General features: G+C 40.3%; 11 protein-coding genes across 19 annotated transcripts; 7 read left to right on the top strand and 4 right to left on the bottom strand.

Moving 5' to 3' along the window:
• Window positions 1–396: 396 nt before the first annotated feature.
• pak2b (p21 protein (Cdc42/Rac)-activated kinase 2b) lies at window positions 397–8,075 on the top strand. Of its 3 annotated transcripts, none has more exons than XM_035907560.2 (15): window positions 397–638; window positions 1,536–1,846; window positions 1,950–2,056; window positions 2,189–2,339; window positions 2,480–2,511; window positions 2,602–2,715; window positions 2,883–3,015; window positions 3,132–3,195; window positions 4,400–4,448; window positions 5,328–5,440; window positions 5,537–5,654; window positions 5,761–5,860; window positions 5,949–6,145; window positions 6,735–6,872; window positions 6,980–8,075. In XM_035907560.2, exons 2-15 carry the CDS (start codon window positions 1,660–1,662, stop codon window positions 7,064–7,066), a joined length of 1,590 nt encoding a protein of 529 aa, XP_035763453.2. In that variant the 5' UTR covers window positions 397–638; window positions 1,536–1,659; the 3' UTR covers window positions 7,067–8,075. The 3 variants fall into 3 exon arrangements, with proteins under 3 accessions (XP_035763453.2, XP_006790222.2, XP_087692371.1); XM_006790159.3 differs by having other exon boundaries at window positions 1,506–1,846; XM_087836245.1 differs by lacking the exon at window positions 397–638 and adding an exon at window positions 696–711.
• A 320-nt stretch (window positions 8,076–8,395) lies between these two features.
• Window positions 8,396–10,124, top strand: rpp21 (ribonuclease P subunit p21). The gene is made up of 5 exons (XM_006790158.3): window positions 8,396–8,540; window positions 8,666–8,766; window positions 9,247–9,329; window positions 9,465–9,599; window positions 9,766–10,124. The coding sequence occupies exons 1-5, from the start codon at window positions 8,484–8,486 to the stop codon at window positions 9,861–9,863; spliced, it is 474 nt and encodes a 157-aa protein (XP_006790221.2). The 5' UTR covers window positions 8,396–8,483; the 3' UTR covers window positions 9,864–10,124.
• Window positions 10,125–10,131: 7 nt separating this feature from the next.
• aqp12 (aquaporin 12) lies at window positions 10,132–15,282 on the bottom strand. 2 transcript variants are annotated; one of them, XM_087836946.1, is made up of 5 exons: window positions 15,064–15,282; window positions 12,371–12,539; window positions 10,731–11,347; window positions 10,441–10,557; window positions 10,132–10,361 (listed from the first exon to the last, which is right to left on the bottom strand). In XM_087836946.1, exons 3-5 carry the CDS (start codon window positions 11,323–11,325, stop codon window positions 10,234–10,236), a joined length of 840 nt encoding a protein of 279 aa, XP_087693072.1. In that variant the 5' UTR covers window positions 11,326–11,347; window positions 12,371–12,539; window positions 15,064–15,282; the 3' UTR covers window positions 10,132–10,233. The 2 variants fall into 2 exon arrangements, with proteins under 2 accessions (XP_087693072.1, XP_006790220.2); XM_006790157.3 differs by lacking the exons at window positions 12,371–12,539; window positions 15,064–15,282 and having other exon boundaries at window positions 10,731–11,405.
• On the top strand, window positions 15,039–35,388 carry LOC102794612 (nucleotide sugar transporter SLC35D2-like). 2 transcript variants are annotated; one of them, XR_015717238.1, is made up of 14 exons: window positions 15,039–15,235; window positions 15,546–15,579; window positions 15,685–15,771; window positions 16,438–16,505; window positions 16,617–16,688; window positions 16,807–16,875; window positions 17,114–17,216; window positions 17,869–17,961; window positions 18,510–18,577; window positions 18,877–18,955; window positions 19,039–19,121; window positions 20,093–20,186; window positions 32,823–33,018; window positions 34,993–35,388. XR_015717238.1 is itself a non-coding variant. In XM_087836945.1 (12 exons), the coding sequence occupies exons 1-12, from the start codon at window positions 15,126–15,128 to the stop codon at window positions 20,196–20,198; spliced, it is 972 nt and encodes a 323-aa protein (XP_087693071.1). In that variant the 5' UTR covers window positions 15,039–15,125; the 3' UTR covers window positions 20,199–21,518. The 2 variants fall into 2 exon arrangements, 1 of the variants encoding a protein (XP_087693071.1); XM_087836945.1 differs by lacking the exons at window positions 32,823–33,018; window positions 34,993–35,388 and having other exon boundaries at window positions 20,093–21,518.
• Window positions 22,900–28,090, bottom strand: si:ch211-121a2.4 (transmembrane protein 205). Its single transcript, XM_006790154.2, has 4 exons — window positions 27,987–28,090; window positions 27,037–27,250; window positions 25,764–25,927; window positions 22,900–25,677 (listed from the first exon to the last, which is right to left on the bottom strand). The coding sequence occupies exons 2-4, from the start codon at window positions 27,134–27,136 to the stop codon at window positions 25,375–25,377; spliced, it is 567 nt and encodes a 188-aa protein (XP_006790217.1). The 5' UTR covers window positions 27,137–27,250; window positions 27,987–28,090; the 3' UTR covers window positions 22,900–25,374.
• dhcr24 (24-dehydrocholesterol reductase) lies at window positions 29,349–37,355 on the bottom strand. Its single transcript, XM_006790156.3, has 9 exons — window positions 36,999–37,355; window positions 36,346–36,501; window positions 35,046–35,151; window positions 34,441–34,559; window positions 32,722–32,985; window positions 32,497–32,640; window positions 30,428–30,625; window positions 30,158–30,336; window positions 29,349–30,053 (listed from the first exon to the last, which is right to left on the bottom strand). The coding sequence occupies exons 1-9, from the start codon at window positions 37,227–37,229 to the stop codon at window positions 29,900–29,902; spliced, it is 1,551 nt and encodes a 516-aa protein (XP_006790219.2). The 5' UTR covers window positions 37,230–37,355; the 3' UTR covers window positions 29,349–29,899.
• Window positions 37,356–40,302: 2,947 nt separating this feature from the next.
• Window positions 40,303–43,459, top strand: LOC118454117 (uncharacterized). Its single transcript, XM_035907441.1, has 2 exons — window positions 40,303–40,987; window positions 43,127–43,459. The coding sequence occupies exons 1-2, from the start codon at window positions 40,674–40,676 to the stop codon at window positions 43,368–43,370; spliced, it is 558 nt and encodes a 185-aa protein (XP_035763334.1). The 5' UTR covers window positions 40,303–40,673; the 3' UTR covers window positions 43,371–43,459.
• Window positions 43,460–47,288: 3,829 nt separating this feature from the next.
• LOC118454122 (uncharacterized) lies at window positions 47,289–51,762 on the top strand. 2 transcript variants are annotated; one of them, XM_087836133.1, is made up of 4 exons: window positions 47,289–47,689; window positions 47,859–48,193; window positions 49,554–49,719; window positions 51,687–51,762. In XM_087836133.1, exons 2-3 carry the CDS (start codon window positions 47,931–47,933, stop codon window positions 49,711–49,713), a joined length of 423 nt encoding a protein of 140 aa, XP_087692259.1. In that variant the 5' UTR covers window positions 47,289–47,689; window positions 47,859–47,930; the 3' UTR covers window positions 49,714–49,719; window positions 51,687–51,762. The 2 variants fall into 2 exon arrangements, with proteins under 2 accessions (XP_087692259.1, XP_035763449.1); XM_035907556.2 differs by lacking the exon at window positions 51,687–51,762 and having other exon boundaries at window positions 49,554–50,729.
• A 1,561-nt stretch (window positions 51,763–53,323) lies between these two features.
• On the top strand, window positions 53,324–62,532 carry pcsk9 (proprotein convertase subtilisin/kexin type 9). The gene is made up of 12 exons (XM_087836669.1): window positions 53,324–53,619; window positions 54,055–54,246; window positions 55,167–55,299; window positions 56,373–56,506; window positions 56,606–56,747; window positions 57,506–57,702; window positions 57,797–57,980; window positions 58,528–58,704; window positions 58,789–58,937; window positions 59,029–59,194; window positions 61,160–61,326; window positions 61,408–62,532. The coding sequence occupies exons 1-12, from the start codon at window positions 53,446–53,448 to the stop codon at window positions 61,600–61,602; spliced, it is 2,010 nt and encodes a 669-aa protein (XP_087692795.1). The 5' UTR covers window positions 53,324–53,445; the 3' UTR covers window positions 61,603–62,532.
• An 817-nt stretch (window positions 62,533–63,349) lies between these two features.
• Window positions 63,350–97,060, bottom strand: usp24 (ubiquitin specific peptidase 24). 4 transcript variants are annotated; one of them, XM_087836467.1, is made up of 67 exons: window positions 96,645–97,060; window positions 93,406–93,574; window positions 93,115–93,182; window positions 92,877–93,020; window positions 92,489–92,614; window positions 92,134–92,169; window positions 91,967–92,032; window positions 90,859–90,924; window positions 89,964–90,038; window positions 89,191–89,349; window positions 88,984–89,098; window positions 88,717–88,820; window positions 88,404–88,511; window positions 88,206–88,301; window positions 87,905–88,066; window positions 86,627–86,728; window positions 84,436–84,543; window positions 84,199–84,348; window positions 82,731–82,862; window positions 82,112–82,223; window positions 81,950–82,026; window positions 81,682–81,822; window positions 81,122–81,175; window positions 80,911–81,044; window positions 80,706–80,772; window positions 80,490–80,600; window positions 80,309–80,407; window positions 79,993–80,166; window positions 79,813–79,898; window positions 79,452–79,560; window positions 79,111–79,266; window positions 78,905–79,002; window positions 78,605–78,700; window positions 78,297–78,519; window positions 78,028–78,190; window positions 77,632–77,793; window positions 77,434–77,504; window positions 77,182–77,342; window positions 77,038–77,099; window positions 76,657–76,848; window positions 76,438–76,552; window positions 76,063–76,207; window positions 75,839–75,958; window positions 75,606–75,731; window positions 75,182–75,280; window positions 75,019–75,101; window positions 74,792–74,933; window positions 74,592–74,711; window positions 74,266–74,480; window positions 73,401–73,525; window positions 73,175–73,316; window positions 72,690–72,840; window positions 72,483–72,578; window positions 71,851–71,954; window positions 71,648–71,761; window positions 70,408–70,615; window positions 70,211–70,300; window positions 69,767–69,869; window positions 69,543–69,661; window positions 69,322–69,435; window positions 69,178–69,243; window positions 69,009–69,075; window positions 68,852–68,930; window positions 68,608–68,683; window positions 66,610–66,696; window positions 66,373–66,483; window positions 63,350–65,980 (listed from the first exon to the last, which is right to left on the bottom strand). In XM_087836467.1, the coding sequence occupies exons 1-67, from the start codon at window positions 96,921–96,923 to the stop codon at window positions 65,918–65,920; spliced, it is 7,893 nt and encodes a 2,630-aa protein (XP_087692593.1). In that variant the 5' UTR covers window positions 96,924–97,060; the 3' UTR covers window positions 63,350–65,917. The 4 variants fall into 4 exon arrangements, with proteins under 4 accessions (XP_087692593.1, XP_087692590.1, XP_087692591.1 ...); XM_087836464.1 differs by lacking the exon at window positions 86,627–86,728; XM_087836465.1 differs by lacking the exon at window positions 86,627–86,728 and having other exon boundaries at window positions 80,929–81,044.
• Window positions 97,061–98,483: 1,423 nt separating this feature from the next.
• On the top strand, window positions 98,484–101,116 carry bloc1s2 (biogenesis of lysosomal organelles complex 1 subunit 2). The gene is made up of 5 exons (XM_006790151.3): window positions 98,484–98,733; window positions 98,963–99,079; window positions 99,244–99,363; window positions 99,455–99,559; window positions 100,178–101,116. The coding sequence occupies exons 1-5, from the start codon at window positions 98,484–98,486 to the stop codon at window positions 100,207–100,209; spliced, it is 624 nt and encodes a 207-aa protein (XP_006790214.3). The 3' UTR covers window positions 100,210–101,116.
• Window positions 101,117–121,896: the final 20,780 nt, after the last annotated feature.

Here is a 121,896-nt window from a genome sequence, read left to right as displayed (position 1 = left end):
ATTGTGTTAATACAGTATGTGAAAATGAAAACATAACTGTAAATTCGGACACATGAGGTTGTGCCGAAAAGGATGATACCAAACAAGGCAAAGTAAATAGTTTTTAAAGGTAAAATGTAGAGGGAAAATCAAAAGTAGTTAAAAATAGCCAATTATACCCTGGACCCCAGAGGGTTAACAGTTTTTATTATTATTTTTTAAAGTAATGCAATAGTTACTTTTCAAGTAATTAATTACTTTTAGAATATTACTTTTAGAAACTCGTTACTAACTCAGTTACTTTTTTGAAGAAGTAACTAGTAACTATAATTAATTACTTTTTCAAAGTAACTTGCCCAACACTGGTCTTCACACACCATTCATTTGAAACATTTTATTGAACAGGCCAGGGCTGGGTCGGTAGTTCCGCTTCCCCTTCGCCATAGCGGAATTATCCAAGGGCCGAAAAGATAGAAGAAAAGTTGCACTGTAAATAGTTGGAGTAACCTTTGTACTAAGTTATTTATACGCCGGCTGTACCACCGGCTAGCCCTTGTTGCGGTGGAATAACTTTTAAAGGATATACAGACGTTTTGCACACCGTCGAGGATCGTTCTGGACTGAAGTTCCAATCAAGTTTAACTGGTGTGGATTCTCCGGTAAGCTTCTCTGCTCCTGCGTCGCCTTCTTTAGCTAAATAAAGCTCGTTTGTGCGGAATAGTTTGTGAATTGGTATGTTTAGTGATTTCTAAAGCACCGCTTAACAGTGTTATTTTTGGGGGATCATGGGGAGGAACCTTCAAGCTTGGTTGTCAAGTTAGCGTTAGCTGAAAGCTCTATTTAAGGCTTGCAGTCGCTATTATAGCTTGCTAATGTTAGCTTCTGGCTAGCACACTTGTTGGCCAAGTAGTTATCCTAGCGTTAGCCCGCTAGCCGCCCCTGTTGTTACTCTCTTGAAGGGCATTTTGAGTAGACATTACAGTAAGAACACCGTTATATGGAAATATGTGGTTCATTCATGAGGTTGTGCTCGTACCTTATAAACCTTAAAATGAAGAAAGTAGGTGCAAGCTTTTCATTTTTGTGCACTAGATAAGGAGCAACTTCGTTCTTTGATTGTCATCTGGGCTCCTCTTCCACCTTTCAGATGTTAAAATACGAGCTGATTATTCGAGTTAGTCTGCTGTGTATCATGCTTATGTTTATTCTTGGGTACCCCTGTCGACTCTATGCGCAGTTAACTTTGTAAAGTTGGTGCAGCAGGTCTCTGCAGCAGCTTTTTCACAAATACAGAGAAAGTGTGATGTCTCTGAAAACATGTCAGGCTTTGTGTAGGCTTTTCTGTCTGCTCAGGGTTCTTACGAAACATTACACCTTCCAATGTTCCTACTTATTGAACCTCTGTAGCACATTTAACTTATTATTTTATTATAGAGGGTGTTTGCTTTCTTGTCACTACACCCTGTTGTATTTCTAGCTTTATTACAGCGTAGTTATACTCTTTCATATATCTGTTTTTTGTCCAGGTACTTCTTGGTGTTTTCTTTCTCCTGCAGTGCATGAACACACTAGTGTCTCATGCTGATGTGAGCGCCGCCTTCCTCCCTCACCACTTACTATCCTCACACGCTGTATTCCTGTCCCGGTTAGCCCTGTGAGGCTTGTAACCATCTTCTGGCCATGTGTGATAACGGAGATCCTGAGGATAAACCCCCTGCCCCTCCGGTCAGGATGAGCAGCACTATCTTCAGCACTGGCTCTGGCAAAGACTCACTTTCGGCCAACCACAGCTCTAAACCGTTGCCTTCTGTGCCTGAGGAGAGGAAGCGCAATAAGATCATCTCAATCTTCTCTGGGGCTGAAAAAAGTGAGATAAAAAGATTAAAAGTTTGGTCTAAAATAAGTTCAAGTCTAGTGTTTGTAGCGAGTGTTGTCCTGGTCAATTTGGATAAAGGTTCATTTAATTTCAGGTGGTAGGAAGAAAGATCGAGACAAAGAGCGACCAGAAATCTCACCGCCTTCAGATTTTGAACATACCATACATGTTGGGTTTGACGCTGTAACAGGGGAGTTCACGGTGAGTTTGTTGTTTGGTTATTTTCATTTTTCACTCACTAAACTCTGCTCTTTTGTTACCAAAGCACAGCATGTCCTTTAGATTAGAGCTTACATTATTGGACACATTTTCCTTTCTGTTTTTAATACATAGGGTATGCCAGAGCAATGGGCTCGACTACTCCAGACGTCAAACATTACCAAGTCAGAGCAGAAGAAAAACCCACAGGCTGTGCTTGATGTCCTTAAGTTCTATGACTCTACAGGCAACGGTCGCCAGAAGTACCTCAGCTTCTCATCCTCTGGTGAGAATGTTATGTTTTTGGTACCCTATTTAGGGGTAAACTGATCACGGAGTGTCACAGCTTAATGACACTCAGACTTTGAGTTTTAAATTGACTATACCTCCATGGTTACTAAAAACACACTTTTTTTTAATTCACAGAAAAAGACACATTTACAGTAGGGCCTCAGTCCGTAAGTATCTTGGGACTTTTAAAAGGTATGTTTTTATATATTTGTTTTGTCTAATACATGTTAACAAAATCTGCTGTGACTTTATACCAGGCTGCCAAAAAAGGCACTGAACCCTCATCTCCAAACATCAAAGACATCGATGATGATGACGATGATGAAGCGCCTCCACCAGTTGTGGCACCAAGACCAGAACACACAAAGAGTGTAAGTCACCTGCAAGACGTTGGCCTTACTGCGTAACGATTATTATCAGAATTCATTATAAGATATTTTTATTTCAACTTCTAATTCTAATGATTTTGTTTTTCCTTTTTTAAATAACAATTTAAAAATAATCTTGATCTTTGGCTAATGTTTGTTGTATTTTGCAGGTATATACTCGCTCTGTCATCGACCCCATCCCTGCTCCAAGCACGTGTCCGGACGGAGATGTGGCCTCCAAGGCTGCAGACAGGCAAAAAAGGAAGGGCAAGATGTCAGACGAAGAGATCATGGACAAACTGAGTAAATTTTTCTTACTTCATCATTAGTCTCGCATAAATACAGTAGACATAATTCATTTTTCCTGTCACTTCCATTTGCCATTTTCTTTTAACACATGTTTTAAATGTGGTTTACAGGAACCATAGTCAGTATTGGGGATCCCAAGAAGAAGTACACCCGATATGAAAAGATTGGCCAGGGGTGAGTTACTTTTTATATTACAGTTTTAATTGTTTATGTTATAAAACAGGCAGTTGATTTTCAATCTATATTGTCCAGACCTAAGTAATTATTTACAGCGAATAGCCTTTTTGATATCAGATTGTAGGGCTTGATCAATATTAGCCATTTGCATATACATAGCATATACATAACATTTCGAATGGCTGAAATGCAAAATTAGAAAGTGAGGAAGCGATAGGAAACACACACTTGGTCCACGTTAGTAGTGCTGATACTGAATAGTTTATTCGTCAGAGGCCGCTCTACAAGTTTCCTCTTGGGAGCAAGTGTTTGAAATGCCACAAGCAACGTAAATGAGTAATTCACATCTGCTTGTAACTGTATGAACAAGTTTGTTTTTAAAATGGACTGTTATATTATCTTAGCAGGGACTGATATATTAACTAATAAATAACAATGAAAGTTTGTTTGCTGTATCTGAAAGAAACGGTATCAGTTGATATGCGATATGAGATTTTTAAATCACCAGAGATTGGTATTGTTCAGTCTCTTGTAGATACTCACAATAGGAGGAGCTGAGTTTTAAACTGGTGAAGTTATTTACTGGCAAATTTTGCCAGGAGGGCGGTATTGTCTGTAACAGTTTCACCGTTTCTAGTTTGACAAGTTCTTTTTTTTCTGTTGTGAAAAGGCCCTGGAGCAATGTTACCATGAGAAAAATAGTAGTAGACTAATAACTTTCATTATTAATAGCAGATGTGTCATATTATTAATGTTGATTAATATGTTTAATGTTTTAAAATCCCTTGTTTCTCCAGAGCAGGATTTTTAAAAGCTTTTTCCAGAAGGTGTTATAAAAACAAAACAGTATAGCAGTTTGACTCTGTTTTTACTTCTGATCATCCCACCCCAAAACAGAAAGTGAAATTTCACAACCAGCTTTTAGTTCGGAGAATCTTCAGCATCGGATTTAATGTCAAAGTTTACTTTATAAGATCGACAAGTTATTTATAAGTGACACATGAATACTTGTGTTTCTCAGGTAGTACATTCCTAATCAAGATGTGATTCCTCTCAATTCATACAAACATAAATTCTCTTCAGTATTACTGACTTTAAGTAAAACATTTAGTGAGTAAAAATGCATTTGAAGAATAATTGTGAGTGTATAGTTTCTTAGAATATGTGTTGAAGTAAATAAATAATCTTCCTCTTTTTACAGGGCATCAGGAACAGTATTCACAGCCATTGATGTATCCACAGGACAGGAGGTAAAGACTAAATCAGTAATGGACTAGGTGGTGTCACAAAAATGAAAAATAATAAGGATCATAGCAAGCGGGGCTGAGTGACAAGCTAAAGCCATTTTTGAAAGGATTGGACTGCACCTTTTTGTTTATTTTTTATTATTTGCTTATAAAAATGATTGTGAGGCAGCTGGTAGTTACTAAAAATTTGGGTGGTAATACGTAGGTGCACAGTTTTAGTTTATAGTGAGCAGATGAACACTGAACATGTTGTAGCTAGAAAGAGCTTTTAGGGAGTTTTACTAGAGAGATAACATGGTGAAGGTGTTCAGGTGGTACATTTGAGACGTTGCTGTGGAGTGAAGTTTGTAATGATCTGGGTTGCCAGGAATTTTGTAAGTGTTGTGAGTAGTTGGCTGTGTAGCCAGAATAACAGGGAGACCCATCCAAACAACTTTAAAGTGAGAACTGCAATGTGTTGGGTCTCCATCAATGCACCTGACAAGTAGATCTGATGAACGATGTACTTTATTTATCCCCAGAAATGATAAATTATTGTGTCATAGTAGCCACAAATATGAAAAGCAATCTAGCTCAATAAAAAACAAAGTTTTATTATTTTAATTGTAGCAAACAAAAAATGAAGAAGTTGAATTAAGTTAAACTGAGCAAGAGCTATCTGTAATGCAACAAGAAGTATCTAAAGTCCAGCATCTGCACCAACCACTAAATCCACTAAACTGCTTAGAAACTCATTTTATCTCTTAAAGGCATATGCATTTGTGTTTTTTTTTACTTTGTCTTTCATAGGTTACTGTGTGACGCTTTACATTAGGAGGAAATTTTTTTGAATGTTAAACCTAGAGTGAACTAAAGGTCATATATGTTTTTTCACACTGCCAGGTCGCCATTAAACAGATCAACTTACAAAAGCAGCCGAAGAAGGAGCTGATCATCAACGAGATTCTAGTGATGAAGGAGCTCAAGAACCCAAACATTGTCAACTTTTTAGACAGGTGAGAGTGAACGTAAACCTACAGCCTGGCAGGTTTTTAAACTTTTTTACTGTACTTTTTGTCCGATTGTTCACATGCGTTTGTTTTATGTGCCAGTTTCCTGATGGGGGAGGAGTTATTTGTGGTGATGGAATATCTTGCTGGTGGCTCGCTGACAGATGTGGTTACAGAGACCTGCATGGATGAGGCCCAGATAGCTGCTGTCTGCCGAGAGGTACGTTACATTTTGCAGTCCTGTAAAACAAACTGACCCCCACTTTATGTAAAAGGTATAATAAAAAACGCCATCTTTCCCTCTCTCAATTCTTTTTTTCACCCAGTGTTTACAAGCATTGGATTTCCTACACGCAAATCAGGTCATCCACAGAGACATCAAAAGTGACAATGTGCTGCTTGGGATGGATGGTTCTGTCAAGCTGAGTGAGTCCTGTGCTGTAATTATGATAAATATTGCATTGTTAAATCCTTCCGGTGTAAATTGTTTCACTCTTCTTCATGTCTTCGACAGCCGATTTTGGCTTTTGCGCCCAGATCACTCCAGAGCAGAGCAAACGCAGCACCATGGTAGGCACGCCTTACTGGATGGCTCCTGAAGTGGTGACCAGAAAGGCTTATGGGCCTAAAGTAGATATTTGGTCACTGGGTATTATGGCCATTGAGATGGTTGAAGGAGAACCTCCCTACCTGAATGAGAATCCACTACGAGTGAGTGCAGAACACTTTCACACATTTTAGTTTAGACACCTTTAATATAGTGTAGAGCAGCATAGGGAAATATATACCATTTTTAAATGAAATGTTTCCAATTTATTCATCTGTACAGTGTCTACAAGGTCACAGTAAATCACTTAAAACTGAATCGGTGATTTGTGTCTGTCAGACTTTTGGTGTAGTTAGAAAATAACTGTGGGCCATAGACTCCCATGATTCAACAGAAAAGCAGGATAAACACTTAGACACTTAGTCTTTGTTTATTTTTAACGTTTTCTGATTTTACACCCTGCTCCTTTTTACCACTATAATGAACTTTATTACCCTATATTTCACACTTTGCTTTTTCTGACTTTGTCGCTCTTGGTCTGTTTACTTTATAAGTGACAAGCTGCACTTCTTGTGTGGAATGTGCTCATGTGGATTGGAATATCCCCAGGCAGATATAGAAAGTTGTGCAGCATTAACTTTTGTAGCACATTTCCCACTCAGCCAGTTTGACTTGATTCATTTCCTTCAAGTGTGTTGTTTCCCAAAACTCTGCTTTAAAGTTTTTGTTTGTTTGTCTCTTCCCCTTTGGCAGGCATTATACCTAATTGCTACAAATGGCACACCTGAGCTTCAGAATCCTGAGAAGCTGTCTCCAATTTTCAGAGATTTTCTAAACCTGTGCCTGGAAATGGATGTAGAGAAAAGAGGCAGTGGCAAAGAGCTCCTGCAGGTTACAAACGTTTCCAGTTCTTGGCTACTCTTTGAACTCTTCAGTGTTTTACTTTGTTTGTGTTTCAGGCCAGTAATATTCTCTTTTCACGTCCACATGTTTTTCAGCATCCATTTTTGAAGCTGGCGAAACCCCTCTCCAGTCTCACACCTCTCATCTTGGCAGCCAAGGAGGCCATGAAGAGCAATCGTTAGCTGATGAAAGTAGCTATCCTGCCTTCCCATGCTGTGCACAGATATGTGCCAACTATTTAGATATTGTGCCAGACAATAGGCTGAGAGTGGTGTGCCACTCTTGATGCACCAGCCTTATAAGCCCTGACAAACCTCACTGTGAAGAAGACCAAAAATCTAGAGCACAACCCCACCGCTGTCCATATGAACTCTATTCATTCTCAGATGTCAGAAGACAAGTCAAACTCAAGTGCGTAGTATCAGAGTCGGGCATAGTTAATTTTGTACATCAACTCTTCTGGTGATAAGTTAGGGCTAGGCTTGTATTTAACTTGGAATGAAGAAGATGCCTAGTTCTACTTAGTTTTTTTAATCAACTGCCTTAAACAAATGCAAAATGTTGCCTAATGTATTGTTGATTGTCTCAGTGTCTCTCTTCCCATGATTTTTACTACCTTTGTAATTGATCTTTTCAGCTTGTTGGTGTCTTAGTTATTTTGATACTTGAATTTTATGTTTGTCCCCCTTCTTGTCACATATTGTCTCATTCAGTGAACACTTGTGCTATTTCCACATCCACCCATTGTTTAAGGACATTTCTTTTATTGGTTTTATAGGAAACATTTCAGTGGAGTCATCATCATGAACATGTGTTGTGATTATGTCGTTCTACATTTGTTACACACAACAGAGCTACTGTACCTGTTCTTCCCCTGTATCTTTATAGTCTCCTGATACCAGAGGCGCACCTTACAGGTAAATTAAAATGTTAGATTGACAGGGTTTCTACTTTCTTCTCTGTTGTTATTAAAAATGAGTATTGTATGTTGAACTCTGTCCTTTGTGTTCGTGTTGACTAAACAAATGCTCTTGTTTTTCCATGTGTATATTGTGTACTTAACTAGTTTGAAAAACGTGACCATATGATACTGGTTGGATACAAAGGCTGGTAAAGACAATTTGTTAACGGTTTCACTTCTGGACAACTAACAACTTTGTCTGCACACTCAAATAAATTCAACTGTTTTTACTTTTGTGATTTGGGTGTGAATGTGATTGATGTGTAAAGAGATCATCCGTTACTTCGTAAGCCACACAAAGTCAAAGTAGTATAGAACAAGAATTACAAGCCCTGCAATTAATTGGTTGTAGAATCAATGAATAATTTCTCTGTAATATGGTTTGATGTTGATATAACTAAACTACAAAGATACAAGATGCTTGTCGGCTCTTTGAATGGTTGTAGACAGTTAATTCCTAATCGGATGATTTTGTGTTTTTGATTTTCCGAGGTGTGAATCACGTTGTGTGGCTTTATTTTGAAGGATTAACCCGGAAGTATATCAGTTGTAGCTACTTGCAGAGGGTCATACTGCTGTGGTTAGAAGTAAATCGCTGTTACTATTAGGGCTAATTTGTTATCTGACTTTTGTGTGCAATGGCGCTCCACTTGAAAGACAAAGAAGCTTACCAGAGACTGAACTACCTTTACCAGGTTGGAGAAAGTTTTAGTTAATTATTGTCACGATGCTTCCAGCTACAGTCACATGCTACATAAATGCTAGCATGCTCTCTGTTTTGAATGTGGTCGCTCAGCTGGTTTCTTACGTTTTTCCACAGGCTGCACATTGTGTTTTAGCTGAAAATCCGGGAAATGTGGAGCTGGGTCGTTTCTACTGCTTCTCACAGAAGACGATTGCAAAGCGTCTCGTTCTCAGACAGTAAGTTGAGAGTTGAGATGATAATCACGTGTACTTAAATACTGATTTTTAACAAATCCCGTTGATCACATTGTCTGGGGAGCAAAAGAGTAATGCAGGATATTTCGGCGTGCCACAGAGCTCCCTTTAGATCAAGTATTGAACTACTGAGATGAAAATGTCAGTTTTTTTAAAAAAAAAAACAAACAAGTTATTGAAATAGTGTTAAATATACGATACCGTACGAACTACACAAGCGCACATAAGGACCAGCAGCTCAGTTAGCATTTGTCTGGAACATCTGCCACGTTTACCCTGCTGCATTCACAAATGAGAGCAGGCTCACACTGAGAATGTGTGGACAAGTGTTATAATGTTAATGTGTAGCTGTGTGAAGATTCACATATATTTACATGAGACTGGTCTTGGAGCTGATGGACAGTAGTAAAATCAGAATGTACTTAAAGATGGACTAACATTTTAATGTTTCAATTTATGTAGAGATCCATCGGTGAAGAGGACATTGTGCAAGAGGTGCTGCTCGTTGCTCATCCCAGGTGTAACTGCTACAACAAGACAAAAACGTAAGCCCCTATTATCTTTCAATCCCTACTTAATGTAGGCTGTCACTTTCTGTCCTGCGTTTCAGAAATGGTTGATAATAAATAAATATTAAAAATTTACTTATTTATTTATTTAAACTGAATTTCTTTAATAAGGAAAAAACAGCAAAACTCGTTTTACCGTGATGAGATGTCTCAGTTGTGGACAGAGGAAGACCTTACTGAATAATCCAGATTACTGTTTATGGGCAGACCGAGCCGAGGCTCAGCTGGAGCAGCAAAAGCAGAAAGGTGACAAACTTAAAACTTATATTTAAGACGAAACATACCCTAACACAATATGTCTTATATAAGCATGCTGCCAAATTCAGTAATTAAGAAATTCATGTTTGCTTGCACGGAACTTTTATGACAAAAAATTTGTGCTGATTGTTTTTTCTCTCTCTCTTTCATACAGATTCAATCACTTCTGCTAAAAGTCAGCCAAAAGACACAAAGAATGACGAGTCACAGACATCAAAACTCAGTTCTGCTCCGGGTGCTACCAGCACGTAGCAGCCGTGGCTCTGCTCTATTTGCTTAACATATGAAGGACTGTTCTTAATAAAAGCTAATATATAGTTTTGTTGTGTCACATCCACCCACAGACTAGAGAAGGTTTTTTGAATGTTATTTAAATGAAATTACTTCTTTTAATTTTATTGACAGGGTTTTTTTGTAATTCTAACACTCTAACATTGCTAATTTTTGTCATATGTATCTTGTAAATTGTTTTGTTTTTTCCAAATAAAAACTTATGTCATGATTAAAAAAGAAACTGAGGACAAAATTTCTTTCTTTATTTTTGATAAATTGTTAAATTATAAACATCTCTTTACAGCTGAGCACTGGTAAGTCAAGATTTGCATGTAAGAAAAAAAACCTTTCACGGTTTCTTCTTTTCTGCTTTGTCTGTCTTGGGCACTCTGAAACGTGTCTTCTGGGAGTATAGCAGATTCTTGGCAAAGATTCTGGGAATATGGCCCATGTACAGGAGAACAGCCAAAGTCATACCTAGAAATCAAATGTTTATTGTATGTATTGTGTTCATTTTTTAAGCACCTGAAAGTACATGCACATTTAATCAGTTTACCTGTGAGAGAGCCCAGCCAGTAAACCACTGCATACTCTGCAAAGGTAAATCCAGAACAGTGGAAGGTGAGTCCATATGCCAGTGATGGATTCATGTAAGCTGAGGTATAACCTTTGGCTGAAGAAAAGAATAGAAAAATACAGTTTTTGTTACATTTTCAGCTTTAAGTCCGCTGAACTTTCAAAGTAAAAAAAACAAATGCAAATAATGGATCCTTTGACATCAAAAAGCAGAAGGTAAAACGTTTAAATAATACAAAGATTAGGAAAGCCAGTTATTCCCAGGCTTACCTGAATGGGACAGGAATGTTAGGAGGACAGCAATCAGCGGCACTCGGATCAAAGCAGATCGGTGGCATAGGTTTAAGTGGATGATGTGCAAGACGAAGGCACAGGCAAACTCGGTAAAAAATCCCTGAAGCACAGAAACCAGCAGAGATGTGCTGCACTCCCTGATCATCAGGTTTTTGATCATGTGCATGTCTGTCAGCTCCAGGCTCCAGTAGTATTTAGCTGCAAGAAGGCCTAGGTGAGCCCCAATAAACTGGGCAGCAACATTAAGCAGTGTGGTTACGGTGGTGGCCTCAAGCTTCAGGAATTTCTGCACAGCCAGGCTGGGATTCCCTGATGCATCACCACAGATTATACCGTGTGTGAGCAGTACCACAAACAGTATGGTTAAAGTCACATCAGGGCCCAAACCCCCGGCCCACTCGCCCACCTCCACGATGGTCTGCACCTCCAGCCAACATGCCACCAGCATAAAAGAAGATGTAAACTCTGAGATGAAGCTGAACCGTGGCCGATTTTTAAGGAGAAATCGAACTGAGACTACAAAAGTCACAGCAGCCACAAAGTATCCGAGAGACGCATTCAGTCCAGACATGGCTCAGGCGAGATGTCCCCTTCTGTGTTTTGAAGAAAATGAAATTAGCGGGGGTCTGAATTTACCACGGTGCTCACTGTTTGACAACGTGGCACATGCACAGACACAATTCTTATCAGAGACACGTCAGGGTTTTTATCCCACAACCACCTGCCAAAATACACATGGGCTTTTTCAAGGTCAGGTCAGGAAGCTGGCCTTTATTCAGTGATCATTTATTATCATCATTTTGTAAAAGCTCAGGTTAAAATGACTCCCCACTCTGTCTAGAAGAAATAAATATACTGTGAATTTGTTTCATGATACTGAAAGGCTTGGGGGGTTTTTTGTTTTTGTTTTTTTTATTTTTAGATAAAATTAATATATGAGGATTATACAGCTTGGAGTCTGTATAGTAAATTGAAGCATGTATTGGTGATAGTTATAATTTTTAACACTGAATCAGTGTAGACCTTTTTCCCTGAGGGACTCAAGCTACTGTGAGCTATTGCACAGAAAATACATTTTTGCAAGCAGGTTACCACAAAACCCAGATTTCAATGTCAAGAATGGGAATACAATGTATTTTGTAAAATTTAAACAATGTGATTAACAAAGTCTGCACAGGGCATACAGTAACACAGAGGTTCCCAAACTGTGGGCCAGGCCATAGTTTAGGAACCTCAAGTGCCAAATGTACCCCTCTTACAGTGGTTTGGAGTGCCAAACCACTGTAAGAGGGGTTCATTTGGAGTGCCAAACCACTTACCCAGGAGACAGCAGCCTCTGGAGCAGGGGTGGGCAATTCCAGGCCTTGAGGGCCGGTGTCCTGCAGGTTTTAGATCTCACCTTGGGTCAACACACCTGAATCACATGATTAGTTCGTTACCAGGCCTCTGGAGAACTTCAGGACATGTTGAGGAGCTAATTTAGCCATTTAAATCAGCTGTGTTGGTTCAAAAAACCTAAAACCTGCAGGGACACCGGCCCTCGAAGCCTGGAGTTGCCCACGCCTGCTCTGGAGAAACCCATACCTCCATCTCCCTAGCTACTTCCTCCATCTCACCTTGGTGAATACTGAGGTGTTCCCAGGCCAGCCAAGAGATGTAATCTCTCTGTGGCAAGGGTGTACCCTGGGGCGTCCTTCCGTTTGGACATGCCTAGAACATCTCGCCCAGGAGGCATCCTGATTAGATGCCTAACCACCTCAGCTGTAGGAGCCATTCATATGACCCCTATGGAAAAGAAAACATCAAATGGAAAGAGCACCTGGTGGTTACACCTTAGCCCATGGGGGTGCACATACACACACATTTTATATGTCTATACATATATAAATAAATGTAGTATGTATGTCCTAAGACGGCAACATGATGAGTAATGCTACAAGAACTCTACCACATATATAGCAGATATAAATGGCAAAGGACAGAAGTTCAAGACATTCCTGATCTTAGGACAGATGTGAGGCAGCAATAAAATGCTTAATCTTACCTGCACGTATCTTAAAATTTCCCGCGTCTGCGTTAATGCTTTATTTCAAGCCTTGATAATCTACAACCCTCAAAATATAGGAAAGAAAATTAGGTTTAACATACAACCTGTTAATTAAAGTGACAGATGTTAAAACTGTTAATAATCTTTAACAAGAGTCACAAATATAAAACACAATTCAACACAATCCATCCAACAATTAATGAGATATTACAGTCTGGCATTTTTTCTTAAAACTAGACTGAAAGAAAACAAAAATTATCTGCTTTGAATCAAATTCACCTTCACCAGTTTTGTGTAAATCTGTGTGAACTTTAACTATCTAAACTCATTATCCAGAAGACTTTTAATATCCATTCATGTTTGGGATAAAAGCATCACGTTTTCTAATCGTCCCAATAGCTGTGGCCTCAATGCTGCTGCAAACTAATCAGGAATAGCCCAAGGAAGAAAAGTAAACCCCCATCAACAACGGCCCAGCTTGACAACCTATTCCTTTTCTCCAAGGATCAACAAGTTATTGTTGTCTGACAAATTTCAGCTTATTACTTCATCAGGGTCATGATGAAGGCAATAAGCTGAAAATATGTTAGTCAAACAATAAAGTTATGACATTTCCTACACATGTTGCTGTAGCTTTAACCTCTGAACGTGCACCTTGGAAGTCGGTGAGGTGAGCATATTTCGGCACAGGGGACCCTCAGAGCTCTGTTGTCTCCAGAACATACTTGTTCCTGTCATGTGCTGTGTTTAATGACTGAAAACAGCCCACTGAAGGAACAATGGGCTGGGAGGTCAGTTCCTTCATCATGATTATGCAAATTCTCATGACTGTTGATCAACAACAGTCATTATGCAAATGTACTGTTTAGAAGACTGGGTGACTGTAGTCACCAGAAACTGAAGAAGTCACTTGGATGAGTGACAAAATGTTTCTCCCACTGAAAACGCTACGTCCAGATGTACAGAATCAACTTTTGGAGATACATTTTATACTGCTGCTGCACGTGATCATAGTGTGAAATACGATTCATGCAATTAATTGCATGGGTTACTTATAACTTTATATCTGTATATGTAAAACCACAAATCTAAAACTTGTGTGAAAAATCTTGGTGCAACAATAAAAGCGGGCTTTAGTTTCACTGACTATATTTGTGCTGTAACTAAATCAGCCTTTTGGGATCTTAGTAATTTGGCTAAACAGAGATATTTTTATCTGGAGAAGCTCATTCATGCCTGTTTTTCTGTAGACTGTTGCAATGATCTTTTCCTTGGCCTCCCATATCACTCCAATTGTCTTCTCCCTGCATTGGCTTCCAGTAAAATACAGAATTGAATTTAAAATATTACAGATTGTTCATACATCTTTGAATGATTTTGGCCCTAAATATAAATCTATAGTGTTTAATGTATACAAACATAGTAGATCTCTAAGGTCTGCAAGATCTGGTTACCTAGCAGTTCACATATGTATATTTTTGTTTTTTTAAATGTATTTTTATTATAATTCTTCCAAACAACCCATTGCCCTGTAGGATGCAATGCCTAGTTATAGCCTTCGTAGTTGCCACCATAAACATTTTCAATAAATATCTATTGCATTTGGGCATTTTGGAACCAGCTACCCATTGTGGTCACATCGTCTCCAACCCTAGCTATTTTGTAAAGAGCACAGCTTTAGATTCACGGTTGCTTTTAAGTAACAGTGTAGCTGTGCCATCTCCCTTGTTTTAATTTTTGTTGTTTTTATTGTTATTGCCGTTATTATCTTTTATCTTGGATTTTGAATTTATCTTGAATAGCTGTGGTGTTTGAAATGTGGTGAATAAATAACTTATCTCGCCTAACCCCCAATTACATGTAATAAAGAACAAAAAAAAACCCTTCTAATTTGTGATTGGACTAATCGCATCACATGTCAGGTTAAAAACCGGGAAGTGCCGAGCTGCCTGTAAATCAGATGTGTTTGGGAAAGCTGGGGGGATAATAAAGCTGCAGGAAAAGATCAAATATCTGTCTAATTCTTGCTTTAAGTTTAATGCTCCATGTCAAAAGAAAGTAGAATGCAAAAAATAAGCTAAGCCTGGCTGGTGATTTCATTCGCAGTGCTAGCTTTGTACAAACAAACAAACAAAAAAAAACTCGTTCATTTCATGGTTAAATTTCGTGATTAAATTTGTTGCGAGTAATGTGATGCTCAGACTTGGGGCGGAAGTTGTGAAACGTGTGTGTGTGTGTGTGTGTGTAGGTGGGTGAGCCTACAGTGAAGAAGTGATGGGCAGGGGAAGAGCCGACTCTCAGAGAGGAATGAGAACTTGTCGGGGATGGCGGACAAACCTCCGACGCTGGTCGTGAAGCTGTTTGCCGCCGGGTTTTACGGTCTCAGCTCGTTCCTGATCGTCGTGGTGAACAAGAGTGTCCTCACTAACTACAGGTAACGGCATAGCGGTAACGCATGTAACGGTTACGGTCGATAAGCTGTTTCCATGCTAGCTAACCTAGCTTGTGGAAGTTGTGCAGGCTGAGCAGAGCAGGCAACACCACGGTGCTGATTAGCCTAACGGCAACTTTTATCCAGTGATGGTAATCTTGTCGTTCACACTGCAGGGAGCCTCTCTTTCTGTTGCCTGTGTTGGACAACATTTTAACCCTTGAGTGTTAAGTACGAGGTTAGCTTACTAACTACAGTGTGCTGAACTTCTAAAGCATTAAAATTTACAGGAGTTTCATCTGTACTTTTTCAGGTTCCCGTCGTCGATATGTGTCGGAATAGGACAAGTACGTGATACGTGTAACTTCTTCTTTTTTTGTTAACCAAGCTAGACACCACACCTTAAAACCAGGCAGGTATCGACACTGATTTCTTCATGAATCTCTGTGCAGATGTTAGCCACGGTGATTGTGCTGTGGGTGGGCAAGGCTGCAAGGGTGATCAGCTTCCCAGACTGCGATGAAACCATACCTCGCAAGGTGAGTCTCACCTGTCTATTTATATATGTCATATTCTAAATGAAGAGTACCAGTCATTTATTACTAGTTTCCAGAGGTCTATATGCAGTCTGTTCATCTCTTAATAAACAGTCCAAATATCAAATGCAGAGGCCTAACATGTATAATTTTGCCAATATAAGCAACTATTTGCCCATTAATAGCATATCAGTATTGACATATATTAAAAAAAAGAAAACGGATTCATTAGAAATAGTTTAGCAGTGTCTGCAATACCTGAAGTGACTGTGGTTTAGAAAGTAGAGGGAGTTATTATCTTTTAATTGGAAAGGTATAAATGTTTTTGGGCTAAATATTGAACCCCAAATTGTGTGACACATTAAGCACTGTACACATAGAGTAAGTGGCTTGTAACCTCAAAGCATTTATGCATTAAGTCAAGCTGTGTCTAACTAGATCTTGAAATATATTGCTGAAAACTAGCATACTCTATATGCATTAGATATATTAGCCTTTATTTTTTTCTTCACCCTTTGAAAAATGGCATTGCCCCCCCCCAAAAAAAAACTGGAATAGGTCAGGTTTATGGTGATCGCTGCCTGTCCATCAGATAATTAATTTAACCATGCTGGAGCTGTTCCTACTTAACAAAACCTCCCTATCCTTTTTTTCTTTTTTCTTTTCTAGACATTTCCTCTACCTCTCCTGTATGTGGGAAATCAAATCACTGGTTTATTTGGAACCAAAAGGCTAAAGTAAGCTCCACATTTTGTAAAAATTCACACAGTTAAAAACTATTTGGCTATTAATGTTGATGTTTTTCGTTTAATGGATTTTCTGTCACCGTTTACGCCCTGGTGCACCAGTCTGCCCATGTTTACAGTCCTCAGGAGGTTCTCGATCTTATTCACTATGCTGGCCGAGGGATTTCTGCTCAAGTAAGATCACACACAACAGATAACCTACTTTTCTTCGCCATTTACTGGTCCTTTTTTTGTCCGGTTCCAGTTCTAAGTGGTCATATTGAATTTCTTTACTGTATTTAATTTGTGGCAGGAAGAAATTCTCCAGACCAGTTCAGCTGACAGTGTTTACAATGATCCTTGGGGCATTTATAGCTGCGAGGTAAGTTCTACTAAATCCAGGTGTGCTGGCTGTTAACCAAGATTTACCTTCACTACAAAGAGATGCTTTGTCGGGATATAGGTCCACGTTTAGTTGCTATTATCTTCAAGGAAGTTAGACACATGTTGTAAAGGAGCCCTGCCTAAACACAGCTTAACTACAGCTTAAATGTTAGCCAACTGAACACATTATTATTTTCTTGACACTTTCGATTGCCTTTTCTTCTTTCTGATGCTAGTGCTGACTTATCATTTGATCTGCAAGGCTACATGTTCATTCTCCTGAACGACATCCTGACTGCAGCCAACGGAGCCTATGTGAAGCAAAAATTAGACGCAAAGGTATGTGATGGCAGCATCTGATGAATAGTGACCATTGTTGGGTGGGAGCTGTATTTGGCATTGAGCTGATTACGTGTGAATGTAGAGAACTCGAACTGTCCTTCAGTATCTTGCTCAAAAGAACTTGGCGTGTGGAAATACATTGAGTCAGTTCTTTTTACTCCCGCTAATTTGATTAGATTAAGAGAAAATATTTGTGATTCATTGTTGTGGTAAAATATCGTTGTGCTTAACTAAACATTTTTTTTTAAGATTAGTCGTCAGATCTGTTTGGACTGACTCCGAAATATCTTGTTTAAGCTCGTTCGAGTCATATTTAATGTCACAAGGGCAAACTGAACTACTCAGTTCTCACGTTTCTGCAAGGGCCGATCCAAATTTAGTGTATGACGCCTATGGAGCGCCATCTCCTAGGACTGAGCTCCAACCACGAGAGGGGTGTGTATGAGTGAGGGGGTGAAGCCGATGAAGCCATGTGAAACAGAGCATGCACAAGAAGTCTTAGGTGGTGCCATGCATGACATCTGTATGCTACTTAGTGAGGAATGCACTGAAAGGCTTGTGAATAGCACTCTGTTCCGGCTCTGCATATTACTTGTGTTTTCCTGTTGCTCCCTTCCCACCTGCTTCTCTACCCTTTTCATTTTTTCAGGAGTTGGGGAAATATGGATTATTGTACTACAATGCATTATTTATGATAATTCCCACTCTGCTGTTGGCTCATGTGACTGGAGATATGCAGAAGGTGAGGAGTTAGCATTTATTATTCTACTTCTACTACTTTAACACTATATTTGTTAAATTAATGCTTTTTTAAAAATTTTTTTTACCAGAGCTGTTATGATTTCAGTACCGACCAGTTATTGCTTGGTTTAATCCTGCATTTAAGTGAGCGAACATATGTCTAAGCATGGGTGTGTGCCGTAAATATGAGCTGTCTTTTCATTTGGTCAGTGTTGGCAGACATTCTGGGTTGCCCAGCTGGGGCCCAGCAGCCAGAAAGGCACAAAGATGCTATTATGCACCTAGCAGAGTTATTACAGCAGCATCAAGTACTTCCCTTGACTGAGCAACCACCATGGATATAAACTAAAACGCCTCAGTTTTTAGGCTGCTCACTTTCTTTAAGTGAATGCGTGACATTACACATCAAAAACCACTATAGTAATATTTTACTTTACTAATCAAATGTGTTTCAATCATTTTTTTTCTTTGCTTTTAATGTTGAAACAAATATAATGTTTAATGTATTTGTTTCAGTTTGTGTTTCCCATACTCTGCTTCTCCTTTCAGGCAGTGGAATATGAGGGCTGGTCGGATGCATTGTTCCTCACCCAGTTCACTCTGTCGTGTGTCATGGGGTAAGTTACAGGCTTGTGATGAAATGTGGCATGCATGAATTCAGTATCAGTGCAACATCTGGATGATGGCAAATTTCTGTGATTTGTTTGAGTTGTTTGCATTGTTGTACCCGTGACTTAGATCCCTTGCATGAAAGCTCTTTTCACGGAAAGGATTGACAGATTGATAGCTCTTTCTTGCAGTCTCAGTTCTGTCTTACAGCTTGTCTACAATGTTGCATTAACATTTTGAAATCCAATTTCAGGCTCCAATAAACGTTGAGTGTTTTACAACATGATTACTTATTTATTTTTCACAGGTTTATTCTGATGTATTCCACTGTGCTGTGTACACAGTACAACTCAGCATTAACAACTACTATCGTGGGCTGTATTAAGGTGAGCTGCGTGCTTGAGGGAACTGTTGAATACAAAACAATGCAAAATGCTCAGGTTTGTTAATGTTTTCTCCATTTTTACAGAATGTCCTGGTGACATACATTGGAATGGTACTCAGTGGAGACTACATTTTCTCATGGACTAACTTCTTAGGTTTGAACATAAGGTAAACAGATCCCATGTTTCTCCTGAATCCGAGGGTCAAATAATGTCACCCCCTCCTCTCTGATACCCTGGCATAGACCTTCCCCTAGGGGAGTGAGAACCCAGGACCCGTGTAGTTGGAGCATATTCTCTGGTAGTAGTAGAATGCAAGTATATCCACCCCTGCTCGCTATCTGATCTGGGACACTTCCAAAGTGGAACAAAGTCCAGTTCTTCTCTAAGAAACTGGTTACAGATCCCAACTATATGTAATCAGTATCTCAACCCCATACACCACAAGCTTCACCAGAGAAGTTACAGTCCATGTATTGCTAGCTAGTCCTAGAAGCTGAGGATTGGGCCACTGCCCCTCTGTGAATTGCCACCTTAATGTGGCAGAGGGGTTTGTGTTTTCCAAAGATCCCAGAAACTATGTTGTGAATGGCAATCTTCCCCTGGTTGGGTCTCCTAAAGGAAACTGGGAGTGGTTCAGAAAACCAATATGAGCCAAAAGATCAATGGACCAGCTTATCCTGCCTGGGACTTTGTTTCCAGGGTCCCACCATGGAACCGGGAATGGCCCACAGGGGCCTGAACAGACTTAGCCTGAAGTAGTTACAAGTCTGCCCTCCTGTGATCACACCACTTACAGGAGGGGCTGTAGGGGTTCAGTTTTATGCACAAAATGTTACTTCTGTTGAAGTATGAAAAATCTGATACAGAAACAGTCTGATTAAATATAGCATGATGAGCACTAGCATGATAATTCTTGTTTCTTAGTTTAAATACAAACTGTTCTCAGCATCTGTTCTTCTGGTGGGAAAATAAAAAGTTTCTGTTGACACAGATAATATTGTATTCCAGCCCGGCGGGAATTCAGATGTGTCAGCTGGATCTTATTTCTAGTTCTACAACTTTGATGTGCTGTAGCATGTTCTCTTAATGTTGTTTTGATACAACATTTTCATGTCACCTCTCTCAATTTTGTTGCAGTATTGCTGGCAGCCTGGTGTACTCGTACATCACTCTTACAGAGGAACAGTCCAGCAAAGCGAATGAAAACACCAAGCTGGATATCAAGGGCAAGGTGGTTGTATGACACACACTGGATTGTTTTTTTTTGTTTGTTTTTTTTATTCTTATGCTGATGAACAAAAAAACTCTATTTTTTAGTAAAAGTGTAATTTATGGAGTATTTTGGCAGTAAAGGCATGGGATTGGTGGGAACAGTGTTCCAGACACTTCCGCAGTGTGTTTTTGTGGAAATGGAGCAGTACCATTGCCACGCCTCTCTGCTGCTACCATGGTGACGAAACCCTCCCAAGTGTTTGTAGGTTGATTTTTAGATAAGCTTCTTTGTTGTTATTTTTTTTATGTTGTATTTTGATACTGTTCTTGTGAGCTTTGAGAATAAGGGAACATTAGGTGAAAAATATTTATACAAACATTTGATATTTAGACAGAACATTTAAAGTTAAATGTTGAGATTATGGACATTTTCTTGAACACATGCGCGATCAGCTGGTTTACACATTGGTGTGTACTCATGAGTCAATGGGAATATTAAGGAAATTATTTAAAAAGGCACAATCCTTGTTCTTGCCTTTCAGTTTTGCTGTTTACAAGGAATGTAACTATAGATGCCTTTCTGAGCACAGTGAGATGCACTGACACTGTCATTTTCCGTTTAACTCTTTGTCCCTATACTTTGTTTATTTTATTTTATTTTTTGCGCTAACACTGTCACACGCTTGTTAACGACACACGTAACGACACTGACCGGACCTCATCCTTTAAAACAACCAAAGCCGATGGGCAGCAGGCCGTCAGTTCTCATCAAGGATTGTGGCTTTAAATAGTATCGCCTTCTTTTTTGGGGTGATAATTTGAGATGACAGTTTACATTTTGCTCCTTCAGTATTAGAGAAAGTTTGTTGTGGACTCTTAAAGCTGTAACTGGTTCTCTCTATGCAGAATTAACAAACAGTATATATGGTTTGTTATTTGTACAAGGGGATCATTTGTTTGTGTTTTTTGACAAAATGTGATCGCACTTTTAACTGAAGTAGCATCTGCAGAAAAGTGTATAACAGCCACGCCTCCTGTTACAGTCATTGAGATTAATGTATGTTCCTGAAATTTGTTTCAGGGTTGTTGTTGTTGTTTTTTAAGTACTATGAGAGGAACTCTTTTTTTTTTCTTCTTTTTTCAATTATCAGGTACAAGTGTCTGCTTTTAACAAAACAAAACAAAACAAATAAATATCATCAGTTTATATTTATTACTTTTTTTTTAGACTTATTAATTTGTAGGTGGAGTGGCTAGTAAATTGTTGATGCTGATCACATCTCAAACACAGTACCCATGATCTTGTAGCTGCAACACAATGTATTTTTTACATTAAAAACTCTTGACTTAATGCAGTGGTTGTTTACATTGCTGTAATGTCATTCCAGCATCTAACAGAATGTTCAGAGTACACACTTGAGTGTTTTGTAGGATTGCACTGATATTTTTTTTAACATCTGCATCATTAGCATTCCCTGTTTAGCCAGATTTTGTGTTTCTAAAGTAAAACATTTTCTAGTTTCACAGAAACTATCAAAAACAAGTTTGAAAACGTTGATGCTCGCTCCAAGTAAATTCAGCGCGGCTCTATAACTGACTGTTTTAAAATATTACGTTTCCAGCTCTTCACAAATTACAGTAGCATAATGGCGCCCCCTTCTGCCACACCTTTAAAATGCTGTTGGCCCACTTTTAAAGCTTTATACTAGATAATATGTGCTGAGACCTACTCTAAAACACATTGTTTTCTCAGGAACAATTTAGCATTTTAAAGGCATAAATGTAGAGAGTTTAATCCGCACTAAGCTTAACAAAAGGGCTTCTACCTTAATTATTTTCTAATTTGCCACCACTAGGAGGCAGCAAATGCTGTATAAAGCAAGATTTTGTTTTTTGTTTTTTAGTTACCATCAAAGTCCTCACAAATCCCACTATTAACTCCTCTTAATGACCAGACAGTACAGAAGTATGAGTTGGCACTCTATGGAAGCATGTGGTTGGTACAAGTCTGTAAACCGGTGCTGCTCAATCCAAGTATGCAAAGACTCCCAGGGTCAGTCATTTCAAAGTCGTTTCAGTCATACTTCAATCCAGTGCATGAAGCACAGAAACAGGCATTAAGGATATATATTCTCACGGTTATAAAAGGCCAAGAGGAGAAAAACTATCTAACACAGCAGCTGAGCTGTTATGAATTACTTTTTAATAAGTATATTCACTGTTACGTTGGCAAACTACAAGAAGTCTGATGGGCAGTACCACACAAGATCACCACAGCTAACAAGAGGGCCTTGTGTGCTGCTGAATGTGGAATCTGCCAAAAGACCTCCCTTACCTAAAATCAAATGTATTTCCAGCACAAAGAACATCTTAATCAACCCAAAGTGAGCCTAGAAGAGAGCATATTTCTCCAATATTCAATTCATAGTTGAGGCTGGATCAGGTGACACTGAAACCTCCCTCAGTCATAGGCTGAGGCTCTGCTCTCTCCAGTGTCTTTTTAGCCTCCCCCCAGCCAGTTGCACCAGTTGGTTGCAACTACCCTAGTCTGGTTCTGTCTGAGGTTTCTTTCTGTTAAAAAAGTTTTTTTCCCTCTTGAAGCTACTCCTATATAAATAAAATAAAAGTGAGTTGAATTGAAAACATCTTACATTGTGTGCAACATGTTAGTGTACAACTTTGGAGGGATAAAAGATAGATAAAAGAAAAAAACAGCAAGCTTTGGTTGAGGCATGAAATTTATAGAAAATATTTTTAATATAAAAAGTCACATGTTGAAACATCAAGGATACAAACCCACTACCATTAACAACTCATGACCTTCTCTGACCTTGCTGGTCATAACTTAAATGAGTACAACTAAACCCACTACCTCAAACTTAAACTGTCATAAATATCCACAAATGAATGTAAAAGGTAACCTAAACTAAATACTCATACCACATTTAAATTGATATACAATATACACATTAAAAATCGGCTGAACTTACAGACAGCAGTGTCCTGTCTTACATGTGCAGCTATCAAATGTTGCATTGCTTTGGTTTTTTTTTTAAAGTCCCACAAATGGGCACATAAAAAGGCACCTTTGTCAGTTCAGTCTGAACAAAACAGCAGTTTTAACATCCGCACTATGCTGCAAATTCTCAATTATGGAAGTGCTGGTGTTAACGGCAGTTTTACATAGACATGTGCTACAAACAGAAGAAAGACGAAACACATTGATGCATTTCAACCAGGCAGGTGCAAAAAGGAGCGACTGTCACTGGCAGGAAGGGATTTAACATTTCAATGTGCAAAGACACAGCTTAAAAGAAATGAGCACAGATCCTCAGTGTTCAGAGTGTGAAACAAAGACTTCAGAGATATTCAAACTATGACTAAAATAGCCTGATAGAACGGTAGTGGAAAAACACAACTTAAATATAATTTGATTATATAATTGACTACATAATTTTCCCCATAAAGAGAGTGCATAAACACCCTAATGTACAACAAACTGAGGTCTTATAAAATAAAGCACAAGGAATTCAAGATACAGACCACACAATATTTTCAATCTTCACCAGTATATACAAAATAATATTCTTTTAGGCAAAATGCAAGGTTCAAATTTGTACAGAGGCCATCCTGGGATATCAAGTGAAAACATCAAATGCAGAAATTCATTCAGGTTTTCAGACATTTGCTTACGGGGCTCCCAGAAGGTCACAATGGGTATTCTTATGCTCGATGCTGTGCATCACTTCCCCATTTGATCCAAAGAGAAAGTCTGAATGTATTATGATGTAATAATTATGTACAGCTGCTGATTATAACCACAAGTAGGCAGACCCCTTGCTGGCAAATTAATACAGACCTGCCTGAGCTACAAGTCTAGATGTACTAGAAACCATAGTAGTGTGTGCCGTGTGTACAAGCAAGTCTCCTGCCGTATCTGATAGAAGAAAAGGGGTCAAATGAGTGTCTGCTCAACCAGCATCACCTGTGGTAAGTGCCAGTACCAGTGCCTTTCACACTGAACACATGATATCAAGTAATGTAGGATGTTTATCGGCCAAGGGAAATCCAAGAGGTAATGGAAACGTTACTGCACATGTATTAATGTACGTCTTTCTCTCAATTTCATAGTAACATTCTGGGGGCACTATTATTATTATTACTATTACAGACATTTAGCCTAAGTAGACCCACATCAACTCAGCAAATTTCAATACTTTCGACCACATCAAAAAAATGTCCCCACAATTTTTTTCTGGATCAATGCATCATTAGATAGCAGATCACTACAACCATCAAAGCTGCTAAACAAAAATAGTTATTTAATAACATTTGTCACCACTGATTTACACTGATCAACAGAACAATTATCTCAGCAGGAGATCAAGGGTCTACCTGTTGGACGACTCTCACAACTAGACTGACCTGCTGTACGACAGAATAGTCTTCCTCCCTCGCCTCAACAATAAATACAAACGAGCTCTTTACAGTTTAACTCATGCACAGCACAGCTAAAAGCAGCACCGACTGCATACCACAGTGAAAGTGTTCTTTTTCCATCTCAACAGGAGCTAGGAGAACGAAAGATAGTACAACCTTGTATTCTGAAGCATGAAGCACACACGGGCGCACACACACGCATACCCACACAATCTTAAAGCAATGAAAGGGAAGCTCGACAAACCTGTGACACTACCCTGAATATGGGATAAAAACTCCACCCAACCAGAAAGAGTGGGAGTGAGCAGAATTGGAGCAGTTTCCCTAACTAAAGGGGCCCTTTTGTTGCGTACATATAAAAAATATCCAGTAGATTTTGTTGTTTTCTGATGCATCTCCTGTATCGCTACAACAAAGCTTACAAAAAATTCCACTGGCTCAATGTTACTATTAAGGCAACTGTTGTAGTGAAAGGAAATTTCTAGGCAGCCAACACCGTGAAGGCAAACTAGGTGAAAGTTGAGGCATTCCACACTGCACCCACTGACTCACCTCTCCACAAGCCATATGAGAGAAACAAGGCAGTGTCCTTTCATTACTCCCAAAGGCGCTAGGAGGGGCAACTAGGCTTACCTGACATTTCACTGCACACTTTAGAGAAAGACATTATGAATTAAATATATAAGTTATAGCGTCAATTAAAAAGAAGTGTTTGTCGATTTGTAAGGGACTGATTTAAAGGATCCAACAGTCCTGATGTGTCAGCTTTATAGTGCAACAAGGTTCTCGGCCATGTAACATAGGCTGTAGAAGTTACAGCCAATGCAGCAGAAGTTGCACAGAGAGGACAGCAGTCTGTAGAGCCAAAGGCGGCTGCTGAGGTGTCTGTATTTGACATCCGTCTCACATAGTTTAGCGTAAGCTTCACGGTTGGATGACAGCCCGATATCCTGACCCAGTCCGCATGCCTGCTCAATAAGATGCATGTCAGCCATGATCTCTGACGTCATTTGGCCAAACCACTGAGCATTGACGGCCGAAACTGTCACGGACACAAAGAAGATGAAGATCTGGTGGGAAAAGCAGAGAAAAAGATTTAGGAAATGTTCCAAAATGAGTGTCATGCAATGCAATAATATGATAAAACAAAACATACCTGAAAGGCTTCTCTGTCATTCAACATGTCACTTGGGTGATAAACAGCATAGATAGTGAGGTTAAAGAAAGCACAGGCTGAACCGAGGTGGAGATAGAACGGGACCAGACGACTCTGAATAAAGCCATACGTGTGTCTGTTCAGGTGGTTGTTCATCACAAAACCTGAGAAGAATCAAGGACATTAACTCCACAGGCAAAATCAATACTATTTTATTTAAAAAAAAAACCATTTTTTTATTATCTCACAGCAGTAACAACAAAGTCTGAAATCAAGTTTCATCTCAAAATTATAATTATATAATATAAATACAGGAATACATTTACATGCAGAGTTTTTAGTGGCACTGACATAATATGACCACAGTTATACTAAAGAACCAAGATGAAAAGAAACATACTGCAGCGTTAAAGCTAACAGGAATGTCAACTGCTGCAAAGCATGCAGCCAAGTTTGTGAAGGGCATTCCTCCACAAGCAAGGAATGTACACACCTTATAATAACAAATGCAATATGTGTGTAAACTTTGCAAGCTACAAAAAGCCAGGTGCAACCAATGCATTGCACTTTAAAAGCATTGTATGCTTGACGATTCTGAAACTAAGTGTGTCACAAACATTCACGGTATCGTTTTGTCCTCATCTTTCTGTCCTGTGATATGCATGTGGTGGTGTTAATGGGTAATCTGGTGAAAGCAATCATGTTTAAAGACTGTAAAGTTACCAAGTGAAATTCAAATGTGTCAGAATAGTGGCACTAATTTCTTTTAGTCATGGCCAAGTGATGGGCCTGTAAGAACCAAAACCTAAAAAATGAAGCATGACATGAATTGGGGTTTTGCAGAACTGTTACAACCCCCCCGTCCCCGGACATACTGAACACACACTCTGATCAAGTCACTTGTGTCCCATTCAGGATGGTTGAGACTAGACTGATACCAGGGTTTTTTCTCCATACTAAAGGTTTTGACCATTAGTCAAATACTGTCATTTTTGTTGGCTTTTCTACAATGGACATTGATTTAATCAAATACAAAATGTTAATTTGTTCATCAAATGGACATAAATATCATGAAAAGCACAGACTTATGTTAATTTAAGTAACACACTCATTGCTGGAGCAGATGCGCCATACTTATATCTGTAGTTAACCCCCCAAAAAGACAGTTTTCACTAGAAAATCTGTGCTTCAGTAATGACTATAAAATAAACAGATATCTCTTTATTGGCCACTTCTTATAATTTTCTTATCCTGTATTTGTGTGCATGTTTACCTGAAATGAACGTGACCCAAATCTGCATCCCCCAATAAGTGGAGATCAGAATCAGCTGCAGTAGCTTCACAGTGAAGGTGGGCTCTTGGTCAGTGGGCATGCTTTCTCCACGGCCTCCAATACAGTGCGCAAAACAGGTAATGCTTTTTATCTCCCACCACCTGGAGTTTTCCTCTTTTTTCCCCCTGAATGGAGGACTAGCAGGAGTACTCAGCTGCAAGCATGCAAAATCAAAGTGCCATTAGCTACAAATTTTGGCTTTAAATGCTGAATTATCGGCGAATTATTTGCTACTGTGGCAAATCTTCCACAGTAGCAATAAACTTTTGACACAGCTTTACAAACAAAGCTTATCGAGCTTTAACAATACATGCAATAAAGTAGGCTTTTACTTCCGTCACTGATGAAATCAGAGCACCTTAAACGATTTTAGAAACTTTCCTGTTAGGTTGCGGAAACTAATATTTTCACAATTAATAAAATTACGAAAATCGTACTAAATACAGTAAACCGACAACAGATACATCTTATTTAATACATAGTTTATTTTAAGGAGCTGCAGAGGCGGTGTCTAATGTGTTGGATATGAAAATATTCAGTTAATCTGGAACACCTCTGCTGCACATAAAACTACACACGGAACTTCAGCTACAACTCAGAAGTGCTGTGATAATTTTTCACTCGAAAGTGGTTCGACAGCTTTAAGTTTTAACGAGTCGTGTGGCTTGTACAAATCGTCAAAGTCACCTTTACAATAATAAGTCACGCTAACGAAAAGTTGCTGGGTAGCTGTAGTAACAAAACTACACTGACTGACAGCTAACAGGTAGCTAAGGTTAACTGTGTGACTCACTTTATGAGAGTCACACAGTTTACTGACTAGCTAACTGAGAGCTTTATAATGATAAAAGAAAGAGGACTTAATGCTATAAACAATGTGAAGAACCTACCTGTGTTGGCAAAAGACTGCGGGCACCTTGCTGCAGTTGACTTTATAGTAAACTTACCAAACCGGCTGACAGCTACTATCGCTGTCTGTAGAAAGGGCGGACCCGCGAAGATGTCCCCTGGAAAAACTTCCCGTGTAGTCTTAACTGCAGATACTCGTTCCCCCTCAACAGGTAAAAGTTTCCATACACTCTGACGTAAGAAAAAAAATAATTAAAAAAAAATAATTGTGGTAACTAGGATGACTTTGGAAAGTAGCCCACTCCTCGTGTCCCTCTAGAAGTAAAACGATGTAATTTAATACCTCATGACACTAGTTTTAAAGCATGATCTTCAAAATTAGCAAACCACAAATTTACAGACCACATGGGAATGTCGGATTGGATATTCTGCAGACACAGTCGGTGACCCCCAACTGTCTAAGTTTGTGGTGAGTTCATTAATCTACCTCTGCATGTCTTCTTTTGTATACTTTGCAGTTGAAGGCAGATATTTTACTGCGGCTACATTTATCTATAATGTGGTTTAAAGTGTCTCGTTTATCTTGTGTAGCCTGTAATTGTATAGGGATGCCTCTTGCAGTATTATCTTTAATGTAATCAGGTCTTACTTTGCATTTCAGTATAATCTCTGTTTTGATTATTAGCTTTACATGTTCTGCCCTCTGGTGACAGTAAGCAGCTACAGCATGTAGATGGTAGTCTGTAAAGTTGTGCATAGGTTCTGGGTAAATAGTAAATGGCCTGTATTTGTATAGCGCTTTACTAGTCCCTAAGGACCCCAAAGCGCTTTACACATCCAGTCATCCACCCATTCACACACTGGTGATGGCAAGCTACATTGTAGCCACAGCCACCCTGGGGCGCACTGACAGAGGCGAGGCTGCCGGACACTGGCGCCACCTGTAGGCAACGGGTGAAGTGTCTTGCCCAAAGACACAACGACCGAGACTGTCCAAGCCGGGGCTCAAACCGGCAACCTTCCGATTACAAGGCGAACTCCCAACTCTTGAGCCACGATCAGTTCACAACCACAGGAGCAGTTCACAACCACACCTGTTCTTTTGAGTCTTTTCCTCAAGGAGAGGAACTGGATGTATTTTGGACACTCATTAAAGTAAACATTCCAGTCTTAATGAATATCATAGTTAAATAAAAACAACAATGCCTCCTCATACTCACTGTACAGATTTTTACCAGAATGACAAAACTAAATATGTTTGTTGTATTTTTATTTAATGTATTATTTATTTCAGACAGTATTTTTTCCACATGTAGTTTTAATTCCTAGTATAGTTTCAGTTGATTATAATAACCTTGTTAAAAACTAGTTATAAAATGGGTGGCTATAATTTATCTGACATTTCAAATAATGTGAAATAACTGATGGAAAAAAGGCATGACAATGAACTTTATTGTAGGAAAAGTTATAATTACATGTTATACACACCTGGAAATATAGTATAACCTCACACTGATATCAAAATAAGTTACAATATATACTTTTTAAAACTGAAAAACAGGAACCATGTATTATACATGTCTTCAAAGTGTATGGCACTTAGGGGAACAATAAGACAAAATTGCCAAACAGGGAGACGTTGCATAATATGTGCAGTATTAAACAGTTTGAAGATGAACTAAGCATTGCATTTTCATATGAAGGCAAAAAAGTCACAAAAAACCCTTCATAATAAAATGCTTCTGCTTCTTTGTCACATTGAGAAAAATGTCCCCACGGGCTGGTTTCCAAAATAAGTATTTCAGTGTGATTAATCCCACTTTAGAAAATATTTAGCTCTCTTTTTTTCCTAGAAACAATCAAAATGTAGCAGCTTCTGTCGAGCTGCCGACAGAAGCTTTGTTTATCTGCGAGACAGGGCTGAATTCAGGCACCAGGTGATGGGAGATAGGGGTCAATGTCGGGCAGATTTACAGATTTTGTCATAGACTTCTGGAAAGGCTTCTTTACAACCTAATTCATCTCTCAATTTGTGGTACAACTGTCCATCAAACATCTCCCAGAACTCCTCTCGTTCCATGTAGATATCTGCATACAACATCTGGAATCTACATGCCAACGAAACAGCAAAAGCAGTGTGAATTAAAGCTTTAATATTTCATATCACTTTTGTTTCAGATGCTTCAATTTGTTTGCTTAATTTGAGACTCACCCATGAACATCTCTGACAAACTTCTCCAGCTGGCGTGTTGACGCTTTAGCTTCAAAATGTTTGACTTTAGGTTCCCCATAAGCCCCGATATCTACATACAGCTCCTCCTCTTGACCTTTGGGGTGAACCATCCCTCTGCCTGGTGGCAGCAGGAATGGACACAGCCACAGTGGGTACACCTAAAACAACACAAACCATTTCAATATTAAAGCACAAGTACCTCATACATAAACTAAGTGCCCGGCACACTGATCCATATTTGACTCTTACTTCAATGTCCTTGTGGAAGCGTGTGATGGCATCCTGCAGATGTTTCATGGGTACCAGCATGTCCTGGACCACGTGGTGCTGCTCATAGAGACGTCTGATGGTTTCTCCCTGGGTGAGCTTCAGCAGCGAGATCTTGGGAGGCACCATCCAGCCGAAAAGCCAGCGGAACACGGGGTTGTTGCCAAACGGAATAATATCCTGCAGAAAAGGCACAAATGTACGCAGAGATACTAAAATGTCCCTCTGTAATGCAGAGTGCCGACTCTTTTTTTTTAAACATGGAGAATTCCCTGTACTTGATTTTCATGATTCATTGTCTGATTTTAAAATCACAGATCACATGCTTTTTTTTCTGTTTATATATTTTTAAAATTTAAAATTCAAAAGAAACAGAATATGTAGACACACAAACATACGTAAAAATAAAATAAAATAATTTTAAAAAATCAGGTTTCAAAAAAACTCTTCTTTCTTGAAAGTTTTATTTCTATCACAGTGGGAATTTTAATTAAATATGACAGCCCTGAAAATACAGTATACCACGAGTCTGCTATCAAAATAAGTTACAATATATAAAAACGGGATTTTAGGATTCTTCTTATTAATCACAGTCTGTAGCCCAAAATTAGAAGTAAAAAGTAATTGCTTTGAAACTGTAAGCTGCACAGAGAACTGATTCATAATCACAGAACAGGGTTAAAATAGCAAGCTGTGACCAGATGTACTAGGATATCGTGATAACTGTTGACCCTACATTTGACATATTATTGATTCTGACATATACTGATCAAGCATAACATTATGACCACTGTTTGTGATGGCTAGACGACTGAGTCAGAGCATCTCCAAATTTGTGTATCTATCAGAAGTGCTCCAAGGAAGCGACAGGGTCATGGGCCGCCAAGAATCACTGTCACTGATGCATGTGGGGATCGAAGGCCTGCTCATGTGGTCTGATCAAACAGACAAGCTGTAGCTCAAACTGCCCAAAAATGTAATGGTGGTTCTGATGGATGGCCAGATGTGTGTGCATCTCTTATCTGACGAATACCTGGCAGCAGAATGTGGTATAGGGAAAAGGAGAAGCCGGCAGAGGCTGTGGGCGTTGTTCTCCTGGGAAACCCTGGATCCTGCCATCCATGCAGATGTTACTTTGACAGGTACCAACCTACCTAAGCAATGGTGCAGACCATTTACAGCCTTTCATAGAAACAGTATTCCCTGCTGGCTGTGATATCTTTCAGCAGGATAATGCGTCCTGCCATAAAACAAAAATGGTTTAGGAATGGTTTGAGAAGCACAACAAAAACTTTGAGTTGTTGACTTGGCCCCCAGATTTCCCAGATCCAATCAAGCATCTGTGGGACTAGCAAATCCTGGACAATTAAATGTAATCCATGGAAGCCCCACCTCACAACTTTCAGAATTAAGAATCTGTTGCTAACATCTTGGTGCCACAGTACACATTAGGGGTCTAGAGGAGTCCATGTCTCGACTGGGCGATCAAATATTAGGCAGGTGGTTATAATGTTGTGCCTGATCAGTGTGTCAAATAGCATGGTAGCATCAGTACTGGCTTTGGTCTTCTTACTTTCCACTGGAGGGCAGTGTTAACCTACCAATCACGGTCTGACGCCACCATGTCCAACAACAAAAACGATTCCTATCACAGATTGTCAGTTAGCGATTTAATCAAATCATCATTAAGCCCTGTTTCTGCCTGCTTTTCCCTGCACTGTCAACAAACAGAAAATCCTTTGGAAAACAGAGCATCCAAAAGCCCAGAGGTGACTCAACTAAATCTGTCAAACCAATACAATGCATAATTCATCACACCATTTACTGTTACAGAAACAAAGGATGCCAAGCCCTCCTCACTAATGGCTAATGGTGTGCGAGGGTGAGGGATAGGGATAGAGAGACAGAAAGAGACAAAGAGCATGCATTAGAGCCTACTAAAGAGAAGTAAGACAGCAAATAGGTAAGATGATGACGAGCTAAAATGTGACAGATTTATGCACCCCCTCAATATAATCCTAAAGCAGATAAAATCAGTTGTGTGTGAGTACCTGAAGCTCCCAGAAGATACTGCGTGTGTGTCTGTGATAGTAGTGTCTCAGAGGGATGTACTCAACTCCAGCGCAGTCTTTCTTCAGGTAGCCCTCCACGTGTTTAAAGAACCAGGGTTTAAAGTGCAGGCCAATTCTGTTAATCTGATGTTGAAGAGGAAACGGGAAGGTTAATATGATAAAACAAATGAAAACAAATCGCAAGCACAGTCAAAGATGCCTTACCCTGTCAGGCTCTGCGTGGTCAGTCATGGTTCCTGTCATGATAACGGCACTATCCAGACTATACTGGAGTCCCTCAACAAATGTGTTCTGCTTGTTCGCAGAAGCTTCGGTGAAGCGTTTACAGATGTTCTCAAGCCCTCTGACCGGCTCATAGTGCAGCTTCACCCAAGGCTTAGCTGGGACTATTTTAATCTCAGCGGCAACCAAGAAGCCCAGAGTGCCACAGGACCACGGGACGGCGTGGAATAGATCCGAGTTCTCCTCCTTTATGAAGAAGAAGAAAAAAAAATTACAAAGGTGTGTGGCCCTCTTCTGAATATGACTGTGAAGAGCCAGGCTTTCTGACATTAGGGTATTTGTCTCAGTTTTTCCTCACATACTTCACAGTAGCGACCAGTTTATCTTCTCACAAAGATCACGCTGTCTCCTTTTGGGGTGAAAAATCCTAACATGCAAGTGTGACAAACCAGAAACGGGGCTTGGAACACAGTGTATTTGTCTTTGATGAACCACATTACTGTATTTAGTTATTTTATTTTACCAGCAAACAGTTGTAGCCTATAAAAAAAATAGCCTATTTTTAGCTCGAGAGAGTTAAAGGGAATTACGCAGGAATTTTTACTCAATCCTTGCCCATTTCTGGTAAACAGAAGGACTTAAAATAGATAATATTAACTAGAATAGACTAAACAGAGACACAAATGATAATCATAACATCAGTGACATAGTAGCTCACCCCAGTTCAGAGGTTACTGAAATGTATGAAGTACAGAAAGAAAGCTATAGTTTGTGTTGTTATTGGTTGGCTGTATTACACAAACTAATGAGAATACAAATCTATTGTGAAGTCATTGAGGCTCACAATCATATCCAGGACAAATGAATTTCCTTTAGCTAAAATCTAGGACTACTAGCAATTGTTATGAAAAATGTAAAACTGCCTGTAAAATGACCAATGTGACACTGATCTTAAGCACAATTGGGATGAAGACTCATCAGGGGTGGGCAATTAATTTTCCCAAGTGGCCACATGAAAAACTAGGCTTGTTGCAGAGGGCAAAACCATCAAAATTATAAAGAGATGAAGTTATTATTTAGCAGAACTGAGTTCAGCTTAAGTGGGATAGGCTCCAGCCCCCAAATATGCGACCCTGTTAAGGATACGTGGAAGAGAATGGAAGAAACAGTCGTAGTTTCTCATGTGGCCTATTAGGAAAATTAATAGCCCACCCTTGCATTAGGTGATCAGTGTGCACAAGTTTGACTAAAATCTGATCAAAACTTGAGGAGGAGTACCGATTTGTGAACTGTGCAGAAACAGATTAGCCCACTGGTCCTTTGACCAGGTGAGCTAAGAAGGAGAAATGTTTCTATCCACTGAAACTGAGGGTAAAAGTTTCCATAGTTATTTTTCATGGTGAAATTTTAGTGCGTTCTTGCTAATGAACCTTCTACCATGAATTAAAACCATGCTAATATAGTGAACACCAGATACTCCATCTGAGCAAAGCTGATTTCACTGCCTATGGATATTTCTTCAAATAGAAAAGCAGAGACAGCGTAATTGAAATCATAATTTTGTTATCTCAAAAAGCAGAGATAATTTAGTAAGGCATGAGTGCAAGGATGGCATACTAACCCACAAAACTCTCTTTAGAATACAAGCTCCTGGACTCAGACATATATCATCTATATACTTAACACAAAATCAATACTCACCTCTGTGCAGCGTACTAAACTGCCATCAGCTAGAACCAGTTCATAGGCAACACAGATGTGCTGAAACAGCCCATAAATATGGGATGACGACTCTATGCCGGTACCCATCACTAGCCCACCTGAGAGAGGACAGAGAATCATAAACGTCCTTTACTAATTCAATTTCTACCCGGGTGAGTACAACACCAGGCGGACACATGAGCAGACAGGAAGATCTGCCTGCTGTGAGTGTGTGTGTGTGTGTGTGTGTGTGCGCACGCGTGTGTGGACATGAGGATAAATTAATGTACTGCGGCCTGATTGGAAAACATTAGACTGTTGATGCGTTGTTTATAACATCAGGAAATCCATTATGAAACCCAATCCAGGGGTGCTTCCAACACTGCAGCCATTTCCTCCCAGTTTCGTCTTTTGAGCTACAACATCAATCCTCTAACGCGATTAGAAAAGTCGTTGAGGCTCTAAACAGGATGCAGTGACTGACAGAGGAAATGCAGGATTTACATCAGTGAAATCGGTGTCGACATCATCGGTACATCTCTCTATTTGCAGAAACCACAGAAGGTGCCGATCCATGATTCCAATGAAAATAAAGCACAACGTACCCACAGTGAGGTCATCCAGCTCTGGCAGCACTGGCAATGTCCAGCCGATGGAATTGAGGAGAGCGGTGACTTGACCCATGTTTGCCAGCGGTTCAACTCTAACCACCTAAAAAACAAATATATTTTTAAGTAACAATCCACCAGCAGGTTCTCCTGCTTCCATCTCACCCTCCTTTGTCACACCAACCCCTCTGCATGTCCTTCTTCACTACAGCTTCCTCTTTTGCTTCTGCATGCCAACTCTATATTCAACACTATCCCTCCTCAAACACATGTCCAAATCATCTTGCCTCTCTATCTTTGTCTCAAAAGATAGATCCTCACAACTTACGTGGAACTCGTGCCTGCATGAAAGTATTGAGCCAAATAATTAGACAATGTGCCATGCAGAAATAAACACTTTCTGTGAATGTAAGAAATGGCCTCAGTCTATCCATCCAGGTACAAACTGTTTGATTCCAACACTGTCTGGACTATTTGGACTGCATGGACTACATGGACATTTATAAACTGCTCAGTCCACCTTAAAGACTTAGGGTTAAGGACGATCAATAATTTTCAGTCGCTGGTCGAGAATAGTTTTCCACTTTTAATTAAGTCTTCGATTTCTCTCAAAGTTTTAACACTTAACATTAATGTCTGCTTAAGATATTGCAATAATTCACCCAACTTTTATCTGATTGGCTGTAGCTCAGGTGGTAGAGCAGGTCACCTACTGATCGGAAGGTAGGTGGTTCGATTCATGGCTTCCCCTAGTCTGCATGCCAAATATCCATAACCCCAAATTGCTCTCCGATGCATCCATCGGAGTGTGAATGTTAGCTAAAAAAGCACTTAGACAAATGTGCTGGTGTGAATGCACAAGTTGTATAAAGCGCTTTGAGTGCTCAGAAGAGTAGAAAAGCGCTATATAAGAACCAGTCCATTTACCATGATTGGCTCATTGTTGCTGAGCTCTCTTTAAAGACACATTTTTAAACATGTTTTATAAATAAACAGACAAAATCAATCAAATAGCTGCCATTCACATCATAAAACAAGACGTGGTAAATTAACATAGCCATTCTTTTCCCTACAGATAGAAAGTTTTTATTATTGCATTAATATGTTTTAATGATAGATGTCAAAGCACAATTTTTTAAAATAATACCTCTATTGTATTTTCATTACTATCTGACTTACTAACTGGGGAACTTGACAGAACTGAGCCCAGGTTGATGCTGTTTCATCGGTTACAAATATTTCTGGTTGAGTTCACACATACGAAACACTTGGAGCTGAGTTTATTGCCCCCTCATACCTGCCTCTTTGTGTCCACCTCTAGAATGTCCATCATGTTGATCATAATGTTCTTGTGGGTTTTCTTGTACTTGCCCACTCTGAGAGACACGGTGAGCCAGCCGGGGCGACCTGTACACATGTAGGTCTTAGCGCCCTCCTTTCTCCAGTCGCCCACCTGAAATGTCACATATGGAGATGTCATGGTTGGTATCCATTAGGTGACAGCAAAATCCTTTTAGTGATACAGCTGTTGAGTGATTAGTTAAAAAGTTTAAGTTATTGAATAACTGATTCCCTTTAAACGAGTCTAATTAGTTGAGGTGAAACCACACTACTGTTTAACTTTACAAAGCTGCTTGTAATCCACATAATATACACACACAGTACATCTGTTATCCCATCTGAATCAAAAGCAGCCTGTTAAAGTTTCCACAAGCATGACTCACTGCAAACAACACATGAAACGTTATGATCAATAACTGACTGTAATTGTTATTGATCATTAAATATCATGGTGGCCCAAATTAAAAGGGACGACTCTGCAACATGAATGAAACATTGAGATGTAATAGAAATAAAGCTGCGTGCCTTATCAGTTTAGTAATGATGGATTGCAGTAATGACCGAAAAGGACAGTGCAGCTCTGACACCTGTTCACGCGGACACGCTCACCTGTCTCTGGATGTCTCGCACGCGCTGGTCGTGCAGCTTGGGCGCAGAACACATCTTGAAAATGAGCCACGCTCTCGCATAGTAATACACATCAAATATAACGGAGAGCGGCAGCAGGAACAAGCACACAAATATCCACCTCTGGTGAACTATCACGTAATCTAGACCTTTGACTTTGATCCACAGCACGAACAAAACCACCAAACCTCCTAAATACAACAGTGGAACCATCGTGTCCGGGCAGATCGGCACTCACTCTCCTCTCTTTCCAAACTAAAGATATCCGCTTCACTTCTCAGCTGGGGAAGTAGCGCTTTTGGTGAACTCTGTATTGATTATCCCAACCCCCAAAACTCGATTTCTGATCACCCCTTCGCTGGGATAGGTGAGCACGGCTAGGTGGTAGGCAAGCCCCTCCCCTGCTTAACATTGATTGGGCGATAATACCAAAGGGGCGGAACCTGTCGTGTAAGCTTTAAGTTAACTGGTCCACTAAGTGACTGAAGGGAATACCAGAAACGTAGCCTTTTTGTTGTTTACCCAATCACGGAGCACGCATGCTGTCACACCATGCACCCTGTCCTCGTGGCTGTGTTACAACACTGTATTTACACAGTATCACAGGTTGGACCCTGTAGTTTAATGCGGACACTTTAAGTTTAAATTAACTTCTTTAGTTTCTTGCAGAAGCAGGCTTTGTCATAATCAGTGCATGAATGCACTCCCAACATGTCCATGGCTGTAGGTCAGTTACATGCATTGTTCTCCCCATCTTTTATAAAGTAACTGGTCCATTAGATACATGTTCATTTATAGTGTGCGCATGTAAATCAGTGGATAGTAATAAACCTGAGTGCGCCTACCCCCTTTGGTGCAGATTAGCTGTTGAAAGGAGAGACATTAATGATCCTTTCTGGTCGAATCAAAGCAGCCTACCTTTCCACAGTATTGGCATCATTAGGTTAAATGGCTGGAGTTTGTGTTTACTACTAATAGCAAAAGTTAAAAAGCTAAAATTGTAACAATTACACCTTTTAAAATAAAAGCTGACCTATGTCTGAATACATTTTCACAAGCATGCGCTTAGCCAGCTATGAGGCCACCAAGGTTCACAGTGTGGTCTTTTTTTAATTCATTTTTTCATTTTTTTTAATTTTGGAGTTTAAAATAAAAAATTGAAGCCAAATGAAAGTAGACACTCGTTTTCAGATTATTTTTGGCATTTAGATTGGACATCCCTTTTTTTGGTCCTCTCAGCCATACAGCTGTGTCTGTGAGCTCACAAGCCCCACACACTTGCTGTTCAAACTTTCTGTCTCTGAGGGGCAAAAAGATAGGTGGTGGACTTGATATGGCAGACTTGAAGATGTTAAGACTTTTTTCTACAGTGGTCAAGATGGAGAGATTAGAAATGTCATCGGGCCAGCTCAGGTTCCAGCGGTTTGGAGACAAAGTTAGAGAGGATAAGCTGAGATGGTTTGTACATGTGCAGAGGACAGATAGACTCGACAAAGGATGTAAAAGATGGAGCTACCAGCCATGAAGAGACGAGGAAGACCACAGAGAAAATGTAGTGAAGGAGGACACGAGATTGTGTGACGTAAGAGGATGTGAGGGATAGGGTTAGATGGAGGCAGATGATCTGCAGTGGGGATTTAAAAAGAGCAAAGAAAAGAAGAAGGGGAAGGAGCTTAACAGCCAACTTTTAGACAGACTATGACTAAATCTATCATCACATTAAGTTTTAGGATGCATTGGTGCAAATGACTGGGATGTTTTCATAAAGGCAAATCAAGTAGCTTGTATTGTCATTTCTGATCTGAGCACCCTAACCTCATCTGAACCTCATCTGCTCCTGACAAATACCTCCTACAATATAATACCAGATTGACAGGTCTCAGTCCATAACAACAATCTAAAGGTCCAGGTGAAAATGGCTTGTTTATATCAGACATCAAAGGACTATGGCCAGACTGCTTTAAGTTGATAAGCAGGTAACAATAACTCAAATTACCACTCGTTACAACAATGATATGCAGCAGAGCATCTCTGAATGCACTTTACATCCACATCGAACCTTAAAGCAGATGGACTGCAGTGTAAGACCACACCAGGTGCCACTCCTGTCAGCTAAGAATGGGAAATTGAGGCTGCAATTCAGGTACGCCAAAACTGCATTACATAAGTTTAGAAAGATGCTGCCTGCTCTAATGAGTCTTGATTTCTGCTGCTTTCATTCAGATGGTATGGTGAGAATTTGGCATAAATGACATAAAAGCATGAATCCATGCAACATTGTATCAATGTTTTAGGCTGGAGGTAATGGTTTACTGATTAGGGCATTATCTTGAGCCCCTTAGTATAAACTGAGCATCATCTGTACACCACAGCCTGCCTGAGTATTGTTGCCATCCTTTAATGGCCACAGTGTCCCCATCCTCTGATGGCTACTTCCAGCAGGATAACATATCATGTAACAAATCCCAAGTCATTTCATAAATGATTTCTGGAACACAACAATAAGTTCAGTCTCCTCATGTGGCCTCCACTGTCACGAGATCTCAATCCAATACAGCACTTTTGGGATGTGGTGGAACAGGAGATTCCCATCATGGATGTGCAGCCAACAAATCTGGAGCAGCTGTGCGATGCTGTCATGTCAATATCGGCCAAAATCTCTTTCCAGCACCTTTGGCATAAAGAACTAAATTTACTCTTAAAGCAAAACAGTCAAACATGGTGCTAGCAAGGTGTACTTAATAATGTGTCCATTATTAAGTTTACATTGGTTAGTAATTAACCCTGTAACAAATTCAGTAGGTGTTTTTCATCAAACTGTGTGGTAAGCAAAAATGGAAAATCCTCTTCCAAGTAATTTTTTTTAAAAGGAAGCATCCTTTATATGTCACTCTAACTTGTTCACAATGCTGTGATGTGGATTGTTTCATAATGTGGAAAACACATTTTGTTACAGGATATAGGACTGAACTTGTGTCTATTTTACATCCAGTACGTCCATTTATGTTTAGAGAAGTGGTTTTGGCACTCTCTCTCTTTCCCTCTTACTCTCTCTCTCTCGCTGAAACACACACACACACACTCACACACACACACACACACACACACACACACACACACACACACACACACACACACACACACACACACACACACACACACACACACACAGGGCTAAAGTGGTACCCTTCAGACACATTAGACAGAGGGAGGGTGGGGCGCCAGTAAAGATTTCTTAATGGGCTCGGCCGCTCTCTCGTCCATCTGCCTTGATGATAAACACACAGCTACTCAACATTAGCCTGATGCGCCTCAAAGCAGTCGACATTTTATTTCTCTTTATTTTTCAACAAACTGTCACTTTTAGGACTTTTCCGCTGCTGGAGACCAACAAAGCAAGAACCAACACACATGGTGAATGATCAGGAGTATTTTATCAGTAATGGAGATGGAAATGACGGGATCAAAAGAGTAAAAATTAGGAGGAATTCCATGTCACGGGATTTCTGGAACTGTGGAGTAAATTTTTTGGATGCCTGGTCAGTGTCAGAGCGCATGGGGAACACACTTCGTGAGTCTGTTTATGTGTGAGTGACACTAACCAGCCGGTCACAGCCGCACAGTAACCTCTGAAACAGTTAACAGTCCTGGAGAAGGATGCCTTCCCTACATCATGGAGCAATCTTCACCGGAGCCTTCCTCATTGTGACTGGGGGGGCCACAGCCTTCCTGACTTCATCCCAGAGTCGCCTGCAGGCTTTCTCCCTCTGCTGTGTGGTGCTGGGGGTGGTCATGCTCATCCTTGGGTTATTTTGGGCTATGAACAGCAAAAGTGCTGCTAATTACAACCACAGCGAGTACGACCAAGAGTGCCCGCATTATTCGTACGAATACACCAACTACCCCGGCCAAGCCTACTTCACTTCCCCAGGGAATCGGTTCCCAGAGTCCCAGTCAGTGTTTCTGCCCAGGTGGGTGAAAGAAAAACAAGCTCAGTTCGTATTATTAGATCTGCTTTTGTTGATCTTGTTACCATAAACTAGAAATTATGAGTCCAACTATTCATAGCAGGTTTTCTAAACAAACAAAGAAATGAAAAAAGACATTTATTTAATCCATAGAGTAGATGTTATCGTGAGACAGTTATCTACACGGCTAATGTCTGCTTATTGTTGTCCACTTCCCAGTCATCCATGTCCTTTTTGGACAGAGGCATCCTTCTATACAATTAAATGTCAAAGAGGCTTAAATACAATGACAGTACATTGTCGTCTATTCTATACACACCCTTTTTGTACAGTTTTTAAATTTTATTTTAGCCAAAAAGCACAAACAAGGTCGATTAAATCTAAAGAGAAAGAAATGACATCTTTCACACTGATGACTGTGAACAACCTTACAAAACACCCGATTACTTTAACACCATAAAGACAAGATAGAAAATGGTCTAAATAAAGTGACTACAAATTAAAAGAAACAGACTATTTGTTCTCAGGCTCTTTAGATGAGAAGACTCGGATTCCAGACTGGTGTCTGTAGCTAAAGGTACATTTAGAACCAGGAGATTAATTCAATTCAGTTCAATTCAATTCGATTCAATTCGATTCAATTCAATTCAATTCAATTCAATTCAATTCAATTCAATTCAATTCAATTCAATTCAATTCTATTCTATTCTATTTTATTAGATTTATATAGCACCACTTCACAACACAGGTGCTTTTTAGTGTAAGGTACAGACTCAACAAGAAGACCCTACTGCCTGTTATAAAGACAAAACATGTTGGTTACAGCTATGCTGACTCATGACTTGGCTGTGTATAAATATAATGGGTTTTTCCACTGAGAATAGTGTGTCTGTACAGTTTAAGATAGGAGTGTTGTGGTTTGCTTTCTGCCTGTATTTAACTTCTTCACCTATCCAACATATTAGCATACACAGCTGTTCAGCCAGTTGTATCAGCGACATCATTAAAACCACTGCCAGGTGACATGCATTGCACAGATAATTTCCTTACAATGCAGTGTTTTTGGTGGGAAAACCCGAGTCCTCTGATTCATTTGCGTGTTATTTCCTCATTTTCCAGCCGCCTAAAAGGTGCAGAACAAGCACACCTGGCAACAGTGACACACTGTTGCAGGACAGTGTTCCCTTAGTCCTAGACCTAAGGCTTGCGTTGGTCTCCAACTTTCCAGATATAGGTGCATTTGAGCATCCAATGGGCCAGAAGAAGCACTAAAAACCCAACCCATAATTATCAGGTTACAAATGATCCACTACCCCAGTGCCAGACACCACAAAACATCCCAAGAGAAACTGTGTTCGAACTGAGGTGGGCCTATGGAGAACGTGCTTTTTCAATCCACCAGGGGATAAAGGAAGTAGTTTTACTGACTGATTATAAGTACTCGTACTTGTTTGTGTAATAATAGTGTAATAATAGTATAAGTACTTGTTTGCACTCTGATGAATGAACACGGAAGTCACAGTTAATGATGTTGGGCAACTCAAGGCAATTGTCTGTTTATTAAGATTTAATCCTACATCAAGCAAAGATCTACAATTAACCTGACAGAGAAATGTGTCTTGAAGGGGGTTGGTTGATGTGTGCAAAATGTGCTACCTGCAGACTAACAGTTTCCCCGTTTATGTCTTTATGATGAACTAAATGTCTAAGTTTACATTTATACATCAGAGATGACAATATTCTGATCTTAGATGTCTCTCTCCAAGTATGAATACTCGTGTTGTGCAAAGCTTCAAATATTGCTTTATTTTAGAAAGTTATGCTATTCCTTTAATCAAGTATGCCTCAGGAATAAGCACCTTAGTGATCCAAAGGAAGCCAACCTGCTGCTGCTGTTTGATTCGAGGCGGTTAGTGAAATAAACATGTGCAAGACTCAAGGCTACAGAGGTGACTAAAAAGCTTTTCATCACTTTAAACATGTCAATGTGACAATTAGGCCTCTGTTTGGCAGGAAGCAGCACTAGAGACAGTCTTGCATATCATCTCTACAACCCCTGATACCTCAGAATTCGGTAATACATATCAGTTTATGGTTACATGTGAATGATCTCACACGATGTCTTACTTTCTCTGAATGTAGGACGATGGAGCGCCACAGGCATGCTGCTCGAGGTGAAGATTTCGACTACCCCCCAATGATTATGGAATCTGGTGGTTTCAGTCCAACTCCTCATCCTCCTCCATGGCTGGGACCCCCACCTCCATATGAGGTTGCCATCAAGACAACATGTAGCTCTACACACCTGCGGCGTGCATACTCAGACACACACCTGGCATCAGAGCCCTTGTTTGGACAGTCAAGAGAGATCAGCTTTGAGGTGTGATGACTGGGGATCCTGCTCAGACTATGCTGTAGTTTTCTTTTCATGGTAACAAACTTTTTCACTCACTTGAAGCATGGGTCTTTCTTGGTCTTAGCATGCTTTCTGCAAGTTTCCTGTAATTTAAAATTATGCAATGATGCTAAGGTTAAATGCATTGAGAGTATATATAAAAGGGGCTGAAGGGATGCCACACACTGGTTTGCAAAGTCCCATTTTGAAGCCTCAACTTTAGCACAACGAGCACAAATAATTTGCTTAAAATGCACCAAAAGGCACAAAACCTCATAGAGAGATTTAGATCAATGGAGTGACTTGAATTATCAGAGCTGAAGCCAAACACCAAAGCGCCATCTGCTCACCCCCACCTGCAATAATAATTATAACTTTAAGCCTTAACATGTACAGTTGATAAAAGGCGAGATTTAGAGATGAAGATCAAAACCGTCTGCTCTACCACGATGAAAACATATTTACTTTTTCTTCTCATGTTCTCATATTTCATCAACAAGCATTTCAACATGGGGACCCCTCAGGTTTGGAGCCAGGAGTTTGTAGTCTTTAAAGGAACGTCCATGTGGCTTCATTTTTCAACCCATGGTGTTGCCACTTGGTTAAATTTATATCCATCATTGGAGGCTGGAGCTTATTTCAGTGGTCTTGGGACAAGAGGTGGGGGTAACACAAAGAAACATTAAGCTAAGATGCTTTCATAGTCTTTGGGCTGTGGGAGGAAACCGGAGTACCAGGAGAAAACTCACAAAGGGAGGCACATGAAAAACATGCACACTCCACACAGAAAGGCACCAGCTGGATTCAAAACCAGGATCTTGTTGCTGCAAAGTAAAATCTGAATAACAGCATCATTGTGCTGGTCTTGGTTAAATGCATAAGATACCAAATTCATCTTTATTTGACCAAAATAAAGCACAAAGGCTTTTTAAACTAACACTGATATATTTATACACAAGAAATTTAATGCCAGGTCCTGTGGATGTGATGCAGGCAGTCACCCATCTATGCCAAATGTGTGGATCCTTTGCTGAGGAATTGCTCTCCATTCCTGGATGAGTGCAGTCTGCAGCTCCACAGTCGTCCATGGTTGTGGCTGCCTCTGTTCAACATGTTCACCCAATAGTGCCAATATTGCATTTTGTTGAGTCAAAATGTACACAAAAGTCATGGTTTTATGTGAGGCTACATGTTAGTTTAAACAGTAAATTCCAGCCTTTATGCTAAGCTTTCCCACACCAGAAACATTAAGCGCCATGGAGACTTAACGAAAAAGAAAACCTACAAAGTACTGGGAATGCTGTATTCATCATTTCTTTAAATTTCTGTCTGACTGATCTGGACAACTGGATAATCCTCCTCTGTGGGATGGGGATTGTGGCTTTCAAACAATGCAGATGTTCTCTGGGAATAGCAATCCTTCAGTTCATGTGCCACACATGTACTCATCAGCTCGGTGAGGGCAGGGGAACGATGACTCATCTAACCATATGAGTTTTTCCACTGCTTGATAGACCACTGCAGCTCACTGGCAATGCTGCATGAGTTTCAAGGGTTACAAAATGACCTATTGTGCCCTCACAGTTGCTGTCATTAGAAGGATCCCTTTGTGCGTTTGCATTTTTAAAACATTTTAACATGACTACTGTTGTTGTAATACAGTGCAACATGGAAATCAACTATTAGAGGCCTTAAACATATTTCTCTTTAAGCATGTGACATTCAGGTGCTGTCTGAAATCTACAACTTTAAGGATTTGAGGAATGGATCAACCCAAAATGCCTTTATATGCTTTTAGTTTTTTTAAATAGAATAAAAGTTAAACAAGGAAGTTAGGGAAAGGAGACTTTGAGCAAGAAAGACTTTTCGGAACAGTTCAAACTCGGAAGCAGAAAAGTACCCTTCTGTGTTTATAACATATCAATCAAAGATAGTAAACTAGACAAAACTATGGTGTTAATCATGATTATGTTTGTGTCTTTTGTCTCTCCAAGTTCATTTTCATTCTATCGTAAAATTAAAAAAAAAAAAAAAAGCCCTGGATTTTTTTTCTGTTCTTGGTCATCTGCCGCGTATCAGACTGCTCGTCATTTATTCTTCACAGTTTATTACATTATAAACTACAGTGACATATGAGCACCTCTCAAACGGAACAGCTGGCTTCAGCTTACATGAGTCACAGGATCATGGTTGTCTCACCGTGTAGCTTGCAACTGTTTGTTTAGGTCTGAATATGCATGTATCTGCTATGCGCTTGGAAAAGGCAACTCAAGAGAGAACTGTGCATTGATTTCAGTCTCTGTGAGAGTGTGATTTCAACTTTGTTTAATAAAAACAAAAAAGCTGACAGTCTCAGATGTTTGATTGTCTCATTAACCAGGAAAGTTGACAGGATTTAAGGCTGTACTGCCACACTGCCGTGTAATAACTGAAAATAAATCATTTAGCATTTTTTGGCAAGTACAAGCATAAAGTGGCGTGTTTCCAAAATACTGCATTTATAAATGCACTTTGCAGACTTTTTTTGTGTGATTGATACATTTGACAGAGAACAAATCAGAAAAAGTAGCAGCAGACTGTTGAGAACATGGTGGATGTAGCCTGATGGATGATTTAATAATAATGAAAATGCTTACGAGCATATAAATGTATGTTGATCATAATGAATGTTTTTAATCTTTTAATCAGGAAACAGTGTTATCAGCCTGAAACACACTGGCTTCCCCAAAATGCCCAGTTTACATCACAGCATACTGACTGAGAGCCACTGGTCCAGCTTTCAATAAATCTTAATGCAGCTTGATGTTGCTGAGCTTTCAGCTGAGACCACTATCAATACCAGTGATTGCTTAGAGCAACTTTTATTGACACAGTGGTAAATGGCCTGTATTTGTATAGCGCTTTTACTAGTCCCCCCTAGGGACCCCAAAGCGCTTTACACACCCAGTCATCCACCCATTGGTGGAGGCAAGCTACAGTTGTAGCCACAGCTACCCTGGGGCAGACTGACAGCGAGGCTTCTGTCAGTCATCGCGCCATCGGCCCTTCTGGCCAACACCAGCAGGCGGCAGGTGAAGTGTCTTGCCCAAGGACACAACGACCGAGACTGTCCAAGCCGGGGCTCGAACCGGCAACCTTCCGATTACAAGGCGAACTCCCAACTCTTGAGCCACGATCGCCCAGTGCTGCATCATTTGGCTCTCACCGCTTCTGTCGCACTGAGACTTCCATTTAATCAGTTTGGAGTCAAAGTTCAGTCACTCAACTGATTTATTCAGGGAATTTAATTATGACCCTAATCATTTATAAATAATAATACAAAAAAATAAAAAGAAAGAAAATAAAAACAAACTTTTATTACAGGCTTGCAGGGGCCCCTCTTGCCATCATCCTGGGTAGTCTGACCTACCTACTTTCCCCCCATATAATTAAAGCCCCTGTTTCCAGGTATCAAGTAGGCTAAATTGGTCTACTTGGGCGGATAGTTTCTGGCCCCTGGACTGCATGTTTGACACCCTTGTTTAAGACTTGTGCTTTAGGCAACAAGTTAGATCACAGATAATGATCAGTAATGGAGCGATTACTAACGCAGTCGTGCGTCACGGAGCCGCATTTTCAGTTTCTTCGGAATCAATCATTAATAATAAGCCAGTCGTTTCCTCCACTATCAGCCTGTATTTCATTTGTAGGCTGTGATCATCCCGCTCCCCACCAGGCGCTTCTTCAGCTCGGCTTAATAGCCTACCCTATATATCTTGCTTTACGCAGAGTTTATCGCCCCATGTATAAGAGAGGGCTATAACTGTCTCTCTCTGTGCAAACAGCTTTACCAAACATAGGCTAAGTGACAATGTTCAAACCCAGTGGACGCCCTGCCCTCCATTCCTCGTCACCGAAACCCTTCCTAGTGAGGAGGGAAAAAACACACTTCCTCACAGCGCACGTCCCTGCTGCTGCTGCTGTTGCTGTTGCTGGGGCCAGATGAAAGCCACACAGTATTCTTCAAGCATGCGACATCAGCTGCTATCCAACAGATTTTTGGTATCGTAATCGTTCCCCTCCAAAAAACAAAAACGGATATGCTTCTTCCGGGAGGGAATAAAGCAGAGACGCAGAGGAGCACATCATGAGAGAGGCGCCGCGGATTCTCAGGATATACGGACTGAACCGGATGGACTGCTTTCCCCACATTTTATTCACAGATCGGGAAACAGGCACACGTGTTAAAGTTGATGGCAAGGAGAAGAGTGATGGTCACACTTTCAGTCCACGCATTAGCTGAACATCTTCTCACCGCGACTTCCTATCAGGTAGAGAGGGGATTGATGTTTATCACAACGAGAACGCACGAGAGATCATTTACATGTTGCACGCAATCCGGTTTTTCCTCTTCAAGTCGCTTTCATTTTGTAATGTTGCATCTGTGTAGTTTCTCTTTTGTAGTCTTGCATCTTAGCCTTTTTGTTTCTCTCCCCTCAGACAGGTTGTGGTTGAGGTGAAGGTACAGCTGTAGCTGGAAGAAGTAAACACCTTAACGCAGAAGCTCTGGAGATGTCGGTCCACCATGGCACGCTGCTTTGTCTGGGCGTGCTGATGATGACTGCTGGGGCGGTCATGGCCCTTGGTGGATGGGTCCAGCCGCCAGGCCTGCTCTTTGGACTTGGGCTGCTCCTGGGATTGGGGGGCATAGGTCTGCTGGTCAGTGGACTCTGCATGGCCATGAAGAATCTTCAGATTGCGGTGCCTGGACACTTTCTGCTGCACCCACGGACAGGCACACGCTTCAGCCCACAGCAGGCTCTGGCAATACAAAGGTACCTACAGAGCTGAAAGAGACAGAAGCTCACAGTCGTTTGGACACAGATGTTCTTTTGTGGTGTTGTAATATTTTTTATTTTTAAGTCTGAGGGATATCCTGGAGCGGTGGTTTTCAATACAAGTTCCATTTGTGATGATAAATTAGGAATAAGGACAGCAAAGAAGACAAGACATGCTTTTGTTTGTCGTGTGTAAAATATTTGATAATTTCACAACGTTTTGGGCCTCTGACGAAGATTAAAAAACACGGCAACTTGTGACAGCATCATAAGTCAACAATACTAGAAATCTACAGTTGTAGCAGCTCAGTAAGGCTCTGCTGATTGTCAACGTCAGCATGCAAACATGCTTATCATGCTTTTAGTCAGCAGGTATGTGTAACATGTTGACCATCTTAAATAACAGTGCTGTCATTAGTTTTTGCAGGAACTTGATAAGCCAGAGTTGGGCAAATGATTCAGCTCTGATGATAACGAGAAGCGTGTGTGTATCAATTTATGTGCTAATCTGTCCAGTCTTTGTCGAGATTTTTATCTCAGAACCACAAATGGGCCTAATGATGGCACTAAAGGGGATTCGGTGGATTGTAAAAACTTTGCTAAAAGGGAGCAACATTATCTCAGGAAAGAGAAAAACTCTCTTTTTCTGTAATCCTGTTGCTATTCAGACTTCCCTTTCTCTGTTGCTGGTGACAAATGAGCACACTTCCAGAAAATACACAAACACACCATCCAAGTGTCTTTTTGTTGAACAGATCTCTTTGTGTTAGTTTTAGTGTACAGTCTGACATGCCAAGAACCGGAAAGCAACAGATTCTCTGATTATGTGCTGATTGTAGAAGTAGGTCATGGAGAAAACAGCAAACATGTAAATGTGGAGAAATGACTCCCCTTGGCACTGTCTGTAGTAATCTATGATGGCTTGCAAATTTAAACAAGGTACAGTCTGGTCTTTGTCTGTGGAAGAGAGATGGCAAGAGCAGAGTTTTCATCATCAGGGCCTTTTCTCCCCCGCAGACACTGACAAAACTCAGACTGATAAGTATTTCTAAACGCAAAGTAACGCTTCATTGTGACAGCGTACTGTCTGAGGGATTAAAGAATTCGGGGTTCTACCTGCAGTAACGTTATCTACATAATGTGTTTCCCAAAAGGAAGCGAACGCCTGTAGTTGAAACACATTGCTGGAAAAGCAGTGAGATAAGAAGCAGCTGTGGCGTGTGAAAGTGTGAAAGGAGATCAAATGTAAACCACTAAAAGCATTTGAAGTGAAAAGTGAAGTAAGACTCGACCACAGAGCTTTCAATTTATTTATTTTTGATAACTTCTCATTGGCTCTCTTTCTCCACGTAATTAGGAGATTGGACAGAATACGTCGCGAGATGTCGGCGGACACTGTAGACAGGTCACCAGAGCCTGAACCCACCATGCCGTCCACCCCTCCGCCGTGGACCATGGAGCCGCCTCCATCCTACGACGCAGTGATGAAAAGCCAGGAGCGCAATGAACAGCTTTAAGCTCAGGTGGACATGCTCAATTCATGTCAGTGCCTTTTGTGTCCGCGGTTCTCCACAAGGACTTTGAAAGAACAGCCGGTGCTATCAGTGAACTCGTTGCAGCGGGACGTTTAGGTGCCTTAGCACAGACACGCTGATCCCAAACATAAGACAAAAAACAGCGACAGACTGCAGCTGGTTAACAACTTAATATTTTTACAGACTGGGCCCCAGTTTGGCCTTTATGTCTAATAAATATGTGTGTTCTGACTGATTGTGAAAGAAATCGAAATGATTACTACAACTGCTTTTACTCTTTGTACTAAGGGGGGGGGGGCTTTCTTGAGACCAACATGTTGTAGGCTCAACTTTTACAACCAAGTTCATGGATGGATTTTATTGGCCTCCATGAATTTATGTGACCTACTACTGTGGCTGCATGGCACGCTTCTCCACACGTAATAACTTTCTTTTTTCCCCCCTTCTCACGGCTGCACAGCTCCTCTTTGTATCTGTAGATTATTCCAAAGCAAAAGTGCCTTACCAAACATCAGCAGAACCTTAACAGGGAAGTGTTGTTCATCACTCAGCTTTGTTTATACTGTTGTGATTTCACTATAAATGCGAGTGAATTATTAGCCACGAGGCTCCCTGCGAGTGGTGTTGCACTTATAAATGAGAGATTGTTTATTTAAAAAAAGAAATTAATGCCAGAAAGGCAAAGAATGTAAATGTCTACATATTTAAAATCATTTCTAATCCAAGCAAACATAAATGTAGACTCAACTCTGTTCCCAAGCAGAGCTGTGAGACTCATTTTGCCAGCAGCTTGAGGCAAGGTGACTTACCAGGTACAAGTACACACCTGCAATTGTATACCTGACCTGGGCAGGCTGTCTGCAGGCTGTAATAAGCAGCAGAGTGGAACTCTAACTGAGTTTCCTCCACCCTCACCTTCAAGCCCTGAAACTGTACCAGACAGAATTTTTCCTTTCTGCGTGACAGGTGCCTCGCTTTGAGACGAGGCAGCAGTGCGATGGTAGAGGGGAAACCATATCGTTATGGACTGATAGTGGCCGGCCTGTGTGTCTTGGCAGTTGGCCTCTTCATCATGATGCAGGAGCGGCCACATGTTTTTGCTACTTTGTGCGTTCTGGGTGTCACTATGGTGTGCGCTGGGACTGTGTGGAGCCTCTGCCAGTGCTATCCTAAGGTATATGCTATGTGTGTGTGTGTGTTTAGTGGATAGAGAGACAGGAAATATGTGATTGTTGCCAAGAAGAAATAGATTTGGTAATGGAAATTGTGTGTTTATTAGGTCATTGTGGCTCATGAAATTCAGGAAAAAAGCCTAGAAAATATCATGGGTCCTGTGGCTGAAGATGAAAGGTACGCTCCCTAAAACACACACATACACACACGCTCACTTTGTATCCTAATGGGCCACAGACAAGTGGGTGTTGACTGAGGCCTTAATGATTCCCTTTGGTCTGTCAGAGTAGCTCAGAATGCTAAGTGCCCATCGAGTAGTGGGTGAACATGGCGACAGCAGCGGTGTGTGTGGGCAGGCCGGTGCTGTGGGTCTGCACTAAATCACTGTAGATATTCATTTTATTATTGTCCTGTTTGCTTAATGGAGAGAGGTTAGGAAAAGTGGAACAGAGGGAAAGGAAGAGCCACTAGACAAAAGGTTGGGACTGAAAGGGGCAGATTAGTTGGAAACTAGAGGGCAGAAAACCATTAATGCAGATGAAAATCCTTGAGCCTCATTTATTCCAGCTGCAGTCAAAAAAAGAGGTTGTACTGTGCAACTCCTGCATGAGTGTTTGCAATTACAAGAGAGTTCTGCAGCCAGATAGAGACATGCATGCTCAGCGAAACCCTGTCTCTGATGCACCAAAAAAAGTAAGAAAATGAGGACAAAATACTGGAACCAGACTTCTATTTCTGTACCCCCACCCACCCAACCCCCACCCCTTCTGATTTAATTTTAGACACACTGAAGTTCTGCCAGGTTTCTGTGGCCGAAAGCTGAGCAGCGTCACACTTCTCCCAGAGACCCTGAAGAGTCAGTGTCATAGCTGTCCCACTCTGCATCTGGTCTGAGGGAGGGACGACACTACCAGAGGACTCCTCCAGGGTACCACACTGCTCTCAGGATAGTGAGGAGTCCCCTCGATGAATTTTTATATTTCCTTTCTGCATCGCTCACACATCTTGCTGTTTGAATGTGCCTTTCTTTTGTTTCTTTTTACATCTAATGGAAGCAACTGACCATGTATCAACGGTTTTGCACCACTTGTCATTGTGAAACGCTTAATAAAGCTAATTAAGTGTTATATAGTATTTCCAGAAGATGGCACTGTTTACTGTATGAAAGTATGTCTGTGTGTCTGTTAGACAGAGTGCAGCACTGCATTTATACAGTGTACAATAATTCAATTATGACATTTTGGCCCCTCAGTGAACTTGTGCTCTCTTATAGCTGGATAAGCTATAAGCCTGCGTGATGTGACAAATCTCCACGTGTTTCTTTTCAAAACGCTTATCTACACTGGCTGTTGAGACATTACTGCCACCAACTGTTGAAGAACAAAGTGAAACTGGCAGCAGGAATTTGTAGAGTTCTGCATGTCTCTCTTTGTGGATACGCTGTTTGCATAGCTAAACGGGCGTTATTACCAGTCTATTACCAGTAATAACAGAATAATTCCACAATGCCAGAATTTATGATGTATAGCTGAGAGGTTAGATATTTTTGTAGCTTCTCTGTTGCTGTAAAATCAAAATGTACATTTCATCATTCTACTTTGGTGTTTCTGGCGTGAAATTCCTCGGGCTCAGTCCAAACCAAACTCAGTGACACAATCAAGCGGGTAGCTTTGTCGGATTTGGGCTCCTCCAGAGCCCCAGAGGGTATTATGTAACAGTTTCCTGAGTTCAAAAAGTAAAGGGATCATGCTTTGAAAAAAAATGTTTTTTAAAAAACATATAACTCATTGTAATAATTATTACTTTTCTTATTCTTTTCAAATGGAAGTGTATGAAACTGCTAACAGTTTTGAGTGCTTAAAGTTAAAAACGCGTACAGTAGATACAATGTCAGAGTAAAATAGAGACGCACGCGTTTTGCGTCGCATTCTGCAGTCCTGCGCACATATTAAATAAAAAACAAACAAACAGTAAAGATAATAAAACAACATAGATAACCTATGAAAAATAAACGTAGCCTCCCTGTGAGTGCGCAATCACAGAGAATGAGTTTACGCGTACTTAGACTTTCAATCACAGCTCATACTCTTCACATTAAGTGCGCGTGCTAAAACGACATCAACAAATCAACTTGAACTGAGAGGAAGTGTTCTCTCAGATTGACACGCAATAATTACAGGGTGGTTTGGGGGGGCATGAAACATGACTCCTCCACAGTAAGAGGTGTTTTAAACGGAGGACAATCATTCGATACAAAAGAGGTGGCGTGAGCCATGGAAACGTCACCAGTCCCCGCCTTAAGTTATAAGAATCAATTGTTGGATTCCCCCCCCCCCCCCCCCCCCCAAAAAAAAAAAAAAAAAAAAAAATCAGAATAGATTGTTGGAGGCGTTATCTTAACTGCCAGACACAGAGGGCACGCGGCTGTTGGAGACTTATCATCAGGATAAGTCAGACTGAAATAAAACATAAAAACATCAGTGGTGTAATTTAATAGCTCTCTTTATCATTTTACTGGGAACAGTTCAAGAGGTGTGAAGAATGCGTTGCACCTCAGCCTGGATTGGCTGGGCTTTATGTTTGTGCGCATCTCTGGCCGTGCGCGCACAGGACTACACCGAGGACGACGAGATGATCCTGGACCTGGTCGGCGAGGACAGGACTGATCCTGAAACTGGAACCGACCCGGCAGCTGAGTTCATCAGGTGCAACAAGGTAATGGCATAGTGATTGTGTCAAAGGCATTTAATGCGCATCTTCAGTCATCAGCACCTGTCATTATTCCAAAAACGGGTAAAATATTTGGTCAAATATTTTAACAAACAATCTTTGCTGATGTACCTGACAAGCTGCCAGTGTGAGATACAGATTCATTAAAATGTGCGCTCACATGCTGGGAGATAATACTTATTCATGTATTATTGTGAAAACAGCGCAATACACACTATATATATATATGTATATATATATATATATATATATATATATATATATATATATATATATATATATATATATATATATATATATATATATATATATATATATATATATATATATATAAATCCAACTTATTGCACGCATGCTACATTTCTCCTGTGCACTTGGACATGAAGATCACATGTGCGGTGCATTATTTTTACTGTGCAGGTAGCCTGGCGCATTCCCGGACAGTACATAGTTGTATTGCGTCAGGGGACGCACGAGTCTCAACTCCAGAGGACCATCAGGAGGCTGCGAAGTAAAGCAGCCAGGAGAGGGTACCTGGTGGAGATCCTGCAGACCTACTCAGGAGCACTGCGTGGCTTTCTGGTCAAAATGAGTAGTGACGTCCTTCACCTGGTAATTGCGTCACTTCACTGGATGTGTTCGGAAAAAGTGTGATTTAAACCTTTAAGGCAAAAAGGGGAATGCAGGGAAATAGATGTCATAGCAGATCCATTTTCTAAAGGTTAAGACATTCCGAACGGGACATCCTAAGAGCTTATAGGTGGAAGGCAGATCTAAGAAAGCAGCTATAGTCTTGAATAACACTGTAATATTGTATCATTGTATACTGGCACAAGACGAGTTAATGGCAGCAAAGATTGGAGTAATATGGATTTTCTGACTGCAGCATTTTGCAGAAGTCTGTGCAATCTGTGTATATTTGACCTACTTGACCAAAATAAAGTGAGAATACGGGAGTCTGGAATGAATGATAGACAAAGTGTACTACTTTCGGTTAAATATTGGCGGCGTTTTCAGGATTATTTCGAGTCGCATAAGATGGACCGAGAATGATGAGAGGTGTGTATTTATGTGTGTTTTTTATTTTAAAATCTGTAAAATTATAAGTAAGTATAGATTTAAAACAAAAGAACTCCTCACCCGCCTTTAGACCCGCATTTCAAATCAAACGTCAGATGTTAACAAAGAGGTTTTGTGGAGCATTTGAAATCATTAAGCTGTAGGAGTTGAACAAAAATAATCACTTTGCTGAACAACACACAGAAAACATGAATTAGTTGAACTCTGTATAGTATGAGTGCTGGTGGTAATTTTAGATAGAGTTTCTTGACAGTTGAGAGGTTGTAGACCCACCTTTGGTATCTGCGCATTCTTGAATTATGTCAAAAAATAAAAATACACAAATAAAACGTGAAACAGTGAAACAGACTTCAAAGAAGGATGGTCAGCTTTACCCCCACTTGATTTAACAATCAACTTCCAGTTAATCTTTCCTTACCACCCACAGTTAAGTTTGTTTGTGTTCCTGTCAGGTGGCGAAGCTCCCTCACGTGCACTACATAGAGGAGGACTCGTCCATCTTTGCTCAGAGCGCCCCCTGGAACTTGCAGAGGTTACTGCACCCTTACGGTGGTTTCTCTGAAAATGGAACATACAGACCTCCAAGTGAGTTTGTCTCTGTCCATGACTTATCTGTATTTTTCGTCGAAATCTAGGGAACCAAGTGCGCTCTTAAGCAATGTAACTACCGAGGCAAACAAAACATTTTGCATTAAGAGTTTCCGGAGTCATTGGGGCGGTCGGAGTAATATACAACTACCCCAATGTTTCTATTGTAAACAGCTCAAGAACAGCAGAAAACACGACTTTTCTTATTTCATTTTCCACATTTATGATAACAGGAACATTTATTCTACAGCGGCATATTCAGCAGTCTCATCTCTGTTATTATATCAAGCTGTAAACAACAAGGAATTCCTGTCTTTGTGTAATAAGCCAGATATTGAAAGGTGCCTCTCAGTTTAATTTCTATGAAGTCACCCGACGGTCACCATCACCATGGCAACCTTTAATTGCAGCCGCTTCAGAAGAACTAATTACATGCTAATATCTGTGTTGTGTTAGTTCAATTCAAGCTAAGCTTAATTACAGTTAGGTCCATAACTTGCTGGGCCAAGACACAATTTTTGTAGTTTTGCCTTTCTGCACCGCCACAGTGGACTAGCATTCAAATTAGCATTATCTGTTAGGGAAGTAAATCCATTTTTTATATACAGATACATTTTCAGAGGCTCAGTAATAATTGGAAAATGAACTGACAGTTTCATGGCCAGGTGAGGCCTGTTCCTTGGTATTTCACATGAAGTAGTATATAATATCTGTGGTTGAACCAGGGTGTTGAACTTGTATTTGGTAACTATCTACTAGAAGTCCCAATGCCAATGCAAGAAACATTAATTTGTATAAATTTACTAGCCTTTAGACTGTGGTGGACAGGGGCTCAAAGAACCAGGTCTTTCTTTCTCATCTTCCCAAACATTTGTCACTGGAACTAAATGCTTATGGGGCTTTAAAAATGATCTTTTTTCCATTTAAATGACATCTGAGCCGTTTGTGCAGTTTAGCTGTCAGATATCCATCAAGCAGTGCAGCTTTCCAACAGCAACCACACCGAGATTTCTTCCCTCAGAAATTGCATTTTCTAATTACATGTCAAATTCACCATCTGTCCTCTGCAGATGATGGAGGGAGGACGCAGGTGTATCTGATGGATGGCAGTGTGCAGAGTTCTCACAGAGAGGTTGAAGGACGGGTACTCATCACAGACTTCAATAACGCCCCTGAAGAGGATGGAGTCAGAGTTCACAGACAGGTTAAACACATGCACGCACAAATGAAACATTTCAATTCTACAGCACTTATGTATTTGCAATTGCAGCTCAATAACATTCTCGTTCTCGTTCCACTGCAGGCCAGTCAGTGTGACAGTCATGGTACACACGTGGCAGGTATTGTGAGTGGATCAGATTCAGGTGTTGCTCGAGGGGCTGCTGTTAACCTAGTGCGTGTGCTCAACTGTCAGGGTAAAGGGACCGTCTCAGGAGCTCTGGCAGGTAAGACAGAAACTGTTGAACTGTACTTTGTACTAAAGATGACCAGAGCCAAGCAAAAACTCTTAAAGTTTCTTTTTCTTGGGTCATGGTGACACATTTCCAGTCACACATTTTTAGTAGCACGAGCTCATGGATGGCATGACAAATATTTCAGTTTTATCGAAACATTGTTTTCCAGAGGTCATCTTCTGACTATGACTCTGGCCCTTTCCCTCTAGATATACATGGGGAGTGTCATAACTGAGTTATTGCAAGAACATGAGTGGGTCATATGTTTGTGGGTACAGGTAGTGCAACCATCACCATCACCATCACCAGAATTCTAATCTACATTATGAGCGCCATGTTTCACTCTTACAGCAACTTTGATTTAAAGCTGCAAGTAGAAAAAAAACACACCTATATTTGTAGAAAAAAATTAAATAAAAAAGACCCCAACTGCAGCAGTTCTTCAGTCTCTGTTCACCAGACAGAAGAACCAGACTTTTCTCTTCTTCTTCTAAAACCTGAGAAGTTCAGGTCAGATTGCTTGTGTTAAAATATAAATAATTATGGGTAGTATGAATCCCTAGGAGACCAATGATCTCTAACCATGCAGCTATAAACTCTTAGTCTGGTTTTAAAGATGTTTAGAACACACTTTCATTTCATTAACTGTATTGAAAGAGAAAAGGAAGATGGCCACTTCTCCAGTGTAAAACTTCCAATTTTTCTTGAGTGTATGAGGTTTTAGATTGTCCCTTTCCCCTTTCTGTCAGGAATGGAATACATCCGAGCCACTTTACTGGCCCGCCCAGTGGATGCAGTAGTCGTGTTGCTTCCTTTTGCTGGTGGCCTCAGCCGTTCATTAAATACAGCCTGTCGAGACATGGTGGCTAACAGTGCTGTGGTCATCGCCGCAGCAGGGAACTACAGAGATGATGCGTGTCTCTACTCACCTGCTTCAGAGCCTGAGGTAATTTAACACTGAAAATGCAATCACATTCTGGCCCACCTACATGCGACCCTTACCTTTACCTCTTTTCGTGTGTGTGTGTGTGTGTGTATAGGTCATCACAGTGGGGGCAGTTAACTCAATGGACCAGCTCATGTCACAGGGAGCAGGTGGCACCAACTTCGGCCGCTGCGTTGATTTGTTTGCACCCGGCGACGACATCGTTAGTGCCAGTAGTGACTGCAGCACCTGCTTCACCTCCCGCAGTGGAACCTCACAGGCTGCTGCACACACTGCAGGTACGCAAACACACACGCGCGCACGCAAAAGCAATCTGTGTATGCTGTTGGTATATCAATCATTCTTTTATTACGGACTCAATGATCCTTACAAAAAAAAATCACATAAACACTAGAAAAAATATAATTGCATATTATAGATCATTGCAGGGAAAGCAGCTGTAGCAGTGTCTCCACACCTGGGATTGGTGGCATGTTGTAATACATCTTATATTTGATAATCCCGCAATGATTTTCAGAGGCATTAAGCCTGCAGATAAATTTATACATGAGATTTCTGAAAACAACTTTAAAAGTACTGACTTGTGCATCCACAAATTTTTCACTTGCGCTGACAAATCAAGGTTTTCTCTCTAATGATCACTCAGAAGACTTTCACTAGTTAGCATACAAGTATGCAGTGTACAGATGTGTACGGCGTGCTTTAAATAGAGATATTTTCACTAAAGTTGCATAAGAAAGGTTGTGCATAAATCATTTTTGCACATCAGTATCGTTACCATTTGTCACAGCATAATTGCTTCATAATTTGTTTTTATCTGTGTAGGTGTCGTAGCAGTGATCCTGTCGTCCAGTCAGATTGCATCACCAGTGCACGTCCTCCATATGATGCTGCATTACTCCATCAGCAACACTATCGACTTCCTATCTCTGTCCGAAAGCCATCGGCTCACTACGCCAAACCTGGTAGCAGCCATGCCTCCGGCTATCAAAACGTCACCAAGTTAGTGACTCACGTGCCTTTATCACACACAGACTTATAGTATCTATATGTGGTTCACATATGTGTTCCTATTTCTACATGCAGATGGGGAGCTACTGTGTCGGTCAGTGTGGTCAGAGAGGTCAGGAGTCGTGAGCACCGACAGGGTCATCAGCCGCTGTCGTCAAGGGGAGGAAATGATGGGCTGCAGCAGTTATGCTCCTGAAGGCGTCCGTGTGGGGGAAACCATCACTGTTAGTTCAGTTACATCAGCCATAATATCAACAATAACTTCACTCTAAAGTCTATAAGTCTACGGGCAAACCCGCACCTCTGTGTTTACAGATGAACGGCGGACACATGGAGTGTATTGCCCATAATGGTCCAGCAGGTAAAGGTGTGTATGCTGTGGCCCGCTGTTGTGTGATAAGCGGTCTGCGGTGCCAGGTCCATGCTAGTCCTGAGCAAGGACAAGCTGCTCAGTGCGTCGGCCCCCAGCACCACCTGACCGGTGAGTCACGTGTACAATCTGCAGGAGTTTGAATGAGGCAGTCAGTTTTAGGAGAAACTCTTACTTGTTTTCTTGCTGAGAGTTAGAAGAGAAAATAAATGACACCATCATGTGTGTCTATAAATCAGAAGTTTAACTATCAGCTCATAATTTTGCAAAAATATTACCGTAAAAAAATCAAACGGGTAATATATTAAATATTTACACTCATAGGACACTTTATTAGGTACACCTTGCTAGTACTGGGTTGATCTCTCTTTTTTTTTTTTTTTTTTTTTTTTTTTTTTTTTAACCTTGCTTTAGTTCTTTATGGCATAGACATAGATTCAACAAGGTGCTGGAAACACTCCTCAGAGATTTTGGACCATATTAACATGATAGCATCGCACTGTTGCTGCAGGTTTGTCGGCTGCACATGTATGATGCAGATCTCCTGATCCACCATATCCCACATGTGCTGGATGGTCATTTGAGTACATTGAAGTCATTGTCTAAGAAACCATTCTGAGATGATGTGAGCTTTGTGACATGGTGCGTTATCCATAAAGGGATAGACTTGATCAGCAATAGTGCTAAGGTAGGCTTTTTCTGACCACTCTGCATATATCCAAGAGATTGTTGTGTGTATTTCAGCAGTTTGTCAAGTACTCAGACCAGCCACTCTAGCACAAACGGCATTCAAAATCCCTTAAATCACCTTCCTTCCCTATTCGGATGCCCTGATGCTCAGTTTGAGTCATTTGCCAGTCAAAGCTAACTTTATTTATAGGGCACTTTAAAAACAGTGAGCACTGACCAAGTGCTGAACATAAACTAAAAAGAATAAAAATATAAATACTAAAAAAACAAAAAAACAAAAAACAAATGAAATGACAGTAACAATAAAGAACACCAACATCAGAAAGACAATAAAATTAACATTCTATTCTGGGTTCATGTGATTAGCTGGTTTGCATTAATTAGCAGTTGATGAGGTGTAGTTAAAGACTATTAATTTGGACTTAATCTTCCATTTAACAAGTCCTCTCTATTTTTCATGAACATATGTACAGATTACATAAAAATATAGCTGGTGCAGAGCTGTTGTTTTTTTTTTAAATTTTATTTTATTTTGAATATTTGTATTAATTTAATTTCAGCTAGTTTTCAGTGTGTTAGGAGTCTTAGTTTGAAGTTAAGCAGGTTGTCTCGACTATGATGTGATTAGTGATATGATCATGACCATTTGTATCTAATATAGTGGACAGACAGTGAATAGGGCTCTTCAGATAGATTTTATTTTATCCATACCAACAATAAAAAAAATTATAAAATAAATACTAATACAAATCTAATACTGTTAGATCAAGGAAACGATGTTCCAGAAAGCATCTGGGAAAATGTGGAGGAAAAAATTATTTATTTAATATCTTTTTGTTTTAAATTAGTAATCAGAGATCATGGTTTAATAGCTGGCAGAATGAATACAGCTCTTTGAACACTGTTGATATTGCTTATGATAAGTTTAGCCAAGAGACCCCTCCCTCCAGCTTCACACTAAGAGATATAGGAAGTGGGGTGAAATGTCAGCCGCCTTTAAAAACAAAAACAAAGTCTATTAATTTAAATTTAGTTGCTGTCGATGTACTGAAGCGATGCACCTCAGGTATATAATCTGTATTTTTTAGTCAAAGTCAGGCTGCTGCATTTAGAATATCTTAGCCAGGTATGCTTGTTCCCATGGTAATCACCCTGAAAGGAAAATGTAACCCTAGCCAGCACAATTGCCAGCTACTCCACAAGTGTGTGATAGAAAAAGCAGCTTTTCAAATGTCATTAGAGCACTTAAATGACTTTACATTACATTTCTCATTGGTTGCCTCCATAGTGGTCTCTGTGAGGAGGATCAGTTAATGCTTGGCAACAGCGCCTCTAAAGTTCTTTGCTCCTTCGTTGTGTTTAAAGATTCAGCTGATTCTTCTCTAGGGTGTACATCGATGTCCACAGCTGAGATCTCATCTGATTCGCATCCACGTCACAGCCAGGGGAAGCGCTGCACGGTGAAAGAGGGGGTCACATCACATGCGATATGCTGCCACGCTCCATCTCTCGAGTGCAACCTGTTGGAAAACATATCAGCTGACAAAGATCAGGTGAAATAAAATAAAAATCACAGTAAAAACTTTGAGAATCAGCTACTGGAAGTTACCTCAGAAGTTATCGTTTTCCTTCAGGTTGAGGTTTCCTGTCCTTCCGGCTGGACTCTGACAGACTGCAGTGCCGTCTCTCGGGGCTCTGCTATCTTGGGGCCAGTTGCCAAGGGAAACAGTTGCCATGTCTATGGTGTCACGGGAGTGGATGGAGCAGCGGGTGCTGCCGTCTGCTGTCGTGTCGCACCACTAGAGCAGCAAGCTGCAACACCTCACTGATCCGGTTTCACCTCACTTTGGTTTCTAACATCGTTGAAACAGCTTTGACGTTGCCATTTTTGTCTTTGGTCAGTTTTAAACCCCCTTTCACTTTTCTGAGAAACCTCAACATCCTTAATATTCACTTAAAGCACTTCTGTAAAGCTGTTTGTGTGTGTTTTAGTTTTAGGATTACGCCAAATTATGCTCCAGTGCACATATTATATGTGACTTGACAACCTGTAAGCTATTTTTGTATCTTTTTACAAAACAGTTATAATAAAAAGAGCTTTCACAAACATACGGTTTGGATAATAGTGTAGTATTTACCGGGTATACTATCCGCATGCTATTTACAAGTTAATAAACTGAACAAATGAAATCAAAATGTTAAGCTCTGGTGTCAGCCATGTGTGTTTTAGAGTGGAAAAACATGACAATGTGCACCACAGGTTGTCACAGTTAGCATGTGTTATGTATGCACTGATTTCCTGACATTCCTCAGTCTTGTGCAGCACAGCTGCAGGTAATCAGCCTGCTCGGCAGCTTGATTAACAAGTCAAGTACCTTTTGCTCATTTTGTGAAACAGTAGGTGGAAACAAAATGAGGTAAATGGCTAACAGTAGGGACACCAGTTAAAACAAATTCATGTCTGCCCAGAGTGTTATTGTGACAGTGGCTTTTATGGCTCCACAGTTAGAGACTTAGTTCTGATACAGAGGTGGGGGACTTCAGTGTGAACAAGAGCAAAAGGAAGCATATAAACCACTGTCAGCTAGCTTCTATCCGACTGAACCTATATGACCAAAGACTGATAAAAAATAAAAACAAAGTTTACCCAGAATACAGTAAATGAAGCTAGTGCTGAATTCATGTGTGTAATTCTGTTTGCAGGATGCAGAGTAGGTACAAATTAAAGATTTAAGCTATTCTGATTGAGAATCAGCATTCTCAAAGATTCAGTTGGTGTTTGTTTCTTATGTCATTTTTTGTAACCATTTAACTAGTGACCTGATCCATCAGTTGTAATGGTCAAACTTAGAAGCCTGAGCCTTCTATGACTTCTAAAACATAAAAGAAACTGCTCTTGTTTTGTATTATTTGGTCTGCTGTAACCTGTAAATGGTTCCCAAATGGTGTGCCTCAAGGCAAGTTCAGGCCTGCTAAAAAATGAGCTGTTTATTGCAATTTACACAAATGGGCACCAAAAGTTTCAAAACCCGTGCTGTAAACAAATTAAATTATCTGTTGTGCACCGTCTCTGCTGCATAAATTGATATCAGTATCGACATTGGGGCCACAGGTAATGTTTTTAAGGTGCTGTAGACTGTATATAAAAGATGGATGTAGGTTCCAGGACTAAAAAAAAAGTATGTGTGGATTTGTGTGCATTGTTTCTAATGACCACCAGGAGCTACTTATCTAGTTGCAAAGAGAAGTCCAGTTTAATAGAATGAGAAAGTGGTCCTTAGCTTGTTTGCCTAGCAAAAGCTTTCCTGATGAGTTTAAGACCTTAGCGTGTAGATTCAAGCCTTGCTGAAGACCAGCTGGTGTTCATTTGGTGAATTATAGTTCCTATTCGTGACTACAAAGATAATAAATTGAAATGTGGCCTCCCAGTTTGTCATTATCTTGTTTTAAAAGAGCTAAGATGGTGAAAATGCTCAGTTTGAAGCTTCACAAAACAACTGGCGATGTCACAGAGGTTACGCCTTTTATATACAGTCTACGGTTGTATCATGTATATAGAAATGCATAAAGACAATATTTGCAAAAGGTTGTGCATTCCAGTTTATTTTATATCAAATTTCCCCTTAATCAAACTCTGATGTACAAATTAAAACTGAGTCTTAACATGCATTACAGAGTCTTGCGATGTCAGAAGTGAAGTTTCAAAATTGAATGACAGTAAAAACCCGTATAGATGCCAATCCCTAACCTCGCACCTACCCATCCCTCCCTGCATCCCAGGATTAAAACAAGATTGTTTTGAAGTTGTTTTTTTTCTTTTTTTCTATTTTTAAGTATTTGTGGTGATGTAGCAGAGGGCCAAACCAACAAAACTCTTGGCTGAATGTAACTCATGTTGCCATGGTCATGTAATCACTTGGCACAGACTGCATGCAGCTCCTTCAGATCGCCCATAACCAGCCACTATGAAGGGGCGTGTGTTTGTGACATTAATGATACCAAATTACACAGCAAACAACATGTGGAGGGGGTGGGGGCTGATTTTGTTTTTTTCCATCACGCAGAAAAGACAAACCTCACCATCACTTACTGCCACACATGCAAACGTGCTGGAGAGCACGATGTGACATTCACATCTAATGAGAGGAAAATGGGGTGGAGGAGCATGGAAGGGCTAAAGCAGTGTCTTTCCTCTTCTCGGATGCAGAGGAGCCAGCGGATTGATCGCACGTTGATTCCAACAGAAAATCATTTTGCATGGTAGCTTCCTAGGTCCTTACATTGTAAACATTGACCTGTTAAAGCTGAGAGCTAATCTGCTAAGCAAGTTTAGGCTCATGTCTTAAAACATGTTAGTGAAAGCGTGACTTCATTAAAACTACCTAGCATGAATTATCTACAAAGTGTCTCTGTCTGAGTGCAGAGTGAAGAGAAGCAGCATTTTACCATCATCAGAACCCTGTCGTGTTGCCTAAACCCTGTGTTACTGGGTAAAACTTCCACGCCCACCTCCCCATTCACACACAGAGTCAACAGTTACATTCCTACAGTCCTTTGTCACAACACACAGAGGAAATTCCCTGTAGTAGTTTCAAGAATAATGCAAAGGAAGAAGCCCTGTTGCCCTTCTACATGACCACAGGAGACACTTGGTTTAGCGTCACGGGTGGAGCAGGTGAGGACGTACCTCATCGGAGATGTGACGAGACAGTGTCCGAGGGGAGACGGGAGGGAGATCGGGAGGTTAAGGCACTTCAAGTCTCCCGATGATGGGGGCAGGGATGATGGTAACATGGGTGTTGCTCTCCAGTAAAAACTAGAGCTACATTTGGGTTTAGCTCCTCTGTGTGTGTTTCCAAAGGTTGACAAAAGCAAAAGGCAAAGCAAAATGTAAACTCCATCAGAAAAAAAAAAGAAACCTGATAAAGCAGAGGTAACAGTGAGGTGAAGAGGACCTGTTCTCTGTCTTTGTGAGCGAAGTGAATGAGTGACACACGCCTGCATGTTTTTCAGAAGTTCTAGTTTTTGTGTGCATGTGTGTGTGTAACCTTGGCACCTAAAAATAAAAACCTGCTCCTGAGCTCCCCTTCAGGCAGCACTGATGGCCCACCACAACTGATCTGCGCTCTTCCAGATCAGCTTTTTCCTGCATAAGGCTCGAGTCCCTAATCCTCTGCAGTAATTCAATTCATCCAGATTCAAAGAAAAGTGGCATTGAAAATAAAACACAGCGACAAAAAGAATAAAATCCAGAACACGAGGCCGCTTGTCAGCAAGGAGGAGGAGTGGAGGGAGAGTACTGACCATGGCACTGCTTGTTTCAGATATGCTGAGGGTCTGGAACCGTCATACAACAGGACCAGCCCCCTACTGCATCCCGATGGCTACACTGTGGTGGCCGAGGGTCAAAGGTCAAGTCACAGGCAGACTGGCTTGCCATCAGGGCTCTCATGTGTTGCATAAGTGGCACTGCAAATATAAGTTGTTAAAAGCAAAAGAAGACGAGGCTCTAGAGGAACTGACCAGTGCTGCTGTACATCACAACAGAATGGGTTGGACTATAAAGTGCATACTTAAACCCACCCTCCCTCCCAAGTGCTCATATGTGGAGGTGTTCCTGTCTGTAAGTTCCTCTAGAGCAGCTAAATGTGACCTCCCGCAATTTGCATGGCTGTGAGAGAAGAGCACAGGACACTTTAAAATATTATCTTACACTGGAAATAACATATATGGAACAAAATCTTTACAATATGAATATGTAGATAAATTGGCAAACATGAGCAGAAAATTGTTAAAACACAACCCAAACCCATCCTCCACCTTGCTGTCATTCTGAGTGAATGAATGAATAAAAGGATAAACTGAAGTCATCCATGATTGTGGAAGGTTATTTGCACTTCCCACCCTAATCAACTCTGCTGCCCTTAATGATAATGCATCTCCATCATCGCCTTGGCTCATGTGAAAGGAAGTAATTCATGATTTATTCATAGCTCCTTCGTTGCCTTAGCGACTGAGACAAATGTTCTGATTGGCTTGCTGTGGAGTCCTAAATGTCCTGACCAATCAGAGGCAAAGTGCAGCCTTTTCGAATGGCTTCCCGGAGCTGCCTCTCCTTTGGAGGGATCCCACTGGTAGGACGACCTAGGGGTCCACATCTTCTAGATCGCTCTTAGAATCACCGAGCATCATGGGAGACTCTGACCCCTGTGGTAGAATAGAGGGAAGTTGGATTAAAAAAAACAAAAAAAGTTGAATTATCCATCTGTTAGGCAGAGCCAGGAGGATTATAATTTCTATTCAACACACCGATTGTCTATAATGTTTTTATGTGAGCACAAGTGACAATCTGGGGTTGTGTGGGCATCCTGACAGCCCCAGCGGGAGTCGGAGAAGAATGAAACAGCTTCAAATCCACCTCTAATAATAACCGTGGGCGGTAACAAACTGCTTTTGACAGAAGCCAATGAGATGATCCATTTTTGCTCTATTCTTCTCTTTCGGGCTTATGTGAGCTGAGCGGGAACTGCTTTAAAACCATGAGTCATTTGAGAGCTCCACTGTTCTAAGCTGCTCGTTTGGATGTAGCTGAGAGATACCTGTCGGAGACTGCGGTCAGCGTTTTCATTCGCCGGGCTGCCGTCAGAACCATTACTGCTACCAGACTGCTCTTTCTCATTTAACAATGCTGTAGCATAGGCCAAGGTATCCTGCAGAGTGTGACACACACACACACACACGCAGGCACACACAGGGAAAATAAACAGTGTGAGTGAGTGTAATAGGAGAACTGGAGGACGTTGATATATGGTATTTTTGTGTGTGCGTGTATTTACCTGTGCAGAAATTGTGCGCTGGAAGGTTTTATTGGTGGATGTCTCATTTGAGACGTTGCTCTGTGGAGTCCAGTAATGTTCTGTCATCTGAAGGCAGAGAGAGTCACTGTGAGCATACAGCACAATTTACAGTTCTTCATAAGTGCCATAGTGGTTAAGCTAAGTGTCTCCTAAACAGGGGGCACTGTAAAGACTCTCGTTTAGCTCCAGTAATATGAAAATTAATGATGGAACAAATTTAATATACTGAGTGAGCTGTGAACAAAAATGTATACAGAAAGAAACAACAACAAGCAAGATAAGTTATGATGGTAATAAATATGATTTAAAGGAGTTTTAAGTTCAGTTCGGAAAAACAGTTCAGTTACCTAAAGTTCGCTGTAATGAATAGAAAATAGTTACTGTATAGTCTGCATACAACAATGCTGTTTTTTTTGTTAGTTTATTGTTTATCTATTACTTGAATACTTTGGTGTAGTACGAATGGCCATGGGGGAGGTCTTTGTAAGTAGTAAAAGTGGTAAAACTTATGAAAACACAATTAAAAGTCCAAAGTCGATCCTCCCCTTCATATTTTCCAATGCAGTCCAGTGGGCTGATTTGCTGAGCTGATTCTGGTCCTCGGACCTTATGTTTGGCACCAAGTGGTAACTAATATCAAGGCAAACTTTACTAAACTATCATTTAGCTAAATGAAAAAAAGTTCTAAAAAAATAAAAAATTTATGCCGTGCTAAACTGAGTTCAGATTTAAACTAATATTTGAAAGGCTGATTAGTTTTTAACAACACAGTGTGTCCGAATTCACCTGTAAGAACTTGGAGGTTATGTTGGATTAAATAATAAGAAGGGAATGGGAAACACTGAGGTTTGGGCTTAAAGGCATTGGGGATTTTTGTTGGCTGCTGTCCTCCATCCTTCTCACTTCTACTGTCAATTACAAAAGCCAAAAATGCCTCACACTAATGTGATGTACACTATATGGATAAACGTACTGGGCCACCTACAGAAACTGGTTGCCCATGGAAACCCAGGCTATGAAGCTCCCAGCCCACAGTTACTGAGCTGATGTTCATGGCAGAGGTTTGGAAATCTGCAGTTACTGAATCATCAAGTGTTGGCATCTCTTAAGCACTATGCAACTCCTCTTAGGCTACGTTCACACTCCAGGTCTTAATGCTCAATTCCGATTTTTTGATCAAATCCGATTTTTTTGTCTGCTCGTTCACACTACAAATAAAATGCGACAGCAAACGCTCTCTAGTGTGAAAGCGGCCCGCATGCGCAAAAGAAGATGCTTAATATAAAGACTTCAGACTTCACATTTCCCAATTTTTGCTTTAAGTTATTTTGTTATTTACATAATAATGTAGATAACCTAATAATTATCCTTATTGCTGTTTTAGAGAGGAGCGGTGCTTCAAAGGATAGTTGCAGATTTCTGTCAGAATCTGCAGATTACACAGTACAAATAAAATGTTAACATTTCTCCAACGTTGTCTTCCCAACAGTTTCACCGGATGGCCAGGAAACGTTCGCGATGTCTTATTGGGCGCTGATAATTGGCGTCTGTCTTGTGTCAGTGACATAAAAGACGGATTTAATGCGACTTGACCGTTCAAACAGCAGTCTCTTTCTGAAACATCGGATATGTATCGGATCCAGTACCACATACGAAAGTGACCCAGATCGGATTTGAAAATATCGGATTTGTGCCGTTCACACTGTCATACCATGATCGGATATGGGTCTAATAGGGTCAAAAAAATTGGATTTGATGCGCTTTCGCCTGCAGTGTGAACGTAGCCTTAGTAACTTTACGTGATCTTCCATTTCATGGCCGAGTTGTTGTGGTTCTGAAACATTTTCTTCTTTCCCAAATGTTTGTAAATGTTGGGTGCAATGGGACTGAAAACATGTCACTTTAAAGATTAAGAGGTGTGGCCCTGTACTTTTGTTCATGTAGTGTAGGTGGTCCTACAGTATTTCTTAGGCTTGCCTTTTTCTGGAGCCACTGCACCGCCCAACTCCAGGTGCCAGACAAGTCCTTGAAGTAGTCCTTAGCTTGAGGACACCTGGAGAGTGGGAGGGATGAAAGCAGGGTCAGAATTATGTTGGTAGGTTAATCTGCTAACACTACTACTATTACAGTTGATAATAGTTCATACTGGAAGAAAAAAAAACACATAACAACCAAATATTTTTCTGCCCGAGTCTGATCCCTAAACTGCAGATGTACTCACTTTTGAGCTAATGTGACCAGGAACTTAACACACTGGTAGCAGCGCCTGCTGTCTACATTGTTGCTCTGCTGCATCAAAGCTATGGAGAAAACACATTATGAGCTACAAGGATTTGTACACTGTTGTCAATAGGAAAAAAACAAAACAACAGACATACCTAATAGACCTTTCTCTGACTCAAAAGCATACTTGAGTCTCTGGGATTGCAGAGGGTCTTCCATTACCTGTGGAAAAGATTTAAATGAAGTTAGGAAATGTGAGACCTCATAGTGACCACGCAACATGAAAGATCAACAGAGGAAGGGTCACTGAAGGATGTTACTCACTAGAAGCTCCTGCAGCATCAGAAAAATGTTCTTCAGTTCATGAGGTGGAGCTGTTTCCAGCTGTGTCTGTGAAGAGTACAAAACAATTTAGTGCATACTGATTGTGGAGTAAATGTGGTTGAGCTGCTTTTCAGAGATTCTTACTTTGAGTAACTGCAGGACTCCCAGAGAGAAGGGCTCATTACAGAACGAGCTGTAGGTCACCATCTCTATCAGGAGAGACAGTGCGCCTGATAACTCGCGCATTGCAAACATCACCTGTTGGGTATTTACAATTGGGAAAATTGTCAATCAAAGAGCTTCTGAGTCTTTTCTATTTAATAATGAAGAAGTAAAACATTGAACTGATGGTTTTTTTATCTTACCTCTAGAAGGTAAGGCTGTCCTTCTGGAGTAAAGAGTGAGGCAAGGATGTCCGCATGGAGAGGGAGAAGAGGGGTGGAGGACAGGACACTACTCAGGCGCAGCTTAAGCCCTCCGGGAGCTACGTGAGGAACAACGGGTGATAAACAAACAATCACAATAAGACTGAGGCTGTGTCAGTAGGTGCACATTTGTAGTAGTGTGTGCATCAATTTAGGTGCATCACCCTGTGTGCGCTGGGGGCTGAGGTCAGAGTGCAGAGTGATCAGGGCCAGAGTGCTGTGCAGGTGAAGAAACTCCCGAGCCTGAGCTGGACTCCACCTTCGGTTCTGTAAAAACACAAAGTAAAACTTCTCTGCCTTTCTTTGGAGGTTTTTTCTACGTATACCCAACTGAGAAGTGCCCTCAATACAGACCCAGAACTCGCTTGAGAGATTATATACCTCATTTTACCTGGGAATGACTTGGGATCTCTCTAAACTGTTACTATTGAGAAGGATGTCTGGAATACCTGCTTAACCTGTTACCACTGCAACTCAGCGTTGGATAAGCAAAAAACTTACACTTTGTTTCCTGAGTGTAATTCAGTGAGTGGAAAAGTTGAGCTAAAGTGAAAACATTAAGAATGACAAACATATGAAACATGCAGTGTGTATTATGTAAACTGTACCTGGTTGTTCTGCCTATTGGGGCCCAACAGAAAGATGAGCATCCGGCGATACGCCGAGTGTTTCAACAACAACTGACAAGGACCGCAACCCTGAGAGAGGGAGGGAGAGAGTGAACAAAAAACAGAGAACACTCAGGAAATCAAACAGTCATTAAATTTAATGGCTTGTACTTAAACACTCAATTTTGAAGAATTACCCTCTGAGCGAAGTTGCTGAAGAGGTTGAAATACTGCGCACAGTTCTTCACATTCTCAGGAACATCTTTGTCCAGTAAGGAGAGCAGAGCATCTGTTAAACCGTCTAGTCCTGGATCTCCAAACTGAAGTGCACTCTCCAGAGTCTTTTCGAGGATGGATGCAACCACCACCCTCACCTCTCTTACACTGCACTCCAACAGACAAACCCTAAGGAAATGTCAAAACAATCAATATCAGCACTCCAGTGAAGGGAAATAAACCTCTAAGGCAGGAACTTCAATTAACATGACTAATGTCTTATCATAAGACACTCAGTATCTTATGATAAAATCTGAAAGGACAGACAAGTTTACAACACTGTTCATGTGGGAAATTTCTTTGTTGTACTTTGCTTAACAGTTCTGGCTGCTTTGGCCTTGAGGCACATAGTTAAGTGTGACAATCTGTACCTCTGTTCTACGGGGAGGGGTGTGGTATGTAAAGGCAGCTGTGGTGTACTGTTGCCCAAAACATCCGATGTTCGACAACCAATCCTGTCTGAGGATCATATGATCACCCCATGCTTAAACATCAAGTAGTGTAAGACAACACCTTTCTCCCAAACACACGCTTTGGAAAACTATCCTGTGGTTCTAAATGTTTACATTCCAGAGAAGGACTTGCTTTTTTTTTAGCCAATCAGCATTAAGTCAGTGAGCAACAAGCACACAAGTGTTTAATATCTCTACTGTCAGTAAAGATGCAACTGTAAGTATGCTCCAAGACTTTTGCAGTTATACTGATGAAGTGTGCAAATATAATAAATTATATAGCATTAAAACACTCCAGAGGTAATGTGTGTGGGCATTATATATTTAGTAAAGCTTTACGCGTTGTAGGAAAAATAATCAAAGTGGAATTATTTGGCCCTGGTCAGAGAGTTGAATGTGCATTGATTAGAATGAGGGCGCAATGCTTGGAGCTGCCAAGTCTAAAGTATTGCATATCACTAGGACAGCTACAAAAATGCTGTACTGATCAAACCTAGGTCAAGCTTCTGCAAAAGCAGTCCTACAAACATGGATTACATCCACACCTGATGCAGACATAACTGTACCCTGTCATTTCCACTTTCAAGCAGCAGCAATATTGTATTGCTATCTAAACAATGTAGAAAATTGTTTTAATATTTCATATTAGTCATGAGAAATAATGTGACAACAGCTCTGTGGGTTAATTAGTTGGCAGGAATGTACTAACTTGACGATTTCGCGGCCCTCTGGCCCCACCAGGTACTGCACCATCCACTGGCATGCCTCACTGCTCTTAGACAGCAACACCTCCACTGTCGCCATCCACTCCTCTGTGTCCACCCTGCAAGAGACACACAAATACAGATATAATGTTGCTCCTCATGAAGGTGCTCAAACTTAACACATGTGGATGCATGCAAGTGAAATCACCTGAGTTTCTTTTTGGTGTGCAAGTAGGTGTGGAACAGAAAGTGAACAGCCAGCTGAAGACTCTCTTTGGCCATTGGCTGGTAGCCTGGATGCTTCAGTTTTGTCTGCAAAAGGAACACAGCTTTTTAAAACATCACTGCTTATCATACTGCATGTTATTTTATGTATATAAACACTATAGTATTGCATTATAGCATATATAATAGTAATATTGCAATGGCGGTGGGTTCCATTCTGCATCAGGACTCACAATATTTAAATAATTATCATTCATGTATGTCAGAGTATTTCTCTCTAATGGCAGAATGCAATCTGTCATTACAGGTGAACAGTACTCCGATTCCTATAAGGAAGTGCAGTTACTGTAAAATGCTGACCTGCAATAAAAGCATTGCCTCAGAAAAGTAAAATACACACTGTTTTTTCAGTTGTGTAGACACAGACCAAAAGTGAAATCCAATATTTTACTTGCATCTACTTCAAGTACCAGAGAAAAACAAACTGCTGAATATTTGGAAGAAAACCTTGTTTTATGTCTTTTGATTACAACCGGCAAATACATGAAGCTCAAAGTGTTGTGTATCTTCAGTCTGTGTTTAGGTATATTTAGACAAGCCAACAGAGAAACATACTGCATTGACTGAAGCCAGGGAAAGGGTGAAGTTGAAGTAGTCGCTGTTGTAGACATCTCTGTTTCTCATGAACTTCAGATTCTCATCTCTCACAATCTGCACAAACACACAAACAAAGCGGTGAGACAACTATGAATATTTAAAGCAATTCTCTCTCTGACTAATATAACTCGTGTTTAGCTCGTGTAAAGGCAGATTTTGCCTTACCTGATAGATGCTGACGGGCATTTTCTCTACAAACAGGCCCTTCTTCTCTCCCTTGCGGACCAGACGGGTGAGTAGAGTGAGACGGTCATTGTTGGCTCTTGGGGGGCGTGGAGAGGACTGTGGGGAAACATCAGGAGAAGATGGAGCAGACCTGGGAATAAAGAGACAACATAGATGGTTCATAATAGTTAATGCACTGGAGCCGTTCCCAACTGCTGTTCTTCTGACAGTGTTCATATACAAATATGACTCGCATCATGTGATTAACATCCGTGATGGTTCATTAAAGTTTCTGTATAATGCATATAAATGAAGTCTTTGTAAATAAGTCTTTAACTGTCAGCATCAAATCTATCACCTACTGCCTGCGGTGACAGTTTGCTGACTGTTGCACATGGATGTATGAAAAGATGACAGATGCATTTTCAACAGTCCAATGAGAATGTTTTCAAGGTGACTGTGGTACATATGGAAATTTGACTCACAGTGAAAGGTCCTCAGCTTCCTGTCTCATGATGCTGACTCTGCTCTTTTTGGGCAGAACAGGCGAATTCTGGTCGCTGATCTTCTGATAAAACAGCATGTAGGCATTCCAGTATCTCCTCCGCACGTCAGGGTAAGGGTTGGCTGAGCATACATCAAAGTTATTTAAGATTTTGTACTTGTGTGTACTGCTAATCCACATAAAGTAAAGTAATGTCAGCAACTTACACTGGTCATAAACCTTGGGACGATACTCCCCACCGAAGCACTCGTACTCCAAAGTTTCGTCGTTCATATCGAACTCTTCTACCACGTTGTCATTGAACTTGTACCACCGACCACGTGCACCACCGCTATTAGTAAACAAAGATGGATGACAAAAAAGGAATTTGAGAAGATAAAGCAGAAAGAGAGACATACTGGAAACTCCATGAAGTTTAAATAATAACCTAATGCAAAAACTAAAAAAGCTTACAAGCAAAAAAACCTGGATCTTCACTCATGTATGTACCCAGCACTATATAGACAGCACACCAGATTAACCTACTGGCAGATCACAGTATTCGCATGCATCTATCCAGCTCGTCTGCTAAGTTTTTATGTCACTGTTCTTGGCTTTAAACCCACACAGACCTGACATAAACAGTAAGTGACTAAGAAGCAGCTTCAGAATGTGTCTGTTTTCCTGCAAAGTAAGCATCATCCTGAGAACAGAATTTCTTAAGCATGGAAAGGAACAAGAAAATGAGTGAGAGCAGGGTGCCAAAAACAAGCTTCTGTGGTCTCTTTACATTCCACTTCTCCAGTAAGCACGACTGCCTTCCAGCGCCAGACATCTGGAGATGCTTACAAACTAATCCAGGAGCCCATACAAAATCTGATACTGCATTCATATGCAAGACCCAAGGAGGTCTTCTAAATTCTGCCTGGAAAACTAAAGCAACCAATTAATGTATTCCACCAATTGCTGGTTAGGTACTCCTTATGTAAAGTAGCAAAGAGAAGGAAAGATACAATTAGGAAAAGCACAAAACTCTGCCATTAGAAAACGATTCCTGTGAAATGAGGTAAGACTGACTACAGTGTCTCTTACCGTCTATCTTTAATAAAAGAGTAGTAATGGCCAGCATGCGCCTGACCACTGTGGACAACAACTCCCACAAGCTCATAGTTCTCAGAAATTGTGACTTTTTTCCTGGGTGACCCTCCTGAGCTCCCGTCGCCTCTCCCCTCGCCTCCCTCTCCGCTGCAGTCTTGACGAGCCATTCCAGATACAGTGTAGGGCTCCATGTTCAGCACCCAGGGGAACTGAAACAATGGAAACAACCTTAATCCCAATCACATTTACATTAAAGTTAAGGAGGTTGTAACAATATTAGGAAATGTGATCCATTAGGTACAAGTGTCTGATCTTCATACCCTAATCTGCTCATCATATTTGATAGATCGTCCGCTTTCCCAGTCGAAGCCAAAGCGCATAAGGTGAATACAGAGAACACTGGGCAGGGATTTGATACATGTCCTCTTCACTGTGGTCCTCTGTACAAACACACACACTAACACTTATAAGCACATATGATGTCAGTGATGTATAAAAGCATGAAGGGGAGTTTACAGACCTTCTCTTTGCATTTCTCACAGTAGTAGGCATTGCTGCCCTCTAGCACCTCTCCTCGGACAAACTGGTCTAATGAGATCTCTAAACTCTGACAAGAGGTCACTCCAAGGTTCAGTGCCATGAATGTTTCCTCACGCTCATATCTGTGCAAAGGATGTTTGTGAGTCAAATTTCATGCATAAAGAAAAAGATTTGGTAAATTCTACACAGTAAAAACCTGTGGCTCACCGGTGAGGACAGTCTTTACAGATCTTCTGGTCAGAGAAAATTCCCTGAAATGTGTTTTTGAAGATCTGCTCTCGACCCATTTTCTGGTGGAAAAAGTTTGTCATTGACAAATTAAAGTTTCTAATCAAGTGACGACAGTGTTCTTTTAGTGTGCGAGTTATACCTTGAGATGTTCGTCAAGCTGATCCACCAGGCTAGTGAAAAACTCATAGGCATCCTGCTGTTCTCTTACATATAGCTCTTTGTTCCACATCTTGAAGATCTGCAACAGAAATATTATGCATGTTTATACAGTTACATATCTATTGATAAACTGAGTTTTGTCACTTTAGTTAATGACACTCAGTTGTGTCACTATCCAAGATAACAAAATCTGTATGTGTTACACAGACTTTACAGACATAATGATTACAGACAGCACAACATGGTCCATCATTAGGACTTATTAAAAACCCCCACATAATTTTACATGATAAAAAAAACAAAAAACAAGAAACAGCGATGAACTCCAAGATTGTGCTTGTGCAAATTAAAAATAGCACTTAGTCTCAGGTTTCTAAATGATTTAACAGTGAACAGACTTTTACCTTCCAGAAGTTCTCAGGTACATAATACTGGAGTTTGCTCTCCATCAGATGGCCAAATAGAGACTGGACCTGATAGAAAACACTCTCTTCAGGCTGGTCTGTGTCATCTTCAATGGACAGGAAAGCCTAAAACAAAAAAATTGTATTGTAGTCACAGATACTGGTGTTACTGCTAAGTATCACATAATGTATGGAGAGAAATAAATTAAGTAAACAGTTCATTGAAAGCGTACCTCTGGGAGGCCGGGCTGCATGTAAAGCTGCTGGAACACAGCATTCATATAACAGGTGGCTCCACCGTTCTTCAACCCAACAAAACCTGAGACTGAACGGCTCTCTACAGGGGGTAGATACTAAAGGAAAGGGAGAAAGAGTTACTTTCACACCAAAAGCACTGTCAGACTACATGCAACACCAAACATGATTACAATTAATTCTATTTTAACGGGTGTCTTACATCAAACTCCTTGCAGAGCGAAGGATCTGACTGGTGGTGCATGGACAGCAGCTCTCTGGTGATGAGCTGTAGGTTTGAAAGAGAGCTGTCTGCCAGCATTACCAGCACCTCATAGGCTGCCAATCTGCTGCTGGCTGTGCTGCACCTAATCACACATAGAGAAATGATTAAATACCGCTATCAGGAATACTACAAAACACACAATGTTGTTTGCAAATTTACCCATTACTTAAAACAAACAAACAAACAAACAAAAAAGCAGATCCCTTTTATATGAAATCACAAAAAGATTCTCAAAATCACATCTTAAAAAAATGAAAAGTTGGATTAGAACAGACAAAAAATGAAACTAATTGGAAGGAAAGGAATACGTACTTTGGGTGGAAATCATGGCTGGGGGCCGGGGAAGTTGTAGGGTTGGAGCTGTTGATAATGATGCGTGAGGCTCGAAACAGGAAGTCATCGAGCAACTGCTGGATGAGAGATGGACCTGCACAAAAAGTTACAAACAGTTACATAACCGCTGTGTCCTAAATAAAATAGAATATACATTGGATAGGTGTGGATATGCATGTATACTCAATGTTTGCTCACCAAGATGTTCTTTCTCATTGCCACAGAGAGACAACAAGGTCTTGATAAGTCTGAGGTGCCCTGCTAGGAGGATGTTATCTGCCTCGCTGGTCTCCATCTCAGAGCTCCAGCTAGGCTCAAAATTGTCAAGCCAAGAGATCTCGTCCTCCAGCATGGTGGCTGCGCTCACTTTTAACACCTCCATCTCTGACGCTTGAGGAGGTGAGGCATGCAGCGAAGCGGGAGGAAGGAAAGGAGGGATAGAAAAAGAAAGGAGCAGAAAGCAAATGTGTGATTCACTGGCCTTTAGTTGGTGAAAAAGCAGTCTGTAATGTCTGCATTACAACAGAGCCTCAATCAGGGACAAAACGTCATAAATAGGAATGTGTAACTGTGGCTTACTAGTTAGGTCGTCCAAAAGCTGGCATCTTAGATCAAAGTATTCAGTGCACTGGGACAGCAATCTGAAAACAAAAACCAACACTAACTCATGATGTCTGCATATGTTTTAGGGATTTTGCACCTTGTGCTTTATTGATTAGATACCTTTGGTTGACCCCTCTCATTACAGATGTGGGGCTCCATAACGGGAGCTGAGCAGTCAGGATAACTGAAAGGAGGAACAAGTTAGGTTTTTGGACTTCAGGGAAGGCGGATGTGTCAGTTTGGCTCAAAGTGTACAGTTGATCACAAGCCACACGGCGGATCTGAGAGAAGAAGAAACATAGAAAAGATAAGTAAATATAATATAATGTTTGAAATACATTTCTTCTGTTGTTTGCTGAGTGTGTTATTTACCTCTCCGCTGGGAGATCCGAGCAGAATATCAATAATAAAATCATTGACAGAAGGCAGGTTGTAAAAAGAAGCTGGAGAAAGAAACCAAACACAAGATTTAGAGTCTGTTGGACACAGTACAGAATATCTCATTGCAATACACAGTAAAAGTGAGACTGTGATCTTGTGGTGTTGTCTGTACGCCTGCAGGAGTCTTACACAGCTGCTGACAGCGTAACTGCAAACAGGTAACCAGCAGAGACAAAGCCTCGCGGGCGATGATGGCATCTTTGATGGAGACACTCTGCTGTCTGACACATATCCCTGCATGCAATGCTGTTGGTGTGGTCTCGCCCTCGCTACTGGAGCTGCAGTTACTCCCTGCAAAACACAAATACATTTACTTTCAATTCTTTAGGTTTAGTTTCAGTAAAATATTTTGAGCGTGACCTATTAATAGCCAATAGTCAGCATTAGTCATTAATTAAGAATTAAGTTGTACAAGCCACATCCACTGACTGAAAAACATGTAGCTAACACCATAAGTTATCTACTTGGTAGACTTACAGAGACAAACAGACAAAATGTGTAATGATTGTTTTTTCTTTGTCTCACCAGTGCTGCTGACTCTAGTGCGTACTCCCTGGGGCAGAAGAGAGCCATGCGTCTCTCTGATTGGCTGTGGGCTACCAACCAGATCTAATCGACCTGCTGCAGCCGCCCAGGTCAGACGCATAAAACAGGCCACTGTGGAAGTGAAGTCCCCCACTTCCATGGTCTATAAAAGAAACAGCAGCAGATAGAGCATCTGGAATACTTTACATTTACTGGATACCAAATTTACCCAAGAAATAACTTCAAAATTGAAATTATTTCTACCATACCTGAATAGCGACACGTGCAGCAGGTATGATTTCTTCAACTCTTATGGATGATCGCTCAGACAAAGACATCTGTCTGTAGGAGGACTTCTCTGGAGTGCCACATAGAGAGAGCTGTCGCCCTGCTCGCCCAGCATTACGGAACGGCCGAGATGATAGCGCATCGCCATCCCTGATGACATCATCGTCCAGTACAGCAGGCATGCTTTGACCAACCAGAAGGAACCTGCAAACAAAGCCCATTCAGTTAGAAGTTTGGCAAAGTATGTGATGATTATATAAACCTTGTATGTTTGTCACATGTATTGCACCTGGCCAACTGAAGACAGATTGAGTAGACCCCTTGTCTGGTCTCATAGTCCACTTCTGATGGGATGGAGTCTCTCTGCATAACATTTACCACCAGACTGCAGAGGTGACAAACAGAAACACAATACTGAAGACTAAAAATAAAAAGATGCCATGAGGCATTTTGGATAGAAGCATATGCCATGTGGAATATATGTACTGGTGTATAACGTTGCTTGACAACTATGCTGACACCTCCTACAGTGGCTCAAAGCAAACAAAGAACAGCATTTGTTTTAAAGGTCTGTTGTTTGTGGTGCTACCTGAGGCCTCCTGCTTTCAGGAAATTCTCACAGAAGGATTTGCTGCTGGTTTTGGCCATCTCATCATCAGATGTGGGCATGAGTTTTGAACTCAACACCTAACAAAGACATAGGAGAGAAAAAGGAAAAGAGATGCAGCTTAATCAACTTTAAAGCAGGGAATTTTGCATTTATATACGTATTTGGGGTTTTACGTTTAAATGTACCTCAAGGTTGTAGAGCACTCTGAATGTGGACATGCCTGGGGCTGAAGATCTAAAAAGAGACTCCAAGATGGAAGCAGCACTGGGCTGATGTTGCTGCTTGGAGGACATAGAAGGAGAACGAGAGCCTGTACCCTGGCCGAGGGTGAAGAGCGTTTTCTAGAGAAAAGATACACAAAAGATAGAAAATAACTCCCTCAGACAACGGATAAGGCAAAGAAATGCACACAAGAGAAATTTGTCTACACTTATAATAAACCCTCCTCCAAAAGCAGAAAATTAAAAATTTCAGAGGTTTATCGTTCTGCATTAAGCACTGTTAATAAGAAAAGAGTTCAAGTAACCTGATGGCTCCAGACGCTGGATTCTTTGGGAACAAAGTTGTCAAGTGCATCCTGTACTTCAGGATCTGTTGGAATCAGCAGCAGCAACTTCCTCACACGCAGAGTGATCCTGGAAAGTACAAGAAATATCCAAATACATAAAAAGGGTTATTAACTGCCTTTGGTCTTAATACATGAATTATGAAATAGTAGTGACTTAAATATTAATTACCAATCACTTTTTACCCAGCTAAACATGCATGCAAGAGTCTCTGTCTATGTTTTTATGCATTTTTGTATCTACACAAATTGCTTCAAAATGAGGTGATGTGTATAGCTAAATAGCATCTTCCGTTGTCATATGGAAGAAATACTACCTTACCTGGACTCATCAAGGTTTGCTAGCTGGTAAAGCATCTCAAACACATTACAGACCAAAGCCATCACAACTCCAGGCAGAGACTTCTCCTAGAGACACAGAAATGTACGCACTTTGCATTAGAACCAGCGGAAAGTTTAATGGATGCACGATTTGCAGTTCTAACCATGTCTATGATGGTACCTGCTCTAGGGCATAAGCAGAGTTGAAGACAGCAGAGCTGGAACTGCTGGAGGCAGAGGCTGAGGACTCGGAGCTGCCAGAGGGAGTGCCAGTGCCTGAGCTCTTCACAGTGAGGCTCTGCTCATCGCTAAAGCCAAGCTGAGACAGCAGCTTATGGTCTCGATTCATGGTCAACTAATACACGTTGGAGGTGCAGCAAAAGAACAATGTGAGAGAAAAAAAACCAAAAAACAAAATTAATTTTGTTCAAGGACACACAACAGGATAGTGGACGACCTTCCCCAGACAGGCACTGCACTGAATCATCAACACTTACCACACTATCATTGGCAAAGATTTGGACATTATCCACCGGACAGCTCAAGTGCTCAGATATCTTCCACCGGATACTTCCTACTGTTTCATTACTGTGAGTCTGTACAACAGACAGACGAGTAAAATTAGCCATTTCCTCTAAAGACCTGAACTGTGCACAAAAGGGCAGAAGTTTATAATACCTCTAAGGTAAAAGTGTCTTTGGTTGACTCGTAGGTGATGTGAAGAGTGACAGGGTGTCCATTGAAAGAGGCCCCGTGAGGTAGAATAGTGCGAGGAACTGAGTACATATCCTACACAGAAATACACAAAAACATGAGGTTACAAAAACCCATTATAGCATAATCATTTTTATTTACACGTGTAATGAAACCTTGGAGATAGAGTGCACAGCTTACCTCTATAGTGATGACATAGCGCTCAGCCAAAAGCAGCAGTCTTTCAATTATCACCAGCTTAGTGGATCTGGAGGTGGAAATTCACAGAAGCGTCTCAACAATAACAAGCCTATTTATACTCAAAACATTTTATCCATCACTAACATGCAAGATAAATTATATAAACACAAATGTATTTTAATAGGTTTAGTAACTATGTTCTTACCCAAACCCCCCTCTGTACCTGGATGGTGATTGTACAGATGTGGCCACAGTCGGCATGGCCGTGGCTGTCAGCATCTTGGTTGCTTTAGTAACAGCATGTGTCAAAGTAGGCCCACCCAGGGCCGAACTGGCTGCCTAAAAGAAGAACAAGAAATGTGCTGCTGGATCTGTGAAATGGCACAATCATGCTAGTAACATATTCAACAGCTTACCTCTAGTCGTTTGTAGCAATCAGCAATGAACTTCTTGTGCAAAGACACAGAATCCTGTGAGGAGGAAGATTTATTTCTGCATGTGATTTCTTTGTTTCAAAAAGAGCCACAAAGCAGTAATTCAATTTTTATTATTGGAATACTTCTGATCATTTCTCATCAAAGTGAGGAGTGAAAACAATAGGCAGTCTGCAGCATCTTAAAAGGAGAATTCTTCCCAGGATAAAATATGCATATTCCCTCTGGTCCGTGTAACTTATCCACCTAAATTGTTCTGCTTTGAGTTTCCCAGTTTTGGATAGAGAGAACAGAGATGACTAGAATATAAAGGAACCAGAGAGCACATCCTTTTGGGGATTCAAAGTAATAGGTTCATTAGAAAGGAACCAATTCCTACACCAAACTGCTCACAATAAAGATAATGACTTTTTTTGGGATCATATAAAGAGATTGCTGCTGATTTTAATGTGAACTGTTCTGTTAAATGACACTTCCACTCTCTTTAGAAGCAGTGCTAAAATTAAGAGGCCAGAGCAATAAATGCAAAAATATACTCAAACCTTTTTCATCTTGGGATTGAGGTTGGTGTAGCTATATGTGATAATAAGTTGGATTGCTTCATTGGCTATTTCTTCATCAGGGGTCTCCATGGCGATGCGCCAGATAAAGTCCATCCCTGCCAGGTCAATGCGCTCCACACACTGAAATCAAAGCACATAATACTTTACATCTAAATGTCAACCAAGATGTATTTCAGTGTTCTTTTCCTTTGCACGCTGAATGGTTCACTGTGTACTAAGGATCAAAAGAGAGAAAATGAAAGCTGACCAGCTGAGTTCCTTGGCGTTTTAGTCGATGATCACAAAGGTTAACATTCTCAAAGAAGGTCTTAAAAAGATTAAAACCTGAAACACATACAAAACATGTTAAATACATATTTATAATCCACTGCTGTGGGTCAATAATGTATCACCATAGAGCATCTCTCACCATTCATGGTGATTTCATAGGGTTCCAGTTTTAAGATCTTCTCCTTGAAGAGTTGCTGCTGAACATCACTCTCAAGGTCATGTTGCCCTTTTGTGAACCACTCAAAACACATCTGCACACACAGAAACACACTGTGTTAATGTCAGTTACAGTGAATTTTAGAGACAAATGAGATGGACTGGCCTGAGTTCTACCAAACTGAGCCTAACACAAAGACTAAATGAATGATCTGTTAAAGGCTGGTAGTTAGTTTAACTAAGTGAGGTAGTTAAACATTTGATCCTAACCACTTGTGCCCAGAATGATCTCATACTCTTGGAAAGGGCAGAAACCTGCCTCCAGTTCTTTCTGTCCTTTTGTTGTTTTTGTTCTCATACAAAGAAGCACTTGATAAAGCTAAACTTTACTGGATACATCGAGAAACCTAAACAGAATGGATGTCACTTTCTTGCCTGCTTGCTCTGTATTTAAAATATATATGACTATTCATTGTATTGTGCTTTAAAAGGAAGAGGTAAAGTTTGTGCATTCCTCCAGATCAGTCATCCAGAGAAAGGAGGCTGCAATGATAAACAAATGGCCAAAGGCAAGGTTTCATTTGCAATGACTGTTTTCATACCTCACGGTCAAGTTCACAAACATCCGGCCCTGACACCAGGCACTCCCACAGCTCCTTGGCTCTGTTCCAGACCAGGTAGAGGCTAGCTTCCTGGAGAAAGAAGGCCAGGAAGCGCAGGTGGCTGTCCAGATACTAAAGACATATTGAAAGAGAAATGTGTTATCTTGTAACACTATCAGTATGTAACATTATGTTCTTCAGGTGTAAACCTCATTCCAGCTAAGGGAAAGTTGCATATTACCCACATTAATTTCTAATTATGCAATTAATCAAAATATCCAGCAATACAGCTCCCAGGATGAGCAGAAGGCTATTACGTTTTAGTCAGTGTACTCAGGTCATTTACACATTTTATTTGATTTTTAAATACATTTATTCAGTTGTAACCTGGGGGAGGGGGGACAAATGGAGGAGACAGGAACTATGGAAACTATGCATCCAGCAGATATTTTACTTATGAAGCTATAGTCACTAGTCAAATCCCTTAATAATGGTTTTGGTCATTAGCAGTAGAAAAGATGTTGAGGTTTTTATCTTTTTTTCTTTTTTTAAAAAATATTTTTCCTTTATCTATCATACATTTACAAATCTTACTCAGCAGCATTTAATATCTGGGTATCAAAGTGTGTAAATGTTTTAACTTAACTCTTGTGCAGCCTATATTCAACAATGTCATTTCAGCACCACCAAAATCATCCTCAGTAATAAATATTCACACATTTCCCTGCATGAAGCTAACAGTAAACTGAATGTTCATTACTGTGGTGGATCCCAGGATGATAAATGACTGTTTACTGATCAGTCTCTTATGTGTTTGCCGTATATAGATTTGCTTTATTTAAACAGTAAATGTTAAGTTCCTGCAGCCTGACATTTGCCTTTATATTCAAAGAGTCAAACTGTTATAAGGCAGGCACATGTTCTTATTATACATTAAACTGATCTGAGGATGAAACCACATTGCTGTGTTTGTTTTTACAATGATGACAGTTTGATCACGAAAAACGTCCTGGGTTAAAAAAGTTGGAGCATCTAACCTGGATTTTGAGGTTTGTAAATATTCAAATTTCTGTGAATCACTGTGATATCAAAAGAGAGCAGCTTCAAGCCCAGCAGGATGGGAGATATCAGAGAGGAACTCTGGGTTTGATCAAGAAAAGCTCCCAGGGAGCTCTGTCCCTTTTTGATGTCAGTGAGAGCGAATATCCCTAATATGGCCATCTCACGCACACAGCTCTAGCTGTGAGAACGTAAACTGTTCCCACATGCTGTTTAAATCTTTTGTTTGTGAGGGAGCTAAAACAGCCTGTTTTAGACAATGGTTGAATTAGCATGACCCAGTGTGAAATGAATGAGGATTATTTTGAAATATGAGTCATGCATTGCTAATCTAGTAGCGAGTCCATGGAGTCTATAGGGTTGGAAATGAGCATTATAGGTCACCTTTAAATTAAAAAGACAGACATACCTCTTGGTAGGTGTATCGTCCATCTACCAGGGTTGAGCCTGAGAGGCCGCTGTTACCAGCAGCTGTCACTGCAAGTCGATGGCAGCATACAAGGGATCCTGTGATTAGTTTGACAATCTCAAAATTCTTCTTCAAGTCTTGGATGATGCTCTGTTGGGAGACAGAGGGAATGTTAACTTAAACACAACGTAGAGCAGCTTATTCAGGTGTGCATTTATATATGTTTTTATGTGTCACCTTGTCTTGTTTCTGGTATGTCTGCTTGATGAATGAACGGGTTATCTCATGCAGCTGACGGAGAGCAGGAACAACCCAGACCGCCTGTGGACTGCTCTGCTGTGAAGCCTGTTGAGATAAACAGATACACATGCGTGCATATCAGATGATGATATTTACTAAATCACAAAGCAAACACAGACGCTTGTTACAAAAATAGAGGTCAGCGATGATCTTTATGAATCACTTTTAATTTTATGTAACTGTTTTGTCATCGTAGACTTACTATTTTTGTAATTAAGGGCGTTGTTAAAACAAGAAGGGAAAAAGGAAAATCAGAGCCAGAGATTTAAACCACGGAAGATCAAATCTGACACTTTTAACCCTCATCCTAGTGTTTCAGGTTTGCTTTTTGTTTTTTTAAATTATGTTGCTAATGATTTAAAAATCTCTGTTTCCTGTCTCCACAAATGTTGTGGAGTCACGAGGGATTTCAGTCAAAAGTACCCATTTGCACCTATGCAGGAACTAGCTGCATTCATTGTCTGTATGGGGAAACTTCCCACACTGAAAGTTTTCAGAACGTTAGCAACATCGCCAAATCTGCTTGAAACAGCTGGGGAATGCTCTGGTTACGTTACTGCTATATTGCAAACACCAGCTGATTGAGCAGCAATGAGTCTCCTGGGAGTTAAGAAACCTCTACTGCTGATGTGCCTGTCCAACACCGTGCTGGAAGAATCTACTTGAAAAAGGTGTTACTTTGCTCCCGAAACACAGACAGGAAGCTAGCAACTTTTTGTTCCTCCTTTTACATGCCAGCACGCGCTGATGATGATGCAAACTGTATGCAATAACTGCCTGTAGTAAGGGTTTAGCTTTAGTTCATTTTGTCTATTTATATACAACCATTGCGAGAGCTTGGTTTGTGTTGCCAGCAATAAGTCAGTCTCTCTCATTGGGTGCTGATCCCTTCCAGAGCTGCTCTTTGTTACCAGTTCTGTTCATATTTATGCATCAAATCTGATGCTGAGTGTGAATTAGTTGGGATGCCGACTCCTTCTTGGGCACAAACTGCTGCCCCAAGTGGAGGACTTTCAATATCTTGGGGTTTGTTCACAAGAGAGGAGACTGGAAAAGGAGATCGGCAGACATATTGGTGGGGTCTTGGCAGTGAAGTGGATGATATGCCGATCTGTTGTGGTGAAAAGAGAGCTGAGAGTGAAAGCAAAAGTACAGCCAGCAGATGTGTGAATCTGCTGGCTCTATGTTCACAAGCTCTGGGTAGTAAATGAAAGAATAAGATCACAGATGCAAGCAGTGGAAATCAGTTTCTTCTGAAGAGGATTCGTACTCAGCCTCAGAAACAGAGCAAGGAGCTTGGTCATTGAGAAAAGGTAAGAGTAGAACCCCCTCCTAGGTGATGTGTTTTGAGCATGTAATGGAGACTTTGGGGAACACCCAGAATGCATTGGAGAAATAATTTCAATTATATTATATTGGGATCAAAATAGATCCAGCAGCTTTCGTCATATAACTACAATACAATTGATGTTTACTTAAAATTACTGAAAACTAAGGAATATCAGAATCAATTAAGGTTTTGAGTATTTAGTGTGGATTGGGCGATAAAATGCAATTTTACAAAAATCTAATAATGATCTACTTTTTAGATGACATAGGACACATAACTAATAATGCTTTGAGCAGAAAAAAAATTGCTAGTATTATAATCTTGCTATTGTGACTGGTAATTAATGATCCTTGCTGCCCCCAAGGACCCCAGGTCTATGTATGTCAAATATGCTGGTAGGATGAGGGTTAATGTGAAAGGCCAAATATCAAACAAAAGCCTCACTTGGGTATCCATGGTTCTGATTAGAGTCCTCGCATGAGTAAAAAATTTCCACCAAAGCTAACCAGTCATCCAGCAGATAAATCACTCATTTATTTCCACAAGCGTTCACCCAAGACAAGACCAACACCACTGTGTAATCATTAGCGAGTGCCAAAGCCCTCTTAGTGAGGCAAGCAGAAGATTAACATACACCTGGTCAAACAACCTCATGTTGCAATCATCTGTGAAATTATCAACCTGAGACCAACGAAACCCCTTTGTGGTCAAACCCCCTCCTCCACGATTGGATGCCAGGACTGAAGCAGCAAGATTGGATACACACCAGTCAGTGGAAATATAAATCATAATGGATACCTCTTTTAATTTGGCCAGTGAGTTAGATTTCTTCTTGCCCCAAGTGCCAATATGAAATGAGCTATGAGTCTCGTTGCCTTTACTGTCTTCCTGAGTGAAGTTCTAGAGACATACATATCATTTGAAGTGGGATATTTGTACACAAATAACAAGCAGGGTTTCCAAGGATGACACACATATTTTCTTCCATGTGTGGCAACAGTCAGTCCAGCAGTCATTTTAAAATATGGTTATTGTATAGAATTTCAAAATAAGAAAAGCATACATGCAACTGATATATCATCCCAATTTCCATTTCTTGTACTGTGGCTCAGTTTATCCACTGTCAGTTTTAGTTCCCTTCCCCCTTCCTTAAAGCCTATTTTCTTCTTATTAACTGTCATACGAAATTAAAAAAGAATAAACAGACAAACAAAAAGGAAAGAGATCTGAATAGTAGGTGGGTGAAGCTACTGAGAAGACCATATTAAATACATCACAAAGATTTAAAAGTAGAATAAAAATATCAGAAACTGAGCATTTAAGACAGAATCCTGAGGCTCACCAGGACTATTGAACATATGCCACGTTTAGTATGAGCATCTGCGTGTGTCCTCTCTAGGGTGAACCAGTTTGTCATGTTGGACAGCCAGGATGTGCAGTACCAATTTACTGACACAGTTATTAATGACATGTAAAGTACACATTTAGAAAAGGCAAGATGAAGCATAAATTCCTCACATACTTGCAGTTTATAACGTTATCTACCACATTTTCCACGCTTTGAGAGTAGTTTACTTAACAGTTCAGTCACACCACTGTTTCACAATATAGTCATTAACTGACTGTATCAGCAAATCGACTAATTATAAAACCTGCATTTACAGATACCCACAGAGGGTGTTACAGATGCAGACAATGACAAAAATAAAAACTAATAAAAAAAGTTTAAAAATAAATTATTCTTGATAGATGGGTACTTGTTTAAAAAGAAAGCCCCCCTTCATTACAGTGGGGTACACTGTATTGCAAGAGTTTGACAAACTTATAAGGGAATGTTAACATGCAGTAAAACTGTTACCGAAGGCAGAAAAAGACCTAGATATCTAGTAGAAGATCTGTCTAGTGTTTCATTAAAACTGCTGAGCTGCAGTTTTAAGATTCATAACAAATGCTCCCAGTTTTTTCTTTGTGTGTGTACAAAATAAACAACACCTTTAAAGCACCGGCTTAGTGAAATGCTAAACCCCAACAAGAGCCCAAGTAAACAAAGAAAATACTATATTTTGTCTGTCTCACCTTCTTAATGTCTTCAATGCATTTAATAATGTAACTGCGTTTCACCAACTCCTTAACAGCGTAGGCATCGCTCAGAATCCCCAGGTGCTCCTCCAGTGCCTGCTGAACTAGACTGGTAGGCAAGGTGGGGAGGTGAGCCAGCTCCCACAGCACCTCCAGCACCTGGACAGACACACACACAAGGACAAGGTTGACTCAAGGGAACATCCTTACATCAAAACCTTTCACAATATCTTTACCTGTTTTTCCCATTACTTTTGAATGAGCCTAGCTTTGACAAAAAGACATTTACACAGCATACCTTTCCTGTTGTGGTTTCAGAGCGAGCTTCTCTGCCTATCCTCCCGATCAGGCTGAGCAGCTTTTGCCTTACACGGTCACTCTCAACTTCCCAGCTCTAAATACCATGCAAACATGTTATCATAAATATCACTCACACATGTAGAAATCTCTTCAAATATAACCTATTTTATCAAAATGTCACAGAGTGAGCGCTGACCTTTTGTATGAGAACGAAGAGGTGAGTGAGCTGGTCAAAGCTGAACTTCACAGCAGCAGCAGCAATTATTGTATGAATATTTTCTATTACAGTTGATGATTGACCCGCCTGAGATGGTCACACACACACACAAAAAGAAATCAATACATCCACTGAGCTGACAGGTATTTGTCACATACTTACAGATATGCACATATAAAAGAACTCAGTGCAGTTTACTGATTTTCTTTAAGAGTTATAAATAGATAAAACCGATCAGAATGAATAATAAATATGTAATAACACATGCAGTTGAGATATAAATGGTTCTTACCTGTATTCTCCAGATCTTGGAGAGTTCATCTAGTGACAGTTTACTCCCCAGCAGCTCAATGATTCCCTTAATCCTCTCACAGTACTGAGCTTGATCAATGTTACCTGGAACAAAAAGAATGAATCAGCCAAAGTTAAACTGAAATCTTAATTTCCCGATTTCTCAGTTTAAATTTATGTCAGTGGTGACTACGTTTAACTATGTCTGTGTGTTTTGCCAAGCACTCATCAAAAATCTAGTAAGTTATGTTTTAACAAACATCCTTACCTTCCAGTGCTATTGACAGGACAGAGTTCTCTACAAGCCAGTCCAGCAGTTTATCTGTGTCAATGGCGTTTTTCACAGACTTTGAAACCGTGCTCTCTTCTATTAACTTTGTCACCTGAGAGACAAGCATACAAAAATAGTCTGACATGAGCTCAGAAATGGAAGCACCCAGAAAGAAATACTTTAAAGTCATCTTTTTGAGCTGACCTCTTTGAGGGAGTTCATCTTAGTGGAGAAGTGGGGTGTTTTGAGCATACGTAGAAGAGTATCCAGCCGGAGATCATCTACCACAGTAACCAGCTCCCTCTGGAACCTCATACACAATAGCTTGATGGCTGACAGCAGGTCCGGGATGCTCACCAGACGCTAGGGTTGAATAACATTTGACTGAGTCATAAAATTCTTGTGAAGTTTCAATAAAAGAACCATTTCCACACTAATTTAGTTTCCTGAACTCAAGATGAGAAGTGTTTGCACTTACCATAGTCTTCTAAGACAATTTATTCATACTATATGATCTAGCACAGCGGTCCCCAACCCCCGGGCCTCGGACTGGTCCGTGAGTCGTTTGGTACCGGGCTGCGAGAGTTGAGGCTCAGGTGTGAAATGTATGGTTTTCAGCGTTTTTAATCGGTTTTCAGCGTTGTTTTGTTATTGTTTTTATCGTTAACTCAGTTTTCCTGGGTCTTTTCACGTGTGTTATGAATAAATCTTCTTTTTTTTGGTACCGGTACTAGTTTTATTTTGTTGTATTTATCCGCGACACCTTAAAGGCCAGTCCGTGAAAATATTGTCGGGCATAAACCGGTCCGTGGCGCAAAAAAGGTTGGAGACCACTGATCTAGCAGGTGCCAACAAGAGTCACCAGTCCCATATTCATTCTGAACTCAAATTTACTGGGTAGCACAACTAAGAGGGCAGTGAACACATTCATCTCTGTCCTCTTTTTCTTAAAATTATAAGGAGGTATAAATCACTACCTTATCTTTAAGGTCCTTCTCCTCCAGGTTTTGTACATATGTGATCATCTTGTGGATGACTGGATCCAGCATAGGCTAGGAAAAACAATATGAAACTGTGTTGATCCCTGTGGGGTAAATGGACCACTGGAGCAGCAAAACAGTAAGAGGATACAGCAAATAAAAATAGAATATAAATCAGAATGGGGGAGAAGCGTCATGTAATAAACACAAGCGATGATTTTATCACTGGAACAAAACTACGGAGCCACAGACAAACAATGTATATACACATATATATTACTGGCAGAGGGGGAAAAAAAGCAATTACAGGCCAGATTCTACAACTGTGTGTCCATGTGTGTACATACCTGTATTGCTATTTTTAAGAGGACCATTTTTAACATTAGATGTTAAAACTGTATGTAACACCCTGTCACATATTATGCACTGCAGCCCTGAACTTCTCTACCACCCAGCAGAGATCCATGTGAGAACATAAATATCAGCACAGTCAGATTAGACATTAGCAGGTTTTTAACCCGGCAGCTTCCTGGTACAAAGTCTCTTTGACTTTGATGTGCAAACAGAAGGAAAACTAGATTTACCAGCAATCATAATGCCCACCAGTGAGTGTATGCTGCCTTTATCCAGTTAGCTCCTTTGCTTAAAACACAGTAGTTTGAATGTGTCTGAACTTGATAATATCCTTCTGGGTGCTACATGTGAGAGCTGTGCATAAGTATCCCAACCCAAGTGTCTGACACTAATCGAAATCAGCTTAGGACACATAGGCCAGTCCTCACTTTATCCCACAAGGGGCCATTAAAGGGCTAAGACATTGTTTTAAGGTAGAAATGTATAGTGAGCATCATTTAGTGTGTGTGTGTCAGGGAGAGTAGATAAGGTAGCTCACCTGGACAAGACTGGAGTTAAGGTATTCAGCACACACTCCGAGGGGTTGGACTAGAGCAGATACATACTGCATGGACAGATGAAAAAAAGTATAAACAAGTCAAGAAAGAAAGGAAAGGGAGGAAAATAATTTATCAGCACCAGCTTTGATTGTCTTAAGAATAATTCACTGACTCTGAAGCATTGCTAAAACTCACTAACAGATGTGTGCAAGACTTTTTATGGCATCACAACATCTATCCTCCTGATGTAAAATGTGTAGGGTAGAGATCAACCTGCATTTAAAAACATGAGTGCATGTGAGCGAGAGGGAGTGACTGTTAACACATGCGTGGATGAGTATCAAATACCAGAGCCCAGCTGTCATTTGTCATTCACTGCTAAATCAAGAGAGGCTAATGAAAGCTTCCTGTGTTCCTGTCAGTTTTTTGACTATCCTCCATCTCTGCCTTCTGCAAGTATCTCCCTCTCCTCCACCTTCCAACTCTACCCTTCCATCCTACATGCCTTCCTGCTCAAAGCACACAAATGAATGTGTCACCCTTGGTAGTAAATAGAGAAGTGAGCACTACTCTTTTTTTTTTTTTACTTTCACTTTTACCATCATCCAATGTGCCTCTAGTGTGTTAGGGATCTAACAGCTTACACACTCTGCTGAGCTCCCACTGCAACTGCAGAGTGCAACTGTGGTGTGCAATGAGTCTTTGCCTTATTAATATGCTAATGGTTAGAGGGTGTGTGTGTGTGTGTGTGTATGCACGCGCACTGAATTAATGGCCATGCGCTGCTGAGGTTCCGGCCAGGTTCCCAGAAGGAAGCATCAGTACAAGGATGCCTCAGAGCACATAAAACAACAGAGCATTTCAACCATCACACAGTAGGAGGATGCAGGACTGTGTTTGTGTGTAAGTGAATATTACAAAGAGTGAAAGAAAGAGAGAGAGACATTCAGCACTGTGCAGCTGAGAGCACTGAGTTCAAACATGATGACCTTTCGCCTGCATAGACTGTCTCAAAGTACGGCTGCAGCACAGCACACTGACACTCTGTCAGTCTTAAGAAATGCCCGGAGAAAGATGATAAGAAGACGTAAAAACAATTGTTCTTACAGCTATCTCAATTTCCTCAGTGTTGAGTTTCGTCTGGATGGCAGTGAATCCTCCCAGCTCTCCAAACTTGACAAAAATTACAGAGAGAAAGGAAACATGAGGCAAAACTGATATAACTCTGGTATATATTTATGGAGACAATATCTAAGTGGTGGTTTATTACTCACTCGATTCACCAAATCAACCAGCCAACCATGGGGCTCCTGAAACAGATCACTATGATTTAAGTAAATGCTTTCAGCAATGACACTGAAAATTCTCATGAGAAATACACATTAAGTTTTCAAGCAGCTGCTGTGTGTCAGGATCTCTTGACCCTCTGCGGCTCAGTTATGCAACACTGGGGATCAAGAATTGGTCTGTCTGAACCTTGAATATGACTATACACCATAAACAAATTCTTTAACATGTAAACATATATAAATACTTGCCAATGCATCTGGAGTAACTGCCACACATACAGCACAATACTACAATGCTACAGTACAATCTTATAATGCTTCACAGACAAATTAGTCTTACTTTCTGATAGGCATTGCTTGGAGAGACGGCAAACATGTTAGCCTCGTCTCCAAAAACTTCGGCCCAATTTCTCTGACAGGCCTTCATCCGGTTCTTAAAATGGTACTCGTTGTCAGGATTAAGGGCCTGCGTGTAAGAAGAATTACACATCATAAATATTTATTTTTATTTCCCCTCATATGTATGAAATAAATTTGCTTTTTTTTTTTTTTTTTAGTAAAGCTGAACAAAACCCAAAATAAATGGAATGACACTGAACCACAGTGGTTCATAACATTTTGAATAAGGTGATTATAAAAAGAAAAAAGACAGTAAATGAGACACTGAAGCATCGTAACAGGAAGGTTTTCTATCATTTTAGGAAAACATTACTAAGTGAGACACGCACCATGGTCAACACTCCCATCAGGTTTACAGGTACAGGGTCCTGCTTCACCCTCTCTGCAACCAGTTCCACCAGCAACATGAGCATGTTGTAGATTCCCTCGTGAATCTCTGTGCCCCATTTGTGTACGGCACTGCTGGTCAGTAGCTGGTGATAATGAACAAGGCATGTAGAAAGGAAGTAAGTCAGGTATGCTAAATATTCAAAGAGGCACTTGGAGTTCAGTTTCTCTTTTGCTTACCTTTTTAAAGGCCTCTGGCATGCAACGATCCATAAAGCGCTTGCAATTCTCATCAGCGTCAGCAAGACCTGACAGGGAAGGAGAAGTTGGATTCACACATCTAAACTTGGAGAATTTTTGGCTGTCAGATTAGTTACATATTGAGTCATGCGACACAAGTGGCCGAAATAACAACATGTGAAAAACACCTGATGGTCCAAACAAAACACGCCACCCACATAATAACGCAAATGTAGTTTACTGCAGACCTTAAAAACAACATTTTCATCACCTCCACACATGCAGTCTTACCATGTCGGGCAAGGCAGGAGGAGGCAATGAGACACTTGCCCAGGGACTCCTCTCTCTTATAAGGTATGGACCAGTGGTCAGTAAAGACTCGACTTTCCAGTTCATACAGGTTGGTGGTGGGAAACTCCATGCTTCCCCCAGAGCAGTTCCCATTCTCATCATTGCTCCTCTGTAACACACAAACACAACAAAATTATGACATAAAGCAGAGGGTGACTGCATTTCACGCGGCTCATCCCATTGTTTTATAATGACACTGCAAATGTCCTCTGTGTGATGCTAGGATAATACAAATGGCCTCTGGCGATGATAAAGTCAGACAGGATGATGCCTGAGTCTTCTCCTCTCTCTGGGAGAGGAGCGATAGCAGTCATTTGGAAAGTGTGTCCTCTCCTCTATGATCTGCCCTTCATCTCTGTAATATTTTTATCTTTCTATTTCCTCCCAAGAAGCTTTCAGAACAAATTAAGGCAGGTGCTTGTTAGTAAGTCCTTTGGCAGCAATTAAGTCTAAAGAGTGGTGATGTGTAAGTCAGGGTGTGAGAGCTAGACAGTCAAGTTCAATGAATACCCTACCAAATGACATGACACTGTCTTGTTAGCTATATGATGGCGTCATGCCTGAGCAGGTAATAAAGAGAGAGCTAAAATTCAACTCACTTAGAGTCAAGTTTTATACCATCTGTAGTTATGATTCACAGAGCAGAATTAAGGCTCAGCTGGAATAAGAAGACAGAAGAAGGCAGTGGCAGTGAAGTCTAGGAGTCTATGTGGTAAAAGCAAAAAAAGTTAAAGGGTTAGTAAATTATTTATGCCATAAACTTGCTTACATATTCATGAGGTCAAGTGTATATTTATGATTAACCTTCACAGCCTCTTCCTCTCAAACAGTGCTGCCCAGCCAATTCATTCAACATTTAAGGATGGTAAAGTAATAACTGAACCATTTAATAAAGCTTGACCTGCTGTGTTACATTGGAAATTATGTTAAACTACAACTGCGCACTAGGATTTAACTTCCACTACATTATGACTGTAACAAACTATTAGAGACCATTTCTCATGTGGAAGCTGCACAGTATAAATATTAATTAACAGTACAGTTAAATATAGTTATATACATATTAACATAAACAGTGGTCAGTGCATTCAGTACATGACTGTCCTGCATATCGATGTATATGAGAAAATATTATTAATCAATCACAGAGAGGAGAAGAGGAGGCAAAGGGAAAGATAAAGCATAAAGGATAAAGGAGGAGCATCATATTTCATCTCTTCCCTTTCTTAGAAAATTAAATACGACAGATAGATGAGAGGAAGAAAAGCTGGAGAAAGACTAAACTAATACAGATCTTTGGAAACACCCAAATGAAAGAGCACAACTGGCAGAATTACCCAACCACAAGTCAATGCCCTGTTTCAAAGAAGTACAATATAGGGAAAACCACAAATCACCATGAAACATGCATTCGGCTCCAATACTTTCAATGCTTCCAGACTTAAGGGCTTTAGAGGGAAAAGGCTGAAAAGCACTGCATGTGTGTGGCTGGCCTGGACAATGAGGTAACTCAGTGCCACTGTTACTATGCACCCGCAATCCTCCTGGGATCCTCTGCAAAAACTGCAACGTGTTTGTGTGTGTCAGGGACACTGCAGGGCTATATTTAGGAGCATGACTTGTGGCCAAAGACCTATGACAGCCTTCATGAACATTAATACAAGAAACAAGGGAAGAGAAGAGGGCAAAAACAGCACTTTCCAACTTTGGATTATTCTCTATAACTTTATAATTTTTGTAGGAATGAGTGAGATTTATTTCTCTGTAGTATATCAAATACGCCACGCACATGCACAGACACATTTATATAGCAATTACAATAAATGCTCAACTAGTAAATAGTAGCAAATATGTTTGGTTGGAAAAAGATTCCAATTGTACTTCTAACTTTTTCTGGCAGATGAACAAACAGGGGGGAAATGGGATTAAATAACATAGGAGTTACTTGGTGGTAAATTAATCTGTAACAACATCATTATTAGAATGTTTTTAAACATAGGCTTCTTATTGACATGTGGGTGTGCTCTATTTTCTGCACACTGTGAATGCCAAGTGTTGTTTATATTACACTTACTAAAACAGCCTGTAATAAACCACCATCCTGATAACGGGGTAGAAGAAAAAGCCGGTGTAAACAGGAACAGGTCAGTAGTTTATGTGTACTTATTCTATTGACCCACAATCACAGCATCTCACTACAATCAAAGGGACACAACAGGTGGCTATCAAGTCTGAATCAATAACCTCAAAAATTGAAGGACCGGTCACTTTCAATAGCCTTACGTTTTTGGAAATCTATAAAAGCAATGGGTTTGAGGTTAGGTTTGTGTTTAAGGTGTTAAAGGTGTCAGGTGAATCAAATGTAGATGGGCATCTGCGGTTTACTGTAATAGCACATAAACGCCGTAAATTAGGACAAAGTGTTAAGACCTGTAGGTAGGTAAATTACTGTGACAGAACTAGTGACTGGTATTTTCAATCAACTCCAACCCTTCTCATACACGCAATATGTAAGAATTATCAATGAATGACACAAAAATAGATACTCATATAATGACAACTGACATTATGAATAGAAAAATAATCAAAATGGCCACGTATGCTTAAAAATGAAATTGCGAAACCGCTCTAAGCCCGGTTCGAGTGGACTGCAATTCCTACAGGAGCGGAGCAGTCTGATAACCATCCAGCTAACGTTAGCTAACACATGCAAAGCAGACATAAGAGATCAAACTGTCTGCCTGCAGGCTGACTGGCTGATAGAGCTGTTTACCAGTTACCAGAGGTCCCAGCTGAAATCTCTAACTGCAATCCCCCAGAGTGATGCCTCTGTGCTCCTAGCCTTGGTCCCCTTACTGGCGCGTTTAACTCTAAACTAACGTTAGCTAGCCTGCTACAAGCTAACTGCGTTAGCTTTTATGTTCAAAATAGGCTTTCAGAGCAATTTTTAAAGGAACGAAGCTTAACAACCACAGGCAACTCTCTTGCCCTCTCCATTAGTATCGAACAGAATTTCACCTCCTGCTCTGACAGCTCGCGTTAGGTGCATGTAGCACTGAAGATGCTAAGTTTAGCCAGTTAAATGGGCGAGCCCACTCTTTCTTGCAAGCGGCAATTAGCCCGGTTTCCTCCCCTCGCTGCTTCAATTCATGGTTGCTAAAACTACAGGTTTCTCTTACCTCACTATCCACTACGTCGTGGTATGCTGGAGGAGGGTCAAACCCTCCTGTGCCAGTCCGCCCGCTGTTTTCCCCCTCTCCACTCGAGCCCAAGCCGGGGTTAGGCCCACTCTCCATCGGTTCATATCCATACCCGAGTCCGGGGCTTTCGTTCGTCAAGAGCGCCACTGCCTCGTTGATGTCATTCTTAGCCAGCCGGAGCGCTTTTCGTATCACGTCGGGGTCTGGGAAGCCCATACAGAGGAGCGTCGTTATGTGCTGCTCCTCTTCGGTCTCCATTTTTGGGGTGTCTCTGTCTAGCAGACTAGTAGTAACGGGGTTTTCGGCACAGCCCTGTAGCTGTGCACGCCGCCATGTTTACAGTCCGCTGCTACTAGCCTGTCACGATTTGCTTCGCTCACAACAGCGCCGACACAGGTGTTACGGCGACTTCTGCCTGCCAAGCGCTGCATGCTTCTCGCGGGAGCGCGCAGAGGGAAACGAAAGTCATTTTATTTTGACGCAAGGCCCAATTTCATATGTAACTATTGCTTAATAATTTATTTTTAAAAATCCCAGCTGTCCCCCTTTCCTTTCACTTAAGTTTAAGTGCATTCTGGAAACGTTCACATTTCATAAACAGTCCATTTATTAAGCTGATGAACAACAGCCTGAGATGTCATTTAAATGGTAAAAAAAAAAAAAAAAAGTAAAAAAGTAAAAAGTTCTAAATTCCTGGACTCCTTCTTTTTGCGATGTTTACATTCCCCAGCCATGCAGTAGGCCAGTTCGGGCACTTTCCTCGTCCCCTGGCCACACATTTGACATCCATTCTCAAACTGTTTAGCAATAGTGTAATTTTCACTGCTGGTGTAATTATAATGTATGGCCGTCTATTTTGATTAGAAAGTAAAATAAAAATGAAAAAAGACGTTCTTTTTTTTCTAGAAAAATGAGCATTGCAACAAAATTTGAGAAACCACAGAAATATTATAAAGTATTAACAATCTTAAAATTTTGACCTACCGTGGTTATTTTCACAAATAAAACTTTTCTTCGATTAAATTTGGTGTAACCTTCTTAGGGATTAAAACACTTGGTTATAATCATGGGACGAAACATGATAAAAGGGCTATATGTAAGTTTTAAAATGGTGGCAGCTGAAGGAACAGATAATTAATTGTGAGGATCAGTTCACATCAGACATCAGCTCATACCACCAGCACCCTACTCTGAGAATGATTTAATTAGAAAAACCCTAGCCCAGGTTAGTTTTATTTTGTTTTGTCCAGCAAAAGGCTTTCAGACATTAACTTAGACTTAGACTTAACCTTCTTAACTGAACATTAACACGTGAGCAATGAATGTTTGAAGATATTGCAGTTTATAATAAATTGCTGTAGTTTATAAAAATGTATAATAATTTAGTTTTTTTTATTATTATCTCTTTTATTGGGACAGCTGTTGAACATAACAGTAGTTTGCCTTTTTACACTTTCTTTGCTGTCACATTTTAACTTATAATTGAAAAATAAAGAAGACAGAAAAAGAAGAGAAAAGAAAAGAAGAAGAAAAAACTAACAAACAAACGAAAAAAAACTAGGGTTAGGAGGCAGCAGGGCAGGTAGGTTTACGTAGTACTCAGGGTTGTAACATCATATACAAAATCACACCTCATATGCTTAAATAATAATTTAGTTTTGTTAAATAAATAAAATAAATATTTTTTCAGGCATAAACCATGTTTTTTAAAAGTCCAATTTTTTTTTTTACATTTATATTAAAGCTACGCGGGATACCCTTTAAATACCGAAGAGCAGTTTACTAATGAAGGGCGTGGCTTTGCCATAGAGCGCGCGAATGGGAGCGGCAGCAGTTGTTGGCGGGCGTGCGTCACGTGAAGGCTCGGCTCATGTGACAGAGGACAATCAAAACAGGAACAAAATGGCAGCAACTGGAGACGAAGCCGCTGCCATGGACAGCATCTCCAGGGCACCATCGACTCATTCGGCGACTCTGAATCTGACCGCAAGTGATAGCGGTCAAGCAGAGGGCCCGGGGGATGCAGCGGAAAGCCTCGCAGCCGTTCCGAAAAAACACGGCACAAACAGTGAGTCCTGGTTTCTTTGCACTTCCCTAGCTAATGCTAATATAGCATACAGTAATCCAATTATTTAGTTTTCTATTTGTGGGTCTTACATTGTCTGCTCTGCATGGCATCCTTCTTATTTGTGTAATGTGATTGTATTTTGCGTTATTTCATTTATATTGTGGCCACATTTAAGTTTGCAACTGGATTTAAAAGCTGCGCTGTGTTAATGCTGCTGCATTGTTTTCAGGTGATGGTGGTGTGGAGACAGCAGAGGAGGCTGTGGAGCCTGCAGAGCCCGATATAAACGAGTTGTGCACCGATATGTTTGAAAAGATGGCCATCTTCTTGCAAGGAGAACTAACAGGTCTCCTATTTTTTTTGAATATTGGAAACACTCGCATTTTGTTTTCAAAGTATGAAACAGTTATGTTCTTAAATGTCAAAGCCATAGGGCCAGTTGCTGATGTTCTTTGCTACTCATATTCATTCTTACCAATTTTTCTCTAAATGTTCTCCCAATCTCCTTAGGCACTTGCGAGGATTACCGTCTATTGGAGAACATGAACAAGATTACTAGCTTGAAGTATATGGAAATGAAAGACATTAGCATTAACATCAGTCGTAACCTACAGGATCTTAACAACAAGTGTGAGTACAAAAAAAACTAGCCCCATAATTTTCATCTGTTACTGGGACTTGTAATATAAGAAGACTTGTCTGGTGTGCATGTTTTCTTTAGATGCAAGTTTACAGCCCTACTTGGACCAAATAAACCAGATTGAGGAGCAAGTATCTGCACTTGAACAAGCTGCTTACAAACTGGATGCATACTCCAAGAAACTGGGTAAGACAGTTAATGACAGAGGTGTAAAAGTGTTTGTTCTGCACAGAGGACAGGATATCTTTTGACACAACATAAATGAATCAGAGTCAAACATGTTCTAAAAAGCACATCTTTGACTTGGCAATGGAAAAATAGGTAAAATTAAAATCAACAGCTGAAAGCAAAACACATTTGGGGCAGTGTTATCCATTTTTCTTTACTATTATAATTTTTAGATTTCACTGGTGGCTCTACATTTTTTTATCTTTAGATGTAAAGTTACTTTAGGAAAGTAACTTTGTCATTGTTTGTTTTGATTCCACAGTACCATCTTTCTTTGTTTTAATTTGCTATGTCTAGTGAACATATTATTTTTTTTGCTGTGTCTTTGAGAGCACAGTCAAGGTGACAGTGTAGGCTCCTTCTGTATCTGTTGGCTGTTGACGTTATTATTTATGGTACAGTCAGCACAACCGTGTTGGCAGCTTCCATGCCAATAGATGGCGCTGTGTCACCACAAACAATTCCTGACCTAAATATTTTAAGGTTAAGGTCAAACATTATTTGATTGCACAATAACTGAACAATGTATTTTTATTACAATAGAGTGAGAAGTCATCCCTTTCTTTATCTTTATAGAGGCCAGATTTAAAAAACTGGAGAAGCGATGAGGGGGAAGAGGCGGTAGACTAAGAGCTATGGTGCCTTCCCTTTCACCCTGCCTTGCATTCTGTTTTCCCTGCCAGTGGAGCCAGGACCTGCAGGGAGGATGTGAACTGAGACTGAAACAACAAACAGTCAGAGACACTTTGACACATAGAAAATACCAAGGAGGAAGCAGCTGAATGCACATGAGTTAGTAATGCAGTGTTTGACTTAGATATGACTCCAATATCACGTAGCCAAGGTATACAACGTATACCCAAATCCTTTTGCAGATGTATTCCCCCCCCCCCCCCCTTGTAGAATAAAAACTCTAAATAGACAGGCTATAATAACTGCGAGATGGAGGATATATTTATTACTAATCAGATAGAAATTCAATGGAGTATTCAACAGCAATGTTATACACAATTTACATGGCAAAGCATGGTCACAGATGTGTTTTAAGAATGTGTTCGAATCCCAGTCTCCTTCCTTGGAAATTGTCTGATACTGAGCCCTGAAAATTTCATGTGGTAGTTCTGACTTAAAATGAATGGTATAAAAAAAACCTTTTACACATTCACTAAAGACTTCAAGATGTTTACCAATGATGAAGCTACTGTATAGAGGGCAGTTGATAATGATGACACTTTGACCATGGAGTTTGAAATCTGGAGTTTAAAGACATTTAATATGACTGGCTTTTTTTTTTTTTTTTTTTTCCTTTTTTTTTTATGGGAATAAATTATGATCTGCATATCATTGCTTGATTGATAATACTTTCCTCACAACAGTACTTATTATTTTGCTTTATGAACATGTACATGAGGTCTGTATGTTTTGGGTGTTTTTGTTTGTTTGTTTTAAAGCTAATGTAAATGTAATGATGAGGGAAAAGGGGAAGGGAGAGGAGAGACTTCAAACTGGTGGAGAGCAGCTTAATAAAAAAAAAAAAAGTAATGGTAGCCAAGGAATACAAAACTCAAGTGTAGCAGTTTATTTTATTTTATTTTTTACAATAAATAAATAAATAAATAAAAAACAAGCTAGAAGTCCAACTATACATTATAAGTATGGGTGCAACAGTCTTGAAACAAATGCTCTAGCAGCCATCAGAAACCAGTCACCTGTTCTGTCTCAATGGGAAAGGCCTTTTTACTGGGTCCAACTTCTCTGACATACCAGTTCCACAGACATTCAAGGGTAGAGCTCCTTGGCATACATCTGTACTATCGATCCTGTTGGTCCCCTTCCTCTGCTGAAGCTCTGTCTTCTTCTTTGTGCCTCATATGCACCTGCTCTCTTGACTGTCCTCACCTCCCATCTTTTATGCAGAGTGAGCACGTGTTGATAATTTGTTTAATTAGGAAGATGTGAGAAGGAAGTAGAAACATTTCAAAACAAAAGCATGCAAAATATGAAGGCTATAAAACATTAAATCTTTCACCTCATGACATAAACAGTGAAAACAGGTTCTCAGATGAAATTTGTATTGACAGCAGATGGCAGACTTGTACCATGATAATGCTCTAAACTAGTACATTGTTGACAAATTAGATATAGTAAACTGTAATTCTGGAAAAACTGACCCACTCCTGAAAAAGGTTTGAGTCACAAACTTCTCAGATGAACTCTGGGAAAACCAAGACCAACAGAGGGAAATGGATGACACACACTTGATAATTCAAAGGAAAGGACGAATGCGTGACTGAAGATGTGTGTGATGCCCTCTGCCTCCTTTGTTTCCTCCTTTAAATTAGCTCTCCCAGAGCCGAACAGAGCCATGTTCGCCATAGGCAACAGATTATCCAAACTGATAGAACCTCCCTCTGTGTGTTGTTTCGTGCACACATATTCATGCGTGTGTGTTTTTGTGTAAGGGCTAATCTAAAACAGGTCTCTGTCATTAGTCCAGTTGAGGCCCTGGCGCAGAGGGAGCCCATTATTCAAACTGTAATGTTATTTACTGTTGCACTGTGATCCTTCCATCTCTCCCTTTCCCTGCCTCTATCCAGGACCCTGGGGCATAAATTCACCTCCCCTCCCAAAGGCTCTCAAATCAGGTCTATTAGATGATTGAGAGTTGTTTTCTGAAGGCTAAATGTGAGTGCCAACAGGCAGTCAAGCATAGAAAAGAACATACAAATCACGAACCTTATAACATTAAGTTTGTAAAAAATATTGTAAAAGCTGGCTGTGCTATAACATCATAATTTGGGTTTCACGTGTTCTGTGCTAAATGTGTGGATTTAAGACTGGACAGACACAGCATACAGATAAAAGAGTTCATGTAATGTGGTCAAGCATATACCCTAGGCGTGACTCAACCATCCCCATCCATTTTCTTCTGCTTATCCATGGGGATAGCATCGTGGGGCTGGAGGTAATCCCAGCTGTCACAGGGCAAGAGAACACCCTGGACAGGTTGCCATGCTGCCATAGGGTTAACACAGAGAGACAGATAGCCAGTCACGCTTACAGCCAATTTAGACTCTTCAATTAACCTAACCACACTACCTGCATGTCTTTGAACTATGGAAAGAAGCCAGAGTACCCAGATAAAACCCCTGCAAAACATGGACAGAACATACAAACTCCACCCAGCAGCTTCTTGCTTTGAGGCAACATTGCTACTATCAACCAGTTAATTAAAATGCAAAGGAATTCAGGAACAATTATATCACATTTATATTTTCCAAAAAAAAAGAAAAAAGGAGCTGTTATTCCAAGGTGTTGCCTTAGGAAGCAGTAAAACAAAAATATTTGACAATATTTGGAAAATGGTAAGAATAAATGGGTGAATGTGGAAGAGCCTCATACTTGTAATAACTACATTTCAAATTCTTCTCATCTTTGTGGACACACAAATATGCATCCATGCAATGCATTTAGTGCAATCAAACGAAATGTATATGCAATGTAACTTGTGCGACATGTTGGTCAGTATAATAAAGGATAATCTTATAATAATCCATTTACACAATGACTTACACTGTTAGTTGCAGAGTTAAATGACTGCATTGATAATGCCCCCGCATTATATCATTCTGCTAAATATAACACTACAGCCAACGAATGGTTAGCTTATCATAAAGAATAACATGAAAGAGAAAAAGGAAGCCTGGCTTGTCCAAAGTTTGCAACATTTGCCTGTAAGCGCTCACAATATAACACTCATTAGATAACAAGATCAGACTATTATGAATTGAGACTTGAGGAGATCCGTGTACCTGAGTAGCAGCCTTGCATTTATCCCCACATTACAGCACAAGTGTCTGTTTCTAAACCTTTTTTCAGAAATCAGTAAAATGTCTTTTATTTTTTTCATCCCACCTTTAGAAGTGCATATTGTGTTACATATCATAGGTTACTTCAGGCAGGCCATGAAGCCGCATTCAGTCAGCTAATCTCATTGCCTGCATAAATATGATCACAGTTCAGCTGATACCCTTATACTCGTCCAATTTGCAAATCTCTCATAATGACTTCCAGCACATCCTGGGTAGTGTAGCTGAGTGTCAAGCGACAGAGATGACATTTAGCACCTTCCAGTGTGAGGCCACAGCTCTCGGCCGGAAAAAGTTTAGATGCCTCTGGGTTGCTCAGGGGTTGCTGCCCCAAATAGACAAGTTAAAGTATCTTGGGGTCTTGTTTCACAAGTGAAAGTAAAATGCAGTGGGAGATCGACATTTGGATTAGTGCATAGTCTGCAGTGATATAGATGCTGCGCTGATCTGTTATAAAGAAGAGCTAATCATGAATGCACAGCTGGTGATTTACTGATAATAGCAATAAGATCCCAGATAAAAGCAGCACCAATGAGCTTCCCCCATAAAAGTCTGGGCTCAGCCACAGAGACAGTATGAGGTGTTGGGTCGTTCAAGAGGCCCTCGAGACCTAAGAGCTGCCTGGGCCGAACCAAGGGCAGAGCAGATATGCTTGAGTGATTATAGCTGGCTTGGTAATGGTTTAGATGGAAGGATGGATGATTGAATTGCCTTCTAGTCAGAACACAGTGGCTGCACAACTGCAAGCCACTTTGCAACCCATCTTAATTTTAGCTTCTTTTTTTCATGATGTCATCATTTGTCTTCTTTTTGGGTCTTGCTACTCACTGTATGCCTGTGGTGGGGGATGAGGCTTTTAGGACTGCAAGGTTCTAGAACAGAACCATGCAACCAGGTAAACATTATTGCAGATAGAGATAACAATCTTCTTTTGATTATAGTGAATAATAGTGGGGGGTTTTAATACAGAGCCAGGTTTGCTCTTTCCCCTACTTCCATTCTTTATGTAAAGCTGAACTGATACTGGTTATAGCTTCATATTCATTGTAAATACTTGTCAGTAATATAAATCTTCTCATCTAACTATCAGCATTATATTTTATCAAATGTCAAACTCATCATTTAATTGCTGATTTTAGACATGAAATTATCTTGACACTCATTGCTGTTTGCTTTAGGTGACCCTCAGGTCCAGAGTGAGTATCTTTTACTACATGCTGTGATGGGCTAACTCATACTTTATTAGATTATTGTAACAGCAAAACACATGCTTTCAATTTTTTTCACAAGAAAACATCTCTTTTCATTCTCCTTCTCTTTTGTGATTCCCATCCACAATGTAAATGCCGATTCCCAGAGTTGTAATACACCACAGACAGCAGGGGACATGGTGCAGACAATGAGTCCTCTAAAAATATGCTCTAAAATTGATCTTGCAAACCTCATAGCTTTTCCAGCATGCAGGGCTAAAACAATGCATTACAGATGTCTTAATATATGCAACCTATATATCAATAGAAAAGAAACATAGAAGGATTTTTGATTGAATTACACATTAGTAAGATTTAATCCATTTAAAATATTGGTTACACAAAATTGGAATTGTTCAAATTCATATCTTCTGAAACGATATGGCCTCAATCTGAAAGATCTCAAGAAATTCCCAGAAATGTGCCTGAGAAAGCATCAAACATATGTCCATCATCAGCTGAAGCAAAGGCGCTGTTTTCTCCAAGAGGAGATTGGGCAAGTTAACAATAACAGGGCAGGATGCCACACCACAGTGTTGTGTAACTGACAAGCAAGCACAAAGTTTGGGAAATGTTGCCTGTGTTCATGAATGAGAGTGAACAAGGACACTCAGAAAGTCATTTTCAAACCACATTTGCTCTTTGTTTTTAGGCCTTGCTCAAAGTTAGCATTTCGCTTAATTGGGCAGTGTCAACAAATTTACTAGTATTGAGAAATTTAACTTTATCCCTTTGGCTTTTGCTTACTTTCACACGCACACTGTGATGAGATAAACAGCCCCCCATAACTGCACTGCAAGGCGTTTAAATACCCTTCTATGCTGCTGTAAAGCAGACACTTTAAAGCCAGCTAGCTGAAGATAAAGAGTTTTATGTTAACATTCATTTCAAAGAATCCAACAGATCTGGGAGGTATTTGGGTGCAAATACAAGCCACATGTGAGATGTGAGGGACTGAGTCAAACTTCAAAAACTTTCTACCAGAAGGGCATGAAAAGCCACATGAGGTCAACGTTTGGCATTGCAATCATTCACCTACTTCTGCTGCTCACACCTTTGTCATATAATGTGCACATGTGAGGGAAAAAACACACACAAAACCTACACATGTCACATCTGACCTCACTAAAATTCAACTCCAAAAGCCAGTGTCTGTCAGGTATGTAGTTCTTGGAAACACACCAACCAATGCTAGACAAATGCAATCCATTCTGATTAGACCAAAAATGTCCACGCTATCCTTCCATTATTGCAAATCTAAAATGACACCAGATGCGACTGTTGCACAAAACCATAGCTGCAACGTTGTTTTGAATGTGAGGCAAAACCCAGCTGTTCTCAGTAGGTAGGAGACTCATGGTGTCAGAATCTGTTTCTGGCGTCAGATCACGCATTGCTCCTGGCAGCATTGAAAGGAGGACCGAGAGAATCTTTTGCCTGCAGGGCGTCATAACTAACACCACCTGAGGACAGTTTGGTTTAATCTTGCTCAAAATGCGATGTTAGTTCAGTCCTGGTGCACTGACGTTGTTTGTGTTCCTGTTTTGACTTTCTATGAAGAGTCTTCCTTTCATGCTCACTGTGTTCAACACCATGTCTAAATTGATTGAGCGCCTTTAAAGCACCGCTCAAACTCTTTGGCAGCACAGTGTTTTTCTGTCATTTTCTGCCATTTGTACGAAGCCCACACAGTCATAGCAGGATGGCATTTGATACACAAAACATGTCAATCTTTTGTATTATGACATTATACATTCTTATCATCACAATCTTTGCACCCTGTAAAAGAATTTGAAACAATTTCATTCACCACTAGAAAAGCACATGCAATTCCACAGACTGGTATTTTGTACCAACTACGAGTCAAATGACTACATATAATCTAAAATAGTGTTAATCAGAGTGATTAATCTACAAATAATTATGCCCTAATTCAGTTCCTCTAAGCTCTGTGGACCCTTATGATTCACCTCCATGCTGTTTTGGTGCAGCCTTACCATTCCCACCTTCTTAATTTTTAGTTGGACAATTTGTAGGAAAGACTTACTGCCCATTTGTGTTTAGCATCAGGTGACAAACGGTTCAGTAAGAAACATCAATATAAAATTGAAAGGGTTTAGACAGGAAACTGTTTATTAACACGTCTCAATTTTACAATTATGTCATTATTGGGGTTCTAACTTACTGTAAATCTCGTGAAAATGCCCGTCACATAAAAATGTCAGTTTGTGCTTGTTGTTATAGCCTTTGCATCATTATATTGACTGAGACATCTAAGACCACTGTGGTTGAGTAATAAAGGGGGTTTATGGCAGACAGTGGCCTTCTTTAACAAGTCTCATCCTGTTTATCCAAATTACAACGTCAATAGTTCACAGTGTAAAAGTTTCTCCAAAAGGGCTTTTGTGTGTGCGTGTTTTGCTTTCAGCATGTGTGCATTAGCTCATCCAAATGAGTAATAAGTGTCCAAAAGCCATAAAAGGACATTGTTGACTCATCTTGTTAGTGGAGTGCTACAGGCTGTCCCAAAATGAGACATTTGGAACCAGAAAATAACTTCCACGCAAAGACTTGTTGCTCTTTCTGTCCAGCATAGGCACATAATAAAACATATCCATTACAGTATAAGCAGGACTTATTTTGCACATACTTAATCTACATCAACCTTTGTGCAACCGTTAACCAGATTTGATCTGATCTGACCCAGTTTCCCAGCTCTCAAATTAAATGGGTAACAAATCGCATACATATCACAGTGTGAGGTGACTGCAGAGAGGCCAAAGCAGAATACCGTCTTTGCGCCATACATAGACTTCAGAAAGAGCTTTAGCTTGTACAGCTGTGAAATTAATCTTTTTTTCTGTTTCCTCATCAATATCACTGATGTGCGGCATCCCATTCGTCGTGGCTGTGAGCTTCGTAATCATGCTCCATCAATTCTGTCCAAGGCCAACTGGTTGTCATTCAGTCAAAATCTTCAAAAGGTCAATTTCAGTCCAGCATTTAGAGTGTTAAGAGAGTTTCCTTCAAGTTATTAATGACTTGAAAAAGATATAACTCCCTGGATTATATGAATCATGGTAACTTCATATTTTGTTTTGTCATGCAATATTATACCGTCATTTCTCTTCATCCATTTTCTTCTGTTTATTATTATTGTCTTCTCTCACTGCAGTGAAAAGCCTTTGGCCTTCAGATCTGAGATTATTCACAGAATTTAAGGTCAAGGCTTAAGAGACCCTGTTACTCCTGTTACTCCTGCTATTTTCACTGAATTTCACTATTGCATAGATAAGTGGCTGGCACACTGGCAGACTGTTTATCAGTGTTGCTTCACTGCAAGAAGCTGCCCAGCTCTTGAGCGTGATGCTGTCCCTGTGCCAGCATGGGCTTGCTTGTGCACACCAGCTTCTTCCAACAGTTCAAAGAAATATATGTTAGGTCAACCGGTGATATAATACTGAGGTAGACAAAGTGTTTGTAGGGTATGGAATGAAGCGCTGTATGAAGGTATGGTTAAAAGGGGACTTTGAGTATTCAGTAAGACTAGAAACAACAATATATAAATCCAAGTAGACTATATTAAAAGGCTTAAAATCAAAGGTGGTTCAGTCGCCATTGTCTCTCCACTTTATTAAGTACTGGTTCCAGATAGTTGAAAATCATGTTAAAATCTTGTTTGTTTTTCATCAAACATCCCTTCAAATATCAAAATATTTCCTGGTATGTAGAGCTTATTTTTCTCTCCTTTCAAAAAAAAAAAGAAAAAAAGAAGATTTATTTACATCTGAGAAACCAAGACAGTGACCAAGGACAAAAAAATGTTCTGTTTTGTGTTAACTATGAGTGCATGCAAGCAGTGTGTGAGATAAATTCAACAGAACATTGAATTAGACATGCTTTTATTTCCCGTTTCTTATTAGGAACATGAGCAGTAACTGAGAGAGAAGGCCGGTGGACAAAGTGTACAAAAACACAGAGGCTGTGACGAGAGGCCTTTTGAAATATATACTTTAAGGTAAAAAAAAAAAATCAAATAATTAAGCAGTTAAATCAGATCTTACCCTTGTTATTATTTTTACCAGAACATAATTTGTTTAAATTATATGCACCAGTCATCTGAAACTACACTGATCACTCATCTCTCACCACTCTGTGTGAATTAGCTTTGGCCATTTGTCCATGCTAAGTGCACCAACAGAGCAGAGTTAAAGGTATCAGGCTGCAATAATATTTACCTTAATTTCTCAGAGAACAAAAAACATAACTGTACCAGGCTCAGCTGGGCTACCTGGTCAGTTCTGCTGTGTGTGTAGTTCTGTAGCAGGTGGTGCTACAGTAACTGTGTGCTAAGGTCACGGTGGTGTCGATACTAGTCTGCCAAAAAAATCAGGTGGTTTCTTCTTGGTCTGCCTCTCCCACTTTCCTAATGGATTTTAAATAGTTTTGAGACATCATGTGACACAAAACAATCAGCCTGTGTGTGAGTACTGTCTCCTTTAAATCGTCAGTGTCATAACAGCTCTAATCTAAATATCATCGCAAATCTGTGTTTAACAGACTGACATAAAAATAACAGATATAGCTGGTAATACGTGATATTCAAACAAGGCCTCTTCTAGGGAACAGTCACAGCAATCTTACCATCATCAAGTTACTCCAGTTATTTAAGAGGCTTTGTTTAACATGTCACATGGCAGTATAATGTGACTGTGTTTTTGAAGTGTGGTTTCTTGGTTCCTTTGTTTATTGGCCCCAAATCCCCATTATCCTATCAGAGACTGCGAGTACACGGGGAAACTGCTCACCACATTAAGCTAGGAAGAGTTAGGCCTTACATCTGGAAAATACTATTAGCTTTGAGCATCTGTGAGGCTGTGCAACAACCAACACGTTTCATCCTGAAGCAGTTAAATCGGCCTTTGCAAATCACATGTAACTAAATCTCCTTATTTACCCCCATCTAGAATCTAGCTTACCACAAGTTATTATCACAATAACAGACAATAACCGCCTAAACTTTGATATATACAGCCAAAATGCCTGTAGTTCCTCTGTTCTTTCTATTTTGAGAATAAAAAGGCTTTACCTTTAACGTTACAATAAACACAAACTTTTCCCCTATTGTTGCCTCAAGTGTCATTAAAAGAGAGAAAAAGCAAGAGGGAGGTATGATTGATGGCTCTACCCCCACTGGTTTTGAGATTCATACTCTCTGTAACAGATCTAACCTATAACAGATGTGTGAGCTGTGTGTATCTGTGTGTGTATGTGTGTCTTCGCAAATGAGAAAAAGAGAGACCAGCCTCTCTAGGCCTCTCTGTATTTCCACATCACCCGTTCAAGGATAGTTTTAGAACTTTACACAACTTTCTGTCTGATTTAACATATGCATATGCTTCTTCGTCCTCGTAAGATTGCTTGTTTACTTGCTACCTCTGTAACAGTCCTGGCTCTGTGTAAAAAAGAAAGCAAATACTGTTTCCTTAAGTTTTGTTTAGAGTAACCAAACTATCACAAGAAAATGTAAGCCCCTTGGAAGCTAATGATTTGAACAAGAACAACAATTGATACCTTTTTATTAAAGGCGATATACTTAAATAAATCAAGCTGACACTACATGGTTGTTTTCATCATTTAAATCGGTAAAAACAATGTGTCAGTCGAATTGAAAAAGCAAAGAAACCTCAAAATTAAGTACCAAATCAATAAATTTAGAAAAAGATTGAGAATACTACAGCCAATGAGCTTGACTTTCTCTGGAAGTGACAGGAAAAGACTGTATTATGTAACCCGTTGACATGTAGTGTCTGCTGAGGTCTTTGCTATTGAGGCTTGCAGAGACATTTTGACAAAATCTAAAGAGTTATTTAAGGCCTCCATAAAACTAACTAACCAATCCCTATCATAACAAAATCCAAAAAGGTGTTCCATATTTCAAATGAAAATTTTGGCCTTAGACCAGAAACTTGGCTTGTTATCAAAAGAAGTGTTAGAGAAGCCCAAAACTTTATCAATGGATCTGCAGGTTTAGTTAGTTGTTGGTGTCAGGGTACATGCGTCTACAATGAAAAAGCAATTGGCTGAATCTCAAAGGCATATCAAAATAAATATCTTATCCTAAAAGAACATTAGAGTGACAACAAAGTTTGGCAATGGACATGAACTTCAAGAGCTCTTGGAATAATGTGCCCCAGACAGATGAATCAAAGACAGAGTTGTAGGGCCACAGTTTTGTACAAATCAAATAGAGTTTTTTAGGGGAAAAATCCTATACCAACAGCAAAGTATTGTAGAAGAAATGTTATAGTTTGGGGTTGCTTCACTGCCAGAGGGATGGGGGCAGCTTGTAGTCATTAATCCAACCACGATTGTTGCATCATATCAAAGAGTTCTCGAAGGTAATGTTGAAGCTGAAATTGAAGTATCTAACTAGATTGTGCAAACAAAGGGATTGCTCAAAAAGAGCATTACATCAAGCTGAACTGTTGCAGGTGTATTTTAAACAGGCATTACATGCAATAAAACTCTCAAACACATCACATTTGAATGCACTCCACATGAAAGAGTGGTTTGAAATCAAGCCAATGATACATACTGGTGGACATCTATGGAAGTTTCAAAGAGGCGCCAGTGTTTCCAAATATGTCAAAAACTTCACATTTACATAAAGATTTTCAAAGTTATATTTTTGGACAGTTTATTTTTACTGTGTTTTATTCTGTTGGCCATTCGTGTGGCCGAGATCTATGTTTAGATGATGAAAAAGTGGGTTTGTTGTTTGATAAACACTTCCTGTAAACACAACAGTATCCCATTGGAGAGAAATATGTTGTAATGAGCATGTGGCACATGTGGATTGTAATAATTTCCAGGTTAATATCTGCCAACAATCAAGCCATTTCCACTGCAATGCATTTAACTATTTAAGTAGCTAGGACAGACTTATTCCTAGCATGTTATCTCATCTATTATCACAGGTTTCCAGGTGGATCACGGCAGATAATCAAAACATCCCTTGATAAACCACAGTGGATTTCTGGTAGATTATTCTGAAGGAAAGACAAAGTGGATACCAAACATCCTTATGATTCTAATATCAGCAAATAAGTAGGGAGACAAGGAAACTGCTATTTTGAGAGCAGCTCAAAGAACCTTGTTGTGTATGTGTGTGTTAAAATAAGATTGTTTATGTATGAGACCGTTCCATAGGTGTGTCCATTATGCCACCGGTGACCCTCACATTCCCTCCTGTGCAACATCATGTCACTTCCCTTCTTTGTTTCCCCACTCAAGAGGACCTTTCTAAAAATGTCTTTTTGTTTAAAGAATCTCAACAGCCCTCCTTCCTCCTTCGCTTGGCAGTTTTGCGTGTATGTGCTTGAGCTTCTACATTCACTGTACCGCATATAGTTGGTCCCAAAAACAGGAACTGTTGAGATGCAGATGAGGATGCTGAAGGGTGTGTATCTTCCTCTTTGGTTTCTACTTATGTACAGTTAAGGATCTACATTCAAGATTTAGACACCAGGGACCTGAATATCCCTACAGCCTTTATTTAGAATGGCATACATGCTTTAAAACATTTTGTACCTCGCACCTCGGATGATTCATCTTTACACAGGGTAACCTCTGGTCCTGACCACAGCATTGGACTCCAAGTGTCTCTTGAGACCTTTTAGCAACTGTTCATTTAATTTGGATAGATATGATGTAATGGTCTCTTTGGGCTCCCCGTGCCTATGTTGAGGTGTTGCAGCAACAGCAGAGTAAAGCTGTATTAAATTGCCGTGGGATTTCATCAGTTAAGGCTGGTCACATTTGAAGAGACTGAGCCCTCCCACAAGTACTGAAAATACACAAAAACACACTCATTTATTTGAAGTCAGAGAGAGGAACACATGTGTTTCTCTTCAGTGGAAAGTGGCACTTGTCCAGGTAAATTTGTCACTTCCAGTCTTCCTACACCAAAGCATCCCTCTTTGTAGTAGTACAACAATAAGAATCTGTAGTGGTTAGGATGCATCAGGCTGGCGGCGCTGATAAGCGGACCTCAGGGGACCAGTCTGGCATGGATGAAGCAATTCCGTCTCCTACCCTCCCCAGAGGGACTGCAGCTTCACAGGGAAGAGGACATGAAGATTATAAGAACCCTTTGAATATGGATCTTATGAATTTGTATGTATGTGCATATTATAGCTTGTTATGCTTTGATTAGGATTAATTGTCTTTTAGCAATTCAATTGAGTCCGTCTTTAAATGCCACTGTTTACCGGGCTGTGATTTTCTGAATTTTGCAGAACTTTTCAAGCATCTTTAACCTTTTACTCAGCTACTCTGCTCAGCAACCAGTAGGCAAATAGAGCTAGCTAAACATGCATGGCCCTGAGAGGCCAAACGAACTGCAACTTAAGAAAACACCAGCAATAAAAAAAGCACTGAAAAAGCACACAAAACACAAAGGAAATAAGAAAAACGACAACGGAAATAGAAAAAAAACAGATTTCCAAAGGCCAAAGGGAAGTGTTTCTGGGGAGACAATAACCCGACGGACCAGTTGCAGGAACCAAAGTATGCTAAGAATTGCGCTGGGAGACACTTAGAAGAAGTGGAGGATCTATCGGTTTTGTGAGGAAAGAAAAGATGAAAGTTAAATGTGTTAGCCTAACTATTAGCCTAATAATCCGTCATCAGTATTATATGAATCATGATAAAACACGCCTACCATGTTTTGGGTTCCTGCAACTGGTCCGTCGGGTTATTGTCTCCCCAGAAACACTTCCCTTGTGTTTTTTCCTATTTCCGTTTTGTTTTTTCCTATTTCCGTTGTGTTTTGTGTGCTTTTGCAGCATTTTCTTATTACTGGTGTTTTCTTAAGTTGCAGTCCGTTTGGCCTCTCAGGGCCACCGTAGAATACAGCTCTTTTCACGTCCCCCACAATTCATGCGCCCATCAAACATAGCTTTCCGGGGTAAAGGCTCTCTGCTAAATTTGTTGCACCAAAATGTCTTTTTCACTCCGTATAATACAAATACTACTCATCTGATCTATTTTGAGAAGATCCAAATCTCCTGTAGCAAGCAATTTTCCAATGTCTGGAAATAGAGACCAGAGGATGTGCAATCGTCTCCTTCTCAGACCACTTAAATTACAAAATGCTGATAGGTTTTCATGGATTTTTTTTTTTGTCCAATGACGCTAAAGACATGTTGCTTACCCCAGCTATCTATGCTGAGTGATGTTTTAAGACACAGGATACAGTTTTCATTGTCAGTGTCACCTTGTTGACCCAACCATCCAGCAGGGCCTCCATGTTAAGATGTTTTACAGCACCATAATGTTATGCTGCTTCCGCCTTTACCTCAAAAAGAGAAAAGTCACGATTGATTTATATTTATGGTTGCATTTTGCTGTTGATTGTCCTACACTGGGAAATACTCTGTGCTGTTTGCTGGAAAATCGTTCATTCAACTCAAACGAACACTTCATCTTTGTAGATTTGTATTTTCTTAGAAGTTGGAAGTATACGCAGAATATGTTGACAATGAAAAATGTACATGTATTTTTCTGCCTTTAAAATGACAACAAAAATAAATGGAAAAAGAAATCATGCAGAATAGTCAATACTTAAAGATACTGTAACTTCTGTTTCTTGATCGCCTCTATCCTTCCTCTTACCACTTCAAGTCATTTCAAAACATCTTGCTTTCTACCCACTCTAAGTTGACCTCCCACTCAGCTTATTAAAGGACATCACAGTCCAGTGCTTGAGTTGCAGGCTTGTGCTCTGTCAAAGAGAGCGGTAGGAGCCAGGGAGGCACCACATTTTGCTCTTAATACGGATGTCCGCTTCAAAACCGAGGGACAGTCCCACAACCAACTATCATATTGAATACAGAATGAGAATACCATATGGTCTGCTACCAGGGATGAGAGGAAATGAGGAGGGACACAGACAGTAGGGAAACAGACAGAGGTAAAATGAAAATTAAGGGAAGTGAAAGGCGGACTGAGAGGAGAACACTTTTGCTGTGTGGAGTCTTTTTGAGTTGAACCAGCAAAAGTCTGCTTTGAAGAGGGCCCTCAGGGGCTTTGAGTGCAGATAAAGGGAAAGGAGAGAAGAGGAAATAAGTGTGTTTATTCTGTGTGTGTTTGTTGTTTGAAGATCAGTTCAGAAAGCCAATTTGACACATCATTGAGGCTGTGCTTCACTTGGCGTTTGAAACAATACCGAATCTCACAGTTTGGGCCCTAAAGGACCCCAGCCAGCGAACTGACCTCTTGATCAAACCATTTACTACCACCCACTGCACTCAGATCAGTTACTTGAGACCCCCACTAGGCCTCTTCCAGCCAGATAGGAGTGTTTCATTCCCTGGCAATCTGCTGTTTTACTTGTCAGTCCAAACTAAACACATTTCAAAAAGCAAGGCCAGCACACACAGGCATTGTCACACACCTCACATACACACAGTTTTTGTTTGCCTGGCTGTGGATCAGAGCACATCAGTACTTCGGCACTAATACAAGCCTCTGGAGAAAATAGCATCCCGTAGCAGCACTGACTCCAGCCCCTCCATCCACAGCAGTATAATAACTCCAGGCAAGAACCAAGATATACACAAAAACACACACAACCTATTTGCACATAAACACAGCCACACATAAAGCTAGCAATTGGCTACCATACACCCCAACTCTCATAAATACAGAGGGCCCCTGGGCTTTGATCCTTCCTGGCCAACGAAAGACTGACTAATGACTTAACAACAGAAACATGCGTTAACAGCTTTTTCTGACTCTTATAATGTTTGCCAGGTTCTGGTAGTCATTGTGCTTCAGAGGGCGAAACACAACCAGGAGACTCCAGCAACACGTAGCATACTCTTAGTTCAGTATTTCACCTGGGTGTCTTCGTATAGCACCCTCTACTCTTATTACACACTTTCAGGCAGTGGGGCTGATAGAAAATTGTTTGAAAACTCTGCTGTCATTGTTTTAAAATCTGTTATGAGACTGAGACTTGGAAGGAGGATTTGCCAGATCACAGATTGCGGTTCATGTCTAGGGATAATAAAATAGTGTCAGGTTTGGCAGACAAGTCGTTACTTGAAAATAATCTTTGCGGAAGAAGGAAGAAACTAAGTCATCTTATGGGATCTGTTAATCCAGATCTTATACTCTCTGTGGTATTTCAACCCAGGTGCTGAGCCAAAATGACCACTATTTTTCAATATTAGTTATTTATTTTTTTATACAGTGCTAATAATAATGAAAAACTGCATTTGGACTAATTCGTGTGATTATATTGCTTGTGCTCTCTGTAGCACCTCTTCTCTACTCTCTTCACTTGTACTCTTTTATCACTCTGTTCTTGGCATGATCGAACAAGTCGTTAACCTTATCTCACAGCTCTCTGGTGGTTTTACAGCTCTGTGCTCTCTCTTCCAGTACTGTTCTGTTGTAATCTCTGCAGATTAATGTTATACTATTTATTGTCTCTCTATGATTTCTTTCTTAGCTGTCCCCTCCCCAATCAGACTCCCTAAGTACAATTCTATCAGAGGTTTCCTTTTGTTCCTTTTGGTGTCATCAAGTGCTGGCTTATAGAGATTCATTGGCTTTATCTGTTTATTACTGTAATGTATTTTTTATTACACTGTCACTGTCATTAATTATTGATTTCAACTGGATTTGATTAGTTTGCCAACACCAGCGTATCATTAATCCTGTCAAGTAAGATCTATATTCAAAGCTCTAGAAAGCAGCTGGAATCTTCTATTTTAGAAGCACCTCCATCAAATGCCTCATATTTGTAGTTTTTAGTGTGTGTGTGTGTGTGTGTTGGGGTGGAGTGGAGTGGGACAGGACAGTTCTTCATGTTGTTTTGGGTGGAGGGGGGGAAGCTGTGACTCTGGGGTCAGGAGTCTGACGTCACTGCCTTGCTGGTGTTTGACAGACAGGATTTCCTATCAGCAGGTTGTTTACCTGGTGCCCCGTGTGTCAAAGAGGGCGAGACCAGCACCTGAACCCTGGAAATTATAACCCTGTGCAAGGCATCTGGACTTTTTTTGTGTGTACATCCAGAATCACTGAAATACTGGTGAAAGAGTTTAAACACAGTCTGCTATCTGTTACTTTAATTTTCTTAATGCTGGTAAAATATGTTCTTTTTTCACTCTTTAGTAAAAGTTGGGAAAAACAGAGAAGAGAAAAGTGGAAGTCTCCCCTCCTCTTTTCAAGCTTTGCACCCCTACCTCAGCCCTTTGGTACCAGCAGCAGTTCAGCGCTGTCACTCAACATAGGCAGGAGTCCTCCATGCACACAAACACCACCATGCTTCCCCTCAACGCTCACATTGCATACACCTGGTTTAAATTTGTGGGGTCAGAGGTGAGGCATAGATGGATCATTATCATAGGTCAGACGTGAGGCAGGCGAAGAGAGCGGAGAGGCAGCTACATAACAGAAACACACACAGTGGATCTTACAGAAGTTATTCCAGGGTCTAGGGTAGGCCACTATTTTGATTGATCCTACTCAATTAGCTAGCATGTATATATATTACTCATCCTTTCCTATCATCAACTGATAAGACATCTCCCACTGAGGGCATTAGAGTGTTGATTCGTGGAAATGTTGCAACAGTACGTATCACGACGTCACCTCCCTGGTGACTAAACTTTTGGCAATTAGTGTTTAATCCTGGAGTGGGCAAATGTGAGGGGCCAAGCAGCAAAGGCATAGAGGACACAGGGAAATGTTTTTAAAATGGGCTTTTTAAAAATTTTAACCCCCAAAAAGTTTAAAAAGATAAAGTCCAAAATATAATTAGCGGGCTGATAAAAGAGATTAACTAAATATAACTCTACGAACATCCAGAAACTTAACCAAACAAAGTAGACAAAACTTAACTCACAAACTGACGTAAAAAATAAAGACACAGGAGGGTAACCTTTATTGGCCAAACCAATACACAATACACACAATAGGGGGGAACAAAAACAAAACCAATACTAACTAAGCACAAAATAACATAACTAAACCTAAAACACTCCCGTTTCTGACAAGCACTTGGTTGGTCTGCTGCTGAGCAGGCATTGTGTTTTCAAAGTCCTCGGCCCTTGGCCACACCTTCTGCCCAGACAGGAAACAGCCACCTCCCCAACCAGGTAACTGAAAGAAACAGAAACATAATTAGTATAACAGAAAACATTTTTTAAAAACCACACAATACTATTACGTGCGTGCTTCATAATATCACAGTTAGGTTTAAGTGAAGACATGTTACTGAAATAACTGCAAACGAAACTAATGAGGTGAATGTATGGACTGATTTTACCCATGTGTGGCTGATGCCATCACGGCAACAATGCCCCCCTCCTGTAATTTCCAATGGTAATAACTCACAAATGCAGACAACCACAGACTACCTGATAATATCACTAAACAAACATGACTGGGAAAAGGGAATAAGAATTATTTCACAACTTAAAAGGTTTTGTTTTTAAATTTTAACCATATACTGGCTAAAAAAAAACAAAACATACATTCTATTATGTGCCTTTGTTGGAAAAGTTTGGATGAGCTTTTTTCCATGCAGCAATAACTGAGGGATGTTCCTGGTTATCTAGATCTCATTGTGCTGATTAGTTCTTGTCAGAATGATCTCATAAAGAAAGCACTATTTCTGTATTTATTAGCTCACATAACTTGTGTAACCTTTCCAAGAGCACATGTGTGTTATTTATTTTGTCTTTTGTCTCTATTACAAATGTAATTCAAACCTACTCAGCAGGTTTATGGAGACTCAATCCCAAGGTCACTTCAATCCATCAGTTCTTGTGTAAGAGCTAATGACAGCACCGCAGCACTACATCGCTAACTTGGCTTATTCAGAAGGTTGTCATTGGAGTTCAGAAATGTTTCAAGATCCTGTAATAATAATGATGAATGTGTTTGTATTGATGCAATGAAGCCACACAAACTTAGCAAAAAAAACCAAAAGGGCACATGTGGCCGTCTTACCTGCGGATTTATCTGCATATAATCTAGACCTTTGAATCCCGTCATTTCTCTCATAGCCTAATGTATAACTTTTTAAAAGTGAAGTTTCAACTACACCCATTTTATAAAGAGATTGAGGAGGTTAGAAATGAGCCACATGATGGAGCTTATTCACCAGTCAACCTTTTGTGTTGTCTGCACAGACACAGTGCTGTAAAAAAAAAAAAAAAGTATTTGCCTTCTTCCTGATTTCTGGTTATTCCACATTTGTCACATTTACGTGTTTCAGACCATCAATAAAATTTCAAGAATTAGACAAACATAACCTGAGAAAAATACAAAATGCAGTTTTCAAGTAATAGTTTGATTTATTAAGAGATAAAACCTTTCCAAACCTACATAGCCCTATGTTAAAAAGTAACTGCCCCCTAACTGGTTGTGGAATGAAATAAAATGTGTTTCTGATAAGCAGTGTTGGTCAAGTTACTTGAAAAAAGTAATCAGTAACTAATTACTGATTACCTCCCCCAAAAAGTAATCCTGTTACTTTGCCGATTACTTATTTTCAAAAGTAATTAGTTACTTAGTTACTTAGTTCCTTTTTAAAAACATGATTTACAACCTGAATAGGTAATAAAGCGATACATCTTTCAGCCCAATTCTACTTTTTCTGCATAATCCATTGTACAAAATGTAATCAAATGGAAAAGTCTCTTTTTAAAACTAGTTTTATTAGTTTTAATCTTTTAACTTTATGCATCAAGCAAAAATTAAATTATATGCAACATTCTCTGACTGGAAGAAATTTGTTTAACATTTAAACCTATTTTCTGCACATTCCAGCACATAAAATAAAATAGGTTTTTGTGTTTACTCACTCTTTCAAATAAATGCAAGTGAAACACAGCAGAAAATAAATAAAATCAAAGACTCAGCGGTCCTGTTTCTCTATTTTCACCTGTATAGCAGGAGTGGGGCAGGTGGATGTTTGCTCTGGTGCAGGTGTGCCGCAGCGGTCAGTGGAAGAATCCGCGAGTTTCTCTGTGAATTTCCCATTACGTGGTAGCGCACTCGGTGCTTGCTTGGAAGTTTAGGGGTTTTTTTCGCTGTAAAAATAAGTTTTCTTCCCACGCAGTGAACAGCGGACACTAATGTTTTTGTCACTTTTTACTGAATCAAACTCAAAGTAAGGTCAGTACTTCCACGCTTTAAACGCTGCACGGCCATAAGCTCTCCAGCACTTGATATATTATCCATTGTTGATCTTCACACAGCTGTTGCCACAAATGTCCCACTCGCTTACGTCATTGTCATGAGACACTCTCGCAAAAAAAATCATGGTTTTAGTAACGCAGTAACGCAGCATGCTTACGTGAAAGTACCAGTAATCTAATTACCTTTTTTGCAATAGTAATCCCTTACTTTACTCGTTACTTGAAGAGTAATCAGATTACAGTTACAAGTAACTGTACTGTTACTGCCCATCTCTGCTGATAAGTGACAATGAGTCTTTCACATTACTGCAGAGGAATTTTGATCCCTTCTTCCTCAATGAATTATTTTTCTCAGCCACAGGAGGGTTTTTGAGCATGAACGGCCAGTTGAAGGTCATGCCAAAGCATCTCAATCAGGTTTAAGTCTGGACTTTGTCTAGGCCACTTCAAAACCTGAGAGCAGGAACTGATGGCCGGGCATTTTCTTTCAGGATTTTCTGGTAGAGAGCAGAATTAATGGTTCCATCAGTTATAGCAGTTCTCCAAGTCATGAAGGTTCAGTGTAGCCTCAGACCAGCACAGTATCACCACAAGATTTGACTGTCGGTATGATGTTCTTTATAATGAAATGCCAGGTTAGTTCAATGCGAGATGGAAAAGGACACAAACCTTTAAGAAAGGTCAACTTTTGTCTCATCTGTCTAAAAGTCTTTAAGTTCATCAAAATATTTATCAATAAATGTCAGACGAGCCTTTGTGTTCTTTTTGGTTGGCAGTGGTTTTCACATTGGAACTCTCCCATGGAGGCCATTTTTTCCCAGTTTCTTTCTTATTGTTGAATCACGAGCATTGATCTTAAAAGCTAAGTGAGGGATTCCTGATTGCTGTTCCTGATTTTATCCATTTGTGGATAATGGCTCTCAGTGTGGTTCAGTGGACTCCCAAAGGCTTAGAAATGGCTTTGTAACTATTTCCAGACTGACAGATGTCATCGAATTCATTTCTCATCTGTTCTTGAGTTTCTTTAGATCGTGGCATGATGTGGTGCTTTTTGAGATCTTTTAGCCTGCTTCACTTTTTCAGTCAGGTTTTATTTAAGTGATTTCCTTATTTCAGCAGGTCTGACATTAATCAGGCTTGAGCAAAAGTGAACTCAGCTTTCCAAAAAAATGTGTTGAATCACAGTTAATTTATGATTTAACAAGGTATCCATCCATCCATTCGCTTCCGCTTATCCTCTTCAGGGGCGCCAGAGCCTGTCCCAGCTGTCTTAGGGCGAGAGGCAGGCTACACCCTGGACAGGTCGCCATTCTGTTGCAGGGCTAACACATAGACAGAGACAACTATTTACGCTCACATTCACTCTCACATTCACATCTATGGGCAATTTAGCGTTTCCAATTAACCTATCCCCACTAACTGCATGTCTCTGGACTGTGGGAGGAAGCCGGAGTATCCGGAGAGAACCCACTCAAACACAGGGAGAACATGCAAACTCTGCACAGAAAGACCCCGGCCTGATGGTGGCATTGAACTCTTGCTGTGAGGCAAGACTTACATAATGTTTTTCCCCCTAATAAATGAAATTATTTAAAAACTGCATTTTGTATTGACTCATTACTTAAAAATACCCACACTGTGTGAATGTGACAGATGAGATATATTAGACAGAAAAACAAACCCCCATTTAGCTATCCCGACACAGTGATCAGGTTACCTCTGACCTCCAGCTGGATCGTGTGTCCGGTCCAAATTATCCTGACCTCATCTCAACCTCATCCTGGGGTTTTTGTTCGGCCCTCATCGGGACCTCTGACCTCCCTGTGGTACAGTATCTTATCTCATGTTTGGAAGCCCTTTTCATTTATCTGTTACAGTCCTTATTACATGATACAGTTATGCTGCAGAGACCATGATGGAGGAATAATGGTGTATAATTACACTGTGTGCCCAGT

Source organism: Neolamprologus brichardi, chromosome 23 (genome assembly GCF_056152115.1).
Source record: "Neolamprologus brichardi isolate AB-2024 chromosome 23, ASM5615211v1, whole genome shotgun sequence".
Lineage (NCBI taxonomy): Eukaryota > Metazoa > Chordata > Actinopteri > Cichliformes > Cichlidae > Neolamprologus > Neolamprologus brichardi.
This window is presented reverse-complemented; position numbering and strand designations above follow the sequence as displayed.

Bases quoted from the DNA above. Each gene is read 5' to 3' on its own strand.
- aqp12 (XM_087836946.1), bottom strand. From the start codon at position 11,325: ATGTCTGGACTGAATGCGTCTCTCGGATACTTTGTGGCTGCTGTGACT. The intron at 10,558-10,730 runs GTAAGCCTGGGA...TCTTTTCTTCAG, and splicing joins AACATTCCTGTCCCATTCAG to CCAAAGGTTATACCTCAGCT. The intron at 10,362-10,440 runs GTAAACTGATTA...TTTGATTTCTAG, and splicing joins CTGGCTGGGCTCTCTCACAG to GTATGACTTTGGCTGTTCTC.
- LOC102794612 (XM_087836945.1), top strand. From the start codon at position 15,126: ATGGCGGACAAACCTCCGACGCTGGTCGTGAAGCTGTTTGCCGCCGGG. The intron at 16,689-16,806 runs GTAAGATCACAC...AATTTGTGGCAG, and splicing joins GCCGAGGGATTTCTGCTCAA to GAAGAAATTCTCCAGACCAG. The intron at 17,217-17,868 runs GTATGTGATGGC...TCATTTTTTCAG, and splicing joins AGCAAAAATTAGACGCAAAG to GAGTTGGGGAAATATGGATT.
- dhcr24 (XM_006790156.3), bottom strand. From the start codon at position 37,229: ATGGTTCCACTGTTGTATTTAGGAGGTTTGGTGGTTTTGTTCGTGCTG. The intron at 35,152-36,345 runs GTATGAGGGGGC...TTTGTTTTTTAG, and splicing joins AGGTGGACACAAAGAGGCAG to GTGGTTAGAGTTGAACCGCT. The intron at 30,626-32,496 runs GTACTCACACAC...CCTTTTCTGCAG, and splicing joins GTATCTTCTGGGAGCTTCAG to GATATTATTCCGTTTGGCAA.
- si:ch211-121a2.4 (XM_006790154.2), bottom strand. From the start codon at position 27,136: ATGCCCACTGACCAAGAGCCCACCTTCACTGTGAAGCTACTGCAGCTG. The intron at 25,928-27,036 runs GTAAACATGCAC...GATTCTTCTCAG, and splicing joins TTGGGTCACGTTCATTTCAG to GTTTTGTGATGAACAACCAC. The intron at 25,678-25,763 runs GTATGTTTTGTT...TTTTCCCACCAG, and splicing joins ATGACAGAGAAGCCTTTCAG to ATCTTCATCTTCTTTGTGTC.
- pcsk9 (XM_087836669.1), top strand. From the start codon at position 53,446: ATGCGTTGCACCTCAGCCTGGATTGGCTGGGCTTTATGTTTGTGCGCA. The intron at 57,703-57,796 runs GTAATTTAACAC...GTGTGTGTATAG, and splicing joins CACCTGCTTCAGAGCCTGAG to GTCATCACAGTGGGGGCAGT. The intron at 58,705-58,788 runs GTTAGTGACTCA...TTCTACATGCAG, and splicing joins GGCTATCAAAACGTCACCAA to ATGGGGAGCTACTGTGTCGG.
- rpp21 (XM_006790158.3), top strand. From the start codon at position 8,484: ATGGCGCTCCACTTGAAAGACAAAGAAGCTTACCAGAGACTGAACTAC. The intron at 8,541-8,665 runs GTTGGAGAAAGT...GTTTTTCCACAG, and splicing joins GACTGAACTACCTTTACCAG to GCTGCACATTGTGTTTTAGC. The intron at 8,767-9,246 runs GTAAGTTGAGAG...CAATTTATGTAG, and splicing joins AAGCGTCTCGTTCTCAGACA to AGATCCATCGGTGAAGAGGA.
- bloc1s2 (XM_006790151.3), top strand. From the start codon at position 98,484: ATGGGAGCGGCAGCAGTTGTTGGCGGGCGTGCGTCACGTGAAGGCTCG. The intron at 99,364-99,454 runs GTGAGTACAAAA...TGTTTTCTTTAG, and splicing joins ACAGGATCTTAACAACAAGT to ATGCAAGTTTACAGCCCTAC. The intron at 99,560-100,177 runs GTAAGACAGTTA...TTATCTTTATAG, and splicing joins TGCATACTCCAAGAAACTGG to AGGCCAGATTTAAAAAACTG.
- LOC118454122 (XM_087836133.1), top strand. From the start codon at position 47,931: ATGTCGGTCCACCATGGCACGCTGCTTTGTCTGGGCGTGCTGATGATG. The intron at 48,194-49,553 runs GTACCTACAGAG...CCACGTAATTAG, and splicing joins CAGGCTCTGGCAATACAAAG to GAGATTGGACAGAATACGTC.
- LOC118454117 (XM_035907441.1), top strand. From the start codon at position 40,674: ATGCCTTCCCTACATCATGGAGCAATCTTCACCGGAGCCTTCCTCATT. The intron at 40,988-43,126 runs GTGGGTGAAAGA...CTCTGAATGTAG, and splicing joins CAGTCAGTGTTTCTGCCCAG to GACGATGGAGCGCCACAGGC.
- pak2b (XM_035907560.2), top strand. From the start codon at position 1,660: ATGTGTGATAACGGAGATCCTGAGGATAAACCCCCTGCCCCTCCGGTC. The intron at 2,340-2,479 runs GTGAGAATGTTA...TTTAATTCACAG, and splicing joins CCTCAGCTTCTCATCCTCTG to AAAAAGACACATTTACAGTA. The intron at 2,716-2,882 runs GTAAGTCACCTG...TGTATTTTGCAG, and splicing joins GACCAGAACACACAAAGAGT to GTATATACTCGCTCTGTCAT.
- usp24 (XM_087836467.1), bottom strand. From the start codon at position 96,923: ATGGAGACCGAAGAGGAGCAGCACATAACGACGCTCCTCTGTATGGGC. The intron at 73,317-73,400 runs GTAAGTTGCTGA...ATGTATGCTCAG, and splicing joins TCCCAAGGTTTATGACCAGT to CCAACCCTTACCCTGACGTG. The intron at 71,762-71,850 runs GTGATTTCACTT...TGTCTCTTGCAG, and splicing joins CACACCAAAAAGAAACTCAG to GGTGGACACAGAGGAGTGGA.